The sequence below is a fragment of the Argopecten irradians genome, chromosome 7, assembly GCF_041381155.1.
Source record: "Argopecten irradians isolate NY chromosome 7, Ai_NY, whole genome shotgun sequence".
Lineage (NCBI taxonomy): Eukaryota > Metazoa > Mollusca > Bivalvia > Pectinida > Pectinidae > Argopecten > Argopecten irradians.
Window position 1 is genome coordinate 33380886 of NC_091140.1, and position 124391 is coordinate 33505276.

The following is a 124391-nucleotide window of genomic DNA, read 5'->3' on the forward strand; positions in this document are numbered from 1 at the left end:
TCGATTTTCCTTTCAGTGGTTGTAACAAATGACAGCCAATAACCGAACGCAATGTAGATGAATGAAAACATTGGCCCTGGTCATATTTAATCACAACATTTAATCTCACGACTCATTTACATAAGATACACAACAAATGTCAGCGTTGACTTCCCGTACAAAGGTGTGCATCAGTCGATACACGCAAAACATTCAGATGGGACAGACAAAAGCTCCGGTAACAAATCGATTACCTATCGTCTTTCTCAATTCTCAGGATATTTCCCAGCAAACATTAGGCGAATTCTTTCAGTTTTGTGTTTGTTTGTTTTTGTTTTATTTATTCATTTTCTTGTTTTTCTATTTTATTTTTTGAGGGGGTGTGGGGCGACCTTTTTAGCTTTCGTTTTTGTCACCTAAAAGACACCGCCTCGAAAACTTTTAGAAATATTAGTTTTTATTTTGTTGATTTTATTATCGTTTGACTGTAGACAAAAGTAGCGCGATCCAACAATAGTTCACATCCGTTACTATAGAGAAGGGCCTTACAAACAGATACATAAACACGTAATTGTAAGCTAAGTTGTATATATCAGTATTTATTATGGTAAAATTTGTTGTTGGTTTTTTTTTCGTCTTGTAATATCGGGAAATAGATATATGTACAGTTAATAGTAAAGGGACATTCATTCAAATTCAGGATGTCATTTGAAACTAAATAGGGTATGTATTTTGTCTTATTAGTGGCAAAAGTGTAATTGTTACACCAATGTTGTATAATGAATGCAAAAGTGTAATTTTTACACCAATATCACTTTCATACACTCAAATTAAACGAAAACTGTAATTTTAAGTCCTTGAAAATTCAATAATTCGACATGAAGTCTAACACCAACTTAATGTTAAGATTTTTTTTCCTCAATGGCGTTCAGACGACAGAATGCCCCTTTAATAACAACACATTGATATTTCATCCATTAAACTGTGAAAACCTGAAGTAGTTTTACTGAAACAAAACTATTCTAATTTAGAATTTAAGAACGCTTGTAGAAAGAACGCTTGTAGAAAATCTCGAATGTTCATGACTGCTACTCGGAATGATTTCGTTGCAGTTTATAAAGCTGAAAACTATATCCGCTGTGGTACGTTCCAGTTGACGAAATATTACATGCTAAACACTTATGATTATTTTTTCAATAAATATAATTTGACGCGGAATACAAATCAGTTGAGGATAGTGACAAAACACGTTAATGACATCAATAATTCAAAAGCAGCATATCTAACTAAATGTGTGTCCATATATGTTTTACCACTTGAAATATTCAAACCCACCAAAAAGACTGCAGTGGTCGAGTGTTTAAGATATCCTGACATATTACCATAGGCTCTCTGGATCATGAGTGTGAATCCCATCTTTTTCAGTTGCCAGGTACTCACCAATGGACAGTGGGTTTTTTTTTTCTTCTGCGGAGACTCTATCTTTGATCCACTATCTACACCTGACACCCAAATGACCTGACAATCCTGAAATGACCCTGGCTGTTTTAGTTAAACGTTAACCTAATCCAACAAAACTAAAACATTGAAATGAGTGACAGTATTTTAAAGAAAAACGTCTTTAGTTAATACCATACGATAAAAAAAAACTTCTTTGCATAAAACAAGCCTGTGTTCTTCAATTATGAGAACAGATATACAATCAAATCTAATATTTTCCGATCAATACACATTTTGTTGTTTTGAATAAATGCGCTGTGAGGGAAACTTTATAGCATACATATTATGGAACAGACAGAAAAGCCTGTATTTTATCTATTTTCGAAACGTTTCGTGTCCGTTGGATCTATAGGGAGTTATTGATTTTGAGTAAGAGGAGTTGTTTCGCTTGCGACTTAACAAACATGTTCATGCGTTTGTTTTATGTTGAAATGAAGTTTAATCTTCTGAATATAACGTTTTCACAATTAAATGTATTACGCTATCACCAATTGTATCGTAGAAAACTTTCAAATGAAATAAATAGAGATTCAATTTCGGTTTTATGTGATTTCTGAAGGAACTATTGAAGTGTTCAATATTCAGCGGCCATCTTGAATGTTATCTTGATTACTTCAAATTGTTCAAAAATGTGAATTCCACACCAATTTGGATCTTATTTTATACACACCAATATACAATATTCAGCAAAGTTAAATACACTATATTAATAATTTTGAGTGAATTTTGGGGTGAGTGATTTGCCCTTGATGAGACAGGTAATCAGTGATTTGAGCTCCAGTGTTTTTGGTCTATTTCGATCATTTTTAGGACAGATGGAGACTCAGGGAGTGGTGAGGTTTATATTGATGTGTTCCTGATCGATTTTGTATACATTTCGAACTATTATTTCTAGTGTAGAAAGCCAGCGAGATGTTCACATTGTATCACCTCATTATCTATATTCACTATAGCCGGCCATGTAGCGTTGAGTCGTGTTCATCCAACCGTCAACGTTACTGATTGATATCGATAGTGCACTGACCTCGATACTGACTGCCAAGACGAGTGTGTATGTATATTATATAATCATTATAGTCATGTCACTCCAGAGAGAACTATCAGTGCACTTTTATCACAAGTTTCTAAAGGGTGTATCGCATGAAGATGTGTTAAATGGCTTAGAAAAACTGAGAATCACAGATCAAGTGAAAGCGGTCCAAATAACAGAGAACAGAGTTGTGATTACTTGTCAAAACGATGATACAAAACGTGCGCTACTACTCAATGGAGCGGAAATAAAAAATCAAACGGTGAAAATTTTTGAAGTCGAAAAAACTGTGACAAATGTTACAATCAAAGATGCACCATACGAACTAGGCGACGATGCTATCGCTTCTTATATGGCTAGATACGGCCAAGTCGTATCAGGTAGTATACGCAGAGGTAAAATTCGTGATACTAACATTGAAAACGGCACAAGGTATTTGAACATTATAGGATGTGTCCCTACCCTCCCGTTGCGAGCTTCAATTGGGCGTTTTGATATAAGAATATTTGCAAATAACAATAGAACTCCATGTTATCATTGCAACTTAAAGGACCACCCATCATTTAAATGTCCAAACAAACCAGTGCGTGAGCAAAGAAAATGTTTTATTTGTGAAAATACTGACCATCTTGCTCGGAACTGTCCACAAAAAGAAACGCCTGTCTGTAATTACTGTAACATGTCCGGTCACATTCAATCTGAATGTAGACAACGGGATTCGGACCAATACGGTGATTACGCGGAAGAAATCAGAGAAGGTCGTAAAAACGAAGATGACAAAACTGATGACGTAATACCTAATTCTTCAGATAGGGATTCCGTACAGAAAAAGCAAAATCAACCGATATCTCTATTACTCGGCGCGTCTAACGCGAAACGCATCCAGTTCAACTCGAGAAATATTATTAACGCCTCGGTGTCTGGTGCATCACTGGCGGAAATCAGCCATTCAATTGAGGAATCGCTCTCCTGCATACCTGAAGACACTGACATAAAAAATGTCACAGTTTGTCTGGGTACCAATGACGTGTCAAGAAACCAAGGCGACTCTGACCAAATCATTGTTGACCTAACTTCAGCAATAAATGAAATTGAAAATCAATTCCCAGATGTTCCCATTGGAATATGTGGAATCCTACCCCGAAAAGGAAACAGCGAGAAAATTTCGTTCCTGAACGAGATAACTGAAAGTGTCAATAGTTTCACTGAAAAGATGTGTAAAACAAAATCCCATATAGAATACATTGATATCCCGCTTCTTTTCCGTACCGACGGAACAGTTAATGATCATCTATATGACGGTTTTGACACCTCAGGTGTACATATAAATAAACAAGGAGCGTTCAAGTTAAGAGAGAAATTATCAGTCTTCATGCAAACAACTGTAGGACCAATGCTGGGCACGCCAAAAAATAGAAAACGCTTTATGAGTTCGGCAACACCACCTTCAACTGAACGACAACACAATAAAATCCAAAAGTATGGTACCCCAGAGAACAACTGAATGCTTCTAAACATAGACCTTTAAGCAATATTCATAAATTCTAACCACTTTATATTAACTTATGTCTATATCTATAGCATCAATTAACATTAACGGGCTAAGAAATGTTGAAAAAAGAAATGCTTTTTTCTATTGGTTAATCAAAAAGAAAATTGATGTAACTTTGTTACAGGAAACCCACTGTACTGACAAAGATATATTCATTTGGTCTAAAGAATGGAAACATCTAGGGGGAGGCAATAGTTTATGGAATAATGGTACCTCTGCCTCAAGAGGCGTCGCTATTCTAACAAATGGGAAAACTAAATTGTTTTTGAAAGAACTTAACAGAGATAAAGATGGAAGGTTATTAACATGTATTTTAAAAAATGACGAAAGAAATATATGCAATATAGTAAACCTGTATGCACCTAATAATAACTCTGAACGATACCAATTCATAAGAAAAATTATTAACAATCACCTATTTGATAATAGTTATATATATGCTGGTGATTTTAATTGTACGCTAAACAATCAAATAGATAGATACCCACATAAAAATGCAGATGACTCCACAACATCATGTCTAAAATTCTTAATTGATTCATTTCAACTTGTGGATATTTGGAGACTTCGTAACCCTAGAAAATCGGAATACACATTCAAAAGAGGAATTTCAAAATCAAGAATAGACATGTTCCTTGTTACCAAAGACATTGAAAATGATATAGCCAAAACAGATATTACATCATGTGTTCATAGCGACCATTAATATGATTACATTAAAAATCAATACAGATAAGGTGACAATTGGTCCAGGGACGTGGAAAATGAATGTTAATACAATAAAAAACGATATGTTCAAAAATACATTTCAAGCCTTTTGGACTCATTGGGTTACAGAAAAGAACAAATATGATAATTTGAAAGACTGGTGGGACATAGCAAAAATTAAGATTAAAGAAATAACAATATCTGTTGCAAAGTGCCTGAATAAGACCGACAGGTACATTGATGAAATCGAAAAAGAACTGGATGCATTAACAAAGACTAACCCAGATAATGAAAAAATCAACATGCTAACTAACATTCTGAGAGAGCATTACAGTAATAAAGCAACAGGGTTGAGAGTAAGAGCGAGAGTGCAGGAGTTCGAAGAGCATGAAAGATCAACAAAATATTTTTTTTTAACCTAGAAAAACAGCGTGCTAAAGAAAAGCTTTGGCATAAAATTAAAACCGCAGAAGGAGATTATAAAAATGACATAAATTCTATCCAAAGAGAACAGATTAAATTTTATAAGCAACTCTTTACATCGGAAGGATGGGACAGAGATGCTGCGGATATTCTTTTAGTTAATCTAGAGAACAAAATTTCAGATGATCAAAGAACATGTATGGATAAAGAGATGAGCGAAGATGAAATATTTAAGAGTATCAGTGAAATGAAAAAGAATAAATCCCCGGGTGAAGATGGAATTGTTTCAGAATTTTATCAGATTTACTGGCACATAATTAAAAAAGAATTTATTGAACTAGTTTATGAAATATGTAATACTAATAAGTTATCAACATCACAAACAAAAGGAATACTAACGTTATTGTACAAAAAAGGCGAGCGTGAAGATATTAAAAATTGGCGACCACTAACGATGCTAAACGTTGACTATATAAGATAATTGCAAAAACATTGGCCAACAGAATAAAGAAAGTTCTTCCAGATATCATACATCCGGATCAAAAAGGTTTCGTTCCTGGAAGAAACATTGCCGACGCGAATAGATTGATACAGGATGTATTTGAATATACTGATTTAGAGAATGAAGAGGGGTCTGTTATCTTTTCTAGATCAACAAAAAGCTTTCGATAGGGTTGAATGGGGATGGATAGACAAATGTCTCGAGCGGTTTAATTTTGGAATAAATTTACGGGGTTGGGTACAAATGTTGTTAGTGGATGCGAAGACATGTATTAAGACAAATGGTTTTATCTCGGAATATTTTGGCATTTCAAGATCTGCAAGGCAGGGCTGTCCAATCGACGCACCAATTTTGTACATTATTCAAGCAGAACCTTTGGCATGTTCAATTCGCAAAAGCAATAGTATAAACGGCTTAAAACTTCCAGGTCAAATTGAAACAAAAATTAACATGTTTGCTGATGATACGCAATTGTTTCTTAGAGATGAAAAGTCAATTACGGAATCGTTTAAAATTTTAGGACATTATGAAAAAGCATCAGGCTCAAAAGTAAATCTACAAAAAACTACTGGAATATATCTTGGAAGATGGAAAAATAATCTACCTAGATTTACAGCAATCAATTGGACACGATCGAACATCAAAACACTAGGTATTCACCATGGGCATGAAATAGATAACGACGCAATATGGAGAGACAAAATAAATAAGATTAATAGTTGTATGCACGTTTGGAAAGCGAGAAACCTGTCTATCTTCGGTAAAAATGTTATTATTAATTCACTTATTATATCTAAGATTGGCCACGAATTAGACGCTCGTGGAATACCTGATAAATATTTGAAGGAATTAAACACACTAATTTGGAATTTTTTGTGGAATGGGAAGGATATGGTTCCTAGAAAGGTGATGCGTTCTCCAAAGTGTATTGGAGGCATGGATGTTATGGATGTTAGTTTTTTCACATTGAGTAAACAAATAAAATTGTTATATATAAAATCATTAAAACTCCCATTACTTCATGGAATGCAATTGGTCAGTACTGGCTGCAATCATTAGACAGTAAGTTTGGAAGCAATTTCTTTCTGTGTAAATGCTCGGACACTAATTCGCTAAACTTTAGTCGTATTTCTAAATTTTACAAAAACTTGTTATCAGCATGGTCAACACTTTTAAGAGTTAATGATGCAAGAAACATTCAGGAACTTTTGAATCGAGAATTATTTGGCAATCATATGATTGTCTTTAATAGAAAACCACTTTTCTTTAACTCCTTTTCAAGCAGTGGAATACATACGATAGGTGATGTATGGGATTCCACACAGAAACAGTTCAAAAGTGATCAAGATATTTATGGGAAACTAAGAGATAAAAGAAACTGCATTTCAGAGTTATCAAGATTGAAGTCTGCAATACCAATGAAATATAAACGAATATTACGCGAGGAAGATATCTTAAATGAGGAAAAATCTAATATTTTTGTGGATTCTGAATTGAATATCATTGATCGATATAATAAAATAATCGAATATAAAAATTTAAAACTCAAATCAGTAAGCATGAAACTTAACGGGAATAATAGACCCGATGTTGAAATGAAATGGGAGAACCTTTATCAAATACAATTTCAATGGAAAGATATCTGGTTAAATTGTTTTTAATATATTAACATGTCTTAAGATTAAAGAATTTCAATGGAAATGTATCCACCAACTTATATATACAGAAAAGAAGATAATGAAATTCGGTAACTCAGATGGAAAATGTCATTTCTGCAAAGTCGAAAACGAATATATACAACATTTATTCTTCAGTTGTGCTTATACGAAACTTATTTTGGATTATATGGATACCATAATGAAAAACGTTGTACCTGAATATATTTCAGGAACACTAGATAAAGAAGAAATTGTTATTCTTGGTTATCCTGGTAAAAGTAGACTTGCTTTATTAATAAAACACTTTTATTTGTATCATGAAGTGGACAATATGGAAATGCAGAAATGACATTAAACACAATAACAGACTTCCAAACACAGAAATTACAAAAATACAATTGAGGAAGCAACTTAAAAATGAGTTCTGGCTTTTTTGCAATTCTAAACAGAAAACAGTAGTAACTATTGATATTGTTTCCCAAATTTGTGATAGTATACCCTAGTAATGGATATTTGAATAAGTATGTCACAAGTGTAGCCTGCTACATGCACTATGTGCAGTGGACTTTTGTTAACAGGCCTGCATCTTAAGGAAAATTTTGTAATAAACTTTGTATAATTATGTCATGTGTAGCCTGCTATATGCACTATGTGCAGTGGACTCTTGTTTTTAGCAGGCATGCATGCTAAAGGAAATTGTGAAATAAATTAACACATTTCAGTTTGACGTAACTCGTAAACACCTCAAATTAAATATTATATCATATTAGATAATATTATGTCAGATGTTTGGTCTGTAACTATATATAACAGGCATGCTTCAGGCAGGGTAATTTTAGAAAATATGTAATACAACATTGTCATTGATATGTGATATAGAGTATTAAAAATCAAAAGAAAAGTAATCACCGTGATGAGAAAATGAGAATAAAACACGGTATCAGCTATGCAAATTATCTCAATATGTAATATGCATTTGTATGTATGTATGTATGTATGTATGTATGTATGTATGTATGTATGTATGTATGTATGTATGTATGTATGTATGTATGTATGTATGTATGTATGTATGTATGTATGTATGTATGTATGTATGTATGTATGTATGTATGTGAGGGTGAGTGTATGTGAGGGTGTATGTACGGACTATGTATGTATGTATATGTATGCATGTATGTATGTATGTATGTATGTATGTATGTATGTATGTATGTATGAATGTATGTATATATATATATGTATATGTGTGTGTGTGTGTGTGTGTGTGTGTGTGTGTGTGTGTGTGTGTGTGTGTGTGTGTGTGTGTGTGTGTGTGTGTGTGTATGCATGTATGTATGTATGTATGTATGTATGTATGTATGTATGTATGTATGTATGTATGTATGTATGTATGTATGTATGTATGTATGTATGTATGTATGTATGTATGTATGTATGTATGTATGTATGTATGTATGTATGTATGTATGTATGTATGTATGTATGTATGTATGTATGTATGTATGTATGTATGTATGTATGTATGTATGTATGTATGTATGTATGTATGTATGTTGTATGTATGTATGTATGTATGTATGTATATACAGTATATAAGTGTGTACTGTATGCATTAGTTAAAAATGTATATTGTATATTGTGTAGGTGTATGTGTTGAAGTAGAATAGATAAAATTATTCAGTTTAAAAAAAAAAAAAAAATTTGCTGTTAGCTGGTGGTTAGTTGATTCTCTGCTGCTCTGAGTGAAAAGAGAAAAAAAAAAAAAAAAAAAAAAAAAATAATTTTGAGTGAAAACAAAATCGCTAGATGGCGGCCAGACTACATTATTTTATACGATTGGCTGTCAATTTTGAACTATTTTTATAGCGAATTTTCATTTAAGCATTGATTTTAATATTTTTAACTCCATAGGTGTATGAAATAAATTTTGTTTGCAAACTGTGTGAAACCGCATAGCGGCTTCTCACACATATTTGCAAACTAAATTTATTTCATAACCTGATGAAGTTAGAAATTAGTTACATAAATGCTTATAATTAATTTTTTTCTGACTACTTGATAACATAAAAAACGTTTAAACGTGCGAGTTAATTGATTTTTCAATGAATTATTGTTTTTCTAAATCAACACGCAACGTCGACGTCTCTATTGTGACGTCATGATTTCGTCGGATTTTCGCGCCAGTCTCGGATATTTCCTCATAGTATATGAAGAAAACGGGTATGTAACGGGTTGTTGTTTTTAGGATATAAACAGATAACAATTGTGCATTCAGGTACAATTTTTATGGCGGAAAGATTTGATGAAAAGATGTTGTGTTGGTAAGCTTCCCTGAATATGGCAACACATTGAGTTAAGTTATGGGATAAACAAATTCCCCAACACGTGTCTTCTTAAAATTAACGAAAAGTTTTGATAAATAGATTAAACATCAGTCACTTGTTGGGGAACTTCTTTGTAACAAATTTAGCCCGTATGAAGACAATTGAAAAAATGCATATTGAATGATAACTGCAAAAACTATAAACACACATCCCTCTGTAATTGTTACGTCTTCAAATATCTCAAACAAGGCGGTGAACTACATTATATGTTTAATTATTATCAAATACATGCATTATGCATTATCCAATAGAAGACGGAATGACATATCAAACTACAACCAGGGACGACAAAATATAATTATATTCATAAACTGTTAAAAGTTATGGGATAAACAAATTCCCCAACACGTGTCTTCTTAAAATTAACGAAAAGTTTTGATAAATAGAATAAACATCAGTCACTTGTTGGGGAACTTCTTTGTAACAAATTTAGCCCGTATGAAGACAATTGAAAAAATGCATATTGAATGATAACTGCAAAAACTATAAACACACATCCCTCTGTAATTGTTACGTCTTCAAATATCTCAAACAAGGCGGTGAACTACATTATATGTTTAATTATTATCAAATACATGCATTATGCATTATCCAATAGAAGACGGAATGACATATCAAACTACAACCAGGGACGACAAAATATAATTATATTCATAAACTGTTAAAAGCAATGAGCAAAGGTAAACAAACTATCTTACACCGAATTATGACTATTTAATTGGAAACATGTATAGGAAACAATGCGTTACTATAGAAATCCTCTTCAATGTTGAAGTTGTGGTTCATTTGACAATACAAGACCAATAAAGCATTCATCTTTATGTTTATGATATATACAATTTATTGTAAACGGGAACAAAAGACGATACAAAAATCACCGTTGTTATTGTCCCTGTTTTATCGATTCAAGCTTGATGCCTTAAATAAATCAAATGCGAGGAGCTTCGTGTTGTAACATTTGATCTGGTTCTGTAAATTTCAAAATAAAGTATTGTAACATAGCTATCCACACCGGAAGCGTCTCGGAGTGTTACCCAATATCTGTAGAAGATTAACTGTCTTGTGTATCGCATGGCTTCTCTCAACGGAAATATTTCAATCGGTCACCACAGATGCATTATTGTAATTACCCATTAAAATGTAAATTTGGAAATTTTCTTCACACGAAATGACTGGTATAAAGATCCTGTCGTAGCAATATACTTCACTAGAACATTGGATCTCTCGGTAACGGAGATAGTCAGCATCTGTAATGTTATACAATGGGTACAAATATTCAACAATCGTGATATTAGCACACCAGTAATAATGGAGAGAAAGCAACACCAACATCAACACCAAAGCTATGACATCAGTAGCAGCATATGTGCAATGTCATTAGAAACATCAGTTAGACAATAGCGCACGAAGAAAAAAAATCAGCAAATTCATTAAAACATCTATCACAACATCAGAAAATACAAAAACAACTTAAAAACAGCATAAGAACAGCACCATTAATATGAAAAACGTACAGGTAAAACATCAACTGAGAGGAAATATCCTATCAACAGCAAGGGTCATAAAATGATAGTCTCCCCTGTATATAACGAGTATTTGTTTATACCAGTATATCTTTAAAGTCTGTAATTTTATTCGTATTGCGTCTCTTTGCAAAAGAAAAAAATCTCATAGTGCTTATCCTATTGATACCTACCGCTGCAGACAACGGGCAGTACACCTCACCCGGTCACATTATACTGAAAACGAGGAAATCAATCATCCTAGTCCCTTATGTTGAATGCTAAGGAGTAGTATCTACCACTCACAGGGACTAGTGATTACATGAAGGCCAAATGATGTAGTGCCAGTTGATACGTTAGGTATAGCAAAGCAGGTTAAGAAGAAAAAAAATACAAGATCCGAAATTGTTTCGCCTAATACTATTTTGTAAGACTGATATCGAAAAGCATACGATTCAAAATTTCTTGTTGCATGGCTGTTGGTATGTCACTATTACCACGAGGCCAGTGACGCTATTGTTATTGGTTATGTAAGGCAGTGGATCCATTTTGCCGTCATGATATTAATAATGACGCCAAAACAATTACATGAAAGAATTATCGCAATTATCATGCTAATTGATTAACCCGTAAGCTAATCAATATATTTTGAATAAGATAAGATATACAATGCTGTTTTAAGACAAAAGACAGTTTGACCCTCAAGCTGCATTCACAAAGATACGCTAACACGGTCATCATTCAAAATCGGAGCATTCATTTGCTACTTGGATACTCAAACTAAATGCAAAACATTTGTATAAACATCGTTTCATTAAAACGGACAACCACTCTGTATACACGTAGTTACATGTACAGAGTATTGATCAACCACAGATCGTTTCTCGTATTATAGCTTCTGTAACCATCCCTATCTTCTTCAATAATATTTCTGTATAAGATGAAGTCCATTTTAACTCGGATTCCAATCAAAAGGTTAAAGCGTCGTAATACTATCGTTTGGTTCCGAAAATAGTTTCATCGGTTGTCATGCTAGACATTGGTTCGAGAAAACATATCAAGTTAGGAATGATTCGCAGACTTCATCTCACAATCCAGTAAATACTGCAACAATTTCCGGTTGCCTTGAAATATAAGACCTCACCGATGATGTGTCAGACAAGCAGAACGAATTTTACAGCTTGATGTATGTATCATTGACCCTCGGTATCCATTTCATGCCCAGTTTTATAGTCAGAGCATTGCCTGTTTGGGTTCGGCGGCCTGGCAGAATGTCACATGACGTCCCAAGTCAATCATTGTACGTCGATCGAAACATGTGATTAGAAATCTTCTATCTGATATAAATTTGATGTAATAGTATGATGTGTTTGCCATCTTTAACCATAGATAAGGATGCTAGATTAGAACGTTTTTTCTATGCCCAAACACCATTTATCTGTTTTATCTTTGCCAGATTCCACGTATATGCATTCCAAAACTCAATGCATGTTTATTTAATCATCCGCTACGTAGTTTTGTATGTGTATCCAGTATCCCATACATTTATCTATTTGAATTGTTGTCGATTGCTAATTTTTCTTCTTTCGGAGGAAATTGTTATGAATATGTTAAAAAATCATAATATAAAAAATCCTATCATACATAGATACGGGTCACATGTTTTAGTTTTGTATCCGACACATCTCTTCTGCCTTTCATTTTGATGAAGGTCGCATACATAAAAATAATGGCTACACGTATGAATGTAGCTAAAGACATCGAACTGTTTTTGAGAAAGATAACAAAATACGCTTTCAATACTAATTACCCTTTAAATGATAACATCCAATAAACTGCATACCAACATATATTCGCGTGCCATTTACTCTCGCAAAATTCGCGAGCGATCCAGATAAAGCTTATCTCCGATAAATAATATCTGCACCATTCATATTGATACAGTAGAACAGAATCCGTTCAATGTTTTAAATCTAGATTTTGTTTTAAAATGGAAATCGCGAAATACAATAACCGCGTAAGAACGTTCGTTTGCAGTAGGGAACCTACATTGTAATTGGAGTATCATCCCCTGTTATGCCTATAGAATATATGTCTTTTCCTGTAAGGGTACGCTGATCCGAAACAAACAAATCCAAAATTTTAAAACTGAGCAAAAATTTCGAAATGCTACATTTCTGTTCAGAAATCCTGTTATTGTCGGTTTATTAATTCGATCAAACAGCCATCTAATCCTAAATGTAAACAGATTTGAAAATCTCAGTTTTGATTCAGCTGTTGCTCGGGTTACCATTTTCGTGTAGGAAAATGTGTGACCGAGCGTTTGCTATAGACGTTATACTCCCTCAATCGCATTAGATGTGACATTTCAAGGCTGATGTTTGGCCTAAGCACAGTCTTATCATGTTACTCTGGATACAATTGGGCGAAAAATTCAATAATTGAAAGAAAATTGACTTAGAGATCTGGCAGAGGAACGGACGAAGGTGAATCTCATTAAAACCGTTCCCGTGAAATAACTTGATGTATCTTGTATAAAAGAACTGCAGAGTTGATAAATTACTCTGCGGATCTATACAAAAAGGCAACCCAATATAGCTTACAACCAAGATGCTTGTAACTTCATTTTCTGCAGCTTTGAAGCTATAACATTTCTGCATATAAATACATGTTTTAATAAAGGTAACTGATTTTAGATTTGCATGTCCGATAACTAAATATACTTATTTTAAAACAGTATATAATATCGAAATGCATCTTTAAACAAAACAAAATCTGTTATATTTTGTCATTTTACATGTATGTTTTCTATTTGCAACGGTGGTAGCCACGTACATATTGTTCATGATCACGCGTATTGTGTTTCTTTGCAATAGTGGGAATATTGCATATACCGCGATACTCACTGGATAATATCGAAATACATCTTTAAACAAAACAAAATTTGTTATATCTTGTCATTTTACATGTATGTTTTCTATTTGCAACGATGGTAGCCACGTACATATTATTCATGATCATGCGTATTGTGTTTCTTTGCAATAGTGGAAATATTGCATATACCGCGATACTCACTGGACAGCATAACTGACCTGTTCATGTTATACTAGCAACTGGCAAACCAGTCGTCCCCGTGCCTTTGTACTGATCGTTCAATAGAACAAAAAACTACCACCTTTATAGTCTATGATGCGTCTGGTCCAGGGGACAGAACCCACAGCCTCTACAATGCCAAAAACGAGATATTGTCAAGAGCGATGTTAGGAAGGACAAGTCAGTTAAAACGAATATACAAGATAAAGTTCTAAACTTCGTCGCCTTTTAAGATCATTCAATGGAGACAGCAGGTATTATTCTAAAGCTCTACATGCAGGATCACCATGCAATCGGGACAGCAAGTAAAACCCTAAAGACCTTATTGAATAGCAATCGATATGTTAGATCTCTGACGGAAGATAACAAAATAATCAACTAATTTGAATCACACTGATACACGATTAGTGGAAATAACGTTTCTACCACGGTATTGTTTTCAATTATTCCTTATGCAGTAATGGGGCTGATTAACTGGATGAACTAAGATTTTGGTACATTGTTTACACTATTTAACATATTCAATTAAAGTGTCCTTTTAACTCAATACGTACTGTATTTCTGTCATTTTTGTTAACAATATTAATTTGTAATACATGATTTTCTTTCTCCTTCACGTTACATACTTTGACTACCTACAACAAACCGAAAGCGCTGATTTGTCAAAATACGTTATTTGCACAATTCAGATCGATATCAAATGGAAATCAAACTTATATGTACAAGGAAAACTATTTGATTGTTATTTACTAGCTTACCCCAACAGATACAAATGTTTTGTGTTTAGTTCCATTTCACTACTAAAATCTAAGAAACAAATCAAAACTGTTGCATTGACCGTTCTTAGTTTTTACACACAGTATTTTCCATATTATATTTTTAACAGCCATGTGCTTATAGACAACCCATACATCATAGAGGTGTCTTATGCGTCAAACCATCGATCATATACACGGGGGATGTGACATTTGCATGGCTGTCACAGCGACTAGAGATTTTTTATTAGATTTGTTTAATATGTGCAGCAGTGTTCTGGGTTATCTTTTGCTTTACATCCTTTTCAGTGTGGCTAATATAAGGATAAAATCATATAATAAAAGCGGTCTATATGCCTGTAATGATTATGTGTATGATTTTGGAGACTACAATATCTCTTTCCGATAATACTTTTCGCTAATTCCGCATAGTCCCCTGATATACAGTGACTTAGCCCGTGTAATAAGTTTGAATATGTGGACTGTGTATTTATCTTAGATATTCCCTCAGTTACTATCATTGTCCACTCCTGGACAACAAACCTTAAGCCCAAGCGTGTGACAACAGATGAGAAAGGTATTGTGGTCTTATGAAATACTCTGCATAACGTTGAAGTTCGCTGACAGCAATGCTGGATGTCTCTGTAGACCTGTGATTAATCAGTGTTTTTCTCCTATAATGTCTTTACTTTTACCATAATACAGTCCATGTATGGATATTAAGGCAGTGATAGTAACCCCTGAAGTATCAAAAGATGTAGTGTAATATAATCAACGAATGCCATTAGCTTACACAGCAGCCAATGAAATATGAATGCATGTTTAACATAAATAACGTGTTCAACATGACTTGATACGAAAATGTACTGGATCCATGGCTTAAGTGTGTCAATACATGTACATGATGTATTATTATAGTGCACCTGTTACAATATGTCAAGTGAATGAAGCTATTACATAATTCCCTGAGCTTCTCTAAAAATCTCTTTTACCTCTTTTCTATATAGCACCAATAGTCTCTGTTGCATTTTTAGTAGCATTTTTATATATGACTAGGCATACACAGCTGTTCATTTGTATTTTATCAGTCGTGAAAATTTAACAGCAACGTTTGATATTTAACTCGCGTGGCACTGTAAACGTTGATATTTTCGCAAGTGCTCAATTTCGCGGTTTGGATGTAATAATCTTAAGCGGTGTTGTTATTTTCACTAAATCACTCAAAAATATAATTAGTTTCCAGCAAAACCGGGTAAAACAGAAAATTGACCGCCCTGTTTAACCCCACATACAATGTAACTGACAAGGGCGACTCCGACCTGGCCTTAATCATATGTCAAATCATGATGTCCTAACCCCCGGGTATCTGTAAACAAAAAATAATGCTTATCGGTCATGGCCACCATAGGGCCAAAGTGGACACTTTAGCGCTGTACATAAAATGGCGGTTCAAAGACAGCGAGAAACCCGCTAAAATAAATCTAACGCTGAAATTAGTATACTTATATTGTAACTAAAACAAGAAATAGAAGCAAAATATGTTTTCAAATACCTAATGGAAAGAGTATCATTGTTCAGATATCCTAATATCTTTTACGTAGATATACAAAATTGAAACTATACGTTATTACAAGGAGATTGGATTTTTATTTTCAAATTTCATATTACAGGTTATAGTTAATTCATTGAACATTCATTCGATATATACTTTTTCTTTTTAATTGTTCTTAGATGAAATCAATCTTCAAATTCCTAATTTCAACGTGCATAACACAATTTAGAAACATATCACCATATAGGGCAGAACATTATAGAGAATAGAGAGTGAATCAAGTTTGAAGCAAAATGGAAGCTATTCTGGTACCGTACGTTCAGATGGCGTATAAGAAGATAGCAAACGTATTGAGAGACAGTCCCGTCTGACATAGAAAGATTCCTTCTCTCGACAAAACATTTACACAAGATTGCTGGTGTATACTGGCCGTCGCCACAGCCCATAATTACTACCACTGACCAAGCATTTACATCATTCGGACCCGATCTTCCAAACCTCCAGACGCCAAGTTGCCGTCAACTTGAAACCAGATCATTCTGTCCAGGAAACAAATTAAGAAGACGGCTGCTAACAACAGTGATAGTTTGAATCTATTTCACCGGAATTGTTACATGGTTGTACTGATTACGTTAGGTCTAGCTCATTTCAATGTGTTTTTCTATTGCAGTTCGAACTGACGTTGAATTGGCTGGGGTTAACCTAAAGGCATTACGCCGCTCCGTAATTGGCGAAACCAGATAGTTAACGTCGGTGTCTCGGTATGTTTGATTATTCAGATTACCACATTTTGCACCATTAAGAATTCAGCAAAGCGTGACCTTTAGAGAAAATCGTAAAATCAGCATATTTATAAAGCACAAAAAAGTAATTTAAAAATTACCAATTACATTTGAATTCCACTAAAGCTGTTTAATCTGTATTTATTGAAGATAGTATTGCAAAATTCAAAAACACATTTCAAACATTGTTCATCTAATGAGTTTGGTTCATAAAGTATTTTAATTCATGAGATGATACTCGAAATCAACAATATCTTAAAAGATCATTTTTAATTTCACGCCTTATTCTGTTTCACCTATTTGGATGATTGTTTAAAGCATTTAATTTGTAAAGCAATAGTATTAATCCAGGTCAAAAACAAGGGCAAAACGTAAGCATGAATCAAAATGAATTTATAGTTTCAGAAATTCCTTGACGCTTTAAAATATTATTTGTGTTGTTTTACATGCCTTTTGTACTGTTACTGAATCGCAATACTTTTCATCGTATCTTTTAGTGCAAATGCTAACTACGAGTATGACAAAAGTTGGGTTGCAGTGGAACTGTGTTTGTTTATGTTGGAAGTACACAAATACTAAAAATCAATAGGGTTTCAGACAATCAACGGAACACAACATGAATCGTTACACGACAACACTGAAATGCTAACGTCAATAATTGCAATTAGCAGTTGTCACTTTAATTGGTGAAATGGACTTCCTAATTATCACGTTTTAAACAGTTTTATTTTAAATTATCACCTCATCTCACGTTGTGGATGCCATATTTGAAATCAACATTTCCGTCTAGTTAACTGTGCGTCAGGCGACACACGTACAATTGGATCGCTAAATACAGAATAGCTCCACTCCATGACATCAATTGATGAAACCTATGGGACAGTGCATTTGATCTCATCGGGGAGCTTGGTGTGTTCTTCAACGGTACTACGCCGTAATTTTACATATTATCAAAACATGTCTACCGATTACGTTGTCATCTTCCGAAAGTTCGCATCATTAACAACGTTATCCAAATTCGTTCACATTCATTTGCATGTGTTGACGATAAAATTAAAAGCAGAAATTGGATACATTGTCAGCGCGTATGTTTCAAAACATCTATCGATGCGTATTCAGAATTTGATATTTTAGTTTCCAAAACGACCATATTTGTCAGTTGCTAGTATTTGATGTTTTCGTCCATCTGTGCCCTACGGATTACTGCCGTGATGAAATATTAGCGGTATTACGCCTGATGTGTTTGAATAAGAAACTTGAACACACAGTTAAAATGGTGTAGCAGGCGTATTCACCTTTTTACACCACAGTAGGTAGTTTAAAAATTATTCTTGTTTTCGTTTAAAAGGTATACTTATACATAATATATAGTTATTTGCATAATTCTTTTAAAAAGGGGGCGATCTAGTGTGTTGCGTATAGGCGACTAAACTTGGGTTCATAATTTTTTTGTTTTCCATTTTGAATATATAATCTTCCTAACCAGCTTCTTTTAAACCGTCTCAATTTCTTCAAGTCTTGACTTTAGCGTTCTCAGTATTGTTGCCCTAGTAGTTCCACTCCTTTAATTTGTAGAGCTCAACCGATTGTTTTACTAGGTTTTTTTTTATTTTGTGACCATGCGTGGTGTGTTGTTTGGCGTTTTTCAGACGGTACATTTTAGTGACATGAAACATTTTGCACTAGGAAAGAAGGAGACACAACGCAAGTATTCCTTAGTCACCCAAAACATACAGATATTCACGAACGCAACATATACAGAACAATGCCCTCCTGCAATTACCTTAGCAGCTATTTTAAAAGATGTTAATCTGTCTCAACTAACCAGCTAATATACTTAAGATGTGTTATAGCATTATTGTTAATGCTGCCAGAGGCTTAGTTTTATCTCAACATGTTACTGCTATTAAGACATATTATTAAAGTTTGCAGATTTTCTAGTGTCCATTAACACCCACAAGAAAATATATAGAAATTCAAAATTGCTTTTAAGTTATTTATCAAAATAAATCATGGGACAATCCCTTTGTTCGTTGGACCATGTGATGTTCGAGTTAAAGCATGTTCCGTATTCATTGTATAATGGAAATATACAGTTGTGTCGAAAAAGGGCGAATGGAGTCGCCACGCTATCAATGACATGCAACAGCTATTGCGAACGTCTGCATCTTAACTGTGTTTCAGTCAATTGATTGACACTGAGAAAACATACTCGTGTTAAATTTACCTCGGCTAACGATACAGTTAGATTAGGCAGAGAACCTTTTCGATTCCCAGGAGTCATTACGTCATTTCGAGGACTGCCGAGTTGGTGCCTCTAATTAATTTCGTATTTTTTTTCTATAAGAAATATCTGTTAGCTTATACCACTTTCATACGGAACGTTGGAATAGTATTTAATGCTTTCCAACGAATAGACATACGTATGTTGTAAGAAATGTATTATCTGTTTTCATTAATAACTTTTATGTATTCAGATATATATGTTGAAGAAATGTGGAATTCTGTTCGAAACTAACATGGTAAATAATCCGGTGCCTCTGAAAACACATAAAGTCAACCTGTCTACATGATGCGTGATGAAAGGTAACTTAACCCAACGGCGTTCCCGTCCAATTAATAGTCTAATAAGACCTGTGCAAGAAGGAGGTTGACAATTAGTAAGACGTCAGTTTGGTTATAAAGTCATGACTGTACCACATAAGAACTCCAGAAAAACAATTAAAATTACGCGCAAAAACATAACATTGAGGTATTTGTATCTTCTTTTAGAATTAGATTTGCAGTCTTTTCCAATATTTTTTCTTCTGTTAACGATAAAGAAGTTGTGCAAAAAGAACATAGGTAAACTTCCCGATAATGTATTTTACAAAATTTCCCTGTGGATGCAGCGTTACTACCGCACGACCTGTTATTTAAACTATATGCTTAAATTAAGAAGATGAAACCGATCTACGATGAAGATTGCATCTTAGACGTCATCGATTAATAGTGATCCCGTTGCGAAATTATAAATCTTTATATTTTATTCTGAATTACTATGCTTCGGGAATACCCTTGTCACGTTGATTCAAATGATAGGATATTATTGTGAAATTCTCGATGTAAAATTTCGCGATTTCTGGTTTGGAACATTTTCATGGAATCGCGAATCTTCGAATAGTCATTTACATGAAATCTCCTGATGTGTTACATCGTATTTAACAGATATTAATTGTCGCGAGTAAGGATAAACTTGCGATTGCAACGAAATTTAAACCCTCTCAGATATTCTAAACAATACAGTACCTCTAAGTCGAGAAAGATAGTACAGCAGTTTAACCATAGATATTCGAAAGAATAACTACCAATAACAAATTGATGGGAACATAATAAATTGCTTAAAAAAACCTGTGAATCTGTTTGTTGATTCAAGTTATTGTATTACTCGACACCCATAATCAATATTTCAGTAATATTTTCCACAAAGACGAAATCAAAACAGTTTGACATATATAAATAAGTCTGGAAGTATTGACTCTTCCACAATTCCTGAGAAACATCAGTTGCAAACATCATTTGCTTTCAGACTTTTTGTGAGATGGCTACGCACGAGATATTACCAGCACATTTTAATGTATAAATTACATTCTAGTCAGAGAGCCGCTGATAACATTTACATAGTACAATCCCAATGAAATGACCAGCATACTGGGCTTATCTATCAATCGTTTCAACTAATTTGATTTATAATGCAGCCTTAATTTTGATATATAATCTCTGCCGCTTGTTTGTGTTTTCGGCAAACCATACAAGAAGTAGTCTTAAACTTTCTAGTCGGACAATCATTGAGTTGACAGCTTGCTCCCAGGGGTGTTCTGTTTTGTCATGTCGACTGTCGGGTCAGTAGTAACGAACACGAATACTCAGCACTGGCTTGTATTGATTTGCAGGAAATCTCGGGCGTATTCTTATTACTCGTTCCACGAAATGGCTTCGAGCTCTTAAGACCATAGCACTACAGCCACATCATCAACTTAGCTTAGCTTGTCAACTTTATTTCCAACTTGTCATTTAAAATCAATTAGAGTGATGTATTTTCTCATAACTACCATTCTGATTGTCTGTGTGATGGCATGCAAGATGCTTTCGATCATTTTGGATTCTGAGGTATTTTTATAACTTGAGTTTAGCCAGCGCTTTCCTAAAATACCCTGTATATTGTCGCTATTTAGCATTGAGGACGAAGTTAGCGTTGGTGTACCTTAGCGTGAATTAGTCTCCTTTAGCGTCGTGCAATGCATCTGGACACATTGTATCTAAGGGACCCGGGTATTAGCATGCCAATATCCATATATAAGCACTCGTTAACCTGTTATGAATCTAGACGCACTTCTGATTCCTATATTAAAACCAGCAATGTTATAATTCAAATAAACGATTCCTGCTTACACCGCCATGCATCTTACTATTATTGTGGGTTTTGGGTAGATATACCATGGTAACCACCTGTCCGCTTGTATAATATATCTCAAAGTTTACTCCTGATGGTAAAACAAGTGTTGAAGAAATCTTTGTCCCCCAGAATTTGCACAGAGGCGGAAGCTAAGCTAAGTTGGTAGGTCCTTATCTGTTTGTAAAATTGTATCTTATATACCGTGTTAAAAATTGTAGACAACTAATACCAAGTTTGGTGATGTTGGAGTACGTGTTACTTAAAGTACCTAGACGAACAAAAACTGTAGGAGACTTGATTAGAAGGCGTTTGAAGACTATGCAGCTTAGTATATCAACCATCAGACTTGTGTAATGGAGTCCCTGATGATTATGTGGCTACTTGTCTGCCTGCCAAGTAAGACAGTTACTCAATTGTAGCTCTTCTCAACAGCTTTATCTTGCAATGAGAGTAAACGTTACAAGACGGAAACATGGGATTTCTTTCAAATTGTTGGGACTATTGAAGCGAAGACTTTGCAAAGGAAGGGTTGAAATGAGGTCACCCATATAAGGTATGATAAACCAATGCGCTCCGTTTTGAGAAGTTGTTTATATACCAAATCGCTTCTTTTGAACAGGAAAAATGACAAATGGACAAATTCAAATATCCTCCTGGTAATCACTGGTCACAGATGAACATAATATTCATGGCCGCAATTTCGTATTAGATCGAATATGTTTAGCTTTTATATATCTCACCATCGGATGTAAGAATCAGTCACATTTTTCACAAAACACCTACTATGTTGATTATAGATGTTGGCCTCTACTCACGAAATCAATCCTCTCAATAGTTGATCCAGATGTCCTAAAATACATAAGTCTGTGGACCGTTAGTGTCAGTTTGTTTGGAGGTTGCCACCGCGCTGCCGCCACCTACATTACTCAACCTTGCAAGTGTAAGAAAAACAGTTTATCTCTGTCGATGGATCCGAACCATCCCGGCCATGTTGGCTGTTAGACCCACAACGGTGTCACCGTGTCGTGTTCCCTACCACAAATGCCCTAGGTCTTTGTTGACCGTCTAGATCGATAAATATAGCAACACTCTACCGAGATGAATTAATTACTCACATCGCAAACGCTTGTAAGTAATAGCCATTCGATTATTGTGTTTACTCCTGGAACCTAACCTTTTGATAAGTGTCTCGGGGATGTAGAAATTAATCCAGCTCCGTCTGAAATCTCTTCAACAGTTGAATGTATTAGACATAGAAAAGCTTAAATGTTCGACTCGGAGTGCCGTATGAGCATTTTCTTTTCATTGTGCGTTTCAGAATACGCGGGAACATTCCGATGTTGGTTAACTGTCGCTATTTTCACCAACACACACAAGTATCTATATACAGTTTATGATCTTTGCACTTCTTACGCCAACCCTTCCGTACTAACAGCCCACTCGGACAACGGCATGTTAAGTATCTTACTACAACCATTACTAAAGCATATAGAAAAATCGGTTATTTTCGCAAAGTTGATACTTTCGGGATTTCGTTGAACATTACATTGACCCCAAAACATAACCCGCGACATATTGATAATTTGAAAATGGTTTATTCATATGTAACTTAAAAGTTGAAGATGAAATTTTACTGTAATGCTTTTACTTCATAAAATCGCGAATAATGAGTTTTTACTTTTACTTGAAATCGTTAAAACTATTTTGGGACTCGTGAAGATTACTGATAAGATATATTATTAGTATTAGTATTTATTTTGAAAGTTATAAAAAATAAAGAAAAATGGCGTAATCAGTTATTGCTTTGTAATTAAGATAAAAACTTGTTTTGTTATTTTCTATGTTGTGATATGTTAACTGTTATATACTTTTTTATTACTGCAAAAAACTTTATATTCGCATACACTGAATATGGCCATCTCGTAATGTCGCGTTGTCGCCGTTTCGAGTTTTCGCGGTCTGAAACTGCGACAACCTACCCTTGCGAGATGGTATTCATGATATCATGAATATTCATGAATGATTCATGAATTTTCAATAATATGAGCAGATTGCGGTTCATGAAAAAAAGTTAATGAATATTCACCCAAAGACGCTAATGATCTCTTCAAGTTTTATGAATTCATGAAACATTCATGAAACATTCATAACTGTTCATGATCAATGTGTCAAGAATTATCTATGAAGTTAAATGCATAACCGATATTCATTAAAATTCTTCAAAATGAAACATAATGTTTGGTCACTCCCTCTGAGATAATCATGAAAACAATAATTAATGGCAAAAAACAAATCCAGCAAGACTATACATATTTTCAAATTTGATGCATTGGCCCAATCTTATCTAATCATTAGATTAATTATCTGCTTCATTTTGTTAAAGGCTGTCTTATATCTAAAAAAGATATTGTAACCATCACCACTTTCCTAAAAGTATTTTTGGAGCTCTCTTATCTATTAACTGTGGAGAGCACTCAAAAAGTCCATATTAATTTTGTGCGTTACAATCGCTATTTTTTGAGTAGTCCTAATGCAGTATATCCACATAATGAGTGATCACCAAATAAAAACCATGGTCAAGGTCTATATATAGAAAACTACAATGTTATCTATCGGGTTCAATATTGCACACATTAAACGAAACTGCTTTTGATTTTACAATATTCATGTATTCGTATTAATCATATTATACATGATTCTAACCGGAATTAGCTTACCGTTAATTTAACACTGATAAACAGTCATTGAACAATTTGAAGGAACAAAGATATAAGTTCCTATAACGCAGGTCATTTTATATTTCTCTGCATCGCCTTGACTACCGAGCAGAAGGTGTCCGCCACACGGTAAAACAAGGTCATCGTAGGTTATCGATTTAGCAGCTCTTACATTCTAATTGTTATTAAGAAAGCTCTCGAAGTTTTTCTTTTCGAACCTTGGTGAAACTATACTGTAAAATGCGCTTTAATCACATGATATCATGCCATAAGTATAAATATTTACCAAAGCTAATTATCAATAGACAATGACACGCTAAAGTAATTCGATAATTAACGTTGAAAAGGACATCTATACTTCTTTCATATACCTCGCAGAAGCACAAAGTCTTCAAAGAGCGAATTGCAGTCGTGAGAACAACTATCACGACAATGCTTAATAGCAACTTGAAGTCATGCTGCGTCGTAGACATTGGCAGGCGAGGAAACATCAAATTCCGAGACATGATGAGCAGGCCGCGAGATTATTGACTAATCAGAGAAGACTTCTGGGAGACCCCGCCTCCCGAAACACGGAAGGGAACGCTATCTATATCAAACATTCCTTCATAAAGCAATGGTGATTCTTAGTAAAATCATTTATTTTCCTCCACTGAAGTTCCAAGTTTCCATTGATTCTGTACTTTACTCATGTGGATAAGGCTTGATGTTTCATTTAACACTGTCGTCCTGAAAATGTACATAACACGTGGCTTATATTCCTTAGCACTAATCTGCGCCCTGGGATACTGTGAAAGTAAGTATGATTCACATATATAAAACATAACCTTTCATTCATGTTTGTTAATTGCACAAAGTCAAATGCTTATTGTATCTCAGTTTTGTATATAATGTATTACTTCATTAATTATCGATAATTAGTTTTAAGTAAGACCAAGGAATGGTGACCAATGATCTCTGCTACTACATTCTCTGACAATAGTTTTCTATACAAGAGGAAAACGTGATGACATACACTACTTATACAAATCCATAATGCATGTGTATGTCTATAGAAAATTGCATTATAAGCAGACGAGATAGAGGACGGACAGTTTTGATCTGAGTATTGTAGACATAAAGTACAGTTGATTTGGCTATGCTAACGTTTGAGTCAATCATCCGTGAGAAGAAAGAGTATACTGCTTTGCTCTCTAGAACAATGCAATAGGAGAAAATACACGTGCGGTGCGTTCGCATCGATCAGAAAACATGTATGGTACAGTTTATCTGCAATAGATTATCTTTGCGAGATATTGTCTGTGACATCCTGCAATGAATTCATTGAATTGTATCTTACGTCTACAATATTACCCTATATAGCCGTGATTTCCCTGTCATTTGTAGATTTTGATCGATGCTGGGTGGTTTTTTTTTCTTCTATACTAAACTTCAGGCTTAATACACGTAAGGAAATTTGAAATCAGAGAATATAATTGCAATTAAAGATCAATGTTTAATTTGAAAATCATGATGTCAACAAACTTTAGCGTATAAGGTTACCTTATATGATTGTTACGGCCGTGAGAGATATCACATTTTTGGTAAAGGTACTGAATTGTATTATACCAGGGGATGCAGTTGATGCTCTTTGCAAAGTGTGAACGTCTTACGTCAATAACATTGAACTTTTATTCGTCACCAATCATATGTCATTCTCTAGAACTATCATATTTCCCTAGAGACGTATCATTGTGCATATATCATCACACTAAGAAGGAAATATTGTCACAGATCTATCCGTGTGACATGGGGAATATGGGTAACTCACCGTATGGAAAATTATGATGATTGCCTATAAGGAAGACACCGACAGGAAATCTACAATTACATAGGTAAAATGGGATCGTAAGATATAGTACAATATCTTTTCAGTTTGTATATTTCAGCACTGAATCTAAAGGAAAATGGCGTATAATTTGCATGATGAGCATTATAATTATATTGCACATATTGTCTTCGTAAACAAGCGACATTCAGAATAAGAATTATTTTTGCAGAATCAGCAAAATACAAAATGATTCAGATAAAAACTCACAAAGAAGGTCAATGATGAATTAAGTTATTTATACCACCTTCCTAAGATATCATTTTTGTTCGCCATGATATTTCCCCATTCTTTGGAAACCTCTGACAATCCTTTTAATTATGGAATAACATTTTTTTATATATTTACTGCATGAGTATCGAGTACGTCTATGAAGCTAAGGTTGTAGTTATAAGCTTGAAAGTATTAATCTTATGGCAATAAGAAACCAACGATAACGCAACAGCTAAAATGTCACATCACTCGACCTAATGTAACTCGATTTCCTTAATGTCCGAACCGTACCAATAAAGTGATGCGTTATTCTCAGCAGTGAAGCTTTATGTTGTCTGCTGAAGTATCCGCTGGTGTCGATTTCATGACACTGATTTCTAATATCAAGGATCACCAACCACTTTATCACAGTAACAGTAAAGGGATCCACTAGCTTTGAATGAATATCAAATAGATCATTGGTAGGTAAGGTACCCTATTACATATACGATACCGTTTTTGTTTAAACATTCAACTTCGAATTGAACTAATTATTCGTCTGAAATCAGAAGCTTGGCAGTTGAAGTCACCCATATGTCTGATTTCTAGCTACTAAAATGGCTCATCGAAGTCTTGAATGCCGTATCTGCGTAGGGCTGAAATGAAAGTATCAAATAAAAATGTAAAGGGGAAAATTCAGAAAAGACAAAAACATATCAAACCGGGACACGACACGATCCCACAAGACAGGACGGAGCGCATATTGAAAGAACACGAAGCGACAGGGTGAGACATGGGTTTCACTTTATTATATCAAACTTCAAGGCTGGAGTTTAAGATATAATAAAGCAAACATTTCTAATGTGCAAATGGTGAGAACATATTGGTTTCTTAAGCAATATTTATGATTTATATATCTGTACCAAAATTTAAAACTTAGCTATTGTCTCTCAGACAAATTACATTGATATTTCTGCAGTTCCTTAAATCCATGGTCTATATTCAGTTCAACTTTAAACGTTAGTATAGATGAAAATAAAGTATGATAGTTCAAGATTTCTTCCAATACCAACACAAATAATGGACTATCTACACAATAGATATGCTTCAACATTGTAATCGAAAAACCGAATTCTATATTTCATTTACCCAAAGATGAATACAGTCATGTACTTCATTAGTGGTTCACACTTAGGTATGCACACATTGCGCATTACACTATTGAAAGAATAAACATCTTGATGGGTGTAACCTTTCGCTATGCTTTAAATATACCTTAATGACGTAGTCTCTCATTCCAAATGCATGTAATAGCCATTCGATTGTTTTGATGACTCATGAGACGAAGCAATGTACAGTTACTGAAAGGTCTTAAATTTTCTTAAATTTTATAGAAGTCAAATCTCCTAAATGATGTGGTTCGGAAGTTATATATGTTTGGCCATTGCGTGTGAATGATATAGAAATATCCGCTTAGCATAATACATCCTCTTGTCGTTGTTTTATTGTTTATCTTAGTAGCTTAAGTAAGTTGATATAATTGTATTATATAGGGGACTTTGTGGGGAGGGGGGATTATATCGCAAGAGCTATAAGCATAAACAAATATCATATATATTGCACTGATGGAAGTGTTGTTTTTTTATTAAGAAGTACAGGGTGTCAAGAAAACATGTCCCGTCTTTGATAGGTAATCAGTTTGGACAAACTAAACCTTTTAAGTGATATGTGACTTCCCCGTGAATTTCAATACAAATATGAAGAAAAAGATATTTTGCGAGGTTGATATATATCGTTATATGAAGCAGATCATTAAATTTCTTTAAGGATTAAAGTCTCTGTCTGGTGGTTCTATCGAAGGATAAAGTTGAGAAGGGTATCGATATTTGGAATGGACCGCGAAGCGGTCCATGAAACAAATATCGATACCCTACTCAACTTTATCCTTCGATAGAACCACCAGAAAGAGACTTTAATCCTTATATTTACAGCCTTAACTATTCTTTTGATAGCTCAAAATTTACCCTTAATAGTGTTTATGGCATTTATAAGACTAAAATTGAGTTATATCGTTTGGTTCCGACAGGCATTTGGAACAGCCACTTGAAGTGGCGGAAATTCCCGCCAATTTATCAATGAACATACCAATAAAATGAGTTCCGTCTGATGAAGCATATATCTGGGGTTTTCCCGGTATGGAACTATAAATCATTTTATTTATCTGTTGTTAAAAACACCATGGTGCAAAGCAGTTTGGTTTTAATCTTTTGCTTCGTATGAGTTCACACGCTTACACAATTCATAACGTGGCAGGATATTTAACGTAGTTGTGACGCGGCGTCCGATTCAAACCGCCTGTGTCAAGGAGGTGTGACAAACAGAGAGTTTCTTCAATTTTGTGATCACTTGAGTTCTACTTAATCAGTTCACGTTTGAAATTTCTTGAATATACGGATGTTTACATAGTTCCATGTCATTATTTCCGGATTTTGGAGATTTTCAAATGTATCGGACGTCGTTTCGAGGAACATGTACAAATACAGGTAGGCCCACTACTGTAAACGTTTACTGTACCGCTCTCAAAATGTTAGCTATATTTATATTGTTGTTTCAAACACTTCAATAAATATTAGAGGTATCTATTACAAGTATTGTAAAGCTACAATTGTAGGATTCCGTTTCATTGTTATTTCGAAACACCCAAACGTACATTGTGTATGTAAGACCTACTCTCGCCGATTCACAGTAGATTCTAGATAACGTAAGGACTTGTCTGCCGCCGAGGTGAACAAAAATGCATTGTCGTGCTAGGTCGTTTTGGTTAAACTTATCCAACTCAAATACTGATGTTGTTCTGACATATCTTATCCATTCGCGTACAACCAAAGATGTTAAAAATACGAATAGAATGTAGATCTAGGCTACATGTTTTAGAGAACAACACAGACTCACCGACACACAACATGTAAGCATTGCGACGTCATCGGAATGTGCAAAACTGTAAACACTGTACAACATTGTTTATTTATCATACGCACGGAAGCATTGCTCAAAGAGGTACGGTAGTAACATAAACAATGTAACTTTTCTACATTTGTATTTACACACGTACATGTATATGTGTTCAAACCTATTTTGATACATGTACATGTTCATCGAACGTACGTTCGGTTACTGAAAACAGCAAAAGTTTCTGATTTGGACCATCATAAATTCATCCGCGCGGCTCCAAATTGCGCGTGACATACTCAATTTATCGAGAAATAAAGTTGAGTAGCCTTTGGTAGAAATCAACGGGGTTTATACTATCAATTCACCACTGACTGTAAATATTATGGTATAAACATAAAATTACTAAGTCTATTGAAACAGTTTTCATAAAGCGTCAAACTCGAGACATGTTTTTGGACACTCTGTATTAATAGCATAGCGTAATGGCTAAAAAGATAGGTAGCGGCGAAGTCTTCATGCATTGACATATCTTTTCAATCTTAGTATTGCGTCACTTCATGAATCAACCAACTGACGAAAGCAAACATTTGCCTATCAAAACACTATGTATACAACGATTCTCGTGCATCGATCAGCTGATATCAAACAATACGCCAGTTTCATATCAATAAAAATAGTCCCCACAATATTTTAATGTGTAATTTCTAATGTTTCTTCTTGATATGGAATCAACTAAGGTCTATTCAAATAAGTCAATCAAATCTTATTTTAACCTATGTCTCTTGTTTATCGTTTGTCATTTGCTAAAAAAAGGTCGACCGGACGAAGTAAGCTTGAAAACGCGACGTTGTGGAACGTCTTTGTCATCCAGCTGTTCCATTAATCTCGTATATGGGTGTCATAATTTTAAATCTAGTATAATAATTTTTCAATAATTTTACTTTATAAATTATTCTAATGTAAATATATGAATTGAATGTATTTTTCTAATTTTCATAGCGGCTTTGAATAGCAGAAGCTATCTACATATCTTCCGAGGAGCACTAACGCGCTTCACGGGATATGTAGATAGCTTCTGCTATTCCTATTTGATTGGTGATTTGGTTGGCCCCTTCAGATCCACAGAAATTTAGCTCATTCTGTCACTAAATTCGGATTACCATACAACTGTATTAATCAGAAAGCTAATATTTGTAATCAGATAAGGAAGTGATACAATTAATGTGTTCCAGATCCATCTCCAGACATCGTTTAACCTCATCAGCACTCATGTTACCATGTCGTAAAACATAATTATATATAATTTTAGGCAGATGTTATGTCAATATTGAAGAACTAGGGTTTTGTTCTTACATGTTTATTGTTTCATAAAATCATAAAGAAAACTCAAGTAAAAGTTTGTAGGCATTTTCGTTATTTTGCCAATGGTACCTTTTATGGTAACGGCAATGATAAAAGAACTACATTGTATAAACAAAACATCGATTTTAATATAAAAAAAATATGTTATACATAAAGAGCAATAAGCAGGCGACTGACACTAACCATATTTGTTTAGAAAAAGATGAACGGAAATAAGATTATAAAAGTATAACCTGTCACATCGGCACTTGTGTAACTCGGAGCAATTACATGATGTTTTCTTATAATACAAAGCTGTACTTGTCCATTCCAAATATCTTAATAAAGTTTCATCCGGTTTGGATAGGTTATACTGTGTAAAGTTAATATTCTTTTGCGTTACATAGTAGAGTTCGTTACAATATCATGACCAAACTCGAATAATGGCTTCTATTTCATAAAGCGACAGTTCCCAATACCATGTTCACAATTCCGTTTCGTATATAAGAAGAATAAAAAAACGTGAATCAACGATACAGAGTGAGTGGCTACTGGAAGTTATAAGGTTTTGTTGACTGCCACCTTAATGGAATTTTACCTTTTTATACGTCATCTGTTATATTGATTTTTCAATGGACCTTTTCCTGTTTCGTAAAATCACATTTGCGAAAAACAAACACCCGTCAGCTATATAACAGACATATAACGATCAATGTTAAGAAAGGAATATTTTCATTGAATCGTCAAACACCAAACATAAGCACCAAGATAGTGTTTTATAATGCTTGATATTTTCATATTAATTGCGGTATTGCATACAAGGACACCGATTTGTTTAGTTCCTATACGTATCATATAGAAATTGAATGTATTTTTTTTTTCTTATTTCATAGCGGCTATGAATAACAGAAGCTATCTACATATCCCGTGGAGCAAGTTAGTGCTCCTCGGAAGATATGTAGATAGCTTCTGCTATTCATAGCCGCTATGAAAATTAGAAAAAAGTCATTCAATCCATATATTTACATTATGAAAATAAAACAAAAAATATTATAAATTTTTTTTATATTATATTTTATATAATGACACCCATATACGACGAGAAATGAGGTTCATGGAACAGCTGGATGACGACGTTGTGGAACGGTCGACCTTTTCTGCAAGTGACAAACGATAAACAAGAAATATAGTCAAAATAGGATGTGATTGACTTATTACAGTAAACATTAGTAAATTTTATATCAAGAAACAGCACATTTGATATTGTACTTTAAAATATTGTGGGGGGGGGGGCTAATTTTATTGACATGAAACTGGCGCATTGTTTGTAGTTAGCTGATCGATGCACGAGAATCGTTGTATTCATAGTGTATTCATAGTGTTTTCATAGGCAAATGTTTGTTTTCGTTAATTGATTGATTCATATATTGACGAAGCACTCAGAATGTATATATAATCAATTGCATGACATGTCGCAAAATGTGATGACGTTACGCCGAAAACGTAATTGTAAGTTTACCTTCACCTTTCTGAACTCTCTCTAAACCAAACTAACTTCATGTACGGAACCTATTGCGGGTTGAGAAGTATTTGAAATAGCATTCATATTTGACATTATCTTGAATATCACTAAAGACGTAAAATAATTGGAATACTCAATAACTTTCTTTGAATGCAAGTTTTTGTATTTTTTTCTGCTTGCCATTGTAAATATTGGTATACATGGCGGTTTTTTAAATGCACGAAGCCTTCAAAGAGACAATGCCTTGCAATTGTACTTCAGCAGGAACGATTTATATAATTTACGTGCAATGTTGATAATACCTTTTTAATGACCAACCAACTAAATGTCACGCGAAAGGTCTGGCATACTTAAAAGTTGCCCTACTGCTACCATGAGAGGATGTACATTATGTATGTTCATTCAGTAATTTTCTTTCGTGAAAAGCAGTAAGGCGATCTTTCGTTACCTCAAAAGTCATCTATATGGAAAGGTCTGCTCTTTCATTTTGAGCTTCGCGTAGAAGATTACGGACGTCCATACTGTGCCTTCACAACCACATCGGCAACATTCTCTCCATGGACAAACTAAAACAACTAAAATGTGAACAATCAGAGATGTCTCAAGTACCATTGGTTATGTAGATTTGTACTAGTATTCGAGTCGAGTATAATTGTCGTCTGCTCAGGTTTGTTTGGAAGTGAAATATCACATAAAGCATTACACAGACGGACTTATTGAAAGGACTATGCAGTTATCAAATATAACTTTAGAATGTAAATTGCAATTAGCTGTTAGACAACAAATATACAGCAGACATTCAAATGGACGGTAGCATTGGTTCATTAAGTTCATCTCATAGTAATATGGCCACAATATTTTAAACGACATATGAAAAAAGTTGTCACAGTCTTCAAGAACAGTGTAACATAATCACTATTTGTGAATGTCTATTTTGTAATGGTAATTTATCATTTTTACATGACCATAACTTAGTTATGATTTAGTCTATATATTACGTATTTGTGGATGACAGTGAGGTTTTGATTGCTATTCATATATTTGTGAGCGCAACTCAAACGTCTTTTTCATTGAAAAAGGAAAAAAATGATGGGCGCGACAAAACCGGACAGGACGGAACAGGAGAGAATGGGACGATAATGGTTATATGCTTCCAAAGTTTCGCGGGACATAAACAATTAACGTGACATTAACAAATGCCAATTTATCTCTGAAAGACTGAAGGTCGATATTTGTTCGTATTTCAACTCGAGCTGAACACTGAATATCTCAGGAAAACAAAACAAGAATTAAAAAACGAGAGGAAAAATTGTAACGAACTGATCGATATAATTCAAATATATGGTAATTATTCTGTGTTTAGGTGACGAGAACTCAACTTAATTACGAACGCATGCTGCTGAATCACTTGACAAAAAAATGACCAATTCGTCTTAATGAATGCGGGGTTCTTATTGCCCAACATTTCATTTCCCCTTAAAGTAATCGACGAATCGTTACAGGACTTGTGTTTACGCTGAAATGGTTAACCTTCTCTGCATGCAACTTTGATGTTTTTGGAAACTCTTACAGATGTGTATATTAAAACCATCTCTCTGTGTAGAGGTTTTCGGTATAATCATACTGTACTTATGCATATTCGCCATAGAGCACATACAAAGAATATTGCTTTTTTTGTGTGTTTTTCTATATACAGTAAAAATATGATAATTGACTTTGTATATAGGCCTAGTTGCATATGAATTATTATAAAGAAAAATAGACGATAACTCAAAACTGTGATCAAAATATAAACTAACCATTATTTCTAAGTATCAAAGAAAGTGGTTTAAAAATGATTCCAATTGAAATAATATATGTTATCGTTCAAAAACTGAGGACATTAAGTCAAATATATATAATATTGTGCACAACTTATCACTTCTTAAATTAAAAGGTGTGTAAGTAGGATATAGATATCAGAACAAACACCTGTCGTTGAACTTTGCAGTATTCTCCTCTCGTTACACCACATTCTGTTATTGGTAGTCTTGATACTTTATCTAATCTAATATATTATCTACATAATAGACTGATTTAACATCTCGATGTCGTGTATACGAAGAGTTCTTCTAAAGTCCTGTGTATCTGATGTATCTATAATTACTTTATTGGCGCTAACTTTTCGTGACTTATCATGGTCATAAAATCCACGCATACAGGATTGGTTCAACTAGGCGTGATGTTGAAATGTCAAACACCAGTGGTCAAATCATATTAGCCATTTATAGGGACAGTTAATTAATGTTAATTTGATGAAAGACATTGATTGATGATTACGCATCACGTTTTGTGTATTAACAGGGTGTCAATTAGACGTTATGTTTAAGAAATTCAATTCATTATGCTATAGTGATGATATAAGAATTCAGAAATTCTGTAAATGATTCATTCACATCGAACTGTGCAACGTCCTTTTAGACCCTTTTAAACTAATGATATATTGTATACCTATATAATCAGGTGTGCTTGAGCACAGCTACATATATGTTAGTAAAACGTGAGTAAGTAACGGGCTAAACTCGGGTATTACTATTGACTCGAAGTTGGTTATGTTGCTTGTGGATTTTGGCGATATATGCAAAGACTTGTAAGTTGCATTTAAACAAGTCCAAAGGGTCCGGTTCATATTTTTATCACCAAACAACCACTAGTGTCTATAGAGTGTACAAAAATCGTTTGTTTGACTGGATTCAACTGTCCAAAAATATACATAGAGTTCTTTTTGACATCGTAATACATATGGTGGTTGTTAATTATATCAAGCAAATATGATATATATAGACGCGTTCTATTTGGTATCAATGTATATAAACAATGTTATTCTGTTATAATTGTCTTCTGAAAAAAAAAAGAATATTCATTTTAAGAAGAAAAAAAATCAAATTTAGGAGTTTAAGGGAATTCCCACAAATCTACAGATTTTGTCCCAAATACAGCAATTGGACATTTTGTTCTCAAAGCTAGTCTTCGTTTCATATTCAATGTTCTTTAAAGTATTTAATAGGAATATGTATATTTTTTAATTTTTATTTTCCAAACAATGTTTTTTTTTTAATAAGAATACTTGTAATGATTGAAATACCTCCCTATATGTCATACTTACTTACAGTAATTCCAAGGGGAACTAGTCTGTGGGTCTGTCCCACAACATTTCGTCTCATATCAAACAGTTGCTTTGAAGACCAAGAAATGATAACTTTGTCAATCATTCACACGTATTACATATAGTTGACCTTAACAGTTATTTGGTTCAATTCCGTACTGGCAAACGAAAAAAGAACAACTTCTTATCATTGTGTCGTCAGAATATTGATTCTTTGTTTTATAACAATTGCTAATTAATTAGACGAGATTCCAACCGTATGACACATATGTTTCACATCACTAAAATGGTCAAGCACTTTGATGACGAGCATTTGACAATACTTGTAAGATTAACCAATGAAGTAAGTAATTAGCACACGCGATGCCGAACACATTTTTTGTACATTGACAACTATATACGATTTACATCTAATGTGTTTGTCACGACTTCTGTTCCATAGGCTAATTCAGGGGATTTTCGAAACGTTGGAGAAATGTTCTTGGAGTAAAAAAAAAGCCTTACGATTTACAATGCATATTAGAAAGAAAATGTACAGCAGTAATTGGCATTTACATTGACAATGCACGAGGATGGCATTTCTAAGGCACGTTGTCATGGAAATCAATTGCAACGCTAATGCTTAAAAACAGGAGTGATCATTCACAATTAATTACAAACGACTTAATGGTGTTAAATTCACAAACTGGGAAATAGTGTTCTTTTAAAGAAAGAAAAAGGGAAAAAGTACACGAGTCTTTACTGACTGTATTACAAATTCAGGAATTATCAGAAACAAATAAAGTTTCAAAATTCTTATACAGCTATTAAGTGACAATTGTGCAAATAACATCACTTAAACGTTATAAGTTAGAGTTTATTGTCAGTTTGGTATTCGATACCAAACATGTAGCTTTTGCCAAACACAATTATGTAAAAACCATTATGTAAATGTTTAAACCTTTGCTATGTTTAAGTTGTGTAAATTGAACTTGTTTTGTCTAAAATCAGTTTTATCTACTTAACATATTCATGTGATATCAATATTTAATATTTGGGACTAAAATAAACGTCTTAAAACCCGTTTAACTTTAACGTATTTCTGTAAGATTTGTTTAAATTCCATCGGCATTCCCTAAGACAGTGATAACAGGATAAAAATCTGACTGTTATAAAATTGGCTTATCAGCACTACAATCTGTATGCGGAACAGCAATTATGTCCCAGAAACATCGGATTTACGAGACTTGGATTCTAATCTTGAATTAGAGCATAGGAGCCGCTCTGTATTGCTAACAGTGTTATTACGGGCGAGACGTCCCCTTATTCCCATTGAAAGACGCTGATTATTCCGGCGTCGGAATTTAAACGACTGTTATGGTAATAACGTTAAACAATACAAACTGCACTACAATCATTAACCGATAACCGTTGAAAAGTTGGAAATACAAATTTATTTTTGTTAGTCGTGTACAATTTATTCCTGGCTGAATTAAGTTTTATTATGGCTTTATCAAGGTATGGAATCAGAGGGATTATAACAAACTCAAAAGTGGTTTTGAAATATGGTTTTATATGCTACATTGTTAAAACGAAATTGTTTTAAAGCAATTCAGTTCAAATTATTATATGATGATTTTTTACCAAACCAGATAAGTCACGAGAAATAACGATAGGAATCTTATTTTATGCTCTCATCAAAAAGAGAAAATAGAAAACTGTTGTTTACTGAAAGTCTACATAAAGAAATAAAACACACCCAAAGAAGATATGAACTTATGGCGGATATTTTCAAATTTACCACGAACAATTTTAATTTCAAGTCTGAAAGTGTCAATTGAGTTGAGTGTATTTGGTAAAATACCTTGCTGTAACACTTACTTCGACCATAGGATTTACAAGATGTAGTTAGAAGAGGAAAAGCACATAGAGGAGAAATAGTTCTTGATCATGAATGTATCTGCTGTCAATATGACGTTCAAAGATATACAAGCAAACTTCTTTAAACATGCTCCATTCTGCAATCATAGATGCTTTGCTGATTAAAGGTTGTTTGTCTCGCGCTATATTAAGATAGAATGTACCCTGACTTTTGAGTGATACCTTGATTGGTTTATGATGAGAACATTATCTGGTTTTTATGATATAGCGACATGGCATGCATATATAATTAAGCTGACCCTGACACACTTGCGTTAGACCTGGCATTCAAATCGTGATGTTTCCGAGGTTTTTTTTATATTCAATGTTCTTTCGTGACATTGCCGTTTCAATCCATTTGGATATCATTTCAAACCAATCAAATTATTATATTAGATTGTGTTTTTCAGCCGCACACTCGATATTTCTTTTTTTCTTTTGCTGTGATGTGGTCTAATTAGCGTAGTATGGTTTGACAGTCACACTGAAATGACATCGTGAAAAATGCGGATTTTGATGTCAATAAAACCTCTTCAAAGAGGAAATGAGAAATACAAACAGACTATCCGACATGATTCCTAGAGTATTATAGTTGTAACAAGATCTTTAGTAGATGTCTCTTCACGATAGCAACATGACCAAAGTCGTTCTTCTCTTGGTGCCATTGTAGCAGCGGGGAGTTTGAAACGAGAAAGCATGCATAGTAGGAACGTACTGTTCCACGTCCAAAGTATTTGTTTGAAATTATTTCTATCTACAATGTTTTGTTTTGCTAAACGCTGCTGTGTGGTGTTACTCGGAACTGGAAGAGAATTGATAACTGAAACCATAGCATAATAAAATTCACAGAATTATTCTTCTTTTTTCCATAAATTCAAAAAATGTGGAAGGTTACTAGTAATAAAGGTGGGATTTCTTTGACGGTAAAACCCCAGCATAGAGACAGTGATGGCTGGGGTCTGGTGTTATTTGCTTTTAAGATTTTGTTTGCAAGATTAAATCAGATTCAATCTTATTCAAATAGCAGTTATTATTGATTTTAATGTTAAAGTCATAATTACTCCAAGACGTTTAGCATCCGCTTCCATAATACCATGACGTGACATGCCATACGAAAGTTGTCCTAGTAATTACTTGCAACAAATTTCCGATAAAACTTTTAAAGGGAATTACGATTTTTACATGTTAAGATGTTTCTCTAATTAAATGGAAAATTGTTTAAGCGCTTGCTATTAAAAAAAAGATAGAGAACGTAGCAAACATCGATTGCGATATCAGTAAAATCAAATATTTAAGAATTCCTCATTGTATTTTCCTAACAATTAATTTATTTTTAAATTAAAATGTTTAACTTTTTCACGTCATCGCCACCTGTTAATGCTCAATATGCCATAATTGCATATAAAGGCTATATATAATATTTTGATTTTTTCTGCACTTCGTCTCATAGTACTGTTGATCTCATCCTGTGAAAATGAACTGAGCTTGATTTTCAGATCGTATTGGTGTCACCTTCCTGTACATTTTTTTCCTGATATTTAAATCCCCAAGTTTAGATGCGGGGGGTCATACGTTTGTGGTTGTAGTAATTAGTTTTCCATGGCATGAAGCATTTTCATCTTTGTAGTCTACCAATGAAGGTCTCATTGATTAATTTTAAAGCGATGGGTGAACCTCTTTATGATATATCAAGTCTACCTCTTTATTATATATCAAGTCTACCAGAGGATGTATGAATGCTATGTCTGGCAGGGTGTATTTTGTACAAAATGAAAAACATAGAGCCGAGAACAGTTTCTTGTGTTACACCCTGGTAACCTAGAACTAATAACTTTTTTGACAACTTGCTTCGTTACCTTTTGATAGCGAATGGTGTTGACAATCTTCAGACGTAAAACTTAGATTACCTCAAAACATCGATTTGATTTTCAGCAACAGCAATACATTATGTATGCTATATCTTAAAAGATTAATGATCTTTGCTTTATAAATGGTAGTTCTGATTTTTGTTCAATGTTTAATCTTTGCTATAACAATATAACGTAAAACTTGGTTTTACAGTTATTGAAAGTATATATATAATTACTTAAATGGGTAGAGACCTACAAGTGGTATTTCTATATTTAGGCACTTTTGTTATGTTGAAGTTCAAGGAAATTCGCTGTTTAAAACAATGCTTAACTAGGGATCTGCCGAGGTGTCATTAATTTGAAAAATTCAATTATACTCGCACCTTGACTGTTCATTTTATCAGACAAATCATATCTAATACAGTTAAAAAAATTACTATCAAGTTATTGCCAATGGTGATATCAATAGTGGGTTGTGTTGTACATGTATAAAAAGGGCAAGACTAAAAAAATAAAAAAAAACACACAAACACAAACAAACAAAAACACAGAAAACATAAATTAAACAGCAACGATAAAAACAATCAAACGAAAACAAACATAATATTTTCAGTTCGCTCCATCAACCGAGTTCTCATACAATTTAAAAATGTAATTGCACCGTTGGGATGAAATCGACGTACATAAGACGCATAAGGCCGTGTCAAGGGACAAATAACAAAATGACAGGATTACAACACAAACTACAAATCTTGTAATCATCGTGCGTCTTTTATGATATTGTGCCTGATTGATTTGGGAGATGTTCTGCATGACAGCGTTCTTCAATAATCTGGCTCAGCCGACTGATGTGCTGAAACAAATAGCTTCTATCTCTCGGTTTGTTGAGTAGCAATCGTCACTAGGTCCACGGGGGAAACACCAGATCGATAGTTGAGAGGGAAGTTTGTTACCGAAACAAGAGTATTGTGAAGGAGATTAGCTAAATATCCCCTAGGAATGATAATAAAAAGGATACGAGGAACGTGCTAGTGAAATACGAAATGTAGAAGTGATCGCTTAACAAATCCCTTAGAATGATAATAACAAGGATAGAATAAGGAAACTACTACAGAAACAGGAACATTTTATCAGAGATTACCAGTGATAAAACGCGGACCCTGCCACCGAACCACGTATATTGTGCGTGATGTTATAAAACTTGTGCATATATGACAATAGCAACGATACAATAAAGAAACCGTTACCACCATATGAAAATTGTAGAAATGGTTGTCATTTGCTCCCCAGCATGATAATAACAAGAATAAATCAAAGAATCTGCTACCGAATTTTTTTTAATACAAAATAGGTATGGAAGGGATTGTATTTATTATGGATGCACATAGTGCCTTGTGGGCTAATTCTCAGATAAAGATTGGATGTCGGTACGTTTTGCACGATTATTCTAGCTACACTATACCTTCTATACGTGCCTCGTCCGTAAAGGAATCTGGCTGATAATAGAACGCAAACATGAATAAATCCAAATCACTGTTCTTAATAATACAGTGAAATATAAAAAAAAAATGTCGAACTGTTAAAAAAGGATTCCTATCAAGTTGTCTAAAAACAAACAGAATACAATGGTCATTTTACAGTAATATAGACAGATGTCAAAATAATAAAAGAAATGATGGCTTATAACATTTACATTTTGGTTCTGTGAAAAAGTACACGTGCACTTTAGCCACACGACACATCAGCATTGAGCTTCGTAAACAGTTGCGGAAACCTATGGAAAATAACATGACTCTTCAGATTCAATCCGGGAGTGTCCAACGTGATGGAAAGCCATGCAAATTAAGTCTGATTTGATTATGATGGCGGTTATTGATGTTGTCTCTTGCCTAGTTATGTCCGAGCAGTCAGTCAGGGAAGGTCGCGTGAAGACAGATGTCCAGGTCTAATTAGCGTCGTCAAATACACCGGATGGATTGGATTTCTCACCTCTACCCTCTAACCAAAGTAAACAGGGTGTACTCTCTCTACGCACGGGATTGTCCACATATTTGCCATCTTATTTTGAAATTGGTAAAATAAAGAAGCAGGTAGAATTTGTTTCTGTGAAGTTTGCAGTTGGTTGACAAGAGAAAGCTGCATGTATATATTATCTAAATATTGTTCTTCCTTCGTTTACTTTACATAACGATAATGGTCCTATTGGGTTTTGATAACAAGCAACGTTGTGAAATGGGTTACCAAATTCGATATACCGCATGGCAGGTTATTTATACCACTCAGAATTCACGAAATTTGAAGTAAAATAAGATGATTAAATTTAGGATGGTTTAATTTTTGGCGATGTCCCGTTAAGAGTCAAGTAATGATCCAACCATGTCTCAATATTTGACAAGATATCACACGTTATTTAACTCTACCGACCTAGAGTACCACTAAGTGTTTAAAATCAACGAATGCATATCCCTTTGAGGATATAAAGGTGCATGTGAATGTACGTTTTCATCAGAAATCTGTGTTCACATAAACTTTCATCTACTAATTCCTACAAATAGAAATACAAAAATAAACAATACATATAAAAATGTTTTTATAACTATTTTTCAAGCAGTCATCCTCCGGAGGGAGAAAAAAAACATCTATCAAGTTGTTCTCCATAAGTGATTTTGTTCCGCTTCCTCCTCCTTCTCCCCCTCCTCCTCCTCCTCCTCTGGTCATCCTTTCTTTCCTCAGTCTTCCGTCTTTGACCATACTACACAGATGACCCACCGTCTCATGTGAGTCTATGTATACATTGAACGCGACAACACTTCCGCATTCCAAAAGTGTTGTTGACGTTTGGAATAGATCTAAATACAACATTGTTGACTCACAGACGGACTACGGATTACACGTATTGACCCTTATTGAAGTCCCTAGTGGAAACAAGACGGCGTCTAATTGGAGATTTGGCAAGTAAGGCAACATCTCCAGTGGAATTGTGATCGTGTCAAACAGCGATAAACAATATGTTTGCATGTTAAGGAAGCAGGGTTGGACGACAGGTCTGTCGCGACCTGTCATACCGATCACGGTCAAATGGAACAAGTTGTTGGCGTTACGACATTGGACTTTCGTTCCCTGGTTAAGTTTTACGAGAAAAGTGGAATTAGGTCGGGATCACATAATCTTCTCACACAATAGATGGTCAGCTGGATAAGTCGTTTAGGCGATTTATGGTTTCAGCATTACAACCACATTTGGTACCACTTTGACATTTGTTTAATGTGCTACAATGTATAAGCAGTAGTATTTTCCCGAATGTTTAGCTTGCTATGCAATCTGGCTATTGTGACGCCATGATGTAATAGGGATCTCATTGAGAAAATCTCAAACATATTAACATTGCTTGATATTAGATATATCAAAATTAAAAAGAAAAAAAAATGAAAGAAAAGTGATAAAAATAAAAATGAGTTTATTGTCTATATCTTCACCCCTTCAAATTCAAAATTAACTGGTGTAAACTTTGAAGTCTAAATACGTTCAGAGGTGCATTGTAAGTAATTTAATAAATAGTTGGAGATTTCAATGATAGTACTTCCATAACGAATATCGAAATAAACCGCTTCGTATATTCGTTTTATCGAACCTTTTATAAATCACACATGGATACAAAATCGTTTGTAAATATAAACAGACTTCAGAGTAACTGGACACTCAGACTAACACGGACAAACAAGACATGCTGACGGCGTCACTGGGTCTCGGCCAAATCCCGTCCGATAACAATCGCCAGACGATATAACGACATCTGCAATCCTGGACTTCAGAGAGCAGAGTATATATTGATTAGGGAGATATGTTTTACACAATACCGTTCTACATGATTAAAAACAAGCACAGGTGTGTCATATAAATCTCTTAAATCCGTCCCTCATCTTATATCGTTCGGAGTCGTACGCAGCAAACTACGGGAGTTAGTCATGTCTTATTTACACACAACAATACATTCAACTTGCATAGGTCATTTTTTATAAAAATAACTGCTTTCTTTTACATGAACGGTTGATCGTATGAAATTACATTCCCTGAACGCAGCAGCGTAAGTTGTTTTGCCTATTGAACTTTGCATGAAACTACGATTTCTTTACATTTTGTATATTGTTTTTAAGACACGCTTATAACAAATTATATGATTATATATAACATAGCGATTTTCAATTCGTGCTTAGGTTCCTATAAGATGTCTGTTATAAGTGTATAGCAAACTATTCTTTTAACAAAGTGATTTGATTAGTTCCCAGAGGTTAGTTATAACCAGGTTTCACTGTATAAACCTTGTTTCAAACAAAGCCCATATGAAAGATCTATTTTAATAAATTAAATCTTGTTAAATTAAATTAGAGCATGAAGTGTGTCTTTGCATTTAAGACTGTTGTTAGTTTTCATCCCAGCTTCTAATTCGATATCAGTACAGTGAGAATATAGTTCCGTAAGACAGCACTCAGATTTCCTTACTGTGGTTGAGTTAGAAAACTTTTTACGCCGTGTAACAAATGCGTGTTTATGTACTTCAATTATCTATTAGATGTACGGCTAAAACTGTTAAAAATTACCAGTCATCGGTGGGATGTTCCACACACGAATAGAGAAATCATAATATCAAATATCGGTGAGAACTCAACATATCATAAAACACTTTTGCTGTAGTTTAAAAGCTGTGAGCAACTGTATGGTGCTGCTTTAGCGAAGGTAGTTTTTAATGATGTTTGTATTAAGGTTTGTGCAAGATTTTGAATGTAATCAGTGCTTAATGGAAACATTACGAAATGACATAGCAATGTTAATAAATGCATTATGAGGTTCACAAAAGAAGAATATATGTTGATTTGATTTTGGCTACTGTTCCCAAATATGTTTTGGTAAAACGGCAAACTTCATCCCCGGTAACCCAGATTTTATCAATATCAGTAATTGATATGTTACTGACATGCATTGGGCTTCTGGGATGGACAATATTTTTAAACACATTGAAAGAGTTCCTTTACCATCTAAAGATGTAATATTTCCAGACCAGTCTTATCTACGTAGAGACAAATGACACTTATATACAAAACAACACTATTTGGGCTGCATAGCCCACTCAGCCAATCCCGTGGGAATCACCACAAAATTGTAACATGTCACGTTTTTATTTTTTTTCGTTGAAAGAGTTTGCTCATCAGTTGAACGTGTTGCTGTGACCATTTCAAGCGTTCCTATGTACCATAAAGAATCCCAAAAGGACATCTTCTGGCGACTACTTGACGTGGCGAGGTCTTGCCCTAGAGCTGCCGTTCTTCACTTATTGCTAATATTCCATCAATTTATCGAACGTTCTGTCCATTTCCAGTGTAACTGTACATGTTCATCTATTAGCGTACGGTTCAAATTGACGAACGGTGTAATTAGCAGAGACAAGGAAAATGACTTTGAATACTCCATGGTGATGGTGGTGTCAAAAGCAGAACTGGTATCTCAGCTTCCGATAATGACTGTCAGCCATTGTACCGTCAGCCATTTATATTCCCACAATGCATCATTGTCGTGGGACAGAGCTTAGAAACTGATTTCTACCGTTGGCATTTCAACATTTGGCCACATTTAAAAACTTTAATCAATTTTAGACAAACCATTTTGAAGACATTTAGCAGAACAGTGTGTCTTCTAATTGCGGCAAACATTGGAAAGGTCAAATGTTAACAATTCATGAAGTCGCGGGATCGGTCAACAAGTGTTCGCCTTTAAGTTAACAAATGTATTGTACTGTTAACCATTTTTTCTTATGCACAAAAATGTATATCGTGTCTTCTGTATTTTCAACATATATTCGCAAATACATTTGAATTTGCGTTCGAGATTCTGCGACATTCAGCGAATATCTGTATCATGCGAAGATGAATTGAATCACAGCACCACACACATTCAATAAGTAAACATATGGATTTTGACAATATCGTGTGAAAAAGTAGTAGCAAATCGAAGAGGATGTTTTTGTAGTTCTATGCATTCCCCCATGTTACCAATTCCTCATGATATTTTTTGAATGATGAACATTTCACTGTCTAGATATTGCAGATATTGTAGTCTATACAAAATTTTATTAACCTACGAAACATAAAAAAACAACATACATTTCTTTTTATTGTACGAACCTCTTCGTGAAGTAATGCAGTTTGAGCTTATATACACACAGTGCGTCAGAAAACACTGACATTACAGACACGTGTCGTAAAGAAAATGATTTAGTAATTGCTATACTGTAAACCAATTTGCATTCACATGCATTTTTTTACCTTCGCGAATTTTGCGATTCAAGTAAATTCGCGAAAATTAACCTCCACAAATTGATATTTACATTATCTGAATTGATAGGAATTATCATTCAATTGTTATATCCGTGAATATTAATCTACGCAAACTTGTTTTGAAATGGAAATCGTGACGTTTAATAGCCGCGAAAGAAAGTTGGTTAACAACTATATGTGTGTTCTGTAAAATTGTTTTAATAACACGTTTGACACATCTGATAAATTTGCAGTATTCGTTACGTTCCAACATTATGTAAGTGTGTCAGTGTTACATATAAGATGCAGATTGATTTCAGAACAGCCGAATGATATTTAAACTATAAAATTTATATATTGTTTAACATGTTTGTTACTTTTACAGTTGTAGAAGACAGATGGAAACAGTGGTGGGGATATGACGACATTGCTGGTAAGTTTGATTATATACATACTGTAAACCATTTTATTTTTCCAAGGTTCATATTATCGCATAATGTCGCGAAAGAGCACAAATGCGAATTCAAATGTTTCACGGATAATTGTAAAATAAGTATTTTCAAATACACCGTAAATAAATAAATGCATATAAGCCCTTGATAGCTATGTTTTTCCTCGTATATATCTTTATTCAATCATATGTAAAATTACAACATGTGGTACATTAATACATGTCAAAATAAAAAATTCATCTATTTTCATATAAGATTGCGCATTGTGAATATTTACAGTGCAATAATATCACGTAAATTATTTGTGGGGTACATTATTTATTGTTTGCTACATAAATGATTTATTATATTCCATATTACCGCCATCTTGAGTTTAATATATATGTAAAAAATGTGAGACTTTAGTTATATTGTGTCATCATTGATCATGCAAAGAAAACAAACACAATATTTTTGGTGTAAATTTGGTCACAGCTTTATCTGTAAGCATGAGGAATACCAACCCCAGATGGGGTATATGGCAAACCTCCAATCAACAAAAAATTCAATTGAGATAAACCAACAGACCCTGGGAAACAAACATCTGAAGATTCACAAAAATCAACAAATGCCAAATCGGCAAATAAATCAATGCAGATTTCCAAATCGGAAATAAATTAATGCAAATTGCCAAATGGCAAATAAATCAATGCTAGATTTCCAAATCGGCAAATAAATCAATGCAAGATTGCCAAATCGGCAAATAAATCAATGCTAGATTGCAAATCGGCAAAAAAACAATGCAGATTGCAAAATCGCAAATAAAACAATGCAAGATTGCCAAATTGGCAAATAAATGAATTCAAAATGCGAAATCCGCAATTAAAGGTATTGAATTCAAAATTATATACTCAGTCAATAAACCAATAGCTGATGATCATTAAAGGTTAACACTGTTCATGCTTGTTGATCACTCATCGATATAAGATACTAACTTGAAATTCAATGTATTAATATGGTAGGTGTAGCACCATCCGCCCATGGAAGGTGTCGCAGAAAGTAACCATGCGATACACCAATTTCTCCGGGAAGCTGTGACGATTAGCTGATGGGACTCTACAAACAGAAATCAAACAGAGCGCAGAACAAGGCAAATTTAATTTTAAGTACTAGGGAGGGAGGGAGAGATTTTAGCCAAAGCAGATGTGGATGTCGTGGATTTACCACTTGTATTCAATCGGTTCATGTGCTGCCTCCCTTATTCAAGCGTTACCAGAAGTGTGGTCAGGAAAAAATAAATCCTATGCTACCTTAGTGCATTGAAGGTCCCGCGTTAGGAAAATATAAAGGAAAGTAGCCCAATGTGTTTGCATGCCTATTGATAACTTGATTTATGGTTTATGGACATGAATTATGTTATTATTGATGATGCAAAGAAATAAACACAATATTTTTGGTGTAAATTTGGTCACTGCTTTATCTATAAGCATGAGGAATACCGAACCCAAATAGGGTATATGGCAAATCTCCAATCAACAAAAAATTCAATTGAGATAAACCAACAGACCCTGGGAAACAGACATCTGAAGATTCACAAATACAAACTGCCAAATCGGCAAGTAAATCAATGCAATATTGCCAAATCGGCAAATAAAGCAATGAAAGATTGCCAAATCGGCAAGTAAATCAATGCAAGATTGCCAAATCGGCAAATAAAGCAATGAAAGATTGCCAAATCGGCGAATAAATCAATGCTAGATTGCCAAATCGGCAAATAAATAAATGATAAATTGCCAAATTGGCAAATAAATGAATGCAAAATGCGAAGTCCGCAATTAAAGGAATTGAATTCAAAATTATATACTCAGTCAATAAACCAATAGCTGATGATCTCTAAAGGTTAACACTGTCCATGATGGTTGATCTCTCATCGATATAAGATACCAACTTGAAATTCAATGTATTAATATGGTAGGTTTTTCTCGTATATATCTTTTTTAATCATATGTAATATTACAACAAATATATATTAATACATGTCCAAATCCAAAATTCATCTATTTTCATATCAGATTACTACGGTACTATACTTATAGATCAATACAAGTATGTGGAAGTCCCTATTATGCTGACGTATACTATACGTAAAACTAAATGAAAGTGATTCCCATTATTAAATGTGCATTGTAAATATATACAGTGTAATGATATCACGTAAATTATTTGTAGGGTACATTATTTATTGTTTGTTACATACATGATTCATTATATTCCATATTACCGCCATCTTGAGTTTAATACATATAAAAGAAATGTGAAACTTAATTGGTTATATTGTGTTAATGACAAACATGGGTTATATACTAAGAAACTCACAGTCATCTCAATACGAGATAATTTAATCAATTTACTATCCGAGTCATTTACTTATGTTGGCGTTATCGTTATCCATCACTTAAAAGAAATAGAAAATATTAGCAATATCGAATTCGCGTATTCACCAATACTCCTACGGCATTCAGAACACGCTATACGTTAAATCATATTTAACGCAAATATTAAGATACTAAATGCGTTTAATTCTGCCTCTCACGGACATCCGCACATTTTCATTATTAATATTATTATGGAAATGTCGGTCACCAAAATAAAACTTTTATATCCATAACTAAGGTGTTTATCCTGATAAGTTGAGAAAAAACACAGGTCCCTAAGCTAAATATAGTAAAACATCATTATACCTCAAAAATACGCAATGGTGTCCTTGAAATCACTAATGTCTTAGTAAGTTTTTTTTGGCGTGGGTTCTTCAATCTACATGCAGACGCAGCACGATTGAGTTTTGATTGAGACGGATGCGTATTCTACCGATATTTTACTTCACTCAAAGCAAAATAATACGTCTCATTTAAATAACGGAACACTAGATTTTGCTCAAAATTGAACCAGAATTGAACGACTTTTCATAAGGAAAAAAACATAAATCAATTTTAAGAAACAAGCTTTCCTATTTGGGATTAATGATATTTGTCGTCTGAAGTGTAAGTTGTTTCTCAATTTAATGCCTTTGACGTATATGCGTAGTTAAAAATATCATTTAATGCCTTCATTAAGCATAACAATAAGGTTCCAGATGGCAAATCGGATAACGATGCCAAGGTTACTCCATGATCATTAACAGATGGGAGTTTGTTTTACATCTTATTTTTCTAAGCTCTGAAATGAAATTTCAATTCAATCATTTCAAAGTGATGTATGTTACTGGGTGATACGGAGATGTTTACACCCAAAGTAATACTGGATGACGCTGCTAATTAATTTTAACACGGCGCATGTGTCATCAACCTCATTAGGTGTCGACATCAAGAAAACATTAAATTAACACGCTTGTTTATTCCGATTAAATTTACGGGTGACGTGTGCCACGATATCACTGTTATGCGAAATTTCAACGGGATGAAATGGAAAAGTTCAAAATTGCTTTATAGATACTAAAAATTTCCCTGCGAGACGTTGATGAATAATTCATTAACTTTCATGAATAAAATTCATGAATAATCTTCGATTATTCATGAATATTTTCATGAAATTCATGAACTTAAAACTTCATAAGTAATTTTAGGAAAAAACTATTTATTGAACATTTATAAATCCTTTCATTCATGAAGTTCATGATTCTCTTTTATCCATAAAATCATGCAGCAGTCTGCACAAACAATTTATGAATATTCGTGAAACTTTATGAACTGGAACAATTCATGAATATTCATGAACTTGAGTCGTGTTCACGCAGCTTAATAAATGTAAGTAGAGTCAGTGGCATTTGAATTTGGTGAGCTCTAGTTGGGGTCCAGAATTGAAATGTTCTATCATAGCAATGACAATTCTAATGGAATCAATTCAATATTTGATGAAACAAATTCTTAGGACAAAAGGTATAATCCATATATTAACATAAAACATCAGAAGAGTTTAACAAGAAATACCAGCAGTTTACGGTTTTCATTAAGTTTTCATACTGCCACAGATAAGTGCTCACAAAATATGTTTCAGTGATACGCATCAATCAATTACATAATACATTCCAAGTAAGTTTGTATATGTCCGAAATAAACCTATAGTTGTAAAACATGATAGTTTATATGGGAAATTTGATTCAATAACATTTCACAAAATGTCACAAACCAATATCTATGCATAATCACTATAGCAATATCAGTGTGCAACAATTTCATGTTAAAAAAGAACTGCTTATGAATAAAAACTTACTAAAAGTGTTTATATGTGCTTAATATATCTAGGAATGGAATAATCCGTTCACTAATGTGCAAATCTTCCATTTCAAGATGAATAATGTTTCCCCTTCCACATGCCAGCAGATACAGCAGCCATTTTGAATTATGACTGTTTTGGCGGAAAATGTATATATGGGTCATGTGACCCATGTGGTCATGTGACGTCAGTGGATATTCATTAAAATTCATCAAAATGAATGAAATAGTATGTCAAGAATTATCCATGAAGTTTAAATCATAAGTGATATTCATTAAAATTCTTAAAAATAAATGAAACATTTTCATTCATTTTGAAGAATTTTAATGAATATCAGTCATGCATACAACTTCATGGATAATTCTTGACACATTGATCATGAACAATCATGAATGTTTCGTGGACTCATAAAACTTCATGAAGAGTTCATGAGAGTCATTTGATGAATATTCATGAACTTTTTTTCATGAACCACAATCTGCTTATATTCTAAAGTTCTGCTATGTGCTAAAGTTCATGAATCATTCATGAATATTCATGATGTCACGAAAACCATCTCGCAGGGGTTAAATGATGATTTTTGGCAAAAGTTGTTGAATCACTCGGGTTTTTTTTCTTTTAAGTTATTTTTTTCTACTTTTTTTAAACCCATGCGTGTATCCTGCTATTCCCTTCTCGTGTTCTAATGTCTTAAGTCATATGTCATAGGTGAAAGTGATAATAATTGAGATGACATTTGTGATATGATCACAGCTGCACAGATCACCTTTACTACTAAAAACTCCTTAATAATTTGAATGAAACATCCATAATTTTGGTCTCATATTTATAACAACAAGTCCCAAACCCATCATCTGATCAGCGCTTTATTGCTAGATATGAAATAAATGAGTCCATTCATATGTTGTAAAACGACAGTTAGAGTTTGGAGTTTCCTAGCTTATAAATAAATACTGTAGCTACAAATATAATTAAAGAAATTATTTGGTAAAAGATTAGATGAAATTCAATGATTCTGTATTTGCTAATTTAAGAGTAATCTTCACTTGCAGGTAGGAATTGGTTGCTTTTACCGAGTGTAGCGTCATATTGTTTAGAACAAAATATGTAAATGACGTCACAATTTATACCTACCCAACAGAGAGATCGGAATATATATATAAAGTTAACAAAATAAAGGTCAATGTTACCTTATCTCTATAGCGATTTTCCTATTCGCTGTTTTACTTTTTCTTTTTTCCTGCTTCCAAAACCCAACCCCCTAATTAGAACCCCGTAATTAGGGCATATGCACTGGACCCATCTGCTGATTCTGGTACGCGTGGGCGATTTCGTTATATTACGATAATTTGTAAGTTCCTTTGGAGTTCCGTTTTGGAATTTACAGAGAGTTGACATATATAGCTCGGGAATTTGTAATGAATTGGTACAAAGTAATTCTTCCGTAAGCTAGCTACTGTGTCGGTAACTTTCGAAATTACTCGAAAACTTCACATTCAATTAAGGCTGCTCTAGAATGCTTCTTTTCTGCTAGAAATTGTATTCCTTCACTTTAGTACTGTGGAAATTAGCGACCCGTATTTATACTAGCAATCGCCAACTCGGTAGGAAATCAAGTCCCATGGTTGTATGGTTACTTTGTCTGGATGAAGTACCTTCAGATGAAAAGTGTTTCTTTTGAAATCGCACGTGGCAATTTGCAAGATCATTGCAAAATGTACAGGTCAGTCGCATAAAAAATCGAATAACTGTTATTGTAAATTTATTTGTATTGATTAAATATAAGTGTTCAAATTAGAAAGCACAAATAAATACTCTTTTTGCTCCTGCTTTGAACAATACGCGTCTAATTGAGACTTTCTTAGTGAATGTCCCTTTTTGTGTCTAAAAAGCGGGATAGACTATTTACACAACATATCCGTCCGCGCCACAGAAGACGAGGGAGGACGGCACTCCAAACGTTTTGCAGCTGCTTTCTCCGATTCTACACACGGTTTTTAATTAATTGGCTCAAACTAATTCGCCGACTAATCCGAGGTATTTATGTGCCTGGAATGTAAATATACATAACGAGACCTGGCTATTGACTAGGGGCCAATATGACGAGAAAATCGGCGGACGCTGATACAAATCTGAAGCAATTTTGGATTTCTTCTGACTAGAAGTGCATTTTTGTTTATCCTTTTCTGGTGGTATTGTTAGCTTTTTGGCGACGTTTCGTTATTACGTGCAGTTTAAATGTCGACACTAGGTCTGTATGGCGCGGAGGGTTATCATATCCATTGACAGATGTAGGTCGGAAGTGCGTATGAATACAGGAGTGGGTTATTACCATTCCTCAAGAAAATGGATATTAATCTCTGAACATGCAATGCTTTATTATTTTGATAATTGCATTCTTTGATTAATTCCAGTTTTATTAGCGTACATTGTCACTCAAATTTTCCATAACGGTCTCTCACACGTATTAAAAAGCATGTCATAAATACATCTTCCAAGTTTCACTTCCTCTCATACGTGCTATTTTAACAAGTAATTATGTCAATAAATACATTACAATGCGAGTGATGATATCTTTCTTATTCATCAACACATTTAACACCTTTGAATTATTTTGGACTTTTTTTTTAAATACAATTTGTATTGATCGACTTTTATTGCGATTCTTTGCCTAATGACTTGTACGTTCTTGCGCACAACTGTAAATAATCAGAATACCTGAATACAGTATATCCTAGAGGTGTGAAGACGTAACGTGAAGCTCTGAGTATATTCTAAAGAAACTACGAAGAAAACAACATATTAAAATCAATCCTTATAATTCGATCTAATTGACATAATCTTTTCAAAATTCCAAATATTTTTAAACTAACCGCAATATACCGCTTCGCAAGAGATCATTTTTCTTTAGCTTGATCGGTTGAGCATCAAACTAGTAACCTTGTGGTCCCCTGTTCGATTTCTGGCAGAAGCAGTGATTATACTAATATCAATTCATGTTCTGTTACAAATTGAGGGACCTTTTTCTATGAAATCGTTAAGCTTTTTGCGTGTTAAACTGCATAAATAATTCCTTTCATGGAATGATACAGTAATAAAACCAATGAAAACGCTTGCTACCGGCAAGATTAAACAAAACCTGTCATTCAAAAAATATCATTACGTTTTACAAAGACTACTAATATAACAAATAAAAACAACATACAACACCCAGATGTTCCTGAATACTAAGCACTCATTACTTATCTACGAGCCCCGTCATATAAATATTTTCAATTGAAATAAATACAAACCTACCAGATAACCCATACACTAGATAAAAATCAGAAAAAAACTCGTTGACTGTCATTTATGCAAATTTTTATTTTAAATAGCGATGCTTCAAATCTCTGTTTGTCATTTGCATTTCCACTCATGCTGTTGGTTGTTTATTGGTTGAATACATATATCCTTGACGCCTATTCGAATATGCACTTTGACATTTGAGTCAAAAGAATTGAAAATCTAGAGGGATTTAGCTACGTGTCACTATAGAACGAACACGGAAGCCTGGCAGTTCATTGATCATCCATTTACTACAGCTCTGGTTTATACACTTACTGATATGCGGGCGTATATTACCAATAAACTTAAATCCTTATATCTTTGTATTACGTTATCCTAATTCTTATCCAATCAAACAACAGAGATGCGGGCCGTTAAACCCACGACCTGGTTTATATGCTCGCTTGTATGTGTATACACCAGCATAGTAAGTCCATACGTTTTTTTGGTTTTTTTTTAAGGTTTCAGACCCTGGTGAAACTGGTGTTATGTCGTTTGCCTATATATCACTTATTAGGTATACTTTTACAGAACTAAATTGTTGCACCAAAACTAGCATTAGGTATTAATTTTGACTCGTGAATTGATGTTTGTGTGTATATATCGGCATAGTAAGTCGTTATGCTCGCAGTTTAGGCAATCGTCTTCGTCATTTTCAGCTCGGCAAAGAATGGTTCTGAATGTTTAATGTGGGTGAAAAGAAAAGTATCTTTATGATAATTATATAATACAATACCAATAACACAAACTACTTAAAGTACATGAGGAAGAGTTAAATTGTAGTTTTTTATGAAATAGATTTTCTATCATATATATATTTTTTATAATATTTTCATGGTCACATATCAATATCTAACGTACCCGTCCTCTATTGTCGTCTGTCATTCCGTCTCTATATACCAAAAACCAAGACTTTTGTCTGCATTAACTGAGCATCGTTTGCATTTGAAGAATGCGGATTATAAGAAAAAGGTCCAGACGTGTTCTCATGGCACACCTGCCGATATATAGAAAACAAAAATTGTACGAGGGAGGCACCTGCTGAAATACATGTATCTTTGCCCAATATGACTCAAATTAAAAGATTCTCTCTGAATCCCCACACAAGTGTATGCTACCATCGCCTTGATGTTGTTTTTTACAATTAATAAAAAAAATCCATTTCATAACGATGTGAGTGGTAACAGCAACGGCTTCCTCTACTCTAATAGACATTTATAGAAAGCAAATTGAAAACAATATTATCGCATCTTAAGTGTCCTCATAATCATTACCTGATTCGAACCCACCATCGACATTTGTCGACAACCATTACGAATGTTTATCAATAAAACTATGTTTTTCCATCTAATACCTGTGTTTTATGTACTAAGCAAAATAAACATGCACTTATACTACAAGCACTATACACACAGCGTCACTTGTACACTATTCAACTGAGTTCGCGAATTAATATTAAAATCTAATCGAAACTAATTCCGAATCTGTCAATGGAGTTTCCGCAATTCCCATCTGAAATAATAACTAAATGAATCTATACGATGACGATACGAAACAAGAGTGCAATTTCAAAGTCAACGCCATAAATTAATTTTCAATTTTATTACTGACAGAGAGATAATAGATTAGTAATACATCATGATGAGTTTATGTGTCTAAAACATAATTATCAGTTTAAGATTTTCCATCTTTAAAACGCATTTTCGGTTGTATGTAAACTCATCATTGAAACTCCGTCAGAAAATCAATATTTAACCATCACTGGTGAATGGAAGCATCCTGCGTTAGTAATTTATTTCAAGTTAGACAGGGCTATATTAGCTCCCTGTAGATACCTTCTACAAATATTTTAAACTGTGAACACTTTATGATATATTTTGACATTTATGGTCTTAAAATCTTTAATTTTTTTAGCTTTCAATTAAATTTGATATAGGTGTTTCTAATTATAATTGATCTGATTTCCCGAATTTCCCGAATGACTTCATTGTGGAGTAATATTCAAGCTCGTGAATAATATTGGGTATGTTGAAATACAGCCTGTTATACGAAAATTATCTTCGAAATAAGTCTTCGCCTTGCATAAAATATAAACAGAGTGTGAAGGCTGATTACAAGCACTAAATTTGGGACAGTCAACTCGTGTTTATGGTAATTCTGTATTTGCATATAATAGAGTTATCTGCCCTTGCGAGTAAGTATTGATTGTGACGTCATGTGTTCGAGAGCGTAACATCAGATTCGGCGAAAACGACATAAGTTGCGCTCAAAAAATGTTGACGTCACAATCGATACCTAGCCGCAAGGGAGCTTACTTTTCAATATGCAAAGACGAAATACTATTGTAACGGAGTCGTTGCAAATATGTCATTTGCGGCTATGAATTAGTGCACAATTCAAAACTTCACTTCTATCCCGGGATTTCGAAATGTTGAATCATACAAGTTTGATGAGACATATATTTCCCCTAAGCTTTACATTGATAGATAACCAAAACGTATACTTCTCCTCTTATAATAAGTTCTTTAATATCAATGACATACGTTACGTAGCAATCTTCTTGACAAAATAATATGAAACTCGAGACACTTAATGCACTGTCGGTAGTAATTAGGTTTTTAGCCCCCCCCCCCTCCCCCATATTAAATTTCAGACCTTTCTACTTTTTCTAACGTATTTGTCACCGTCCATATGCCCTTGTTTGAACGTTCGCCTCTGTTAGAAAGTCTTTTGTTTTGTCACCTTACGAATACCCGCCATGTTCAAATTACGTGATAGTGTACATGTATGTTCCTGCATTACATTCAATATCAAAGGAGAGTGACCACTGATTTGATTGATGTCAGTATGTGACTGGATAATGTATACTGCCGATGCTTCTGACAGTAAGCTCGATGAAATAGCACTATGAAATGGGTAACAGTTTGTAGTAATACAAATAGACAAATGTTTCCTACTGCAGCCACCTAAAGCACACAGAATCGAAATACATCCAAAACCTCAGAAAGATCAGAGAAATACCGTATCCGCTCGTAGGATGTGAAACATTATAAGCCAACCTATTAAATAACCAATATTGTGCTAATCACATTTTACCTCCAGAAATTAAGCTGCAGTATATATATTTATGTCATCTCTGTTTCGTAACATGGAGTTAAGTGATCGAAGACACAACATTTTTTGTTAAATTTTATTTATAAATGACTTCTCCAATATTCAAATCTGATAGATAGCACCATATGTTATTGATAAACATTAATAAAATCAGATTGGAGAACATTTATTTGAACTAAACAGCACACACAGATGGATTACAAAATAGACATATATGTATAAAGTGAATGGAGTGATGAACGAGCGGTGCAATTTCGCAATTATCGTAAAGATACGGATGGACAAACCTGAATACAAGACCCATTAATATTTAAATTTTGATAACTTTCCTGATGTCTTGATGAGTTAGATAAGTGAAATTAGCAATTATCTATTCTGTTGATATACACATATTGTTTCTGCGAGAAATATAAAGGTTTAGTTGATGCCTTCGAACTTGGTCAATTGGCGTTATCAGATCAATATTGGTACCAATGTATTGACGAGAACAGGAAGGTATTAAATTCCAATAATTAAATTATAATTGTAGCGGGATTAAAACAATATTTAGTAGAACCTGTAAAAAACTACATAGCTAGCAGTGTTCTAAACTCTTCAAATACGGTATTTAAAAATGTAAAATCTGGGTTTGTGTTACTCTTTGCAATATAGCCAAGTAGCACGACTTGCCTGCTATTTATTGGTTCATGTTGCTTCTGAAACTGACTAGACGCCATTTTATCACAAATACAGTACACTTCAGTCGTAAGACTCATGAATATATTGCCAGGCAAGGAATTACTCCCAAAGGAGTTTCGTGTCATCCGCGGTGTTAACGAATGACATTTCGAGTTAAACATGATCAATTCAGGTTGCAGAGTGTCTCTATGCAAGCAACTTATATTGTGTTATCATACAGGCTACATGTACCAGTGCATATGTGAATTTTTAAACATATTGATATTCTGATGACGCAACATTTTTAACAAACATACTGCATATGTACTCCTTTCTTAGTACAACTACTATTGCGGCTGTCAAAAGCCTCAGCTAAATTTGGTATCTGTTACATCGGCTGTATATAGTGTCATCATTAGGCTTAGGTCGTAACATACTAGTTATGCATGTCAAGACGCCATATCTGGTGCAGCTCAACCTAAACGCTTGTCAGTGTATAACGAGATCTTGTTTGTTTTAAATCAAGTTTAAATAAAAACCCGTGCCTGCGGTGTAAAGAACGGGATCGTTTCCACTGCGTAATGACGGATACAAATCAGCATTACTTGTTGGTTGTCGTCAGCAGTTTATTCCAATCTGTCAAAAGATGTGTCTCGTCGGATAACTAAAACCGAAAGACTCCCTGTTGTAAAACAGCGATGATTTTGATGTTTTCGAGTTACTGCGAAAGGCTGCTGCATATTTCTAAAAGCTTCCTGATAGTAAATAATAGAACAGCGGTCTCACATTACAATGCTTTCCGTGGTAGAACAGGTGTGTTTTCTTTGTAACTGTATGTTTTTGTTTATTCGCGATGGAATCATTTTCCCCTGTATTCGCGATCAAGTTATTTTTTGCGAACAAAACTACTGGCGAATAATTCAGAAATAGAGATAAGACATTCCTTATAGCTAATTACTCTTAAAAATTGACAATGAGCGAATATCATTACCACGAATAAGAATCAAAGAGAAATTTACTAAATTGTCTCGCCGCAAAAGTAAACATGTCTACAGTAAAATGTTTGCATTAAATTGTAATAAGTTATTATTTCAGGTCACTAGAGACTTTGAGTTGCCAATATGACCGATATTTCTTTTTATTATATTATGATGAAACCTCGATCACCAGCAGCACCAGAAACAGTTGCTGGTTTACTTAAAAGAGGCAGAAGACATTTATTCCATTCACTGTTCACATATACACTCATTCAAAAAAATCTTTTAACTTTTTATTTGTTTTATTTTTGGCATTGTTGTTAATTACATAAAATGAGCATTTCAAGAGCTCTCAATTTTTTCAACTCTTTTGATTTACTCCATGAGAGTACTGTAATTGAAATTGATAAATGAACCAAGGAAGTGTTTACACAGCAGTCATAGTTACAATGTTGTAGTCCCTACATAGAATATCAAGTTGTTTATTTTCCATTCCAGGTCCTGAGATGTGGGGCCGAATGGGCCCGTACAAGATGTGCAGCAATGGTAAACAACAGTCCCCGATAGATATTCACCCCGATATGTTGCTGTTTGATCCGAACCTAAAGCATGTTAAAGTGGAATCTGTACCGGTAAGACAATAAGTTATATTTAATGTTTGAGCTATATAGGGCTGTTGCCTGGCACTAACCGCTGGTCTGTGTTTTTTCTCCTTGTACTCTGACTTTTTTCCACTTCCTTAACCTTGACATCGCTACATGAAAATGGCCCTGACTGTTTAACAAACCAATTGACAAAATGCAGTTCGTTGAATCCGACAAAATGTGCTTTTCAATGGTGATTTTGTCTTTTTGTACGACAAAATGCGCAAAAAATACAGAATAGATTGATAGCGGTTATATATTGCACAATAGGAAAAGCTGAATACTTTTCGTCGCCGTATGTATAATTTGTTATAGTTTATGAATAATGAGTTTCGGTCTATACGCGGAGACAATATATTTTCTCTTTAAAGTCTATACTGATTTATTTATTGGCGAATATCAAATCACTGCTTTACCTTATATATTTGCAGCAATCTGTAATACATTGATCATATGACAAACAAAACGAGAATTATATTTTAATTACATATTACATATTCCTTTTAGTATTATTAACATGATTTCATCATATATATTTCATTTATGTTTAATGCATTTTAAAGTATTTAAAAATAAGTATACTTTGATATTTGTAGGTAAATGGGAAGTTAACGAATACCGGAAATGACATCACATTGTTTCTTGACCCTGACTTTATCAACCACGTGAACGTTAGTCAAGGTCCACTTTCATACGTATACCACGTGACAGCTTTGAAGTTTCATTATAGTAAAGTCAACATTAACGGATCTGAACATCGGATTGCCGGACGATCGTTCCCAGCAGAGGTTTGTTTAATTTATTTCTCAACATACGTCGTCATTAATTCGCTTAACCTGCCTATATTATTCGATGTAATTTTTTTATTCTTGTAGGTCAAAACAAAAGAGTCTGATAATAAAGGCAGGTTTAACTGGCCAACTCGCCATGTGACATCCACCTACCCGGAAGCAGTTTAGCGAATTCGTGTACTACAAATAACACGTACCTTATTTTCTTAGACTTAGACTAGTTTCCCTCTTACAATTCTACAATTTAACCATTTTGTGTTATCTGTTAGATGGAAACTTCTATACCTCGTGAAAGATAGCACCCCACTCAATGCAATATAATTGTTACCCATCAAGAAACAAGGAATAGAAGCAAACAAAAATAAAATAGGGGCAAACATAAGTTTGTAATAGCAGAAATGAAGAAAGAGCTGCTATATTAATGTGTAATTGAGGGGCATATCTTAATGATACCAAATAAATTTCACCATTTAGTGTAGACGTAATTCGTCAATCAATTGTCAATTGTTGAACGAAGACAAAACATTTTGTTATCATATTTCGTCATTACTGAAGAATACAGCTTTATATTACATATATGTCATTGATTTAATAAAACACTAAATTTTACGACTTATATAACTTTATTCCACATGCTTTAAACACTATTACAAAGCTAAAACTCATTGCAAAATAATCATGATTTTTATTCACTGTATAATCCCATTACTTGCAAATAGATGTAGAGACTTTTTAGAATGAAAGAAGTCCGTTTGCATTGCTTTATGTATGATAAAGACACATCGCACGACACTGCATTATTCGCGTCCGTCCTTGACACGCCACATCAATGAAGCGAACTTATTTCTATCATCATATCATAGCTACAATGTCATTTTCATGATAGACACCAACCGTACACCTTTGTTCTCATCTTAGTGTAGCTATTTGTTGCTCTATCCTTATGTTCATAAATAGATAAAAACGGTCATGATTATCTCATTTCATCTCTTACCTATACTCTCTAGAGCGTGATTTCTAAAAACATGGAGTGGCATAATTACATTCACGTCTATGGAATCGGAGAACGAATCCTCGATGGAAATATGACGTTCATGTTTCCAGACGCAAATCAAAAATTAGTCATACGGGTAAATGGTAATGCATAACTGACGTCATCAATTCAGAAGGGTACACCTAAGTATTATCCCGCGAGTTACAGCTTGGAAGTAGTAGCTGTACATGGAAATGGGTTAATTGAGAGAGAGGGACAAAAAGAACAGCATCGATGTATGTGTATATACATATTATATTGTCCATCAATGTAGTTGCTATTGCGTTAAATTTCTCGCATTTCGCAAACATAAATCGTCACAAATAGGTTCCAGCTACAGTTTAAATGTAAAACGTCAAATGAGTTCGTTGAAACCAATATAAATTAAAATAAAAAATAGTCGCTGGGAAAATAATTGGTTTGATTTATAACATATAGTGTAGATACGCAATGATAGAAATGAAATACAAGTAGTTTTGAATAATTATGGAACAAAAGGTATGAAACCCATGTTTAGTTAGAAAAGGATTAAGGGATTACATGTATAATGCATGTTTAGTTAGAAAAGGATTAAGGGATTACATGTATAATGCATGGAAACCAATATTATTTGATGGTTTGCTGTCTAATTAGGAATAAAACATTGCCAGAATACTTCCCTTACATTATATAGATACTACCTTCATTAGAGGGTGACACTAGGCACTGTCACCCTCTATTGTCACCCTCTATTTATTTTACTATACCAAAAGTCTATAAACAAAACTAGTTTTCAAGTATTTGCAATCTATTGAAACATTTTAACCGATTTTAGTAAAAGTCGAACAGTCACCGTCGGCAGTAGAATAGCATATCAGCTCCTACTCAGTAGCGCTTACTATCATTGCATTATAAAAAAAAAGAATACTCACAATAAGCATTTAGTGAAAAATTCTTGCTGTCTTGTCTCCTGGGTTTGTTTAAATCTGAACGTTTTTGTAAATTTCAATGAATTTTGGTTTCGTCCCGTCGTCTGTTTACAACATTAGCAACGTCACGATTACGCTTGAAATAGCATGTCTTCCGTTGACCTAATTACCAACGGGTTCTTAAAAGCCAACATAAAGCGCTTTGACGGTAAGCGAAAAGATGTGAACGGAAATCTCCGTCCTTAATATGTATTTTTTTATCGATAAACAGACTAATTTGGCAAAACTATTACTAAATAGCTCCAGATAAATTTTGAAGCGTCGCTTCAAAACACAAAGATGGCGTCGAAAAAAGAAACGAGTGCGCATCTTTCTCGGGCAGTTAATATTTTGCACTGTCAAAAGTACACTGCCATCCGTTGCTAGGGGGTTGCTACGCACGTGTCTTTTGTTTTCTGTTGTTCTAATGTTACCTGCCATGTGATAGTGTAAAATACCAAATATCTCTCGACCATTCAGAATGCAGGATTCTCACTTAAGGTATAATAAAGTGTAATAAGTTTCATCATAATCATACAAATGTACTAAGGCAGTCGTTCCCAATTCTAGGGTCAGCATAAGTTTCGCATTGGCATTTATAATACAATCGATCACACGTGCATGATGTTTAAAAATAATAATCCTAATGAGTGAAATTAGTTGTTGATAAAACATTTAGAAATCTACAACCAAACTAAGCAAAATCATAATTCCCTTTTAATTATTTTTTCAAAATATTAATAAGCAGATCATTGTTAAGGCCTCTCTGTTACAAGGTTTGGGACGCCGAGCCTGTGTTTACAACAGAACAAAGAATGGTATGGTAATGTGATAGTTTATGTTCTTTTATCAATACGTAGATAGCCGCGTATCCTCTTGTTGAGCATTATTGTGCTAGCTTGTTAGAAACTGGAATGTACGGTCAAGACCTTACAATAAACAGCACAGGAACACGTATCGGTGGGGTGGAATAACGAAACTAATAAACAAAACGGATAAGATGGAAGAGAAACAGAATTCATCTGGCTTTTAATTTCAGATTTTGCTACAATGTTTTTACAATTTATCACTTTCATTGATGGGAAATCGAACAGAGATGTTCAACATTCAACTATCCTGTCTGTAGACCCGCTCACGTTAAGTTTAGAGAACTATTGCTTTTTGGATAATTCGGCCAGCACGATATACCAAAATCAATACCTCAAATATTTGCTTGGATTTTCTCCTTCAATGCGTGTAACGGGAGCATTCCTATACATTTGCAGGCATACTGAAAATAACCGAATTGTCTATAGATCATTTTTATTAAAAGACCTGTATTCCTTGTAGAAATTGATGGATTTTGTGCTAAATTTAAGATGACAAAACAATGACACACTGTAGTTGTAAAACCGCGATCCCATTTTTCTAGGATCGTTGTCAGAATATTAAGTCAAGTCTGGGTGTGCTGCGCTGTACCTTTATTTACAAGTGATGTAACATTATAATGTTTTGAAGTGACACAAATATTGCAAAGAGACGGCAATTTCATAAACCACGGGTTATCAAAATGATCACACAATGTCTTAATGTCCCTACATAGTACAGCAGATTTTTTTCTTTTTATTCATCATATTGATATCTACAGTTGTACAAGTAAATCACGCAACTACTATGATTGTTTTTTTCATGATTCCGACAGGATTCCGTATTTTTTTTTTTACTTCCGTCGACCAAGTCGATTACATGTGAACACAATTTCTTATGCTAACTGATATATTCATAATGGAAGGTACGTAGAAAGAACCAATTCGTATTTTAGTGCTATCGCCGAAATTATGTATTACGTTTTCCACACCATCACAATAATTGGCTTTGGTTACTGGATATCTTCAGCATCAGACAAAAATGTCTGGGCTATCTGCAATGAAAATCGAAACTCGCGTATCCAGCAATTTTTGCCAAGAAGTCGAGTTATTGTCCAGATTTCAACTAATACTGATGTCAATATTCATCTTCACTTTGAATAAATTTCTACATATCACATTATAATTTAAACGCATATTCTAATACGTTTGTAACACTTTCGATGAAAATAGATTATATATTGTCAAAGTGTGAATATATCAAATACTGTTATCAAAGATTCCTTATAAAATTTGCTTACGCTAAGGAAATACACACGATATTTCTATACATATCAAAATAAGAATATTTCAACAATATATCTTGAAATACGCAAACTTTAAAATGAAAAGCCGATATTTTATGCCAAACCTAAAAGCTAAAGATTACAATCTTTGAGATAATCCGTACAAGATTTAATGATGCGACGTTCCAGGAATGCGTCGGAATATCTATGGCAATTGTACGTGAAAAATGTCTCGCAATTCAATCGTATCGTAGCACCATGGCGACATATGGTGTCAGTCACCACGAAGAACAGCTGTAAATAACTAGACCTGCCTAGTTTATTACCACTGTGGGCAGGATGTGAATATCACATTCGTACGTAATGCAGCCTTACAATTATGTTGTAATTCAATGACTTGTCACTATTGTTAGTATTCATTTGGGTAATTCATAGGGTTTTATGCCATTAGACACATATTGCTGTCACTTGCAGATCATAACAGGAATATTCAAGTTAATCCTTAAATAATTTAAATCGCACAGAAACATGGTGACACGAATCTGTCCTTACATACTTACTTTTACGAATGTCGCCATCAAATATGTTCGTAAGTGAATACATCCGTTAATAAAACTGATCTTAAATTACATATATTGTATATTAATTCCATTCACTTTTTACCTCCGCGAAAGTTAATCATCACAAATTTGTACTGGAATGGAAATTGTGAGAATTAGTAATCGCGAAAGGAAGATGATTTGCAGTATGTGTGTTCAGTAATATACTTTATAAATCAGTTTCTCTAAACCTATAAAATGCAGAATGTATTTCAAAATATTTCAAAATCGTAATGTATTTTCGACTATGTGAGATCCTCTTACGAGAATTCTTTCTTGGAATTGCACGACCGATTGTTGGTTTTGTTGTCTAAACAATACAACATGTTTCAGCAAATTGTTGCGGTACCTAGCCATCGAAAACAGTTGATTATTAATGACGCAAATATATATATACCTACCCTGGAAGACACTTGACAAACCTCACTCGGTCACATTGCATTGACAATGGTACCAACAATTGGACACAACTAGTTCCATTATACTAACCGTTGAGCAGGAGCAGAGACTACCACTTCAACGAACTCTTAACTCGACGCCAAAAGTGGAGCGGTATCACAGGAGACGTAAGGGAATGAAAGTCTGTTTGAAAGAGAAAACAAAGAAAGGCCCGAAATGCAGATGATTTCTGAAAATCGTTATGAATACTTTAATAACGTTACGATACAATAATACAGATTCGATAATTATCTTGATTGGTCAAGTCTCCTCGATTGTAATAGCATAACGACTTATATTGCACAGTGCAGAAATGTTGACATCGACCGTTAATAGGTTAATTTTTTTATTGATCAACGGCAATTACCAAATCATTGTGTATGGCCTCGATAGTAGCGTACATCAGACTAAGTAAACGTTATGGTCGGAGAATATCCACTTATACCGGCCATAGTTAGATAAGCTCCGACAAACACGACGATCACCTGATCTGATGGTATGGATGTTTTGAAAGTCCTGGTTGATTAATGCAAAGACACGTCATTTCCGTTAATCAGCAGTAAATGACAGAGCTATTTTTGGGTAGTAGATTATTTGGCGTTGTGCCAATTTTAAATTACAGACTGCACATCATCCTGTTGATTGAATTATACTTTAGATTTGAAAGGAATTAAAGTTCTAACAGTCTAATGAACAACATTTCCGTCAATAAATTTACGAAATTTCGGGAAACAAAGGGCGATTTATGTGAGCAAGTGGTAGTACAGAAGATCTAATTGTGTACTTTTTTTCTAATGGTAACGGTACATCACGTCATATGGTATTCTCCAATACTTCACCGAATCTAAAATAGTTTAAGCTGCTAAACAATTACATCGCTGAAACTTGAGGCGTATGTTGTTAGTGCTATTTTGATGTTTAACGTATTCCGGGCGATCTTGGGATGACAGCTATATAAAAGTGATTTTTGAAAATTTTAAATTATTTTTTTTCTTTTGAATATGTATTGTAAACCCTAATATTGTATAGTAAATGAAGATATTTCATCCGTCGGTCGACTTTGATCGATCGGTAAGCATTCAGCAACCCTCGTGCTGACCAGCCAAAATCTTCTTCTTATATCAGCATGTCTGTCATGAATGATTGAGTTGTTTAAAAAACATAGAATCGCGTTATTAGAAGTTGCAAAATTGTCTTTAACATTAAATTAGGTTTTGTACAAACCATATATGTTCAATGTTTGCAGAAATTGCTCAAATCATCACTCAAAGACGTGGGAGACTATGTAAATAATGTGCCAAAAGTAAATATATTAATGAAAATATTCAAAAAGGTCGAAATAAATTTTATGTGGAAAAACATAATTAATTATTGAGTGATTTTGTGTCTATAACTTCAGATCTCGCAAAGAAATGAAGCTTGAATTGAATGAACATTCCAACATTACATTTTTGACCAAACAAGTCTATTCTCTTAGTACTTGTTTGTAATAATTTTTTGTTGAAATTGAATGTTTCAATACTCATATTGTTTCCAAAGATCAGTTATGACGTGTTTCTTCAAAACATTTGCATTCACTCGAATTTTAAGTCGTATATATGTAGCAAGTGACCAAATCAAAGTGAAAATTATGGATTATATGCTGTTGTTTACGTAATGATTAATCTTTAGTTGTATATTTTAGAGTTATCTACCCTTGCGAGAAGGAATTAATTATTAAGTAATTTGTTTGCAAGTATAACATCATAATGTTAGAGAATTCGACGTGATGTTTGCTTCCAAAATGATGTCACAAAATATGAGTATCTACCATTAAGAGTTGGGGGTAGGGTATTCGTTCTAGGGGTAAGGTTGGAATGGATGATTTGCAAAGAGGAACTGCTGGTGCTGTTATTCAGAAATGCCTTAGTATTTGATCTACAGTTATCTGTGAAACAAGAACAAAACGGTCACGCTATAACTAAGAAGCCTATTACGTCCTTTACGTAATAGATTTCATTTGTATCACCCATGACGCGTGTGTCGTTTGTCCCGTACTCTCTGATTTTGATATGATGTCAGAGTCTAACAGGAATTCTGGTTCCATTAAGATGATTTTTTTTAATTGGCAGTTATCATATTATACAAGAATATGCGTTATATGCTAATATGACGGAATTTTTTTCTTTTCAGCTTCAAATGATAGGATACAATGGCGACCTTTATGAAAATATGTCACGTGCTGAAAATTCATCCAATGGGATCGTAGTCATTTCAACATTTCTAGAGGTAAGTGAGTCTGGTTGTGGCTCATGTATTAGCAAGCTAATCTCTTTACTGAACGTTCGCTCAGCCATTGAAGACACTGAGAGTAACGAAATCCGAGGTTCTAAATCAAGTTTTGATTGCTCCCAGCAAACACCTGGGCATGATCCATTCATTTCATTGTTCACTGCATTTTATCAATATTTCAGTCAATTGATCCCGTGATGCACTTTATGTATCACAAATTCAATACGAACCTTTCCATTACAAGTTGTTACCGTGATATGCCTTACCCAAATCTCACATCGGCCAGAATCCTGAAAACTTGTCTGGAGCAGACGTCACAGATACGAAACCACCATCAATTATAGTATTCTGATAGCTTTGCTTGATTCACAGGAAGGTTTACGACAACTCACACGCACCCATCAATGTTGTTTCCCATGCTTGTTATCCTTCGTGCTTGTCCGACATTAAAGCACCCTAAAAGTGCACCAACTAGAAGCGTCAATCCGAAAGTGTGACATAGTCGAGATAATGGGTGTTTTATTCGAGGATTTCACAATAAATACGGAATAAAAATCTTTCTGCATCTTTTTAAAAATGCGTTATCCTCCCATTTAGCTGTCCGATGTCATTATTAAGCCTGGTTAAGTGGGGTAGTAGGGCGACAAGAATCAAGCATCAGATATATGTCTGAAAGTTTGTGAAAACAAGTATCGGTGAATAAGGATCTACAATGTATTTCAATATAATTCGGAGTCTAAACAGTCGATATTTAGAAATGTTTTAATTATGTTTTTATTGTAACTTTATCGAGAGCAAAAATTAAACTTATTAACTGTATGCATAAAATCAGTCAATCGGAACACTTTAAAGATTTCAATTAGATAAAATGATCGAAAAGAAAATTATGTTTTTACGTTCTATATATAAATATCTATTTAATGTCTGACCTCTTTGAAATATACAATAAACACCATAACCTGAAGGTGGGGAGGGGGGAGGGGGTAACGGCCTCAACGTCATACATGTATATAAGATTAAATGTACGGGCAGATATACTAGCGTCATACATGTAATTAGCATTGTATCACAATTACACACCAAGTAAACTACATTGTATTATGTATTTATATGGTAACGGGATTATGAGAATGCATAACAGTTAACAATTGGAATTTTAATTTTGAAAAACAATTAACAGAAATTTAACCACTTTAGATAAGAGGATTTTTTTATTTGTTTATATTCAATGAAGATTCCACTGAAGTGTATTAACAATTTATTATTTGCAATCAGATAATTTGAGACAGATTTAACAAACTTTTAAATCTTTACCAATGATTAATTATTAGCACATTTATATCATTCCTATATATAACACTTGCGTATATCAATTTTGGTGAAATTATATATGATAATCAACCAATGCAGAAGTCGGCAAAAGAGTTGTCACTTTTGAAAAGGGAAGGAAATTTTATGGGAACCCAAAACTTAAGGGATAGATCGGGATATGTTAACGCCATATCATCAGACATGGTCATATAAGGAGTGCAAAGTTTCACAGATGAAGGATAGATAAAGATTAAACATTGACCTACGATTAGTACCTCCATATTTAGCAACTTCCCACATTGGATTAGAACTCGCGATCCAGTGATTGATGACTTATTTCGGGTCATCTTAACCACTCGACCATCGCGGCCCCTCGACAGAGGTGAAAGAAATAGATTTCCTTAATACCCTTGATGACATTATGAGCTGTTCAATATTTGGCGACATCATCAAGTGAGGACAAAATGTAATAGAGCTTCTCTAACTGTCCCGACTTACTCTATTAAATCTGTGCTAAAATGGCCATCTTCCTGAAGTCAATGTAGAACTAACGATTAACTATAAAAGGCTTCTACTCCAGTCGACACTGAAATAGGCCTATGTCGGGAAGTAGACACATTTGGACCACGGAAGGTGACCATATATTCTGCTTATATCGACATTATAGTATATGACATCACTTACCCCCACCCTTTTGCGAAAGTGTTACTTCAGCAAATCACAAAATATATTTTTGCCGCAGACAGTATCGCCATTATGTCACTAAGGGTTACGTATATTAAAGAATAGAATTTCGTGTTATAGTTCCGTTAAATTTCCACACGTCTTGTTTATGAAGATTATGAAAATATATTATTAATTCAGATACCTTCAAAATTGATTTGTCACTAACTCTAATTAATAATATTTCATAGCTTGTATTAACTGTTTATTTCATACAGCTCAACATCTATGTTCATTTACGATGTGTCAGTCATGTATTTAGAAAATGGAAAATAAAAATTATATTAGATGCTATATTTTGTACGCCATATTTGTAATCAGCATTGCGGATAATGTAAAATAGAAATGAAAATAAGCAAACCAATTATAGCTCTATGAAACAAGAATTTGGCCTTTATGCCCTGTATTAACATTTACGATTTTTTAACTGCTAGTGCTGCCACAATATTTATGATAGAATTTTGATGACAAACATAATAAACAACAATGTGAATTATGACTTGTATCATCTTTACTATAGAACCGTTAGATGATGAATATTTATTATTATATTTTCTCACCAGAGGTTTAACTCTCAAACTTCCATTCATATGACTCTTATATGGGTGTCAGCCTATAAAAAGACATATGCGTTTACACAAAACCTTTTAGTTTTCAAAATATTTCAGTTAACCATTACCCACTGTGGACATTTGTACTTTAGAAGTGCACTTCACCACATTAAGTAAAGGCCAAGCTGCAACCTTCTGCATAGAAATTTAAGTGTTATTGTAAAACATTGTAGCATTGTCGAAATCCATTTGGCTTCAGTTTGTTCGGTAGGTTTGATACTGCGTTCGTGTTAGTAACATGCCAAGGTCGCCGTTGTAGATTTTGTCGTAATGAATAAAACCTGGAAGTACTCGTAGATCACTTACTCTGTATTTACATATTACATAGTTATCTGCCCTTGAGTGTAGGTATTGATTGTGACATCATGTGTTTGTGAACGTAATGTCATGCTTTCCCGAGAAAACGACGTGAATTGCGCTTACAAATTATTGACGTAACAATCGATACCTACACGCAAAGGAGTTAAATTTGTAATATGCAAAGACATGCCGAATGCACCAGCAAGTGTATCTCGAGATAGATATAGAAATATGATGTGTGATAGATATTCATCATCACCACCAGTCAGGAGGTCCAAGAAAAAGCAAAAGTAAAAGAAATGATTCAGACATAAAGGTAGCAAATATGATAGACCCAAATAGCATTGGAATATTATCCTTATCTCATTTGCCAGTAAGACCAATGCGAATAAGTACTTAAGAAACTCTTCTGAATTTTGCCATTTCAAAGACAATTTTACAATTGTAAATCTAGTTGTGAAAATGCTGAATCTTTCAATTGTTTCGTAATTTTTTTCTTCGCGTTTACATTACAATTGTTGTCGCATTAGTTTGGGAATTGTTTTACAACATTTAAAACTTATCCGTTTTCTCCTTCGTATAAGCACGACTATCTTCCTAAAAATGATCCCGAAGATTACTTTCGGACCTTTCGTTTTTTTTATAAATATTGTGTTTTCAGTGTTCGGGGAAAATATGCATTTTCTATCAAGTTTCGGTTTGATACCATTGAAAGTGACAAACGAAAGTTAACTTCATGATTTTTATATTGATTACCACTTGTGTATACAGTCGTTCAAAACATTCGGTTATAATACCGACGGCAAATTCCGATATTTGCTTTCTTTGTATTACGTTTGTATTGACACTGCGATGCAAACTTGATGAATGACCAAAATTAGGAAATAGCAAGGTCTTAAAATAGGTATAAGGCATGTTTTTGTAGAAGGCAAATCTGTGTTCATTAAAAGAATGTTATACGTAGGCTCCTGAGATAAAAGCGTTGAAAACTTGGAGCAATGGTAGAAACCCTACCATTTGTTTTCACTAGCGAAGGGTGCGGTAGGGGAAATCACATTTTTTACAGAAAGAATTGATATGGATGTATACGTTTTGGAGTATAACAAAGGTATTTTGCCGTGTGTTCGTGTTTTCAGTAACGGAAAGGGCTAACAAATTAATCAAGTTTTCAGGAAATACGTTGCTTACATGGCACTCAATGCACTTGCGAAATCCAATTAGTTAAGGATAAATCGCAGGGGGGAGAGGGGGGAAGGAGAAAGGGAGTGGAGTCGGGTTGGGAGGAAATATGACAGCAACTTCAAATGAAGAAGTGAAATATTTTAAAGCCAATCACTGTCACTGACAAAAATACAGATTTAGTAAAAAAACAATTTAGGAAACGAAACGAACCTAGATAGCAAATCTGAAACAAAAAAAAACAAAAAAAAAAAAAAAAAAAAACATTCGTTTGTGATAGACAATTTTATTTCGAATGCACCATTTTTATAATTAGAAATTTTATTTCCGAAGTAAAAAAATACTAAGAATACTTTTCCAAAGAAAAAACGTTCCCTTGATTAATACAAAAAAAAATGTTGGATTTGGAAAATAACAACGAAGTTCCAAATAAACATATCGAAATCTACAAAACCAGACCATTATGGTCAAGCAAGTCCTTAAGCTACGAACACGTGTATTATGATGGAATTGAAGTTATGTGAATCGTATTGGACCTTCGAAAAGGCTTCCTTTCTATAACGTCACTGTCTTTTTCTAGTTGAGAAAACTTTTCTCTGGGCAAGTTAGGTAGATACACCGGCAGTAATTTCGGCATTAGGCAATCCTATGCAAAACAGGTTTCTGATGTACAAGTAGTCTATTGTACAAAACTATTATGAAACCAGTTTTGGAAAAATAATCAGCATGAAAATAGGCACAGTTTGCTTTGCAAATACCAAATGTATTTTTCAGTATATTTTTAGTAAATGTTTGTTCTGGACTATTACAGATAGCTTCAGAGAAAATCAACGAAAATCCAACATTAGATGCATTGACGACGAAATTGGACGATCTAGCACGAGAAAGAGGTAAGCCATGACTTAATTTCCAAAAAGCACGTTACATTGAAACGCGCTGGCATAGACATCATAGAGACTTCCTGGCCAGTATAATTTCATGACTTGTGGAAGTATATTATTGTGGAGGAAATGTTCCATTGTATCGCTTTGTTATCTACAGGAAATTTCGTCTGTGCAGGAAGTGTGGCCATGCATACATAAATCATATCGTGGTATAAAGATATGACCTCTATAGCTCTGTTTAAGATGATCTACAACTGACAGATCGTACACGATAACCATCTTTTGAACAATAAGTGTTGTTTACTCATTAATGAACATATAGATAATATAAAAAACTTGTTTTGCTTTTGGTGGATACCCAATCAGTACTTCATCCAATATGGAAAATAGTGCAATTGATTTCGGGACGAAATAATTTTTTTTCAATATTCCTATCTTGAAATGCAAAAAGACGCACGAACTTTTGTGACTGAAGAAAAAATACTAATTCACCTCCTACTGTGTTCGATTAAGAAAAAGATACCATTTGTCAGCGTTTGAGCCTCTTTAAAGCTTACACTCATAACGATTAAAAGGCGGGTATGTTATATCAATACAGTGTTTTTGCTATTGATATCAAACGTACCATTCCATAATATCTTTGGAGATATTGGCAAAAATTTAGCAAAAAGTCAAACAATTACAACTCACGCTGTTTACTTATATATCCCTATATAAGCGATTGGGAAATTTACAATTTCTTTTTTTTGTTCAAAGAATCGTCTGTACGGTGAAATTATCAATTAATTTTGTAGTACATAACGTTAATCATATTACAGTGTACTTATTTAAAGGTAAGTCTATTAATTAATTAAATAGTACGGTGATTCTGATAATCTTAACAATAGACGTCCAAATCCTCAAAACTCAAAAATCGTTTTACCAGGAAAAACTATTATTGATATAAGAATAACCGTTTTTATATACAATGGTAATTACACGATTTATCGATTACACATTCCAACTTAAGGGAAATAATCTCCTTTTCTATACCGTCATTAAATGGGCTACGGCAGTCGTTAAATGACATTTGACCTTATTTATATTAAATCTCTGATGATGTATGATACCCGCATTTCTCCTATTCACAATATCACCTCAGGGGCATTTCCCACAAATAGACAAGAAACTCCCCAAGCTTTTGTTATTTCAAACATTCTACATATACACTTGGCATGTGACATCCCCTGGTCAGGCCCTCGTTATTGGAAGTGGTTTGCCCGCTTGCAATCTGCGCTATTTTCCTAAAGTCGATACAAATTTCACAAACACCACGACATATTCGATGGTGATTCTCCCCAATACCTATCCCTTGGAGAGAGATGTATGTACGAAACAGGGCGATAGAAGACATTGCTTGAAAACTATTCATTCTTATTACCACTCCCAAACGTATTTTAGAAAATCTAATTAAAATCTTCTTCGACTTAAATTTCGATTCCGAGAGCAAAGCGGTCCTGACATCTGTGATCTTACTATGCAACGTTACCTCACCAAAGATAGTTTATGCTACCTATTCATTTAATTCTCCTCAGAATATGTAATAAATAAGTTATATTAGTTCCATGGTGATATTTGATCAGAGTGAGGTTGTTATTTTGTTGTTAAATTTTTACACATTAATTGCCACGTGCTTGACTTCAAATCCCGTTGTGCCACTACCATGCCACAATAAATGATTGTAAACAATCAATATCAGGTACGCCTCCGCTATGTCGGGTTTTTCTTGTGTTTTCGAAAGGTCTTCTCCGATCATTTTTATTGAAAGATTTGACATTTCTTAATGCTTCAGAGACGCATGGCTTAATGCTTCATTCAACAAAGAGAAAGTGGTGAAGACGAATAAAGCACCTCTTTTATTGAAATACAAATGCAAGAACATTAAAATGATGTGGAAAATATCCCAAAAAGCTTGCCTGTATAGCCATCGGGACCATGTCCTATTTGCTTTAATTGAATTCAAATTATTTTAAAACAGGTATAATCATTACTTTGTCGTGTTAACAAAGTTTACAAAATGCTTAATCTTTACCGAGAAATCATCTCGTAATGAAGTTGATATATGAAGATATAACTGCTTATACAGATTCAGTTCAAAATATTAGGATAGATTGCAAGGGATATATTTCTCGAATGTAAGTAGCTCCGCATTTCCGCTATAGACAAGCTTTCACTTCGAGAACAATTGTGGTCAATTGTGGTCAATTTGCAGACATCAAAGTTATGATGAAAGACCAATTATCTGTGTTTCGTTTCTTAGCTGAAATACAGATATGCCTGTACATAGTATGGGTCTAATCTCTTACGACTCCCACGCAGTCAAATGATCGTCGCATGGCATGACTTCGTTTCACGAAAACGTTTACAAGGACGTAATTGATTTATTATCACGTGATCCATATCTAATTTCCACAGCGAACAATTTGTATAGTCCTTTCCCTACAAATATGGGTCAAATATCACTTGTTATGGATGTATTTAAAACATACATTTATACATGATTCGTGTTTCGAAAACTAAATGAAATGATATCAGACAATCGATCAATTTGACGTGTAAATGACTTCTCTAAATAAGTTTAAATGCAAAAATCGTACATAGTTATTGACGATTCAGAACATATGGAGTCTTGTACAGGGTTCTAAAATTTTCTAATGCACCACGGAAATGAACTCCTTGCATCCAAACAGCTAGAATGTCGGCTTAATTCTTATTTGTAATATTTCTTTGAAACGTACTGAATTTATGGATAGTATAGGCATTGGTCAATACGGTAAAAGGAAAACAACAGCTCATCGATTTGCTACCGTCACTATTGTACTAAAACGTATAAATACAATGTAGTTTACAAATGTAATTTTATGTATATTTTGGTGTTTGCAATAATGCATTTGTGTCATTCCTTTTGATCGATATTTCAATTTGTGTTCAAATAGATATCTATACCGTACGCACTTGAAAATCCCGACAATATGATCCACCGCATTTTTTTCAAAATTTTAAAATTGGAAAATTTGACAATCTTTATATTCCTCCTCATTCACATATACATATTCAATACTGTAAAACAACCTTCTCTTTCGTGATTACCGTTTCAAAACATTTTCGCTCAAACGAAGTTTCGCAGATTCAAAATAGAATGGAGATATCTTTTAACTGAATTGTGCAAAAAGTGTCTTACTTATTAATTCGAGGTGATAAACTTTAGCAATTTTATGTTCATAGTGAAATTAGCGAAAATAAATCGCACGCGAAAGAAATTTCGTTTCCAGTACATGAATGCCCAGTAAATAAACATTATTATTATGATTGACGTAAAAATGAATATCTATTCCTCATTTTTACCATTTCTTTATACCTGTTTATAGGTGCATATGTCCCTATAAGCGGTTTCACTGTGGAAGACTTGCTGCCCCATACAGATCACTACATTACATACGAAGGCTCTATGACTCAGCCCAGCTGTCAGGAAACTGTAACATGGATTATATTTAACAAGCCTTCATATATATCAGAAAAACAGGTAGGTCATTTTCATGATTTACGATTTCATTTTAGATGTCTTGTCAAGGTCAAATATCACATCATCAGGATAATTTGAAAATTTTTTTTTTTTTTTTTTTTTTTTTTTTTGCGGGAGATTTAATTGCGCAATATTTTACGGCTAATGCGATTTACACGAAATTACATCCTGTGTATGGAATCGAAATAATGATGAGAAAGATAGCATGCGTTAGTTTTTTATTCATTGTAATCGACAGTTAGTATCATAGATAAAAAATATTCTCCATGCGAAATTGAACAACTGTAAAGGTCTATGGCACAATAAGGTGATGTAAAAGTCAAACATATGAGAAAGCAGGTCGTATTATATCTTTAGTTGGTAAACTGATATTGAATATTACATGGACTATTTATGTAAATTAAACACTCTTTGTACAACTACTTTATATGGGTGTATGTGCCATGATAATTTGTTCTTCAGGTTCTTACGTCATTTGGACTTCATTTTCACATGTATGACAAATCGGTATTACGTGTGTTTATATGGCGTATGCATATGTGTTTCATCCGTAGCTAAACTAGACTAAATTACCTGTCATTGTTTTTTCTACTCACCACAGCCTAGCGGAGAAATTTAGTACTAAGGCAGGTAATCCAGTCTAATCTAAAACTCTAGCTCTAGTGACCAGTGCGCACCCTATCTCAACACCACCTCTGAATCACTGTTTCATTATCTACTTGCAGCTTAATGCATTTAGGAGTGTTTGGATGGAGTGGCAGATGAACAATATTCGACCAGCAATGCCATTAAATCACCGTGTACTAAGAACAAATATCAACACAAGAAAACAGGTATACTCTTTCTGTACCAGGGGGTGTCCTTCCAGAACAAAAAGAATAAGAATCTGAGTGTCACAAGCCAATTATGTTAGTTAGGTATAAACTTTCTGTACCAGGGGGTGTCCTTCCAGAACAAAAAGAATAAGAATCTGAGTGTCACAATCCAATTATGTTAGTTAGGTATTAACTTTCTGTACAAAGGAGTGTCCTACCATAACCTTAACGGATGGAAGCCTTAGTGACATAACACAATTATTTTAGTTGGTTATAGCTTGAGCATTTCAAACTTACGAATCGATTGGGACGTGCCATTTTAAATTGTTGTTAGCACCACAATGGATTCCTCTTATGTAGTTTAGTGTGGATTAAAAATAGGATAAAGGATTATCAATAGAGGTTCTAAGTGAACTATTTTATTGTTGTCAATAAGTTCAATGATTTTAATAGTTGGCATTGAAAACTCCATAAGATAAGATAAAATAAGCTAACAGCACTATCCATTACCAAAATTTAAACATTCAACATGAAAGAAAATATGAAACTTATCCAAAATAAGTTTGACATATGTGTTTGCTTATTGAATATGTTTACTCATGATATATTATGAAATGAAAACTACTTAATGATCTTCATATAACGTCTGTCGCATGGTAAGAAAATCTTACTTGGCAATACATAAGTTAACAACACATCTTTATGTATTGTCTAGCTTGTGTTATAGGTACAATACAACTCGTACAGTTATCTATACAAGCGTTATAACGTGATCTGTGTTAAGATACAATGTAGCCAAAATAGATGTAAACATGTTATAGTGGAACCTGACATAAGGACCACTTATGTATAATGACTGCCTGCTTATTATACTTCATGTATACTCAAATGACCAGTCTCAACTTATTTTGACCGGTGTGGACCACTCATCTATAAAGACAGTGGATGGTCTTTATAAACAGGTTTTACGGTACATTGCATCATCAAAGTATGAAAAAAAAATATTCACGATCGAGGCAAATATCGGATGCGTAAACTGTGAATACCAATGTAAATAGTACCTTTCTGTAGAATAATGTATGCATAGCCTCGGCAAAGATCCCTAAATAACACCAATTCAAACGGCATTTGAATTCAATAATCGTTCTTATATTTCTGATATTCATAATATTCCTTCCAGACATCATAACCCGTGTAAAATCTGTGAAATGATATTTGATATGACAGTAAATTAGGTAGTCGCACAACACCCAAGAGATAGTAATTTCCATAAAATCAATTTCATCCTATGTATACAATTTTCTTTGGGACTCATGACACGAATGTCAGCTATTCAAGTCTGAATTCGCTAACCAATGTTAACCCAAAAGGATCACTTATATTTCACAAAATATGATCACAAAGATGTCGCATTTTGCCCTTTAATAATACCAAGTGCGTATTACAAAACGTTCCTCTGTTTCAATTTCAAAATAGTAAACTTTGAAGCTAACGACACTCAACATTTTGTTATGTAATTATAAACTAGCTTAATGCTTGCTATAAACTAGTTACAATTTGGGAAAGTTTTGTGGCAAGTTGTTGGAATGCTGTGAAAACATACAATCTGTATACAAAATTTAAAAAAGACTGCTTCTCAAAGCACTACCAATAACAAAGTATACAATTGTTTGTTTAATAGAATACAGAGTACTGCTACCTTATGCCTTTCTCCAGATCGTCTCACATTTGTCTTTTGACGATTTGGTTTTCATGGATTAGCATTACTGTAGTATTTAAATCTTAGGTCATATTTCTGCTACACGTTCATTAAAGTATTCCTCCGATTACGTTCTTGGTTATTTGAAGGCAAAACAAATAAAATAAAAAAATACTTGTTTATCATTTTCAACGATTTGGTATTTTATGGTCGACAACGGAATTTAGTAAGAATGCAACAAAAAGAGTAGAAAAGTTCTATGTGATGGCAAGGAGACATTACAAAAACATGTGCATCTTCCCTCAAAAAAAACAAGAATATACAAACACGCAGAAAAGGAATCTTTCCGTCGTACTCATTTTATGTAGTTTTACCATTTGTTTTCCATATGTTATGCCAAATCATTTTTTTTTAATAAATATAATTCAAATACTAATAATATACGTATTCCTTAAAAGTATTTAAACGAAGTAATCAAAATAAATTTCTAAGGCTACTTCAAATCTGTCGTGCTTAATCTGGCATACCTATAACGTTACCCAGAGCTCAATTCCCATTTCGCATCAAGTGTGTTGAAGTTAACATAGAAAACATGCAATAGGAAAATAATTATCAGTTTGCTCATGATCGTAAGATATATTAAACATTTACTTTGCATTAGGCGTCGACAACAGAGAAATGTCGTTGCGTGAGACAGTTGCTTGAAAACAATCGTGCTATTTCTACCGCTCTCTACTAGTCTGGGTCCCTGCTACAGAAATAAATGGTCATTGAAGGACATTTCAGGGCATTCAAATCCTTGTCATATTTGGTTCCCCAGGAGTTTGATGTGTCTGAGGTTAGATATGTATAGGCATATCATTTCGTTGTCTACATATTGAAAAAAACATGTGCCTAGGAAGCATTCTTTATCTATTTGATGAACGCGTTCATGTGAACGTTACAATAAACAGCAAAAAGCTTTTTGTCAATAGTCATGTGTTTACACCATAGACAGTTTATCACTGACGGGTCACAGTAGACGCTTTAACTTTACACCCTCTACACATGATATGGTGTCGACCGACGAATAATTGAGAAACTTCATTACGTAAACTGCAAGTCTTCGTGGAATTTAATGTAGACACGACTCTTGGTGAAAAGAAAATTGACCGCAATTTTCTATCTAAAATATAGATTTGTTGGACGACAAAGTATATCATAAATCCGGAAAGGTTAGGTCACGAGATAAAGCAAATCGATAAAAGAAAATGATAGATACGTTTTTTGTTAGCATTTAATCCTACTACGGGATCTTAAAATAACACCGTTTATACAATGTGCGTGAAATGATGAAATCCAAGGGAGGTCACTAACGTTAAAAATTTCTCTGGCATTATACACCAAATTATCTTTTTGAACATTATCCAGTTTCCGTTGATTGCGACTGTGTAGACGATCGATAGCGGGAAAGATGTTCTATGGTAAACCGTATAACGATGTGTACAAACACAGCAGAAGGGTAATATTATAGACTTTACAGTGTATTCGATATTGACCAGAAATCCAATCTTATTCCAGACTCAATTTGCTTCAAAATTTGGTACTAATTATGAGTCGATTATGGCTCGGAATAAGCTGAATGGCCTAAGAGAACATTTGATACGGTTCGTTCGTTGTTATGATTGAGCGCCGTTGTGTATGCTTATAACATTTAAGTGCATTACGACCCCCATCAAACGAAAATCCGAAAACTAATGACAAGGCGCAGATATGTTCTTAAATCTGATTATAACACTCTATCGAGTACAATATAGAGGTCTGTTCGTCTATACTACGCACATAAATTGCGGAATCGATTCTGATACACGAGCTTTACCCCGTGTAATTGCAGAACTTTGTTCCGCTAAATCGCCCAACTATCTCTCTATTTTGCATTACTTGTTTAATTTTTCTTTCCTTTTTTCAGTCCGGGCTTTGCAGTATGAAACGAGATTTATTTTATGATGGTGAGTTCATTTTCCCACCACTTAATTCTCAATCTGCTACAATCTTTTACACAATGGGTGATGTGTTTGGTTAAATATATTAGTAAAATTGATTAATCTCCTCAAAACATGGTAAATATATTAGATGAATCATTGATAGTTGTATCTTGTACTTTATAATAGACCTTGTGTCTCTACAATACATTCACAAATCTGCCAAACAGCTCAGCTCTTCTTATTTAATGAGAATAATATGTCAAATGAAAAGAACTTTATTCATCACATATGGTGTTCATTTAGTTTACTACTTAAATAAATTAAGTGACCTACTTTCTATGAATTACTCTTTTTGTATCAATTCCCTTTACGAAATATATACATACTATAGCTAGTCATTTTGGCATTAATAACGTTTATCACATAACTGGCCCATCAAGCCATAGCATACGGCCATGTCATAAATATCGTAAGACACATGCGTAATAACACTATTATGACGTCATATGTAGTTTTGACGTCATAATCTATATATGACGTGGTATGATTGTCTCAGTAGACGGAAACGCCACATCCGAGCCAGATTAATACTGTTTTATATTTGGAGACGAAATTAAAAGTTTTACTTACATTTCTATTAATGAAAGTTACATGTACGTGACAAATAGAATCTTACACACGTGACTAAAGGCTCGTGGCATATCAAATTGTTGAACTCGTTTGATGAATTTCATATCGCATAGCCACTCATGTAAGATCATCTATTTATTCATATCCTGAAAGGAAACTTATATAGTCCATTGGCAGTATATAATTTAAAAACATTAACTAAAGTTAATTTCGATCATTTTAAAGTAATGAATATTATAAACCACCTTAGTTTGCGTTCGTTTTTCTCGTCACAACATTCCAATTAAAAGTACCAAGAAACATTTAACTAGTAAACCGCCAGCTTAAGTCATCACGAAATTGAGTTGGGTTACAGAATACTAAACATTAGCTCAACTTATTGGAATTCGATACGCTAATCACAATATCAAGTTGTAACATCTCATAATTCTAATTTCGGTTGACATAATTGATTGAAGACAATAAAGATCTGTTTTATTTGTGTCCTCATGTACTGAAGAAACTTAAAGTATGTTTTATTTGTGTTCCAGTTAATTCCAATTTTAGGACTTGACGACCGTAGAACCCACCAACAACGGGATTACCGAAAGCCAAATTAGCACTATGCAAAGTACAGACCAGAATTAGAATCCCATTGGATAGAAACCGTTCACTATGGTCACATGGACGAAATAATAGAAAAGTTCATCCAGGAATATATGTCAAAATTGGTCGATACGTCTGCTCGTCCACGTGAACAACTTGTCAATGCCTTCTTTGTTGTTTGTTTAAGTTTGATATTTGTACATACGTTATTTGTGACATATATAGACTCATGATGTACATAGACAACACAAATAATGATAGAATGTTGCTCGTACGCTCGTAAGCTGAGCAACAATGTCTTCCTCAAATGATATAGTATTGTGTATCGGATATAAGCTATATCCTAAAGTTTGTAAATAACGGTCATTGGTGATAACTATCAAGAATTCGAATCAATACATACTGGTATATCCATATGTAATAGTATAAACAAAAATATGATTGCCTGGATCCATTAACATTTTGTAGCATGATGATATTATGTATGAAGGCAGTACTTCCATGATAAATAAATCTGTTGGGTTACAACGGAATAATATCATACATGTTTCCACTTTAATGTAACTCGTATTTGTACACGGTTTGTAAAATAATGTGTTGATGTTTATAAAAATGTTACACTGAAAGTGATTTAACGAATGAATATGCTTGCAATGAAAAAGATGAAGTGACATTACTTAAATAGAGATTGTTTTTTGTTTGTTTTATTAAGGTTTCAAATTGATTTTATTCCCCAGCAAATTAGAGGGATGCCAGGGTTGGGACCCTGGATTCATCTATCACAACATGTAGCCTCTCAGATAAGGTCTCTTTCACTTCTTTTACTCGATCGCTTTCATTTCGTCACATTTAATTTGCTCCATTCATTCTGCAAACCCATTCAAACAAATACAAATATATGTAAATTAAATTAAGTGAAACGGTTTCTTTCGTATTTATACTTGTAATAATTTAGATTATTGACGTTAATTTTGACATCATAATTTAAAAAAAAAATGTAGTGACATAGCATCGAGCACTGAGAGAGCAGACAAATCTGTAACATTTATAGATTAATCAATTTAGGTATAATATAACTCCTGATGTGTGTATACATGCATATATAATAAGAAATTACGATGCGCATTACTTATATGTATGTGTACAAGAGGAATGTCATTCTACCAACATTCAATAATCATAAACATTCATTTTCGTTTGCTTCCGTGATATACCAATACAAATAGGCAAATACACGACAGTATTGAAAACAGTATTTGTAACGGTAAGCTAAACCAATTCTTAGATTTATTGTCAGTCACGTTGTTTTACGTGTGAACATCACTAATGGAATTTTCGTGTCAGTTTTAATATATATGATTTGGACGATTGGTATCACCATTAAATATCTAGTTAGTATGACTGTGTTGTGTATCGTAAATGTAAATACCCCATTGCATTCACGTGGGTAATCGGTTCGAGATGTGAATTGCATTCACGTTGGTAATCGGTTCGAGATGTAAATAGCATTCAAGTGGTTGATCGGTTCAAGGTGTGAATTGTCTTAGCTTAAAATACTCTGTTCCCATCAATACATATGACTTCAGACATGTACCTGTATTTCGTACATTTTGAGATAGTCAAATTAATTTTATTGTTCTATGTATTAGAAAACTAGCATTTGTGTAGAATGAAGGAAGAGACCGGACGGTTTTGAAACATTGAATCTACAATATATATCTGCGATTGTTTTGCATTGGTCATCTGTTTATTTTTATTATCAGTCTACTGATGCTATCTGATTTTTTTCTTTTAACATTGGTCTAAAAGTCATGTGGAATGGAATGTGAAGTGTAGTCTTCTGACATGATAACCAGTTTTATGTAGAGTTCGTGTGAGATTGTGCTAGGAAGGGAAATTTGAATTTGTATGTGGATATTGAGTCGTATAATGACTATTTTAGAATAGATTACATAAATTGACATGCAACATGTCACAGAAATCTCATTTATAAGTACAGTAACGTAAACGCATAGCAGTTTAGGAAACAACTCATTCCAAGAGTAAAATGTCAGTGCAATGATTAAGTTCTTTTGTCCGTGTGTTTAGAATAGGAATTCTCTAATTTAATGTTGAACAAAGAAGATTGAGTTAAGTATCGAGTAAATATTGTGTTTCCGTTCGACGCTGTTGTTTACATCACGACTGAATGCTTAATTGATTTCGCTTTCATACATTGTGAAGAATTATCAAGTAGACATTTCATGATTAAACCTAAGCACATGACGTTTTGTATTCTGATTACCTGATAGCAAAACGTATTCAGTTTGTGTCTCATTGAATGCGATAAAACCAAAATATTGATTTTTATTGAGATGTACAGCGCCCGCAGTTACACACTATATTATAAGAATGACATTAAATATTTTGTATTAAATTGTTTTTGTTTTTATCTGATATTGTTTCGGGAGAAAAATAGATAAATATTTACCGATAGCGCCAGTAATTGTTCAGCTGCTATGTCTACGCCGCCGAAACAAAGCTCGCCTATTAAGACATTTATGCTGTCACAAGAAAATCCTTTTAATTGCCAGACTTTTTAGTTTAACTGTAAATATTTAGATTATGACTTTTACAGTCAAAGTGAGAGTGGTTTGATTATGAAAGCGTTTACATTGATCAGAATTTTGACTTGAAATGGGATTTCTGATATTTTAGCGAATTGGTAGCAGAAAGATAATACTAGTCTGGTACTCTGCCTCAGGCAACACAAACGAGGGTGCAGAAGGGGAGATCTTAAACTTCAAACAAACATTTGCAGGTTTAATGAGAAGATAGTTTTTCTTGCACAACTGTCATTAGCCGTACGTCAATCCCCGGTGTACCAAAAACAAAAAAAATAACTAATTAGTTCCACGTAGCACTTGTGAATTCTCAGCAAATTGGAAAACGGCTCGTGGTAGTTATTTGATTATACTGTCTTTGTCAACGACAGCACCAAAGCAGTAGTAGAACCATCTAAACGCCTTGACGGAGTGGACAGGGTTGTTGGTACATATGAAAGCGGACCACAATATATGGACATCTGCTTGATGTTCTGAAGGGGATGTTCGTAAGTGGGTTCGGTTTAGCTTGAGAGATATTAAAATCTAGATTAAATTTGATAATATCTTTAAAACTTATTAGTTTGAAATATTTATCATGCTGCAAAAAAACCGCCGCTAATAGAAGAAGAAATACCACTGTTTTTGCAGCGCCTAATTTTCATGCTAAAACACGTTTTCTTGCCAATTTATATTCGCATTTGATATCGTCTTATGCTTATACTGTAGTAGTGATTAACAAAATGCAATTTGCAGCCAGAAATTTCCGATGACGTAATTTTCTATGTGACGTCATCCAGGCGATCATAGGAGACGGTAGTTTCATATAAACGTTTCCTTTATTATGATAATGACATGTTCAATGACGACAGGACAATGATATCATAGAATACTCTTTACAATCAAATGTTATTAAGCACTGCACTGCTTTTAATTGACATAATTATATGGAAGATGAATGCCAATGAGACAACGGCAGATATAACAAGGAAATGTAACAGAGTGTAGGATGTTAAATGAACATATGTTATCACTGTCTTCACTAAGTATCGAACACATGACCTCTAGCTTATAAGTCTTACGCTCAACCAACCGAGCCAAAGATGTAACTTCTCCTTAACCGAGAGGGACATTGCAGCTTTATTTCAACAGTATTCAAAATCGGTCCAGCCGCTTTGGAAAATATACGTTATTTCCATACAATTTGCTTCAGCGTTTTCTGCTAAAGAGTTCTTACATAAAACGTAAAATTTTACTCATATAATTCCAACTTTTATTTGTATTGGCAAGAGAGCCCGAATCTTTCCATTAACAATTAACACCGAAAACAGTTTTAAACGGTATATTTTTTGGACACATTTTAATCAAAAGTGTAAATAGAATTCCATAAATTCCCATTGGATATTGAAAAATGACTTACTTGGAGTCTGATTTCCATTTATGGATATAGATTGGGAGTATATGTATATATATACATTTAAGTCTACCATTACTTTGCCTTGAGGGATGCACAATATGCGCTGTAGAAGCAGACAAATAAAACTTAATAAAGTTTAATGCAATATCTTATATACTTTATCACTGATATCAGAATATTTCAAATTGCCTTACACTCTTAAAGAAAATTGTATTTATTCACATAGAAATAGGATGTCTGATTCGGGAACTCTTTGCTTCAATAAGAAGGGAAACGTTTTTGTTTTAGTATTATTATTCGTGTGTATACAAATGTACCTACAGTTGTTTCGTACGGAAACGAACTTAATTTGTTCCGTGGTGTCTACAATCGTAGAACCATCATTGATTCTGAGCAATGTCTCCACGCAACGTTACTCTACGCAATTACAACAATAACGTAATTTACAATTGACCCTTTTAAGTAGTTGCTATCGATTAGCAATAACATTGAGAGTTCTTTTAAACAGACAGCAAAGTGAGCCTATCCATTTTCACCCTAGCTGTGGTAGTATTGTCTCCAAGGTCGGCCGTCACATCTGCTAACAAAGACATGGCTGGTATTGGAGTGAACGCTATTATATGTTTCTACAAGCTATTAATCAACACAAATGTACAATATCCCGGACACTAGTGCAAGTGACCTACAATGTGTGATTTTGTCCGACAAATAACAATCATAGTGTTAGTCACTTGTCCCTGATATATTGTTCAAACTTCGGGTTCATTAACCTCTAAATGTGCTGCGTCAAAATACAGAAATATTATGATTGGCTGGGAGTTATGACTGAAAGATAACCATAGTTTCTCTATCAATGCTGTCGAACTATATTCTAAACAGAATGAAACATAGACAACTGTATAATATATAATGTTCGTTGTGTAGAAAGTTGTTTTCGTAGATGTTGTCGGACCAAGAATATAAAAAAATGCAATTGATTTATAGTCTATTGGAAACATTGATCTATAGCCAAATATCTATGCTCATTAAAGACTTCGAAAGCCCTACGAAAGACTCCTCACACGAATATTTATGTTATACAGTATGTATAAGTTTGGTGCATTTTATCAAGTAAGACATTTTAAATCTGATATGCGACCAGGCTCCGATTTCTCGAAACAAACTTAAGTCCAAAACTGACTTAAGTCTAAAGTTTTCATATAAGTTGCATAACAAGAAAAACTTAAGTTTGACTTAAATCTGCACTTTCGTTTCGAGAAATCGGAGCCAGATGTGTATTTGGGTTAAATTGTTATCAAGCAAAATTCTACGGTGCCACACTAGAACTAGATGTTCATGGTCAAATTTAAATTTTAACAAAATAGAAATAACAGGAAATCACGTCGGTGCTATTTGGAATTGAAGTCGGGATCCAGCGAGTGTTGGAGTGGCCACCAATACTGACCCACCAAGTGGAGGATGTCGTGGTTTAGGAATGAAATATCTGAGGATAGTTGTCGACCACCTGATGACGATAGAAACTGACAGGTGAGCATCGAACATTTGAAATAGAGGTATACCAGGAGGATAATGCAGCATTAGGTCAGCTTAACGTGTAACAGAGAAAGATAAAAAGAGAGCAATGAGTTTTAATATAAAATGCCTTATATGGTCACAAAGAGTAAGATCTAAGGAAACGTTTACTGAATATTCACTTCTCAATGTCGTATCAGCATAACCTCCCAAGCAGTATAAAATACTATAATCTTCAATCGATAATCACCAAGGGGACAGAGGTATATCTACGGAGGTGAATGTCGCGTAGTTAAGTTTCAGTCACAGGTACATGTATGTTTTGCATGGCGAGTAGATACCGTAGATCTTGAGTTCAATGTCCGGTTAGAACAAGATTGGATCATAAAATTGCCTTCCGTCGTTATTTGTGTTTCTGAGATCTTTTATAAGTACACGTAAACTGAACCATGGTTATACCTCGTCGTGTCTTTACTTAAAAATAAAGATAACAATAATATACTTTATTTAAATTTGATTACATGTTGAGCTTAGCAGTTCGTCTGAAACATGGTCAAGATAAGTATAAAATATCGAATATATACAATGTAAAGAAATATCTATATATATTCATGAAAAAGTAGCACACATAAAGAGTATATAAAATACATCTACAGGTCGAATAAATTAATTTCATCAAAACATCCTTTGCTGCCTGCTTAAAAGATATAAAATGGAGGTGCTATTTCTTATATGGTCTGATAAAATGTTCCAAACATAAGCTCCTTTATATTTAAAAGATTGTTTAGGTATGAACTGTTGAGAGCACAGCTCTATAAAGTTTTAAGATTGTCATCTACTGAGTGATGCTGTTGGAGTCACCACTGCGCTTCTGTTTCCCACGGCTAAGCAGCCGTTACATATATAAATAAATGTCACTTAAGATGACTGATGTGTACCAAAACGAAGCGCAATACCCTTTTTCATACATATGACTTAATTACCCGCTATTCTATAGGTGTTAAGGTTGTAAGCCTAAAATAACTAAGAACATCGTTCAATCCAACGAATTTCTACTAACGGACATGGGAACTACTTGTAAATATATGTAGTGCAACAGACATGGTTAGATAGTAACATGAAAATGTCCGTACAATACTTCAAGAATATATTGAAATAAAGACCGTATCTTAATGCAAACAGCGACAGATTGAAGAATTAGATAATATTTTTCAAATGATAAGAACTATTAATTGTACATGAGAAAGGAGCCAATTGTTTTGTACAAGAAAACATGATTTGAAATCACATACTGACTTTCAATTCACATTCTCAAGAATGAATATATGTTAAACGGGCCAAGTGCAGGTTTGTTTTTTCAAATAAAGTGTAACAACAAATGTGTTGTAAGTGAACAGATCTGAGTTGGTTGGAAAAAATACATTGTCCATATCCACTGCAAGTTGAACGACATATTTACATGAATTCTAACTCATTTATGCTTGTTTAATGAAAACTATTAACAGTTCTTTAGCATCTCACTATCAAATACTATATGATTTAAAACATTTATTTTAAGCATAAAACATATTTCAAAATTAAAGAACAGCGGCGTAGTTAGGTCTGTATAGGCCTGCATGACTGGGGGTGCAGGGGCGAAGCCCCCCAGAAGCTGACGGGAAATTGTTTCAATGTAGTAACCATTTTACTTCTTTGGTAACTTTTAACGTATATACCAATGGTTAAATGAAGGTCACGATATTTAGGTGATAACCATGCAAAACTATATACATTTAATATTGTAGACATACTAGACTCCCGTGACAAGTGCTCGAACAAAAAACACGGATTTGGGTGTAAATATTAAATTAGTAAGTAATGGAAGAATTTTGAGTTATTTTAACTGATGAAAAACTTATATTTTAAACAAAATTATAATTAAGTTTACGTGTTGGTTTGTTTATGACAGCGAGTCAAAGACCACTGTCAAAATGTTGGAAATTGCGTAAGAAGGGACCAGTCCTCGACCACCTCAAAAAAAAATTGTATTAATGACCTATTTTTCTACTTATTCTGTTCTATTTTAACAATTACAACAACAAAAATTCTTTTCTGAATTAAAAATCTGTTCATATTCGACAAAAATAAAAGTCAACTATTTCGTGACACCAGAAATCACGGATTAACACGCGTTTTAACGGGGCGGGAAGTGAACCAAAATTGATCAATTCACTTTTTCGTTACTAAGGTCAAGAACATGTTGCAATTGCTTTAATTAAGTTGTTTTGCTATCACTTTTAAGATGATTATATGTTTTTAGAATATTTCTAAATTTTCATGCGATGTTGTTAATTTTGGTATTCGTAAGTGTTTCCCGATTCAAAATCCACAATTGCTTGAGGGATTTTGGTGAAGAAGTCTTCTTCTTTAGTTTAAGTCTAATATTGTCTTCGACAAAATTCAAACATATTTAACAACTTGGTAACCGGAAATATATAGACTATTCTAATAAATTTCCAGAATGGCCAATCTTCAAGTCTTTCAAATGTGCACAAAGTTATGTTAGGCATACAGTTGGGCATATCATATGTATTTATACATAATTTATATTCTGCAGCGTCACGTGTATTCAAATGTTGTGTTTTTTATGACTGTTCAAAAATGTAAGTCAGATTAATTTTTGCATGCTTGAGCATGCAAGCATGCACGGGCGCTACGCCACTGAAGAAGAAATTGTGACAGACAAATTGCTACCAGGACTTATCAATGATCCTGCACATTTTCCTTTAAAAACAGGAAAAGGAAGATCATCTCTGCAAAACGGGACGATAGAGTTGCATATTAAGTTCAGTAGAAATAAACATCGTTTACATGCATGAAAATAGAAATTAGTAAAAATCTGTTATACAGCTGTACAAAATAGATGTTGTTAGCAATGCAACTTGGTTATATGCTTGTTACCGAAAATAAAATTATACCTTACTTTTTTCATACAAAACAGTTTTTATTGGATTCAAAGACCATGACTAGGAGCTAGTCACTAATTAAGCGCTATGTATGAGAGCCTTTATCCTATTACAACTAATCCTATGTTGTCAAGACAAATGACAACAAACATTTCAGAAGAACAGAATATCAGTAGAAATCCACAAAACTCTCACGCACTCGTTTACAATTAATTTAACGTAAAATATAGTATAACCAAGGTCTCAACAATAATTCGAAACAATTCCTAAGAGTAAATCATTTTCAGAAGATATTAAATTCCATGTTTAAGTTTACTCTTCCGGAAACAAATACCTCCAAATGTGAAACCTGATTGGCTTTATATTAACATGTTTATGACACATCGTCTAATGTTGAAGTAAATATAAAGTCGTTACAGAAAATAACAGGAAATGTAAAATAGTAAAGGCACTAACCAGCAAATTGGTTCAATAAGTAAAGATAATATAAATGCAAAAAGGTGAAATGGTATCGTAGCTGTTGAGGCAGCGTCACTAGGTTAAGTTTAAAGCCATTTTTAAGTTTAAAGTGTTTACAATGACCTTGGGAACAACTTTTTCTCTAATACCTAGAGAATGTAAACATACATTCAATCATATAGGCATCCATATATGTCGATTTACAGTTAAAGTAATGTTTTTCCATAGAAAGTTTTCAAACATATAAAATAGTTATGTTTTGATAAGCTCCGTAAATGCTTCCAAATGATACTCCTTATAGATCTGATACAGTATCAGAAGCACAAGTTAAAATGACAGCAAACTCGTTTTTTTCATCTGCAACCAGACACCCGCGGGCTATACGGGCTGAACAGCAATGTGTACATCAAATAACACTTTTCATCATTATTGCGATAACATGAATTCATTTGAAAGAAGATACGGCTATAAATGTAAAAATAAATACAAGAAAAAACACTCATAGTGTTAAGAGATATGGTAACATAAAAACATTTTCATAATATTGATTACGATTTGTCGCATCACAAGCGACATCATTTGGTAACTCTCGTATGAGTACATCTGTAACGGCATTAGGTGCCTTGTAGAGAGTACATGGAACCTCAGTGGATGTAGAATGGGACGTTTTGGCCTATGTCACAAATACATATATGAAGCCACAAAACTTGACCATTAGAAGATACTTTAGGTGCTTCCATAATCCAATCAATATTTTGGGGAAACATCGGGTTATCATCAAAAGATATATATATTTTTTGTAAATGATCGTAAGGGGATAAAACTCCCCACATAATATAGCATCACTCAGTCAATAATAGAAGCAAAATTAAAAAAAAATCGATAAACATTATAGAAAAACATTTTTAAGGGGTTTTGGTTTGGTTTAAACATATTTTATTGTTGCAAAAGTTCATCTAACACACCAATCTATGAATTTGATTTCTCTATCTTAGGTTTATGTGTGCAATTTATTTGGGAAGAAAGTGTATGACGTGTGTTTATCATTTTTATCGTTCTATTAGCGTTTCCAAGGACACACATTACATTTGATTTACTTATAGAAAGTACTATTAGATGTGAATGATGTATGTTAAATCACGCGCAAAGGCACGTGGACACAAATGTCAAAGTTTCTGATAATGACGTCATCTGTCGTAAAAATGCCATGACGTGTCAGCTTGTTTGAATAACTACGTTAAAAAATGATGAACATTAGCAGGAAAGCACACACACCTTTGATATACGTTTACCATATAATTTATAAGACTGTACTGTTATTTCATCATGTTCATTGCACGAAAACAATAAATAATGCGACTTTGTAATCATATACATATCAATATTTCACCGGAATGTGTAATTTAAGGATTAAACAAGTCTTAGAAGGGTTTGGTCCACTGGAAAGTCAAATCATTGACTGTGTAGTCCATTTCGAAGTGTAAATCTGATTTTTCAATGAGTTTGTTCTTTCTTTGAAGAAAACAAAATAATATTATATAGATTCACTTACCGCTGTCTGTTTTCAAAGGATTAAACATTATGAGCTTATTTGATATAAACCAAATACCATATGCAACTTTAAAATTTCGTGCCTTGCTACGAACTTGGCCAGAACAAATTCTCTATTTAGAATTATATGCTAACGCGTAGTGGTTTGTTATCTCTGAATATCTTTTGAGTGCCGCCATCTTATCATTGTCTTATGGACGCTGACTATACAGTTCCCGGTGTCCACAAACGTCCAACCCACGGCGGCATTCCCAATTATGCTGGTACGGACGTTGTAATAATTCCTAATCAGCTAATGGTTGTCCATCTTTATAAGCCTTTAATGTCCGAATTATCTTTCAGAGAACGATATACAAGGCACAGCCATTTGTTTTACGCGAGTAGGGGAGATTTTCTGAAAAGCTTTTCATAACAACAAGTAAATCTTCCGCGATATAACAATTACAAAACTAGAAATGAAACGCATCAATTACTTCTTGAGCATCATTTGTTATATTTGATTAAGCAATCTTTGAAAATCATATGAAGACAATTTGTGTTACTAGAATCTGTGAGATATACGCCATATTGTGTTTTAAAGTAGAGTCATCGAAGTGCTTGATTATCATGACAATGATAACATTCAGTGAAGCATTTAATGGAAGGAGATTCGCTGCGGACGAGATAGAACAAAGATGGCTATTGAACAAAAGTAGTGTTGTTTTCGTTTTTTGTTTCATTAGCGATGATCAAATTAATAAAGCTTCCCAGACACATTAAATGAATTGTTCATCGATTGAACGTCTAACTTCCTCGATGGCTTGCCTTAAAAGGGATGTGTCAATGGGCCGCGGAGTTGAAGACATGTCAACCTAACCTTATATATTTTGGGAAACAATTTTTCTAATACCCTTGCATTTGTGCATGTATTCCATTATGTATAAGTGTGCCTGTGTAAATAAACACATTTGTAGGTATGGGTATATTTACATTGTATGTGTGATATTTGTTTTGAGATACAAATATACACATGTACCTCGAACATGTAAATATGTTAATTACAATTTGATTGTCAAGATGACGATCGAGGTTTTGATTTTTTGTGACCTCTGACTTCAGCCATTTTGTTTTTACTTATCCATCAGCTTACTGAAATATATAACCTTATAAAAATGGTGTTTTGTTTATCTTTTGAAGCAGATATACAAATCTGATCGGATCAAACTTCATCATTTCCTACACTTGTGTAGTACGTTTCAGTCGTAGATTTCTGACAGCTACATCGAATACTACTGTTGCCAATTACTTAGTCTTGAGTCGAACAATTACAACAAAAATAATGGTGTAGCCATTTCTGTAATCATAAGCGGACATTTCCGTCACATATTCATTATTTATAATCATTCAAAGGAACTATTATTGAGGAACACGCGTTTAAATTGCATTCAGAGAAAACAGTATGTAACCTTACAAGTATCAAAAATCTAACAGCAACCTAAAAAGACTGAGCTGACTTTCAAATTGCATAATCAATTGAAATTCCTCTATATTTTAAATTTTATTATGAATCATTGGGGTATAAAACAACACCCTGCTGGACACCTGCTTCCTCATGATCACCATCACCAATACGTCCTGGAATAGTTGGATTTGTATCTCGTGTACCTGAGTGAAGTGAAATGCTAACTAGATTAATTGTCTGACTTTTCAAGAATTATATATTTGAGGAGAACGATAAATGCGCATGTACATTTATTCGGGAACGCATCTTTAACATCGATCTGTATACGACATATAATCGCAAAGCTACCAAAGCCATGACAAAACAATCTAGTTTTAGATTTAAAAACAAAATCAAAAGCACCAGTTACCATAAATCAGGCATGTATAGTCAATCCAGGGGTTACTATCACTGACGTCATATCCACCCCTGGACTATGTCATAGTCGATCAACTGACTTGCAATGCAATCGCATGTCTGCAGAGACTGTCTTTGAAGAGTGACGACCAAAACTTCAAGGTAATACAGTCAACCACAGCCAAGGATCAAATTACCTGTGTCGACGCTTAACAGTTGCCTCAGTTTTACTATGGGATGGCCCAGGGACGGATATAAAGTCAGTGGTAGTAATAATTAATTATCGAGGATGACATTTATGTATGTTTACATAATTTCTACTGTTTATCTATCGAAACACTCACTTATCGTGCAACTGTAGACATGTGTCACCATATATGCATCCCTATTGGGATTACAAGGTCTGGTGCATGGCGTTGAACCAGGGAGCCGTGACAATGTTAATTGCAATAAACATGCATGCAATGAAACACAAATTCTGAAAATAAATATCACATATCAGTACAATACATGCATCTGTCCAAGTATGACGTTCCAGGACCAGAGGGACATCCAATATAACTGGTTATATAAATATATCTACATCATAAGACAATACATCCATGCGTTCGTCTGCTTTCGTATACGCAACATCATACAATCATAATACAGTAAAACCAGTGAGTGTATATATACGTATTCTCTCGAAATCCCTAATCTACCCATCGTAAGGTCCGCAAGGCATTCCACAAATCCTCCTTGAAGATATAGGACCACAAAGAAACAATTCAAGAGAACATGATGTCTTCAAAATGTTAGGGAAGTAAATTAACTTAAAACGATTTGTTCAACTTCTGTCGATTTTATATACTAATTCTCTTTTCTAGCCCCAATAGTTTCCAAAGAAATGAGTTCCTGAGGTTTTAAGATTAGCACTTAACTTTCGACAGACTCTTGCTATTAGAACAGTACCAGCGGATGGGACAATATGCCCCGAAAGCGTAAAATTCATATATTCCACGATCCGTTTGGAAGGAATTAATTATCTGATAACAACGCAAACAACTTACATAGCCAATAACTTAAGCAGATGTAATTTGTGGCGGCTTAGATTATGAAAACCCGCTAATTGGTCATTTGGCCAATTATTTCGGATGATATTAAGGGACAAAATACATAATCCCATTCCCGTGGGATATTTTTTTTTTTTTTTTTTTTTTGTAAATAGAATTAATCCCGGTGGATTGCTTCGTGAAATTTCATTTTGGATTTAAAGTCGTTAGTATCTATTTATATAAGCTTGTCTACCAGTCTGATACACACATTCCATTCAATTACACGTTGCCGCGATCAGTTTTTATATTGCATGTACACTCTGGTGTGTTCCTGTGTAATCCGAAAGTTCTGATGTGACGTACTTTAAAATAAAAAAAAAATTATCCTGCGAAATTGAAAGTTCAAAATCTAATCCATTTTATTAAATCCATTCAATAAAATAGTCTAACAATAATTGCAGTTGTCAACTTTAAAATGCCAGAGACAGTTATAATACCGATAAAGATTACACATGTACATTTTTCTGATGGAGGTTCCAATTGGGGGTAGTAGTGTCACTCCTGTTGTCTTCTTCTGAAAAAATGGTGGATTATGGTTTTAAAATTACAATCAACTTATTCCCCCCCCCCCGCAAACTTTTTTGAAATCTCCCAAAACTAAAGCTGAAACAATTCATTGTAAAATTTCAGTTGTGAATGAGTTATTGTGTTTCAACATAAGACCAAACGTTGATTTGATTTCATTCCTTCTTGCAACAACTTGTTTTGGAAAGCAAAATTCGCAGTTATCGTTTTAAATTCTTTAAAAAGCATATGTTGTATTTCAGATTGATAAAAGCTAACTGATTATAATAAACTTTCAAAATGATTTTTAAAAGGTTGATTCTGTGGTTCATTTATAAGAAATGGCAGGGTAATTAAGTAAGTGTACTATCTGGTGCGCACGTTGAGTGTTTAGAATAATTACTCCATGGAACATTTAGACGCTTGATTTAATATAAATATTGTGTCATTTACAAATCATAATTCAGAAAAAAATGTCATGTCCAAAAGATTTGTTTTGAACCTGTTAAAATTTTATTCTAGATTAAAGAGCTTCTTAGGTATTAACTGTATTTCATATTAAAACGCATGGACTAATAATACGTTGTATGTACGTACTTCCAACAACATTAAAGGTGCTAAATTTTTATGTGAATGATTTTTGCTCTTAAATTCAAAAATGTCACAATACATGTACATATAAGCTCTTTCCAATTTGTCCCCCTATACTTTCTAATCTGATTAAAATACAGATCCTTATTATCACTACGTTGGATAAGAGGATCTGAGAACATCGCATTAGGGGTCACGTCAAGATGACCTTTTGATTTAGCCAATCAAATTGGCACTGTCAGAATCTTGACTGGGGACGAAAGAGTTTGAAAAAGCTGTCTAAATTATTTTCGTGTATGCAGTCATCTCACCCAAAGTGTACAACAAAGCTAATTGCATATGTATGCTGGGGCGGAAAGACGATTTCAAATAATGTTGTAAGGTGTAGAAACTGCATTTGCTCTGAAGTTCACGTGGTATAAAGGTCATCTGGACGTGAACCCTTAAGGGATATTGTCAGATCCTCTATAGCTATTGAACGGATCCGAGTGGTTATAAGGATCTGTGTTTTAATCAGATTGTATACTTTCAAGCTCCGTGGACACTTAGATTGGTATGGAATCAAGTGTTTTAACAAGTTTGTTTGAAACATTGTTCTGGTTTTGAACTATTATATTAAAGCATTACATTTTGATTGGAATAAAAGAATAACAAAAGTCAATGTAATAATTGACTTTCAACTGAAATTTTATCTTATTTAATTATAACACATATAAACAGTCAACAAATTAACATAGTTTTGATTGAACAAAGTTACGTACTGTTATAGTTATACATTGTATATGTACATTTTACAAAAACAAAGTTATCTGACTAGATTAATAATATCATACTTAACCTGATATCTACATATATAATATCAATATCTGTACAAAACAAAGTCGTTTTTTCCGTATATTTCTTATGGGTAAAGCTTCTACAATCGGACGCAACAATATATCACAAAATAATATTTTTTGGGGAAATTTGCTTGTGGGGATTTCATTGTTATTCATGTTTTCTTACCAAAATGTAATTTACCAACAAATACCACACACATATCTTCAAAGGTAAAGACGTTTTAAATCAGCAATATTTTAAAAATGCCCATATATAATTTCCTTGATACAGCCTTCAAGGAAGACATTTTGTAATGGTACTACAATGTACATTACAGAAATTAAGCCATATAGAAATATAACAGAATACAACTGAAAATGTTTGATAAAGAAAAGAAAATAAGTGTTAATTGGCAGTTTATTGGTAGAAAAGATCATCAGGATTTGTGTTAAATTTAGTCTCCCATCTGATCATGAGCTGTAGAGAGAAAATTGACCATGACAGATGGTCCATGCTGGTCAGTTGCAATGGTACAACTATTACAGTCATAGTTTAACTTAAAAAGCCATCCTTGTGCAAAAAATAAGAATCATATCAAAATAGTTTATTCCAATACAAGTGATTCGAAGGGAAGTAACTCTTACAAAACTTTATGCTTTTCTTGTATTTTATGGATAGTTTTTTTGACAACACAACCTAATTTGACACTTAAACATATTTTAAAATATAACATACACAAATTATCATTTAATCAATCCTTTATATAAGCTCTATTATTTTTTTTCCAGTGTTAATTAAATCTCATACATATGATCAGCAAATAAAGCTTTTAATTGTTTTGGCTTATGAAATAAACTTATGAAGTTATTATTCTTGTAAAAAAACACATTAAAGATTAATGATAGAACATATTAACATAAAAATTAATGATAGAACATATTAACATAAAAATCTTTTACACAATGCTCTGTAATTATGGAGTTTGAAAAATACATAATCTCATGACCAAACAAGGCATTAGAATGCCTATATGCTGTACAATGTATATAATTTTATGTATCATGCTTTATTTTATATGTATTACCATTTAATATTTATATCACGACTTTAATTTGGTATAAAGTGTGGAAATGTGTACAGTGTTTTGATTTAATTAGTTTAATGTCCTATAAACAGCCAGGGTCATTTAAGGACATGCCAGGTTTGTTGGTGGAGGAAAGCAGAAGTACCCGGAGAAAAACCACCGACCAGCGGTCAGTACCTGACAACCGCCCCACATGGGATTCGAATTCGAGTCCCAGAGGTGGAGGGCTTGTAGTAATATGTCGGGACATCTTAACCACTCGGCCACCGCGGCCCCCTATGTGTACAGTGAAACAATATCACGATTATACAGTCCATATACATGTAGATAGGAATTATTGTGCATGTTGTATGAGATAAGACATTTCATTTTAGTGTACTTTGATATACATATATGATTAGCCTTAATTAATATGTCTAAAATAACAATTCTATAAACAAAGGTTCACAATCAATTAGTCATACAATTTTTAGTTATATCAGTTCTATTGTATTTTCTTAAATATTGCATATAACTTCCATCTGATAGTTTTTGTACGGTTATTAAACAATTTTGACTAGATTATAGCTATAATGCTGCTTATGAATCATTGTCATCATTGCAGTCAATATCATCACTATTTTGTATTTGCGCATTTTAGAGTTATCTGTCCTTGCGGGTAGGTATTCATTGTGACCTCATATGTTTGTGAGTGTAACATCATACATTTCGGAGAATATGATATAAATTTTGCTCACAAAATAATGATGTCACAATGGATAATTACCCGCAAGGGAAGTAACTCTGTAATATGAAAATACAGAATATCTATATCCTCCTCCTCTTCATCATCATCATCATCATCAGCATCATCACGGTGATTGCCGTATTATTGTCATTATAATCGTTGTTAACATCATGGAGCTGTTTTTATACCTTGAGACCAAACCCCATTCTAAATGCCAGCTCCACTAGATGCTGAGGAGTACCATCCTTGAAGCAAACATAAAGTTCAGTCTTGGATCGCTGTCGCCTGAAATGAAAATCAAAATTTGTCATATTGAAAAATGAATGTGCTTCCAAATGATTTCTACAAACTATATATAATAAGGCAAGATATTAGTATTATATTTTCGATAGCAGATGTTTTTGTTGATTTTTTTTTTATGGATGCTCAAAGAAACACAATGATACACATACAGAAAAGATCACTAGAGATCTGCAATATATACATACCCGACCACCCAATATGACTCTGCAACCTTTTGCTCTGTATCACCCTGAGGCACATGAAATAATACCCCTTCTTCCCGAATGTGATAAAAACTTGGATCAGGGATGGACGGGAGACGATAGTCATGCTCACATTCCTCTCTGTCTGGGTACTTCTGAAATGTTACAAATGTCAATTGTACTACCATATAGATACAGACAAAGAATCTATTGTCAGAGATTAACACAAAAGGGACAGATTTATGTCAATAGGTCAATATGTCATTCTAGATCAATATGTCATTCAAGAAGTGTTATTCACTATGGGAATAGAGGCACAACATATTATAATATGGAAATTGATGAAAATCTTGATGGAACAGGCCGTGGATTCAAAAAAATACAGAGGCATCACTAGGGATCCAAGTAATCAGTGAACTGGAAGGAACTAATAATTGGGTCAAATCGATATATGATTTTTAATTGATCCAGAAGTCAAGATCACATTTATCCTAAAGCAGTCTACTGCATTTTTATAGACTTAAGTTCATACATGTATACTGAATTTTTTGTCTTCTAAATTTACATCTATCTTCAAAATTACAACTTTTTTTTCTACAAGAATCAGAAGATGTAGATATCTACCTTTCGATATCTGTACTTGTCAAACATATGTTTGATCTGCGTACAACAGAGGTGAAAGTTGTCAGTGATATCCTTGTCCATCTCCTGTGTCCCCAACGTAGGGCTGACAAATATTCCATCTATCTTGTCGATGTGTAGGAAATGGAGCAGACAATTTTCAGCACCAACAGTCAACCTACAATATAAAAAGATAATAAAGTTAAAGTTGTATATATAAGGCTCCATCAAATATCAATTAGGCAGAATAATTTAATTTAAGACGTTAGTAGGGATTTAAGACAATAATTGTAGAAATATTCTGTGGTGGTAAAATCAATTACTCTACCACATGATCAGTTCTAATAGTGCCAGTATAATAAGCTTTAAGTTGTTGAATGTAGGGTAATGACTTTTCATATTAAACTCTGGGTTTTGCCACCACCAAAACGAAAAACACCTAAGTGATCATAGCACATAAACTACAGGAATAAACCAACATGTTTATATCTAAATACATGAAATATTTAACACAAACATATTAATTTCTTTTTATTAAAACATATGATTGCTATCAAATCTAATTAGTTTTACTTGATATTCCTATTCTTTAAGTCATCCTGTGCAAGGTCTATGCTATGACTACCATCTACTTGGGAAAGGCGCATCTTAGTAGGAGTTCCTTTCTGAAATGAATAAAACAATTGAAATCAAACAAATGTTAGCAATAAGTCCATCTTACTTTTCCTTTTATAAAGGTATGGCCGATACTCCTGCCAGTATACCAGTATTTTCTCTATTATGGTATTGAAATTGCACATGTTGCTTTCCAATATGAAACAACTACATTTTATCACTTTAGAATCATTCAAATGGTACCTATGTAATATAGGTATCTATATGCCTATATTCCTTAGATGTACCTATAAAGTATATTTCAAAGTTATGTACACACTTATCTTTGTACTGTAACAGAGATGGTGTAAAATGAATAATATCCCCAATTCCTTTAGATTTCGGGATTACTGGTGGCCATGTCAGAGGAAAGTATTGTAATATTCATTTACATAGAAATGAGTCATATGACCTTTACCTTCACACCACTTCCACCACTGGAGTTACTTGCTGATGATCCGTCCGAGTGGAAGGAGTCCTTCCTGGAGAGAGTATGCGCCTGTCTCCTTAGGGAGCTGGAGAGGTCACCTAAGGTCACGAGAATAATAAATACAAAAATATAATCAAACAAAACGTAGATGATTATACAACACACTGTCAAAATTATGTTTAAACATGTACAATCTGAAGGAAATACAAGATACCTATCACTTTTCATAATAAATCATTACAGTCTTTGAATAAAAAAAGTTCGAAATGTGTAATCTGGACCTACCTGTGATGATCCTTGAGGGAGAGGTTGGTAATGGAGAGTTGCTTCCCTTGGAAGACAGCAGTGTTTGTACAGGGCTGCTATAGCTACAAATTGTAAAAAAAATCTTCGTATTAAAGGAAAAATACCAAATGTACTGCAATAAAAAGTAATGTAATGAAACCTATATCACACCATTTTGATTTTACCAGAAATCTGTATATCCAGTATAACCAACCACACAAAATAATTTTGGAGATGTCCAATAACGTTTAACCATGAGTGGACTCACCTTGTGTCACAAGGTTTTGAGATGTGAATAACGTTACTCACCTTGTGTCACAGTGGGCGGGTAGACCCAGAGCGACAATCTGCATCAGGGTGGCTCGGCAATGATCAATGTAAAATGGATCAGGCATACACTTGGCGGGTAATCTGTAAAATGGACAGTTAAAATGTTTCTTTTAAAACAGAAATCTCAACTATCAATTTGAAAAAAAAATCTATGAATAAAGAAAATAAGACATCACATTCAAATGAAGGGGAGGTAATTCTGAGATATGGGAGTATAATATTCCAAAACAGGAGGTAACAATCAGATAAAGGGTAGAGATAATGGGGAAAATACTAAAATAAAGGAGAGGTAATTCCGAGATATGGGGAGGGGGTTACTTAAACACAGGAGATACAAATGGGAAAAGGGAGATTGAGTGATGAGATAACGGGGAGATAATGCTGAGATGATGCTGAGATGATAATGAGAAGAAGGGGAGATAATTCTGATACACCTACTTTGTTGTACAGCCACCTGCCTCCAACAGTACACACAGCAGGCTATGCTTCTGTAAACAAATACATACAAGCTGATCAGAATAAAAGTTTTTATGTTCTAACATGTTATCATAATAATCTGTGAATTCAAAGGTATATAATTAAACTTCTAATTTTAATCTATGATCCACAAATCATAAGGAAACTTAATGAGATTGCGTACTATATAGTCACTAGACATTATTAACTTTTACTGAATACTGCAATTATTTTCGCATTTAGATAATTCTAAAGAACAAGAATTAAGCTTTAAAGATGCTCCACTGCTGACAAATGGTATTTTTTCACTATCAAAAGCAGGAGCATACAATTTATTATTTTTCTTTAGTTACAAAAGTAAATAACTATACACCATTACCACCACTGAAATGTTTGAGCTTCTAATTTTATTTTAAGTTAAAAATTTGAAAAATAATTAATTGCATCCCGAAAAATTTCCGTGGCACTATAACCTATATGGAATGAAGTAATGATTGTGCATGCACCACAAGCAAAATAAATTGTTTTATATTATTTTTGTGTTAATTAGACATATATATACATGATTAAACGCCAATTATTGTTCAAATGATGAATATCATTTATGTTCTGTCGGCGGTGGAGCATCTTTAATATATCCCTACTGATTTTATGTTATATAAATAATAGATATGCTTTACTCACATATCCCACAATGAGCCAGAACCAGCGAGCAGTTACAGGCTCCGAGTATCCAAACATCTGCTCTTCACTGAGGTCGTACCACTGTCGAGTGGGGTGAACCTCCCGCCAGATGACCAGTTGGTCCATTCCACCACGTCTACATAGGGTCAGCAAGTTATGGTAACGTAGGTAAATGTGAAGGTCATTGAGGTCATTCTTTGGTAAATGATTGCACAATAACTGGCCCTGTTAAATAAAATAGGAACTCAAGCATCTTAGAAACAGTACAACATTACAAATCTAGATTCCAGACCTGGATTTTCATGCATTTTGATGTGAATTTGAAACTGCAATTTTTGGAATAACTGGAAAAGATTTTAATATTACATGTTTTTAAATTCTGTTAAAGATTATACTTATACCAGTAATCAGGTCTTTTGAAGATTCTTATTTTTATATATCATAAATACTTTTTGTTCAAGGCCATTTATTTATCTTTGGACATTTGTATAAGCTCTTCAAAAACAATCCCTGTGCAATTACTTTCACATTTGACATACATGTGCGCCTTACCTTATAGAACACACTGGAGCCTAAGATAGTAAAGGATCTTCTGCATCCATAAAAACTGTCTGACTGGAAATAAATACACAAACAGGTCATTCTTGTGCTACTACGGTACAGTATCAATTGATGAATAAAGCTATAAATATTTCATGTTATGAAATAAATGGGTCCTTATAATCAAATACAAATATATTATTATCATGTACACACAATAACCATTTTTTTTCAATTATCTCAATATAATAAACTATACTGTACATATTCAGCCTAAAGTATTCTTTGACATTATATTTAGAGTCTTAGGTAAATGAATACCAGGTACATTTTTATGTAGGTTTTAGTAATTAAATGTGCTTGACTGTACGTATCAAAGCTTTTCTATTTGATATTGCGTTAAATAATAAAGTGACACAATAATTTTGTACTCACCATATCAAAAAAATCTGCAGCTTCAAAACTATTGACTATTTTCTCTAATTTATCCTGAAATGAACAAAGAGTGATGTTAATTTGTACTCTCTGAGAAAAAGTGAAAATACCTGTAAATGTTCACATCAAAGATGGCAACTGAATTGGTGAATTATCTTATTTTCAGATCAGACTGAAAATGAAATAGGCACAAAAATAGATAAAGGGGAACATATGTTTCAAATTTCATGAGGATCCCTTCAAAATCAAATTTTAATTGTCAAAATCGCAAACCCAATTTTAAGGCTTCATAAGCATATTTAAGAATCCAAATATAGACAAAGAAAAGTTTTTGATAATCCAAGATCATTATCACATTCAGAAGAGATAATTAAGAAAGTTATTTAATATAAGTATGTTCTATATACAAAAAGGATATATCTAGACTTACCTTAAAACTAGTGTAGAGAGGTAAGTATTGCACATTGGTAAAACAGCTAAGACATTTTGTAGCACCGTGTCCAGCAGTAAAGGCGGGGTGAGATTTAAGCGTATACACTCCCAGAGAGTGATGAAACAGAGAAAAGAATGTGTCCAGTTCTTGGGTGTGGTCAGTAGAGGAAAAGGCCTCGGCCACTGACCCATACTGGACTCGGAGAACCCGTACAATGTCTTCTACTAGTGATGGTAATAATGCTGGAGTAATCCTGAAATGTGAAATAAAACAACAATTACCAAACATTTCAATACATAACATTACTTCAATAAAAGTTAAATATTTAGAAAAGATTACGTACAAAATCTTAAAGATACAAGCAAAACTATTGTCACCAAACATTTAAAACAATATGCTAGCTGGGTTTTTTCCATTAAATTGTTATTATATACAACTTAGATCCAATGGGAATCTATACAATGTACATTAAAACATGAGGAATATGAGAAAGAATGTTCTTTAATAGAAATAGCACTCAGTACTTTTAATTAAATACTGTATGTACTGACAAAATCCAATCATTATACTATTTATCTTTGACAAGCAAATATTTATGATATGAGATATAACATGAATAGATGTTCATACTTTTTGGTCGGGTACATAACTAGCAACAATCCAGATTCTTCTTTGTGGTAACTGACATGGATTGTCTCCCCTTCGTGCCGAAACGTTGTTCTGAAATATACATGTTTTAATACATGTTATTTTGCATCTTCTACACATATTTAATATGAAATTGATTATTTTATTATAATAATACTTTTTTCAGGCTATACATAAAGTATCATTTTTTATTTTATTCTGGAATATATTTCTTTCTGAATATTAATTGACATTAATATTTTTCTTTACTTAATCCATGGATAAAGACAGATACTTACATGTATAATCAGAGCAGTTATGCAAGTAATGGGATATTATTATTCATTAAAGGTATACCAAGGTCACATAAAGTTTAATGCTACTACATAGTATTATAATTATATTAAAACATGTTCAAATATGCTATAATTTTTATATGTTTAAATCTGTCTTGAACAATTTTGCTACGGTGTACTTTTTAATTGGTACTTTCACAATCCCTGAAGCTTTGTTAAACTATTTTGTATATCAAGTAATTTTTACAAAAGAACCATAGATAGTACTATCTACAGGAAATGATATATGATATTGACCATATTATAGACATGCCCTTCTGATAACTTGTGTAACTATACCTTTTGACACTTGACTGGGAGATTTCTATTAACAGTTGATAAATGGTGACAAAACAACCCCTCAAACTTGGAAGTAGATCATGATATGCTGGGAATTTGTATACAATATCTTCCTGTGAAAAATAAATTCACCAAGTTAGTCATCATTTTTGTTGTTGTCCTAAGCTGGAATGTATAATGATAATTTACTTCAGAAACTCTCTATATAAATCTTCACTAAAAATGTATTTATATATGTGTAGATTTCACATTACAATATATACACCACATTACCAACAGTGAAAAGTCAGGTGAAAGTGACATCTGTACGTACAATGTGCATCAAAGAGAGTCACACATGGTTCAAGACATTATGTAATGTAGACTTAATTTCACTTAGTCAATTGAAAATTAAAATGTATTTTGCAACAAAATTAATTATACTTTTAAAGCAACTTAGGAAATTATGAAACAGAACATCAATTACTCAACTAATAAGATCAATAATAAAATCTTACATCTCGGACATTTTCTTCCGATTTCAGTTTGTCAGTGTCGACATAGATGATGGAGTATGGAGTTGTCTCCTCTGGTTCTGACTGATTAGTGTCGTCAAAACAAAGACCAGTTACGAGTCTGACTAGCGACTCTTCGTCTGTCGACGTCTTCTCCTTCATCAATTCAGGGATTGTGGCGGCCCGGGATACATCTTGTACTACTATCTTCACCTATTTTTAAACAATATTATATTATAATATATTAACCAAAGTGATCATACAATTATCTTAACTTTGATTCAAGCCTTATTCTAGGGGCTAACTCTTAACATTTACAGGACTCGTATGTGAATTTTCATATAAATGATAATTCTCAAGTCAAATAAAAAGCTATAAAAATAAACTTTCAAATTCCACAGCTTAAAATAAGATAAAAAAAGTCTCTACTAACCAACTTGTAATTTCCAATTATAAGCCTAGGAAAATTAAATTAATTTGAATAATACAAAAAATGAATTATGTCTCGTCATCAGGGAATTTATAAATTTCTACCAGCCTAAAGAAACTACAAAAACAACCTAGACCTAAGAGATATCTAAACCTCAAATATATTAATGTATCCTCAACTTGGCAGGGAAAAACTATTTTGTAAAGATTTTTCTCTGATGGCTTTTTGATTTTTAGCACAATTCAAGTACAAATATTGACAAATGCCCATTATTGTTTAGAGAAAAGGTTACATTCCCATACCTGTTTACTGTCGGTAATACTAGTGAAAACATCATCAATATTATCCCACGTCACTTCTCGTCCATTCACAAGTCGCAGGCAATCACCTATAACATCAAAACATCAGATACATTGATATAATTTATTGTTTACAACAAATACTTCAAACTTGAGGCAAGAGATCTATGCAGAAAGAAATCACAGAATAAAACATTAAAAGTACATGCAGAAGATATCTCAAGATTTCTATTAAGCATATTATATGTCTTTCTGTTAAATTGAAAACTTTGATATTCCTTATGGTTTTTTTAAGTTTATGCCAACTTAAATGACAAAGATTGACTGTATCTCAATTGTTGTTCTGTTTTAATTAGGCAGTTTCTGTCTCTGGAAACTGCCTAACTACCACTTCTATCATCTACTCCAGGGGTTCCGATCACATAGTAAAATTAGAGGCAACAGAACATGTAATTTAGTCCTTTGATATACATCAAAAGAGTCGTAGAACAGAACATTGTGGTCGACTGAGTGGCTTTGAAGTTGGGCGTCACTCTCTCTGTAGACTTCAAAGGAAATCTTTGCTGGCCTGTGATTGTTCAAATGTTTTCCACTGAGCTGCCTCCAATTTTACTATGAGATAGTCCAGGGGTGTAGAGATCGTAAGTGATCAGAACCCCTGGAGTATCGAGGATGCCACTTCTATATAAAGACTACTTTCTCAGGATCCCAAATTGTTATTTCAACATAATTTGTCTATGTATAAAGATGGTTAGACCATATGGCTTGGCACTTTGGGTGGTCGTTACAGACAGGTTTGCCTGAATTACATGCATGTACCTGGTATTTTGTTTGTTTTTTAATATTTTTTTTTCTCATACTTGCTCTATTGAAAACTGTTCAATTACACAACAATCTTAAATGTACAGCTAATTACGCGTAGAAAGTTTTCATGAATCCAGTATCAATAATTGTTATACATAATTTGTATATATTCATACCGATATGGATATTAGAATGCCTTGATGCGGGTCCGTCTCTTACAAATCCTCGAACACAAAGTCGCATTCCATTGGATTTTTTAGTCTTATTAACAGATTGAAAATGTCCTGGAACTATTCCAAGCAGACTTTTACACAAAGCCCTTCCAACATGGCCAATCTTCTTAGACTTATCTACAGATGGTACTTTGGAATTCTGTAGATTAACTTTTAAATTAATCTCTCTGATATTTTCCATATTAAAAAAATCGATAACATCACTGTTATCTTCTATTGCACAAGTACATACCAGATCTGGCTCAAATGTCACACCATTTCTCCACACTAAATTATTTACTTTTGATTTATTTTTATGTTTGAGCGATTTTCTTCCGCTCTTTCTTAATTGAACACTTTCTGAAGATAAAGTTGAGGTAGAAAATGAAGAATCATCAAGTTTCTTTGACAGTCGTGTTAACGTGTCTACTTCATTGTCTGTTCCATAGCCAGTGTCATCTGTAGAAAATCCATTGTGAGAAGCTCCACACATACAAACATGTCCGATAGATGTTTTTCTCAGCTCCTCAGATTCTGGGCTAACCTCTAAGTATAACACATGTCCTTTGCTGTCAGTTCTAGAAGCCCAAAAGGAGGAAACATCCTTGTAAACACTGAAATCAAGACAGGATAACCATTAATATATTATACATCATACATTTTTCTTCAATGTTGTTAAATCAGCACAATTAAACATATATCGCTGGTATACAAAGCACTTCGTGACCATATATATACATATAAACACAATGTATTACAAAAACGAATATAAATATGTCAAATCCTTTAGAATTCAAACTGAGACAAATTAAAAGATGGACCCACAAACTGTATATTATTAGCTTAGACATTCCGTTTCCATTTTAACATACAGACATACAATGTATCTTATGAATTAATTATGACATTTATGAAGTATATTTTGTACAAATGTATGTTTATATAGTGCATTCCAGTATTTTGTCAATTGGACAGTTAATATTGCATTGTTTGTCACTTTATCAGAAACGTATATATAATATATATATATTCCGTATTTGCATATTACAGAGTTATTTGCCCTTGCGGATAGATATTGGTTGTGACGTCATGTGTTTTCGAGCATAACGTCATACTTTTCGGAGAAAATGACATGAATTGTGCTCACAAAATAATGACGCAACAATGGATACCTACCCGCGAGGGAGCTAACTCTGTAATATGCAAATACGGAATATATATATATGTACGTTTCTGGGCTCGTATGCATAAAAAATCTTAGCAGATACTTCAGTATTTTCTTTATTGTTTGATTTAATATTGAAGTATTTATAATCAAAATATGAAGGTAAATTTTTAACAGTTTTCTGGAATTAAACCTCTCATCTGAAATTCAGTGGCATTTAAGAAATTAGTTTACATGTCAAATGTTGCAGTAATCTGCTTAAGTCAAATCTTAGCTAAGAATTTTTATGCATACGAGCCCTGGTATAGCACGACGAGACACTTTTGATCATTAACGTCGTGTCTAATAGAAGTTTATCAATATCGACGTCTTATATTATTAGATTACATGTACATATATATAGACGGAATATGTTTCTGGCTATGTCTCTAACATTGTTGGAGTATATATACATACATATAGCTAAATGTGATGTGAAAGTTTGAATTATACCCAGTTGGTAGAGAGGTTTGGCATATACTAGTGTACTATGTCGCATGCTTATATTATATTGAGTGCATTTTTATCTATATAACAGAACGTCAAACTCCCGTGCTGGTACATACATTGTAACTACTACTGTACAATGTACCCCACCAAATGTAGATATCCAATGTTAAGCCACAGGCGTCTGCTTCTGGTTTGATAAAAATATAATAACCTAACGTTACCCCTACTATAGTAGGGGTAGGATATTTCATTTTTTCCAAAAACAAATGCAGACGCCTGTGGTTAAGCATATGGTCAGACGCTTTGTTTACTTTACCAATATATATTTTAACAGAATTAATTACACTTACATTTTTATTACTCGCTGACAGTAAAACTGTAGATACTTACACTACAGTTAGTAACTACATACAACCTTCTTTAGGCTTGCATCCCCGGCCCGCCATTTTCAACTTTCACTTTCACCTACATTTCTACTTCCGCTTTCGGTTTATAATTGTAGTGAGAAAAACGAATCATGTCCGGATAATATATTTACAATTCAATTTGTATTGCTCTTTTACAATTACATAGTAATTCAAAGGAATATAAACAACAGAACAAAAATAATAACACGAACAAATATAAGGTTTATACTGGGTGCAAGCCCACTCTTCTCAGTTCAAGGGACCGTTTTATGAACAGGCAAGAATGTTGTATAAACTTGAAATTATTGGTCGTTCTAATAGCTACATTTTGTATACGTAACTACATCTATCAAAAAGTTTTTGCTGATATCTTTGGAAACAGTATTTATTTGTAATATGACATAATTTTTTTCTTATCGCTACAATAATATCCGTGTTTGGGTAAAAAAAGTACAGCTGCATGCATAAAAAAAATACGAAGAGTAAAACTTTACAATCTGAATAAGCCCTAATGCAGTAGCAAATTAAGTACAAATGTTTAGTTTTGCACACCAAGAAGGAATAAGTTCCGTAATTTGTTTCTAATAAAATCACGATACATATAATATTTTTCAAACGGATGTAATTTCACTAGATTTTGGCCCAGGTAAATAATATGTGGATACATGTACATATTGCTAGCAAAGCGGCCCCCAGCGGGTTTTTTTTTCATAATGTATGTCAATATATGACATAACTCAAAATAATGTGACATTGAGTTATGTTATATATGGCAAACGAATTAAAGATGCTCCATCTTGAAGTAAAATCAGAAGCTCAAACTTTTCAATGATGTTAATGGTTTAAAGTAAGTAACTTTTGTAACTGAAGAAGAGACAAAATCGTCTGCTCCTGTTCTTTATAGAAAAAAAAAAAAACAAACAAACATTTGTCATCTTTGATATAGCACATCGAGGTACATGCATATGCTGATGCAAAATATAAAAAAATATCGGAGACCGCCAATGCTGGAACATGTACATGTACAGTAGTTTATTGTGCACTGTGCGACTCCTAGCTTTTTATAAACAGATAAAGAAAAAAGGTCGAAATAATAATATAAATAGATAGTTAAATAAATAAACAAGCTAATCAGGTAGAAGTTATTGTCGCAGGTGAAATAATAAACCCGTAACATAATGTCACAACACGGTGTTTTTTGTATACAAATGAGTTTGTACTGTGAGTGTTGTAATCCGGAGCAATCCGGTACAATCCTACTGTATGATAGTAAAGCACGAAACAAAAATAAAACTAATGACACCACAGATTAAAGCTGATCAGTACAGAAAATGTCAAGCATTGACAGGTTCAACAACATGTCAACCATCGCAGAATGACAAAGCCTTGTTAACTTAAAATGGTATAGCTACAGGATGATGAGATGGATAACCAATATTATTATTGATAGGCATCTGTGCTAATATTTAATAAATAAATATGGTGATCAGCAAATCGCAATTTTGCAATTATTGACAAAAGCGATAACGCAATGACGACATCGTGAGGGTAAATTAACCTCGCTCTGTCGATCTCGCTCTTAGTTCTGTCACTGTCGCATATGCATTGTCCCTCTAGATCTGTCGACATCGCAAACCGAAAGTCGACATAGCGAGATTCCGAGATAACCCATATACCAGCTACCACACATAATGGGAAAATGAACACTAATTGATTCAAAATATATTTCTTATAAATATGCATGCAGCACTAAGAACTAACTACAATGTACAAGTAGGTCTCTGCCTTCTCCTATGTAAGTGAATACAACCCTTGTCAACACAGAGAGAAACGCCTGCATTTTTAATATAAGTAGAGCTTTTAAATGCCACCATAAAACAAGAACATAAATACCATTGTATCTAAAGATAATTTCATATAAACAAGATCCGAATATCATTTATTTGTATATATAATTCACTCGTAACCCCCTTCGCTAAAATTCGATTAACATTATTTTGTCCAATGAATACCCAATATCATAAAAATGATAGCAAGGCAATTAATACAATACTAGTACTTATATAGAAAATATACAATCGTAAAAAAGTTACAGTATGATGATTAAGAATGGTGCAATCTATTCAGGAATGTTCATATTCGCTATACTATATCTTTCAAAGACTTATACAATAATACATAGAAGATAATAAAATAGTAAACAAAAAATAATAAAAAACGGAACAAAAATCAATAGAGTAAAGTAAATTTGTCGAGACTGAAAAGAGTTTATGATTATGTTTATCGTAAAATGATTTTCTAAGGTTCATGTTAGAATACACGTCTCATACCAATGTGAAGCCTCTAACGATTTATTAGCACACATAACTGTACACTGTAACTAATCTCGAGCTGTACACTCCTAAACACTGGTCTTATTTACAATATTATCTCCGGCTAAGTATTTATGGTAAATAGAACTTCAAACGATGTCCAAGACATTATTTGACATGATATGCTATCTTACTAAGTACATAGATTACCTACGATATATATGTATACGCTATGTGACCTCTAAGCCTTTAAGCAACGGTAACCGCCTATTGATTATTCCGTGGTATACTTAATTCACTTTCTCCAAAGTTTTTGACGTCTTATCGAGTAAATGTCAAGAGCTGGGTTACAGATATGATGTAGAGGTTTATAAACATCTCCTAACTACATCGGTGTTCGATTACAATTGAATCATATCCTTGAATTTAATTCAACTACATGTATACATATATAAAAAAAATTGAGGGATTTTTTGGTTACCTTCGCTTTACAGAGTTATTGCGGCGTTTCTCCATCTCTTTATCTATTTTCATTCTATTTTATTATACTCCCTGCCTCTTCCCTTTTTTGTTTGGTTTACTTGTTCATTCATTTCTCTTCTCATTTATTCAATCCATTGACAAAACACCTTTGCAACCCCATTTTAAGGTTTAAACGCTGAGAACCAACTGTATTACTTTGAATGATTGAAAACAAATACTCTTAACTTTGGTTCACCGTCATTGGCATATTGAAGATAATCCAACTATAAAAGTATTAGCAATATGAAGAAAACAAGTATCGCCTAGGAAAAATGTATAGAAAACTATAAATTCATTAACGGATTAGTAGGATATTTCTGACATGCATCTGGTTGTATCATAAAATTAGCTGCAAGCGCATCATGTTGAATAAGTAGGTAGCCTAGCTACTATGTAATTCACATGTATGTTACATACCAATGCATGTTAAAATATGACTACAGACACTTACATTTACATTTTAGTGAATCGAAAATATGCTATATTAAGTTGTTTAGATATATTTCTTCAGTGTAAATTCAGATAGCGAACAACCACCATCTGGCAACCGAGACATATGATTTTGTGTAAAGTTTATCAGTTAAAAAATGTCATATTGTTTGAATGCAGGAAGAATAAAATGGAAGAGGAGGAGTGTGTGGGATTGGAGCAGGAGAAGAAGAATTGAATGAACATGAATAAAAAGAAAGTGCAAAAAATGAAAAACAAAATCTATCATAAACTACTAAGAGTATCACTCAGTATGTTGTTGTATCCAATTGTATCAGCGGTAACTTTATTTCAATTGTTTGGTATACATGTATAGTGGAAATCTTTATTCATAATGGCTTAAACTCCATATATTTTTTTCCTTTTTTATCTAATGTTGATCAAATGCAATCATTAGTGAAATATCATTCAATAAGAAACACAAGACAAATAGAAACCAGTGAACCAGTACTACTATAGATCAGTCAGTCATGATCATCTAAATATTAAATATATTGAAGTTTTCAGGCAATGGTAAATCTCTTTCATTTATCCAACATATAACCCGGGAAAGATAATGGATATGTGTAAACGGGGATTCTAATTCATTTGAAACTGAAAAGTATTTCAATATAATCTATTTCAAATTAAATGGGCTCCATTGTATGTATCACACAGTTTATGGTGGGGTGACATGCAATAGCGAAAAGATAAGAAACGAGAAGAGTTCATTGTTATTCATGAGTTCCATCCCCATCTTATTGAAATTAGACGCTTTATGTTGATATACGCGATGTATATGTATTCCCTACCTGTTTGAGAGTATCGTCTGCACACTGTCAAAGTCATTCCCAGCAGTAGTCTTTGATATCGGAGCACGTAATCCAAACATCGCAGCTTTTTTTCCACACCACGATTTCCGGAATTTAATTTTCTTTGAAGATTATCCGGTTTTATCAACTTGTATATTATACGACACTTGTTATTACACCGCATTTATCTGCTGCGAGTCCAAACCATTCGTGCCATCGCGTCCACAAAATTTCCAAGATATACAGCAAAGTCTGAAAATAAAAGTAAATTATGCTTAAACAAATGTATAGCATAACTGTTTTCCGGGAGAAGGCAATGTGCCTCCTTCCTTGTGTGTATTAAACAGCTTGTAAACATTAACTTTGTCATTGAAGTCTACTTAAGAGAGGAAGATGAGACCTCCACAAACTACATGGTCTCAATTTTCAGTTATAACGGACGTTCACCAAGCGAATTAAAATCTACATGCAAGGGATTGGATTCCACAGTATGGCGTATGTGTTTGTTTACTAAATATACCAACACAAAGCAAAAAGTCAAGATATGTTTTGAAATAGAAAGACGCATGGGATATGTCTGGGACATTAAGAATATTAATATTGTTTTTTGTAAAAAAAAAAATAAATAAATAAATAGATAAAAAAAAATAAAAAATAAATAAAAAAATGCGGATTCCTCCCAAATTTCTACGTTTTATTTTCACTTCAAATCAGTCGGAAGTGTGGCCGGTAAAATAAAACGAGTGTATTTCCATATACTATTTTATGTTTTTATTATATATTTGAAAACAAACTGCATTACGTACTATATTTGTATTGGGGAAAATAGGTAACTACCGCGTTTAATTAAGTCCTCATAATGGAGCGCTTTCGAATAAAACCCACCCATCTGTAGTAGCCACAAAATGTTTTGCTTGTAGTTTTAACGCAATTTGATATAGCGGGACCACATGCGTTAAAATGATTACGTTACAAAACGTAACATGACTGCAAATGTGAGACAACATCTATGGAAATGTACCAAAAAATATCCAGTGAATTGTTACAAGTGTAATATAATATACTGTCTGGTAGTTACCTTTGTAAGAGAATGTATCACTGCTAAAGTAACAGAAATGTAATTAGCAAGGGGTGGTCGGGGTTGACAAATGTTTCCAAATATCTTATCACAAATCCTATAAAACAGGTAACACGAGCACTTGACAAAATTAGAAAAGAACATCTTTATTTGCTTTCCTCGCCGCCACTTCGACCAGGGAGACATAAACCTGTCCCTGACAATCTTTGACAGATTCACGGACCCTTACTAAGCAAATTAGATGTACCCCTAGGTGATACGCACTTTAAATATATTACATTTTCAGTTTGTAGTGTTTGACAAATAAAAATAGCAAAAACGACTGCGTCTACTTCATTTAAGTATAAACATGTATTTGCTTCATACCGTGCAAGGAGGTTCTTATGAATGGAAATGTTAATTTGATATGAAAATGAAAACAAAAGAGATAGGGATGTTGATTTTGATGTAGAGTGTGTTTCCATTCACGCACTACATAGTATATTAATACACCACTCTAGTCCCCTCTCCCCCATTCGCGATTGTATTATTCCTATGCTTATCCAACAGAATGATTAGGTCATTCAGTACGCGTACTTTATTGATTATGATAACAATATCGATGTGGTTTATGGTACAAAGATAAACTGAACTATAGAAATGTTCTGTCTTCAAAAGTTTTTACCATAACAGAAACATTAAACGTTAAATTTCGCTATACTTATTTTTCTCTAATTATAGCCTGATGATTATCCTATCATAAAAACTAATTAAATGTTACACTAATCAAAATAATTGTTTGCCGTTTTAAAAGATTTTCATTTATCCCTTTTCCTGTTATGTTAAGATATTAACCGTAAAATAGCACTAATTGATAAAAAGAACTTGTAACCATAAATAAAATTTCAAAATAATTATTTTGACTTCATAATTCTATGAATAGGCTACCTTTTATGAATTGAAACGCATGCATTATTATAGTAAAAGAGGGTGGCATTGAGTCCAAATATACTTTACTTTAAGTTAGGAAATATCAAATTTATATAAGTCTAATGAACTTCAAGGTAATTGAGTTTATATGAGTTATAACTTACCTTCAATTGTGTAATTCACTGTGGAATGATTCAAAAATTAATTTTGAATATCCATGTCACATTATACAACTGACACACAAATTATTACTGATAAAATCACAAATTATCCTGAAGAAAATTCACCAAGTTCCCCCTGTTCTAGCATACAACGTTCATCGGGTGTCCGAATTAATTCACTGTGTGTTGGGATACGGTCACAAATGTGTTCATTATTGGTATTATCGTCGGACCACTTAAGCTAATCTGACTATGGCAGGTAAATTTAAATTTCCATATCTCGACAGCGCGGTACATTCTTGGGTTTATATTTAGGGCGGCGAAATTAAACAATAGCATTACTATTAAAACTTTAGCCCATTTTCACAAACAACCTCCACGGTGGAGCAAATATGATCCCCTTAATCCCATAATATTTCACATGTCTTAAGACGCAATGAAAACTAAACACTTTCTTATTGCGGCGATGTATTGTTCGGTGAACCCAATGGATTCTGTATTAGTGGTTAGAATTAACTGTCTCCACTAGCGAATGAAATGTTAATGCGGGGTTGTCATATGGTTATATTATACACACAGTGGCGAGTTTGTGGGAGGAAAGCTTTAAAGTATTTATCATAATACAAAATATCAAGGATGAATATTTAAACGGATACATAGTGAAACCTACAATCAACACGCTAATAGGATGATGTGATATGATTATTACATACGCTATAGTTATACATTGGTTCCACCCCTAACCATCCCACGTCACAAAGGGTTATTTAGTAGCAGAGGCATAGTTTATGTGTGAATGTATACAGGTTCAGAGAGTTGCATATGGGAAACATCTAATGCAGACACCCACCGCTTTATAATTAATAAGCGAGCCTTAATGTATCTATCATTGTTTGGTCTGTTTTTGTAGGAAATAATGTACTGATGGAATTTAGCCGCTATAATATAAATGAAACCGTTATATGGTTATTACATAGATAACGAATGCCACTGAGGTTGGCTTAACATAAAGTAATTGCAGTGACAAACTAGTTGATTATCCTGAAGCTTTGAGGTGCCTGGCTCTATATTCAGGCACCTCAGAGTTTATATAGCTCTCTACCCTAGAGTGATAAGAAATTGCATCTACTTTTGATACAAATATGGATGTACAATTTTCATCAATCTGTAAATTGCATGATTTTAACAAATGTTTCCAATCTAGAAAACACTCATATTCCGTCCGTGGTTAATCATAGGTTATACGGAAAATGGCTACATTGTTAATTATCACATTTTTATTGTATATAATGTTGTTAAAGTGTATCAAATGTCATTACGCCGTAACAGTTGTGCTTTCAGGTATTTGGTATCACATCAGCAATGGCATAAATGGATGAGATAACATTTTTCTTTCAAAATCTATCGACATAGACGATATGGAGTCAAAGATAAGGAAAAAAATATCTAACAATGGAAAAATGACATACAGTGATATTCAAAATAGCCAGACAAATAACGTCGTCTCCTATGTCCGGTGGAACATCGCTGTACAAACACTAATATTGAGTAACGATCGTGTATGTCTACCTTGTAATTCGGTCCATTAAACCATAGATATTTACTTTCACTATAAGATTATTTTTGTTTAATTATTCCCGTATAGTGTGTATCAGGCTAAAGGCTGTAACAGTCGAATCTAGACGTGACACTACCAATATAAACATTTTAAATCCTGGCAGATACCCAGTAATTTCAAGTATGTTCGGTAGTTAAAATATTTAATGATTAAACTAATTACATTTAATGCAGGTTTCAAATTCATATAAGCTTCCAATGGACATTCACACAAGTTTTAATCTTAATTTACTGCAAACATATGTATAAATGTTTACCTGAGATATGATTAGTATGTGTTTGAATATGCAATAAAACAAATATGCAAACAAACGAACAAACAAACAAATGACCAAAATGACAATATAGACATGTCATGTACAGAAATAATTAACAGCTATTAACAGTCATGGTCATTTAATGACTTCAATATCTGTACATGATTGTAGTGTTGTATGTATGAGTGTTTGTATGAAAGAGGTTACACCGAATCTCGAGCAGATCAAAGGTAATATAGAAAATACCGTAAACCAATCATTCACTTTCCTGGGCGGTTTACTTTCGTTTGCTTCGAAATGATATGTATAATGCGACGAAATGAAAACATTTCATTTACAGCTTGATGAAACGGCTTGTAAAATCAATAAAAAAAAATCCACCAATTTTAGAATCTTTAATAAATAGGTACCTAATATTCTTCAACCTGTTATTATTACGTATTATTGCGTCTCACAACAATACACGAATATTGCATGTTTAAGCACATAAACAGACATGTACAAAACGTAAAAACTATATGTATAACAGTGACATACTGTGCAACATAGATAACATATAGTATGAACACCTACTACACTCGACATGATTAAATAACACTTCACAGATGCTTCACTTCTAGGGACTCAATGATGATGTTTTATCACAGTTATTTGAAAGTGAACAAATACAAATATAAATTTCATATATTAAGCATATTAGATTGATCGTATTTCCAACACAGCGACTGATAAGAAGATGCACGTGAGGTATTATTTAAGAAATTCACAATAATGTATATAATATTTATTTCGAATGTCATACCACAATACGGACACCTCTATATACAGTTTTACGTCCTATTGACAGCCAGGGTCATGCAAGAACGTTCTAGGTTTGATTGTGGAGGAAAACCGGAGAACCCTGACAAAACTACCGACGAGAGGTCAGTACCTAGCAAATGGCTTGTGGTAATATGTCGGAATATCCTAACCACACGGCCACTGCGGTCCCATATATATAATAAGGGTCTCTGCTTACCTGTAGAGTCAAAGGCATGTCTTTATAAACATACATCACAATGATTCAGTGCATTTGTAAATTGTTGCTTACGTCACCATTTGAATAGTTATCACAAGGACATCTCTTATCTCGGATTTAAGGTACAAGGACGAAATATGACATCAATGGACAAGCACAGAAAGACAATAGTGTCTATGACGTCACTAAGACAAAGGTACACGCAACATGAACCGTAATTAAAACAGTTAGTGAAACATAAGCGTGTATTACACATGACGTTTATTCCAATGATTGTATGCACGTTGATAATTATGTTTGCTTAAATTCAAACTTTAGAGTAACATAATTCCGCACCACTGCATAGTTCCGCACCACTGGAAAAGGGGATAAACACGAGGAAATACTTATTTTTAAGAGTATGTTTATATCATAAAATGCATTTGTTGTAAAATATCAAAAGTATTCAATAAAAAAAGATAAAACATATACTGTACCTCAAGTACTTTATGTTTATGAATGGAATACGAATGGAAGTTAGCATGGGAAAGCAATAAAATGATATTAAACCTCCAACAACAAATGTTTCAACGTTATGCAAGGAAGTTTTATTTCTAGTTTAGATCAATTTTCTGAAAAAGGATATATACATGTACATATGATATCACAGCATCACTACTATATACTATTTCAATTCGTAAATATATTCATTTTAGTAACAATTAATTATTGCACGAATAAAAACGTTTAAATTATTATATTGCTCTCATTACATTACCCAATCAACAAGCATTATGTTAATATACAGGTGACTTATATCTATTTTTGCATTACGCTAGGAATATGTAATTCAAAAAGATTTTTAAATACAATGTAAAGCAAAAGATCTTTCTTTTTCATGTGGTGGTTTTTAATAACGTTACAACATTTTCTTCTTTTGGAATTTTTCGGCCTCTTGGCCATTCAGCGGTACATGGAACTATACACCAGTTATGTAAAATCCATCTTGAACTTCTTGATATCAAGAGGATCAAGATGGAGTTTGCGTTTCAATGTACCTGGGGATAGCCAAGGGGCCGACAATATATAAAAGAAGATACTTGTACAGTTTGAATTAGATATATTCTGCATCTGCAGGAAGATTATTGAATAAGGTATTTTCAAACATAAATTCTAATCATCAGTCAACATAACTACTTACCTTTAAATTATTTAATCTATTAAAATCCCTCCACTATGTCCAAAAGATGTGTGCATCAATATGCTTTTTATGATATCACTATTAGCGGCTCCACAGTACGATATACAATGTATTTCATGCAAATTGGATTTTAATATTTATGAATTACACTTGAGAAATTTTCCCTTTTTGTCAAGTGGCTATCCAAATTGTTCAATGAGTTATATATATCCTAGTCGAAGTTCTTGACAATAGACAAACATTTACAATGGGTATACATTTTACCTACTATCAGGCATTAACCTACCTATTATTTCTGCATGTGATCGCGAGAGATGCTTAATTATGTCTCTTGTCGGCGTAAGCCCTCTTTACTAAACGCGATCGATCCTCTACTTCGTTGACTCGCAAATGGACCATCTCGATTTGTTATTCGACAGTCGGTATTGTAGTGGCAATTATAGGCTGTCAGTAACCCGTACGATGACAAGGGAGTTTACTCAGGTAAAAGGGTCCTTACCTTGGAGGACGCCCCCTGTCATTTCACACAAGGTAAATCCACTTTAAATATGCATTAAAGGTGATGTCTGGTTTCAACTACACAAGACATAAACATGGGTGGTTGTAAAATTAAAACCAACAGTCCTTTCAGGACTAAAACACTGTCGGCGACAATTCTTTGTAAGTATTCGAAAATAATCTAGTTTTTTGTACTTTGGTTTCTATTAATGGTAACTTCATAATAGACTGATATGGAATTCAAGTACTTTACAAACCCGTTAAGTGTCTCATTAGAATTAGTTTTTGACGATTCTGTTCGGTTCAATTATAATTCTATAAAATTCATTATGACATGTCATTGCCATGTGTGTTTTGTTATATTCTATAGTTTTCTTATCAGAATTTGTGGACAAATCTTCATAAAAGAATTATTTCAAATCTGATGAATCATACATGAAATTCATAAAAAAGAAGGATTTAGGATTTAGTGTAGTAAAAGTAAAAAACACTTCCATTTAGAACGGAAGTGAAATAGCGCTTTGTTAATATAAGCTTTTAAGTTAGAATGCATGTTACATAATGTAATTCCCATAAATAAATCATTTGTTAATAAGGCTAACGTTTTATGAAATATCTTAAATAAGAACGTTTTCAGTAACGTATCACACTTGATTAAACGATATGAATATCAATTAAAATGCTGCTATAAAATCATACATTCTGTACCGTATAGTCAAATCGTGCAGTTAAATCTTTTCATCTTGTGCATTAAAATCATTTGCTATAGGGAAAAAATTGTGCACAATTAAAATCATGAGGTATTTGCAAAAGTTTAATGATACTTAATTTTAAATAATTAGTTTAAACTATATAGTTTTATTGGCTAACGATACAGTACAACAAACTCGGGACATGTTTTTTGGGACACCCTGTACATATCATGAAGGGTTGGATTAGGAAATAGGTATAAACGTTCGTATATTAAGTCGTCTTCATCGTGTCTATCGCGATGTCAATATTCAATCTTTAAAAAAATATGATTTATAAGCCCTTGTATGTTAGTATTGCTTGTGATTATAACGTGTGTGAGTTTCGCTCACAACAATTGACACAATCAATACCTACCCGCAAGGGCAGATGCATATAACTTTCAAATACAGACTATTTTGACTACATTAATCACACTCTGCTATTGGGCACAAGATGACTGCGGTTGTATCTAACAATGTCAGCATGATATGTTGAACCTCGAGGAAGTGTTATTTTTGTAACTTCATTGTTTAGCATTATGTATCAATGAAACGTATAAGTAGAGTACAGCTATGAGGCACTAATAAATATTTAAACTGCTAAGGTTGCAACCATGCTTTCTGGCACCTTCTTATGATACAAAACCTTGCAATTTAGGTTAAACGTACTTAAATACATTTAATGAGAATACATTTTACAGGATGACATTTATATCAAATACACTATTGATAAGACACTTGATATAACAAAGATTTAAGGTAAAAGTGGTAGAGTATGTATATTAGTTGTATATAATATTGTAAAACAACGATTATAGTATGCAGCCTTCATTCATTGCTTCATGAATACAAAACACCGTCTATATTGAGTGTTTACAAAGGTATCACATTGCCAGCAGAAATGCATGCCAGAATCTACAATGATGATATACAGAAAACAAACACCCCTTATAAATCTAAACATTATCGGGTAACCGTAAATACATACTTGGCATATCCTGTCACTTTTTCATTTAAAATATGAGTGTTGTCAATGTCTGTATTGCTATAAATATATATTCTGTGTATGAAACATTCTTTAATAGGGCACAAAAGCATTGTACCTGTTTTAGACACAAAAGAAGCATTCACATTAGCCCAATACCGATATATTTCATGGGATTCTCCACATCAGATAAACGATTATAAATCACATGTCATTTTTTTGGAAATAATGTTATGAAAGATGATTTCGAAATGCATGTACAATGTCAAGAGTTATTATTATTACTTTTTAGCATTCTCCAATATCAAGAAAATATTAAGATTTTTAGGCAAATTATATTTTAATCGCTATTTCCCTTAGACTGCATAATATCATTATGCATATATGGATATATTAGTTACACAAGCAGTGAAAGACTATGTGAGTTTTTCGATGAATAACGCGAGGTGCACACTGCTCTATCATTAGACAAATAGCCAGGCATTGTATATAATATAAACTTTATTTATTTTACATCGATTGAGAAACAAGATATACAACTTATGTAAATCACTCTCGATGGCCCGGATGTAAGCGCGCGAGGGGTCTTAGTGTGGGAGGAAACCGGAATGCCCGAAGAAAACCCACGTGATCGGGCAGGCGACCCCTAAATATTTCACGTCCGTGCCGGGGATCGAGCCCTGGCCAGCTAGGTGAAAGGAGAGCGGCTTAACCACTACACCACTCGACCACCCATCAAGTATAAAAGTGTGTAGTTTGGTAAGATCGATCTCGATTTCGGCACTGTTGAAGTGTACAATCCTACGCTATAATATTGTAGTTGGGTGACCGAAATGACCGATTCCGCTACTCTTTGCCTAATACTTGATCGTATCGTGTGCCTATTCATTTTATCTGAGGAAGTGACATTATATGGTTGATCGCTGGCTATGGTTATCAGGTAGCTCAATTTTAAGAGCACACCGGCTTGTGTTCGAGTGGTACCGGATTCGAAATCCGATCTGGCCGTGCATTTTCCAGCTTCTACTACATCTAATATAATGCTGTCCTGTTCCAAGCATTTCGGGTACGCTTAGCAGGGTATACGAATAAATGTTGTGGGATGAGTCTTCGGGGATAAGACTAAAAGGGGAGAGAAAAAGTGTAACGGTTCTTGATCCTGGGTTCAAACTCTGATCAAACAGCACACTATAAGAACCATATTGTATATAGTTATCTTCAACTATTTGTATCCCATATAACCGGTGTATAGAAGAGGTATGTCCGTGATATGTAAAAGGGTCGAGAGTACTAGAACTCGCGACCTCAGACTCACTTGTCTGGCGCTCAACGGACTGAACGAAAGGGAATTTTCACCGAACTCAAAGCAAGAAATCGACCACACGCAACGCATATTATTTATAATTAAAACTTTCCGCATATATATTGTGTAGGTATCATTAATTTATACTCTTCAACAACATCACAATTAAAATGAAATTAAAAAAAACTTTTCTATTGAATTAAACATAATTTACCCACCTCTTAGTTAATGAATATCACCAATATCGCTGTTTAGCAGGTGCCGAATGCGAATAAGACCACATGTTTATTACATACGCAATGCATGTTCTCATTTGATATTTTGGGTCGATCTCCTGTTCATGACAGTCCAGGCCAAATTATAAATTGTAGAAATTGTCCGACATGTTTCTGTAACAGAAAATCCCTTTGATAGCGTTTCTTAAGGAGGTTTATCTGTCCCTAAGTAGACACCATACTGTTTTGTTTGAAGCCCTATTGACATTACTTGATACCACGTGGAAAAACGACAGGAAACCGATAAGCACATTGTTCTATCCGCGATACGACACCTCTTCGCTATCACGCTGGATTAAGGGTCCTTTATGTTCCCGCTAGGATTAATTATTCCCTTTCTTTAGAACCTTTGCAATCGCTTAGATACCTTGCAAAAAGTAAACTTTCATTATAATTCTTAAGATTATACAGATGTTTTTGCTTTTTTCTTTCCCACACGTATTGTAAAGATTTGTGACATCAAGTACGTATATTAGCTGACACGAAATACGGGTATTTAAGCCGACGTTTCCTTCATCATGGCATGAAGTCTCCAATGCTGAGATATAATCATATTCAAGATAAATAAATCACTTTGTATTCATTCTAACAGATACATTTTATGTATATAGCTAGGAAAATTCTTAGGATGTTAATTGAAACCAATACGTACTGAAACATACGATAAAATATGTACATGGATCAT

The 124391-nt window shown here is 33.6% G+C and overlaps 2 protein-coding genes across 5 annotated transcripts; one reads left to right on the forward strand and one right to left on the reverse strand.

Annotated features, from left to right (window-relative positions):
• The first annotated feature begins 25205 nt into the window (after window positions 1-25205).
• Window positions 25206-82808, forward strand: LOC138328213 (carbonic anhydrase-related protein 10-like). Of its 2 annotated transcripts, XM_069274910.1 has the most exons (10): window positions 25206-25371; window positions 46037-46084; window positions 58925-59058; window positions 59667-59858; window positions 67182-67277; window positions 72216-72294; window positions 75696-75850; window positions 76576-76683; window positions 80313-80352; window positions 81489-82808. In XM_069274910.1, the coding sequence occupies exons 1-10, from the start codon at window positions 25266-25268 to the stop codon at window positions 81509-81511; spliced, it is 981 nt and encodes a 326-aa protein (XP_069131011.1). In that variant the 5' UTR covers window positions 25206-25265; the 3' UTR covers window positions 81512-82808. The 2 variants fall into 2 exon arrangements, with proteins under 2 accessions (XP_069131011.1, XP_069131010.1); XM_069274909.1 differs by lacking the exon at window positions 80313-80352 and having other exon boundaries at window positions 81505-82808.
• Window positions 82809-97777: 14969 nt separating this feature from the next.
• On the reverse strand, window positions 97778-116377 carry LOC138328214 (protein inturned-like). Of its 3 annotated transcripts, XM_069274911.1 has the most exons (19): window positions 115846-116377; window positions 113695-113946; window positions 107484-108133; window positions 106507-106592; window positions 105778-105987; window positions 105281-105393; window positions 104649-104738; window positions 104016-104271; window positions 103586-103639; window positions 103163-103225; window positions 102611-102835; window positions 101909-101958; window positions 101450-101551; window positions 101141-101223; window positions 100844-100953; window positions 100345-100436; window positions 99775-99949; window positions 99154-99305; window positions 97778-98950 (listed from the first exon to the last, which is right to left on the reverse strand). In XM_069274911.1, the coding sequence occupies exons 2-19, from the start codon at window positions 113772-113774 to the stop codon at window positions 98848-98850; spliced, it is 2694 nt and encodes an 897-aa protein (XP_069131012.1). In that variant the 5' UTR covers window positions 113775-113946; window positions 115846-116377; the 3' UTR covers window positions 97778-98847. The 3 variants fall into 3 exon arrangements, with proteins under 3 accessions (XP_069131012.1, XP_069131013.1, XP_069131015.1); XM_069274912.1 differs by lacking the exons at window positions 113695-113946; window positions 115846-116377 and adding an exon at window positions 109524-109655; XM_069274914.1 differs by lacking the exons at window positions 113695-113946; window positions 115846-116377 and adding an exon at window positions 109564-109650.
• Between the last annotated feature and the right edge of the window lie 8014 nt (window positions 116378-124391).

Excerpts from the sequence above, each read along its gene's own strand:
- LOC138328213 (XM_069274909.1), top strand. The coding sequence starts at position 25,266 with ATGTGGATAAGGCTTGATGTTTCATTTAACACTGTCGTCCTGAAAATG. Across the intron at positions 25,372-46,036 it reads CGCCCTGGGATACTGTGAAA|TTGTAGAAGACAGATGGAAA; the intron begins GTAAGTATGATT and ends TTACTTTTACAG. Across the intron at positions 67,278-72,215 it reads TCATTTCAACATTTCTAGAG|ATAGCTTCAGAGAAAATCAA; the intron begins GTAAGTGAGTCT and ends GGACTATTACAG.
- LOC138328214 (XM_069274911.1), bottom strand. The coding sequence starts at position 113,774 with ATGTTTGGATTACGTGCTCCGATATCAAAGACTACTGCTGGGAATGAC. Across the intron at positions 101,959-102,610 it reads TCTGGCTCATTGTGGGATAT|AAGCATAGCCTGCTGTGTGT; the intron begins GTGAGTAAAGCA and ends ATTTGTTTACAG. Across the intron at positions 98,951-99,153 it reads GAGTCATATTGGGTGGTCGG|GCGACAGCGATCCAAGACTG; the intron begins GTATGTATATAT and ends TTTTCATTTCAG.